Raw genomic sequence first — 144,179 nt, 5'->3', positions numbered from 1 at the left:
CCTGTTATAAAGATGTTATAGGAAATGTGTGCAACTGTGCAGGATAGTACCACTGGTACCCCTCCAGGTGTGACCTCACTCACATCTGCCATTATTATAAACTTACAATCCTTCAGTCACAGGTGCACAGATGCTGAGACATCAGCAGTACAACTTCAGGCCAGCTGTGCCTAACCTTGCACCCTGCTTTCTCATACAAAGAGGCACTAGCATTAAGATTATTAGTATTTTAGGAATTTGGGCTGGAAATAAAGAGCTAGTGAAATGACTAAATCTATACTTCAACAAGGATTATTATTATTAGACTCAAAAGTATGGTATGAAACAAAATGTGTAATAAGATACAGCCTGGGGTTAGGCACATTTAGAACCATAACAACCAGCACGCTTGGTTAAGAGGTTCTGTACCGACATATGATGCATGCAGGTGTGTTGGGAAATTATGTAGAACTTTATCTTTATTTAGATATTTGAAGTGCTAGAATTCATAGTGGTACAACAGTATGATCATCTCATAGTTAATTATTTTCCCATGACAAGCACAGCTCACAGTATTTTATTGCTTTTAAACCACAGTGATCTGCCAACAGGTAATTGTTTATGCACTAAATAGAGACAAATTATAAATGATCTTAACACCAGATAGCACAAAGCAGGTATGGCTATTTGAGAGTTCACACAAATTCCTTCTGCAGTAAATTTGCACCAGGAGAGTGACGGAGTGTTATGTTGGTATTTGTACATATTTTACAATTATGATGGTATACTCCATTTTGATTGTGTGTGGGAGGACGGTGTGGTGACCTTCCATGGCCTACGCCGGCCTCACCCCGGGCTCATTTTGGCCCAGTGCTGGCTCTCTGATTTAGGGCAAACAAAGCACTCCTCACTGCCATGCATGGGTGATGGATGGCAGTGAGGTGAGGGGAGAAAGGACAAGAGAGACAGAAAGAGAGAGAAAGCGAGAGAGGGAGGAACGAGGGTCTCCCTGACCACCCAGGCATGTCTTTACGAGCTCTAGAGGGAGTAGGCCTCAGGCCTCCGTCGCTCTCAGATTCCGCTGGGAGATTCACGACCGGTCCGATGAGGAATGCGGCACGAGGCCTTGTGCCTGGCCACACTGTCAGGTAGGGATAATGGACTTGTTTGATGGATGTGGGTGAATATATCTGTGTGTGCGTGTGTGTGTATATATATATATATATATATATATATATATATATATATATACACATATATATATATATGTATATGCATATGTGGAGTTAAGCTTATGAGTGTCAAATAATCTAAATATGAATGAGTTTATGTACTATAGGGAGATAAGTCTGATATAATATGTACACATTTATACACAGTTTATCAATGTTTTTGATCAATTATGTACAGTATAGCACAACGTCTGTGCTTTAAAACAAAAATCAAGGGGTGTTCAAGTCGATCTGGGACTTTGAGACTTTAGATGTGCAGAATAACAAAACACATTTGTATAAGTAAAAACTCCTTTTATTACTCTATATAATCCGCGGCTACACTAAGGCCTTGTTCACACGGGCGTTAAGTTTTTGAATAAACGAACTTGCTCTAAAAGTCCTAGACATTTATGTTGCGTTTTGTAGTGGCGCTTGATTGACTTCTACACCGGCATTTGTTTGTCTCTGTCTAACGTCAGCCTGCAGCCCAAACTGTAGTTTGCGTGTTAACCTGTGGGGGCAGTGTGTCGGGAACTGGATATGAAAGCCCGCCGCTACCGGGTTCACTCTCTGACTGCACAACGTCGGAAGTAAAGGAAGTTTTTTTGTGGTTTCTGAAGAAATGCAATTAATAATTTTTTTTTGGCCTGCCTTTTCCGCATTTCCCTATGTATAGCATGTAGGATCATGGGATATATCCTGTCCTCCAATGCGTAAAATAAACGCGAAAAAATCGAACTAGAAGCGGTTTCCTTGCGTTCGTTGGGTTTTGAACGCCAAGAAAAAGCTGCATGCAACTTTTTTTTAATGCCGTATAAACGCACAGCCGGACAAACACACGACACCAAAGCCCATGTGAACACTCTCTAGTTGACTCCTATGTGTAGAAAACACTCACTGCTTGATCCGCGCTCACCGGACGCTACGAACGCAAGAAAAACGCTTGATTTTTAACGTGTGAACAAGGCCTAATGCACTTATCCCAGCGTTTCACTAGTGTTTGGATACCATCAAGGTAGAACATTTTCTCAGTACACCTGAGCCATGAGCAGACTGCCTGCTTCACGTCTTAAATGCTGGCATCCCTGGAACTCAACATTTGAAAGTTGCTTGGAGTGAGGTCATGACTGAAAGGGGGGAGCGGCAATAACTCGAAGCCAAATTCCTGTAATGTGCAAGTGGTGCTGCTGAATGATTGTGTGTACAGTACCCACAGACAGATGCAACTCTGCTGCAAGTTGGCAACAAGGTATTCATTGTTTTCATGGATATGGCGTTCCACTCATGTAATCTTCAACGGAGCGACCACAGTGTGTTCCGGTCAACCTTGGCGGGGATCATCATTTACAGACTTCTTTGAAAAGTTTGCACCGTGGTCTGGAAATGTTTTACCGTGGCTAAGAGTCTGATCACCATACTGTGCTTGACTCAGATTTTTGACACCTTCATTCATGAGCGATTTCATTACAAGTCCTGGTTTGACTAACGGCAATCATATTTGTGCAGTATCTGAGGAATAAAATATGACAAAGCATGCCTCAATTGAGAAAAAAAAATCATGACAGGATGGTATGAAGGAGCCTGAGTTACTGATCATCCCAATGTAACTAATTCTCAATTTAATAAATCAATTTCGAATAATTATTCAAGCTTTTTAATCTGATTATACTGCAGGCATGTGTCAACATTTATTTATTTATTTATTTAACAACGGTTCATTAAGTTTATTCATTGACATTTATTAACAGTTACATGTGATAATTTGGAGCATCTCTGAAACACATAATTCCTGTTATTGCTTGTTATAACAGCTGCTAAAGACAGTAGTTCCGTAGCTAGGCACTTTTTCCCTTTCACAGCTTGATATGTTAATCGAGAAGATATGGTATTCTGCCAGGTCTTCTTTCCTGAAGACTGTTACGACACACAAATACTGGAAACTCATTCCAAAAACATTTCCTCATGACAAATATCATATAAGTGTTGATATGCAATGGAGTATCCCCTATATACACCCTTGTGTTGATGAACAGTACAGTATATTTGCTTTGCAACTTTTTCTATTCCAACCAAAAATGAGGATTCACCAGCGCTGAAGATATTAAACAATAATGTGAAAATGTTTTATAATGTGTATAAGTACATTGAATAGCAGTGTGAAAATTTATGTGTGTATATACAGACAAGAACTAGAGCTGCTTACCTGAACCTCCCTTTTTAGGTTTAAAAGGAAAAAGAATATCTGATATACACTCAGACAAACACGCATCTGTGGTGGAAAGAACGGTCTCCCCCGAGCCCACCTGAGAGAGGGATATAAACTAGTGATGGGGAAAGAAAACAAGCAAAGAGGATAGAAATTAAATTCTAGCGCTTTATTACTGCGGGGGATTTACGACAGCTCGCTTTTAAGTCTTCATGTCCAAGCTGTAAAACTCTGAGCTTTTTATGGCAGGGAGGAGATCTAGGTAATACACTAGAGGGGTTGAAGACGAGTATCAAACCAAAACAGGAAAAGATGTCGGAGTGTCTTAAACCAGGGAGTTCGAGGATGTGGGTCAAGGGAGGGTAAAAGTCTCTCTCGCTCTCTCTCTCTCTCTCTCTCTCTCGCTCTCTCTGTCATTTACCCCTCATTATCTGGAAACAAATTACCTAAACAACATATGAAGTGGATGTTGCATAAAAATATTTCAAAAAAAGGTTTTTGTGTCACAATCTGACACCTCCAACTATCATGATGCAGAACGCATGACCGTCGAAAATCGATGGACAACTTATCACCAACTTGAGGAATAAACTCATCTGTCTGTGGGACTGCTCAGAAACCTTTCTACTTTTATGATATTCAAGCCCTAGTGCATTAGTGTAGCAGTGGATTGTATATTGAAATAATAAATAAATAAATAAATAAATAAATAAATAAACAATTCAGTTTAAAATAGTTTTTAAAAATGGATTGTCATTTAACATTATCATTCTTATTCTTAACACACACACACACACACACACACACCACCTTCGCCATCCCACACTTTGAGTGTTAAACAAATCTGACAAACTGCCATAATACCTTGAACTTTTGCTGTTTTTTTTTGCTGAGGTCAGTAAAAGCGTGTTATCACCAACATTGCGACACAGAGGAAGCCACCATCACTTTACTATACTTGTACACCCACACACACCTACACCCCCGACACACACTCTCACACGTACATAATCAGCTTAGCCACACTGTCATTTTACCAAGAAACAAAAAAGGCTTACATCCTGACAACGTTTCAGTCAGCTTTATGCTTGACTCTTACAAAGGGTCAACAATTGAAACTCCAAATGTTATACATATTACATACTAAAAGAAAGCTTAACCATATCAAGAATTCCAAGTCCCGTTAATGTAACCAGTAATTCATTTATTTCGCTTCAATTCAACAGCCAACATGGGTTTGGTATGAGTATTTTTACAAGAATTGTGTATATACATTATTATCATAGGCTGTTTCATTAAAATGTATTTTTCCCACAATCACACGCAAAGCTTTCTTTCTTTTCACTGAAATTTCCTTATTAAAGCAATTTTCAGCAAAGAAAAGTTACAAAGAACTTTTTTATGTTTTATTATAGTTTTACCTCATTTTTACAAAAATTACACTAATCACAATTTCTCACAAAAGAAAGAAACATACCTTTCTTTATTCTACAGTCTAACTATTTAATAATGAGATTAACTAAAGTTAAATTTGATTTTGAAATAGTAATTAATAAGTTAGAAAGAAGTAAGTGACTGGTGTTTAACAGGGCTATTGTGGATTTGTGGTATACGCTTTATTGAATGTTCTGTTGAGAATGTAGGCTAGCAAAAACATGTGGATAAGAATTTTGTAATCTGTTATTTATATATTCCACATCAAAATAAATGTAATTATTTTTAATTAATTATTCTCATTGGTATATTGAATAAATTAATTTTAAAAAATCATTAATTAATGAAAGTTTACATAATACAAACTACTAAATTATTGGTAATTAGGTAATTATACCTAATAATAGGAATTTGTATTTGAGGGTCTATTTTTAAATCACTGTTTAATCATTATATAATATCATTTTTATACATATTTTATGTAAATAAGTTTAAAGGTGAAGTATTTTGGATAGCTATGGAAATTCAAAGCTGTAAGAGTGGTCAAATTGATATTAATAGTGATAATAATAATAATAATAATAATAATATAATGATGATAAAAACTATGTCCTTCTCATGTAGCATTTTAAATGATGTTAAAGTTCCTAGCTTGGTCAGGTTGGGACCTTAACCTAATGCTAGTCAAATGTTTTAGTAAAAACATAAAAAAAAAGATGCACTTACTGTACCTCATTATGTTTCATATCTATTTTGCCACTGCAATCGTGCTTCACGTTGTGATTACTTTGATTACTCTAAAAGTATCTCGGATACTTCACCTTTGCAATAAATTATTTTAAAAAAATTAAAACTAGATATACTTACAAGTAACTCCTTTGCAATACAGTAGAAACGCTTGTGACAATTAAAAAATACTTTAGTCTTTTTTATCTTTATGGTACTGAATACTTCTACTATTATGTTTTGCTAAGCAGTTAATAGGTGTAGTCTTACTATTAGTTTTGCCAAGTTATTATGTAGTTAAATAGGTAAAGTTTGGAAAATACTGTACTTAACGAATACATATAAGTTAATAACCACATACTAACCAATTCTACAATAAATATTTAACATATACGTACTTACCTATTAATTAATTACTAGTTACATATTTTGAAACAAAGCATAGGCGAACTTTTAAACAGACTTTAGAAATTAAATACAATTAACAAAACCCACTATCCATGAAAATATTTAAAAATATATTTAATCTACATATTTAAACTAAAAAGAAAAAAAAAACTCTAATTTCTGTCCAACTTTCAAAGCATCTCTTAGTCAATGAGTCACTTTTTCCACTTCAAACAATCATAAATGCTATTTTGGAATGTTTCCATTTGCGTTTTTGTTTTATGCAAATTAGCAATTTGCTTAGAAGCGGCTGCATGTAAGTCTCCCCTCTTATTAGGGTGTGGTGTTTGAAGACCTTCCACAGGAAATGCTTGAATTTCCAGGTAACAAAACCATGGCAAAAATTTTCGAAAAACAGAACCTTGGCCATTCTGGCTCATCTGATACGACTCATCTACATCCTCACGGTGTGAAAAAACCATATAAGGAACTGCGGTAGTGGTGCTATCTTTTTCTATCTATAAAAATTTATGAACTCGCACTGACTTTGTGAGGCATCTGCGCAATCAAAGTTCCTCTGTTAACCCAGATAAATTAAGGTCGGAGATGTACATCAGTAAAAGCTGAGTTGAGACACAGAGCTACGTTTCCTGATTGACAAACACTGATAAAGGGAGAGATGTGATGGGCTGTGTACACATAAAGTCAAAGCTGTGACACTATTTTTACAAGTTCTCTAATGCTATGAGTAGTAGCATGCTCGTGGGACTACAGAAATACCCAGTGGAGAGATTTCTCTCTGTGAGTTGATCTTGGTATAACAGTCACTGTACCCTGATGTTACTTAAAAATTAATTCATATTAAGATAGCTGGATTTCATAAGAATCCTATTCTAAGGAAAAATACAACTGGCTATTCCTGGGTATAAATTATGTATGTTGAACAAGCAAAACCTTTAGCCATATCGACCTGAGGACAATGATTTTTTTTAACTCAATTTTCTTCCAATTTAGTGGTTGCCAAATCCTATTCCATTATCTAGATCCCAGCATTTCACAACAGAATAGGAAACAGATCCCCCCCATTCAAACATTAATACAATGTCATAGGGGAGCTGAACATGCTCAGAGTAGAGCACTAATCACACTCTTCTGTATAATTAAGCTAACAAACGCCTATGATTGGCTAGAGTTCTATAATGTCTGGGAACTTTTGTTGTAGATATGATTGAGAATTTTACCCTCATTCTATCTTAATGACTTTTACCACATTGTACTGTCGATCCTAATTAGTCAAATGATTAGGTATTACTTAATTTTCTATAAGAGCAGCCTCTATGAAAGTCTGGCTATAAAGATGATGTTAATTTTTTGTTATATGATTATTAAAACATACTCCGTATTATACAACACTTTTGATGGAAGGAGTCTCTGGTGTCAGAGTTTGCACCATCACCAAGAACTCACCGACTGTACTATTTGAGTTTTGATCAGAAGATGTTTGGTCAGGTTCAGACGCCAGCTATTTGTCGTGCAAAGGACAGAAGAAATTTGTTCAAGAATTTGTATATACATCACTAAAGCAGTTGGTGATTCATGTTTGGATTAAAATCACAGATTTTAGATTTACATCGGGGGGACATAATGTTTTTAGATCTGATTGAGCAAGCAAAGGAGGGGGGTGGCAATCTATGTCTCTAAAAGTACGTTGAACAGTTCTCTCATTAAATCAATTAGCAAAACCTAAATCCCTCGAATTAGTAGCTATTAAATTAAATCTTCCCAGCGGTGCTGACTTGGTAATAGTAGGCTGCTATCGCCCACAATCAGCTTTACCCGAGGCCACTACTTCTCTCGGACCTGTTACAAAACTTATTCGACAAAGAGTTTATTCTTATTTTTTAAATGTAGTTTTGAGAAATCATTCTCTTTTTTTTTTATCTCTAATTCATTTTTATCAGTATTTGGCTCTCGTTTTAAATCCAATCTTTGACAAGTTTTCAGATTACTTAAAATCAGATTAAGTTTTTTTTTTTCGTTTTATGATTTAATAGTGATGCTAAATGCTGAGTGGTTGGAATAAACGAGAGTGGAAATGAGGTTGCTGCTGAGGTTGTTACATAAACAACTAATTTTGCAGTAAAACTTTTGTTCCTGTTTCTTTAATTGAATCTACATAATTTCATTTTATTTTATTTAATATGAATAAATAAAGGGTGGCTTAAGACTTTTGCATGGCACTATAGGTTTTTAGAAAGCAGAGTTCCCTTGAAATCCCAAAGCTGGTGTGACAGTTTAAAAATTATTTGTCAGACCACTATCTCTTTCTTCATTAGTTAAACTGCTACCTGTTTACCTCTTTATCTTGTTTTTTTTTAGCTATGGGAAATCCCAACATACATCTATGATCATGCCCTCATTGTGAATCATGATGAATCAATTTTATGCTCTGTTTGGTAGCCATAAATAAAAAATGTAAATAATGCCTGTGTGGTATGAGGTCAACTGATGTAAACTGATATTGACATTTGTCAGTGCCTTTCTGATGCAAGAGACCTTTTATAATGGCAATTTTTTGCTTTCATCTTTTGCTTTTTACTCATTTAATGATACTTGCATTCCCATTAGCTGATAGATACCTAAAATCCAAATTGCAAATGCATAATCAGAGACTGTAAATGTTTTTTTGGTCATTTCTCAAATTAATGGCACATCTGTGTGGGTCTCTCCCTCTCTCTTTTATACACATTTAGGATATCATTAAGAGCTTCAGATCCTACTTAGAAATGCACAAAGTCTGCCTTCAGTACAGTAGTTACACACCTTATACTTTAATGTTAATGTACCATTTATAATATAACCAAACTAATAAAAAAAATAATAAGAGGATCAAACCATATACTGTACATTGGGGGAAATTATTTTCAGAAACAATTAGCAGTAAGAATTACATAATTCTACATAAGTAAAAAAAAATAATAATAATTTAGCCACATCGGATCATCATTGGATCCTCAGGATCTGGCACACATTTTACGGCGGATCTTCTTCCTGTTGCAACTCTCCCTTTGCTTAACTGTGATTTGGACCTGCACTAAACACAGTGCGAGGTGGCGGGGCTCGAGCCGCTGATCCTCCAATCAGCACCTGAGAGCCTCAACCAGCTGAGCCACAACTACCCATAAAATGGGCTATAATGTATATTACTAAATATTGTGATTTTAGTTAAGCAACAAAAGTTGAATAAATTATGTAATGCTAAGTTAAGTATTCCTACTTATTATACTGTATTATACTATATTAGTATTATCTATATTTATTTATTTATTTATTTATTTTGAGTCCAATCAGTTTAGTGAGCATTAATTGTTTTGTAAAGAACTGGAAAAATACTTGCCAGTTTAATCCAGTATACTGAGGTTTAGCCACATATTAATATGATTTGAATGTTTTTTTATGAGTATTTCTAATAATTAACTTTATTCCAAAAAATATTTAGACAGAACTATTTTGCTGAAGACAAAGCCATTCACTGCCAAGACAAATCGCACTTCTGTAAGCTCATGTATGCGGAAGAGGGTGGATAGCGCAGGCCTGTGATACACATATCCACCTTCTCAGTCTAGCTGTTTTTGGCTGCCATCCAATTCAGATTATTTTTGTATCTTAAAGCGATTATCAGTCAATCCTGCTGCCCTGTGCAACGCTGCCTGCATGTCTGGGAGATCATTTTGAGCGGGATTGCCAAAGTATGTCAAAAAAATTTAGGACAGTAAAATACTTAGTGTAAGTCTGAGGGGTAACACAAACACATACACGCACACACACACACACACACACACACACACACACACACACACAGCAGTGTTGGACAGTATTTTCAAATCATAGTGATCACAGTGAACAGGCATGACTGAGCATTGAGTCTTATTCTCACCATGCTCATAGGCTTATGGATTGTGTGTGCATGTGTGTGTTTGTATAAAGAGAGAGAGAGAGAGAGAGAGAGAGGTCCTCAACTACACCATGTTAAGATTCTGAAGTGTACGAGAATGGTAATATCTCCTCCATGTGCCGATCAGCATGGATTTAGAGTTGGCTTTTGGCAGGAAGGACTGCAGCAAAGACGCGCTCCTGACAGAATAATCACCCTGAGGCTTAACAGACACACACACACTCACATACACACACTTGCAGAAGAACAATACACACAGTTCCTCCCATCTCATAAGTGATGAGAAATGATCACTGAGATTAAATTCAAGAAAAGTCAGGATACTTCAAGGTGGACGACAAACAAAGTGGATACTTACTTGTGTGTGTGTGTGTGTGTGTGTGTGTGTGTGTGTGTGTCTCGAGCACTTGTGGAGATAATCTAAGGGAGGTTAACGTGAGATCTTTAATTTTTCGAATTTAAAAATGATCTTTAGTTTAATACATAGTGTAGCGAAAAAGAAGATTCAAAGGGTCAGTGCTAATCTCGTCCAGGTTTTCCTACATTGCCTATCCTCTCTCTTTTCTTTTCTGCCATCCTCGCTCTCCCGCAACAGATTACCGAGGCGCACTGCATCTGTCATATGCTAATGAAGAGTACACATTCGCATGCAAGATGAAAAGATGGAGATATTTATAAACCAGAGAGCTTGAAAAAGAAAAAAAAGAGTTTAATGTAAGGGGATTCGATTCCACACTGGATGTTTATTGCACATTAGATGAATGCAAAAACTTTTTTTGTCTCTACCCCGCTGGTTTACTTCGCAAGTGTGCATTCTTGTTTGTATTTGTTGACTTGTTGAGTTTGTCTGTTTATGCACACTAGTGGTTCATTGTCTAGTTTTGTCGACTGTAGTTTTGCACTGAGTGTTCATGCATTTGTAGTTATATTTGCCTTATAATATTTTCATTTTATATCAAAAGCATTTAGTAACAATTACAATGAGCACTTTAATATAAATCTCTAACTCGCCTCAGAAAAAGAACACAAAAAATTTGATCAACCAGATTTGGGAATTCAATATGGCTGTGCTATAATGCTTTACAATCAAGATCCGCTCCATTGTCTTTCATAGACGCTCACGCAAAGTCAGCGGCCATCCCGGTTCTGAACTTTGCCTTTCACACCCCTTTAATGACTATTCCACATTCTCACTTAATGATATCCAGCTCCATAACTCCGCCTTATCACGGAGCCTGATCTCTGGAGCGGTGTGAGAGGGGACTCATTTTTGTTAGACAGCTAACTTGTAACCAGAGACACTCTCGCGCTCTCTCTCTCTGTCTGTCTCGCAGTCTATCTGGGTGGCGTTACAGGCTTTTACAGGTGCCCTGATTTGATTTCCTGGGCTATTTGAATGTGCTGAGTGCAGTCGGCCTCCTCCTCCTGTTCATGTGCGATAAGGGCCGGAGGTTAGCATTACCCCTCGTTGCACGCTCGTCCCGTCGCGCTAATGGTTTCCCTCAACGAGACGACAGGTGTGTGCTCATACGTGGCCATCGCTCTGAGACGAGTTGAATAAATTGACCCTGATGAATACTATAACTGTATTTTTCACGTTATGGCTAAGATTAGTCTTTATAACTATGATATGATTTTTACTTGTAGTCATGATTTACTTTGTAATAAAATTCTTATTTTTAATTTAAACATATTTTGTTTTTTTTGCCTTTACCTGAACTTCCATTTAGTTTAGTGAGTTCCATTCACGTAACCCAAAAAACACAGTAGCAAAAGCGAAAACACTATGACATTAACTTGAAATGGAAAGGGTATGACCTTATTGAACAAATTTGTTAGATCATTGTTTAAGGATCTCCCCCTTTAATGTCGTGTTTTTGCATACACCGTCATGTTTTTTTTTTTTTTTTCAATTTGGTGAAGTGTTTTGCGCCATAATTTTTACTACATTGCCCATAATCTTCAGTTGTTTAGTGATAGTGTTCCTAATTTCTTGGTTGGTGTTGTTTGTTATTTCTGTCAGAAGTTAGTGTTCAATTTTATAAAAAGAGACACAATGACATTGATGGCGGTGTAGACATGAAATTTTATTTCTCCAATCAGGAAGTCAAAACAGGATTATGTGGTAACGTCGGAAATTTAACCAATATGAAAAATTATAGTGGCCTTAAAGTGTAAAACACTTTACCAAAACAAAAAACATGACGGCAAATGCGAAAACACAATGACATTAAAAAGGAAAGGTGCTTGAAAACTGTAGGAACATCAGATGTTTGTTTCTGATTGAACGCGGAGCCCTGGAGCCAATCAGAAACAGGTAAATAATGTTTAATAGCTTAAAATTGCTAATTTCTTGGTTGGGTTTGTGCTTGTTTGCTATTTTTGTGAGAAGTTTTTACAAAAGAGACAAAATGGCATCAACGGCAATGTTGAAATGAAATTCAATTTCTCCATTTAGGAAGTCAAGCAAGATTATTAGTAATGTAGGAAACGTAATCAATGTAAAAATTATGGTGATTAGTTATGTTAACTTCCTGATACCTGTTCGCGTAACCCAAAATACAAACGTAAAAGTAAAAACGTAATGACGTTAACTTAAAACGGAATAGTAGGGCCTTATTGATCATCACATGCTCGGTTATGATTGGATCCAGTGCTCTGTGTCAGGTTCCTACTGTACATCTTTCGACGACCTTCCTTTTTAATGCCATTGCCGTTTTCGCATTTGCGTCGCCTATTTTTGATTTGGTAAATTGATTTACACTTTAGGGCCACCATAATTGTTTGTGTTGGTTAAGTTTCCTACATTAGCCATAATCGTGCTAGATTTCCAGTTCTGAGAAATAAAACATTATGTTAACACCACCATCGATGATATTTGGTCTCTTTTGTAAAAACATCTCATAGAAACAAAGAACAAGCCCTACACCAACCAACGAATTAGCATCAAAATCACTAAACAAAAGTATTTTAACCTGGAAACCTTTAACATATTTTATGGCAGGCTTTCCTCTTCACGGAGCCTGGCTAACAAACCCCCCCGCACGACAACACTGTGGCCTTTGCCTTTTAGCGGAGCTGCTAATACGCCTAAATTACTGTCAAACAACTTGGAAGCATCAAGTGCTTAAATGCTCAGCAATAATGACATCTGCTTCAGACAATTCAATTAGCGCCACAAACACCAGCAAGAGGTCCTCTGAGTGTGTGTGTGCGTGTTTGTGTGTGTGTGTGCGCGATGTGTGTGGGCGCATCTGTGTATTTGTGTGTGTGTGTATGAGAGGGAAAGGACATAGAATGAGAGACAGAGAATGAGGTTGCCTCTGGGGCTTGTCAGTGAATACACTTGTGTGTGTGTGTGTGTGTGTGTGGGTGTGTGTGATACCTGCTGCTTTGGCTGGAAACTGTCACTGTCTGTGGCTAATCGGATTTGGAAAGCACCAATGGCTAATGCAGGCTGTTGCCATCAAGTCCCCCATTTAAAGCACAAATGATCCGATTGCTGGAGTTTATTAGAAAATGGAGAAGCTCATGGTGTAGCCCCCAGCTCTCTCTCTCTCTCTCTCTCTCTCTCTTACTATATCAGTCTCCATCTCTTCCCCTCTCTCTTTCTCTTTCTCTCTCATATTGTTTTTCTCTCTCTCTTGTATTGAGTGGAGATGGAAGTTGTTATCAGTGCAGGTACTTTACCATAGACTTGTTTTAAATGATTTAATGACGTAATGCAATTTCAGTAAAACAGGAAGCACTCTGCCATCAATGAACACTTTGGTTAAAGGGCAGGTACTGCCACTAGCATCTCCAACGCTTTGCAACATTTAGAAAGCAGGTTTGCAGCTTTCTTTCTTTCTTTCTTTCTTTTTTTTTCAAGATTAAATTTTTTGCTTGGATAAAAATACATTCAACTATCATTGTCCTTTATACTATAGGTGTATCATATATTCTATAATTCTTTCAGATTTTCGGAAGTCTCAATCCTTTGTATTGTGACATTAAAAGTGTCGCAGGAAGTAGTGCAGACCTTAAAAGGTTCCGTATTTTACTATTTTATTAAAAAGGTTACCCAGGTGTATGTTTGTTAATGCTCCAGCTGAAATAACCCTTAGATAATGTGTTTTTTTCCATATCCCTTATGAAGAACAGCAGGATTGAGCAATAAGATGTGCTGGAGAAGAAGCTCTTCTTATATGAGGTCACAATAGGGGGAAATAATCCAACTGTTTTGTTTAAGGCCCAGCCAATAATAAAGGTTTTTTTATTTTGCATATTTATGGAATCGAGATATATTTAGAGAAGATTTCATAATCAATGTGTTTTTATATTAATGATAAGGAAATTGTAAGAGAGACGCTAGCAGTAACTTGAAGAGGGTTGCAGGACGACCTGAAAGCAGCACCTCAGATTAATCAAAATTATTCTGGTAATCAGACAGTGGTCTAATAAAACAAAACTAGAACTATTTTCTTTATTATTTTTTTTTACATATATAATTAGCGCATCATGTTGAATGCACTATATGATCACTGAAATGCCACATTTACAGTAATGTGCAGACATGAGAGCATCCAAACAGCCTCTTTGTAAATAATACTGAGGGTTTTAACATTTACTTGAAGAGAAAATGAATGCAAAGGTGTACCAGGACATACAGTTTTAAAGATGAATTTACTGTCATCAACCAAGAAACCAGATGGTAAAGATTTTATAATAGTTATGTGGTGAAACTTTAAAATTTGAAATTTACCAAATTGCTTACTCTTCAACAGACAAACAAACATTTTCAAAGGTTTAGTGGGCAGTATAAAAAGCAACTTGTCTGTATTTGTGTGATTTAAACAATGCATGTATTAGGTACGTCACAGGCGTGTAAATAGAGAAAGTGCATATTTTTAAATGAATTCATATACGCATATACAGGCAGTGGCAATGTCACCATTGTGTGTGACATGAAAAATAGAACTCATCTGTCTTCTGCAGGAAATGTGCTCCAGCTCACTCTCTCTATTTAGATCGGCGTGTGTATTTTTACCTCACCATGTTGAGCGGTTTACTGTGCACCGGGGTCGCTTTTGTATCCAAAGTGTACTAGTGTGTCATTAAGTGCCAGTATGTTGGAGGTCTGTTTGTGTTTTTTTCTATAACTGTGTGCACACATTTGTGTGTGTGTGTGTGTGTGTGTGTGTGTGTGTGTGTGTGTGTGTCTTTGCCACATCTCGCCTCTCTCCCTGATGCGTCCTGATCCTTATCGCCGCTCTGATTTTATTTGGCAGTCTCGGCTAATCAGAGGCTAACATCTGGCCAGTAACCATGGCAACAGCCTGACCAGATGAAGTCAGGGTAGGAGAGATCGACAAGCATCTCCCCTGAGAGAGAGAGGAAGGGAGAAATCTGACAAAGGTGGCCTGAATGAAAGAGAGCGAGTGAGTGTGAGTGTGTGTACCAAAAAAAAAAGCCCACAAATACTCACACACATTTTAAAGTATAAACATTTTCAGGGCTCTACAGGCCGTTCCACAGCCAGCCAAGCCAACCTGTATTCTCATATCCCCTGAGTCCAGGTTCCCACACACACACCTATGCATGCAAGAATGGATGGATGGACGGTATAGGCTGGTTAGAGCATTTTGTGTGCGTCTGTGTGCGTGTGTAGTGATAATCCTGTATAATTGCTTTTTAACCCATTGCTGTTTAATTCTCCAGATCTTACCAAACTTTAAAATAGGTGAATACAGATATCACGCATACATTTATTCCTTCTTACAGTAATCAGTTCATATATTTATCAAACTCTTTTTCCCTCAGTCAGGCTTTCAGTGGATGTAGAGCCGGTCCTAGGAACACTCTGTGGAATTACCCTCTGGATGGAACATCAGTCCATAACACAGTCATTTACACCTACAAGCCATTTTAAGTAGCCAGTCCACCTACCTGCAGTCTTTTGGAAAGGAAACCAGAGAACTGAGAGCCAACCCACACAGACACAGGGACAGCATCGGAAACTCTAAACACACTGCAATCCCAGCTCAGGCCCAAACCAGGAATATTGTCATTGTTTTATATATGAAATAGATAGATAGATAGAGATAGATAGATAGATAGATAGATAGATAGATAGATAGATAGATAGATAGATAGATAGATAGATAGATAGATAGATAGATATGTTAATTAATGTGTCTTGATAAAATATAAGTAAAGGAATGTATCACTATATTTACTATATTAATATATAAAAATGAGTTTTGTTTTACATTTTATGCTGAATTATTGCCATTTTTCAAAAAACAAAGATTTTAATATAGTTTCGAAGGGGATCCCCCTCTCTTCACATGCAAGTGTGATTTGACTTATTGGACTTATTGAAATCCTATATATATATTTTTTTTGTATTTTAAATTCTGTAATGTAGTAAGAAAGAGGGAACCCTCAGCCTCATTTTGACACCAGGATTTTATTGCTACTGCAAAAAATAACTAGTGTGTTTTTCTATCACAACTTGCATAAGCAACTAAAATAGTGTTCAACAAAGTACTCTAAAACAATCTTTAGGATTAAAACATTGTCATTTTGTGTTTATCAAAGGATTGTTGCCAAAAATTTTACATTGCCAAAATGTAAAACTAACCTAGTTTAATGCCTGACTATACAAGACGGGACACATATATGGTCCTAAAGATACTGTATATAAAAACACAGTTGTTAATTTTTTTTAAGCAAATCAAGTTTTAAAAGTATTTTCAAATCACCTTAATGTTCATTAAGAACAAACAAAAGGTCTGTTGCTAGCAATCAACTAGCAATACTAATGTCCTTGACCCTTAGTTTTGATTCTAAGTGCCATTGCTACTGTACTATTTTATACAGATTATAACAGAAAGCCTAGTCTATATAAATAAATTCATTATATATCACCTCTAGAGTATAGTGTGAGTATAGTATATTACATATGTTATAGTATACTATTAGATATATACATAAAAGTACATGCACTTTAATACACTCACAAATGTACACACACACACACACGAACACACACTCAGTTAACAAGGTCCATTACACTTTGCTCCCCGAGGCAAGCAAAAACCTCATTTAGGCAGGTCTGTTGAGCCAAGACAGGAAGCTCCCCCCCCCCCCCGTAACTGGATTAAAGCAGGCTAGCGGATGAGCCCTAGGACAGGACACAGGGGTCCCAGCACTCTAGACCCAACCGCTCCGGTCCAGAACACAGAGACACAGGGATCAGAGACAGATATATAGAGAGAGACTGAAAGAATTAAAGAGGGATTGGGCATACAGGGGGAGGTCCAACTGTAAAATCAAAATGCTTTTCAAAGCTGTGGCCATGAGCCAATTTCTGTGATTTCCCCTTGTGCCATGTGTATGTGTGTGGATGGGTGAAGAGGACTAAGTACAGGCAGGTAGTGTATAAATGATGTTCCAGAGCTGTAGAGTTCAAGCTATCAGAGCTTCATCTCTCTCTTGGAGCCACCGAGTCTGATTTGCGCTCTTATTTATACCAATAAGCACATAAAGCTGGAGGCCTCGCTTTCTGAAGCCTGCTATCAATCATACAACAAGCTCTGTCCTGACAGTACAGTACACCACACACACACACACACACACACACACACACACACAGTGAATAAACTGAGGCTAAATCATAGCATCCGCTTGGACATTATCACACACACACAAAAGGCAGACATTACAGTATTATAGAATAACACACACACAAGTCAGCTGCTTTCAGCCACATGGTACAACCATGCATAAAATCACTGTGACAAAAACTTTAATTAAAAAAATGTAAGTTATAAAATAAAGATTTTTTACCTCTTTAGTTAAAAGTTTTTCTACTTGAGTTTTTAGAAATCTTAAGTACAGTAATGTATATGTGAGTCATACTGTATACAGTTCATATGATCACCTGAATCATGTGTAAATAAATTCAATTAAAAATAGCTATGTATAAAAAAAAATAATAATAATGTGTAAGAGATGACATGTGGAATCATGTCTACAAAAAAGTGTAAAACAATTAAGTGCATATTGAAGATTAATGCTGTGGAAATGTAGTCACATTTTAACAAAAAAATGTGCATAAAGAATGTAAAATATAATAATAATAATAATAATAATAATAATAATAATAGTAATAATAATAATAATAATAAATGTAGACTTAAAATTTATCATAAGGAAAAAAGGTGGGGGGGTGGAATGAATTATGTGTAAAATGAATAAAATCATGTAAAAAAGAAATTAATCTGCTTAAAAAAATAATGGATAGTGCAAACAATGCATAATATGTAAAAATGCATAATATGTAAAAATGGGAAAATTTTGTCGTACAAAAAATGTATTATGTGTAAATAAAATTGTATGTAAACAATGAATAATGTAAAAATTGATTGTGAATACATATCATATGTTGAAATCCACAATATGTAAAAATAAATGAATCATGTCCAAAATAAAAAAAAAATATCTGTGTAAAAAATTATCAGGTATAAATAAAATTAAATGCGAAAAGTTAATCGTGAATAAAATAAATCCTGTTAAAAATCTTGTAAGAACAACCGAATTTTATAAAAAAATGAATCATATGTTAGAGAATATTCATGGAGATATGTTAAAATCCATCTAGGAACATTTAAAAGATAGATTAAAAGAATCCTCTGAGAAAAAAGTTACATAAAAATGAGTGACTTGTGTGGGGAAAAGCAAGAATCATGTAAGGAACAAAAATCTTACATGATTCTTGTGGAACAATCATTTAAAGTGTCATGAAACCGCATGTGCTTTATTACTTAACGTGTCTGTCATGTGATCATTCACGTGATGTTCTAAGATTATTGGCTCTGGAGTTAATAAAGGCTCAATTTGGGTTTTTTAACTGACTAGTGTTTAGTCTCATATTTCCAAGCAACTAGCTAACCAATTAGCTCAAAAGCTTTAAAGCTTCTAGCAATAATCTGTCCCAGATCACCAAATGTGTATGTTGCGATACTCAGAATAGAGTTTCACATATAGGTTCATCTTTTGAGGGTGGTCATGGAATTACATCACTACGAATTAAAAGAAAAACCTTGTGCATGCACGCACACTCATACTCACACACACCTTGTTAATCTGTGTCCCAGGCACACGGTCCTGATCACAGGAGCCTTTAATAGCATGATTGCTCGAACAGCGCAGAGGCTAAATTGTGCCGCATTGAAGGCTTTCACGGTTGAACGAGTTTATCACTATACGCAGCGATAAGGAGCCTGAGAGACAGAGGACGCGGCGGGACACAGCAAAGCTCACGACTGTCGACAGACGGAAATACAGAGAGGAGTGAGGGGAATAAAAGATGAGCGTATGAAACGGATTAAAGGCCGGAGAACCCAGTCATGACTCAGAGAGAGAGAGGGAAGGGAAACCGATCAGCGCTAACTATATCTGTGTTTGATATTTGCAAGAGCAGCGGGTTGTGACGATAAAATGAAACGGTTCCATCTTCTCTTTTCGCTGTATCTTTAAATTCATCTTTCCATCCTTCATGAGGCAGAATGCACAGATCTCCTTCCTCTATTTCTTGCTCAGCTTCTTCTTTTCTCACACACCACTTCCCAGCGTAATATTCATAAGAAATCCAGTGGAGATGTCAATGTGATACGAACGTTGGACTGGAAGAACCAGAATGCAATGCAGCTCTACGGAGTACTCCATCTCCGAGTTATGGTGAAGACTCGGCCTAGTTGGTAACCTACGTGTGGTGGTGGTGGAGATAGTTGATCTGTTGAGGAGAAGAGGGCTTGACCACCTAATGGACAACGCGCCTATGCATCACTTTCTTTAGGTAAAGACAAGCGAGAGATAAATCTCACACCGCGTACCTCAGAAGTGAGAGGTCGGAAATCTGAATTACATTCACGTCATTACATTGACGCTTCTTTTATCGACAATCTTGCCAAGTTCACTCTAACGAGTTTAACAAGCTAATACCTCTGCATGTTCATGGTTGCGGGAAGCCTAGAGCCTATTCCAGGGGATTTCGGACACGAGGCAGGGACACCACGGACATGACTATCACAGGACATACATGCAAACACATACACAATCAGTCACATGGGAATGCCAGTTAGTCAACACTGAATGTCTTGGTCTGTGGGAGGAAACTTGAGTACCCAGAGTAAACCCACAGGGAAAACATGCAAACTCCAAACACACAGTGTTTGTTAATTGAGCCAAAGCTAATCCTTTTAAAAAATAAAGAAGAGCTGATTTGTTTGTTTGGTGCTGTGAGCCAACACTTTGATTTGAGGTCATTGACTGGACTCGAGAGTTGTGAAGAATTCTTCTGAATAGGTCTCGAGAGGGCATTTGCTTTGGTTTTATTCTAGTGAAGCACTAGCCCCTGGAGCAAAATGAGGACAAAAAAGAACAAGGTGGCTCACTTGACATGGCTTGAACTAGGCACATGTTAGGCTTATGCCTTCTGGCCTGGTGGCTGTCATGAGAGGAAAAAACATTAACCAGACAAAGTGAAAATAAATGGAGGTAGTAAATCAGCTCAGCTGGATATGAAGACTATGCGCTCAGAAATGGAAAGTTTGAATTCAGTTCCTTATGTAAAATAGACATCTCTATAATAAATCATAGCACCCTGAAAGAGATATAAGGCCTGAGCTGAACCCAAAATATAACAAGTATGTGGTGTAGGAGTGTGTTTCCTGCTTAAGGTGCAAAAACATTCTCTTTTTACATTACAGAATGTATATTCAGCCTCCGAAATGTTACAGTTACAGTATAGTTTTGTTCCTTCAGTATTACTACTTCACTATTTTGCATGTACTGTAGAATATTCTTGTACTCTATGAAACTGATGATTTATCGATAACTGGTTACTAAATAAATAAGGTTTAAAAAAGAATGTTTTTAGAAGTTAATATGATTTTTTTGAAGAGAGGTAGAAAAAAAAATCTATATAAATAAGAGAAAGGTTTTGTCTGTCCATGGGTCAGAACTCGCTCTTTACATTTCACACATTGGAAAACCCGGAACGAGCCTCAGGAATGTCTGTCTGTCTGTATGTCTGTCCAGCCAGATTTTGTCACAGCATCACGCAAAACTGTTTGGACAAAATTTAATGAAACTTTTTCAGTCAGTACTCAGGTATTTGCTATAAATAAAATCAAAATGTTAAGTAGAAAGGACGCTATGAGAAGTTTCATCTCAGATAATAAATTGCAGGTTTTAACACTGCACATGCAACAAACAGTGGGCACGTCCTAACTAAACCACTGAACAGAATTATTGAAACTTTTGCAGTACTTAGATATCTGCCTGAGGTTTAACCTTCACCAAATCAAATTGGTGAGTTAAAGTGATGGTATAAACAGTTATGTGCCAGATTTAATAATCTACCTTAAAATAAGCTACTTGCTCAATGTAAACAACACACCTGCACCACCTGTACGTGGGCTTCAACCTGAAATAATATTATCAAAGATTACATTAGAGCAGATCAGAATATTTTTTAGCTTTAACTTTTTAAATATTTCTACAAACACTCTTCCCCTCACTAAAGAGTACTTATGTCAGTCAATAATACACTCATCTGTAGCTCTCTCTCTCTCTCTCTCTCTATATATATATATATATATATATACACATACACATACAGACTTTTTCTAATAATAGGTAATAGGTACTGAACAATATTTTACAAGTATATAAAGGATTAATGCATCCAAACATTAAAGGTTATATATTATGTATACAGTTTAAAAAAAGGAAATATGTTATTTTAAAGGTCCAATATTTTATTGTTTGCTAGCAGAGGTCTCAGCACTCCTCCAAAGTGTGTCTGTTAATACTCCAGCACAAATATCTCTTAAATAATGTTTTTTTAAATATATTTCAAGATTTCTTTATTTCACTCCTCCTCCAAATATACTTTTTCCCTGTTTATGTGAATGATCCACTGCTGAGCCACACCCTTTACAGAGAACAGCAGAGCTGAGCAACAACTTTTCATATGAGGTCACTATAGTGAGAGAAACTTTTTTTTTATTATTTGGCTTGTTTTTGACCTGAAAAATGACATGGAACAGTGACTGTTTTTCCCCTTACATTTCTATGTAGATGCATTCTGGAGACACGGGTAAAACACTGTCAAACACTGACTAAAAAGTAAATTTTGTATGATAGACCTCTATTAAGGGGATTAAAAGGTTTTTTTCCATTAGACAAACAAGGCAATTTCACACAGACACAGGAGTCAGAAATCAAACTGACAACCCTGGAGGTGCGAGTTTACAGTGCTAATTACTACGCCACCGTACTGCCTCATCATTAATTAATTGTTAATTGAGCTAACGCAAATCTTTGCAAAAACAAAGAAGTGCTGACTTGCTTGTTTCGTGTGGTGAGCTATCATTTCTATTTAATGTCCCTGGCTGAACTCAAGGGTTGAGGTGAATTCCTTTAAACAGGATTCGAGAGGGCATTTGCTTTGGTTTTCTTTTCCAATGAAGCACTAGCCCCTGGAGCAACATGACGACAAAAAAAGAGAGAGAGGTGGCTCATTTGACATGCCATTTCATTGTCTATGAAAATTACAGACTCCAATATGTTGGTAGATGCACTCTGGAGTCCCGTGTGAATGTTTAAAAATGACTAAAAAGTTAATTTTATATAATAGATCTACTATGGATAGTAGAATAACTATGGAATAACCAATAAAGGCTGAGATTTAGCTGCATGCTAAATATACAGCTGTGTATGTTAAAAAAATCTTTAATAGTAAAAAAATATATTTATATTTCTGTAGGTGCAAAAAAAAGTACGAGAATTCTGCATCTCACACTTGAAAACACATATCTGCTGCAATGAGCCACAGGTATGAAAGTCTTTTAGTGTTAAAAACCCCTTCCTGATTTCTTATTTTTTTGCATGTTTGTCACACAAAATGTTTCTGATCATCAAACACATTTAACTATTAGTCAAAGATAACACAAGTAAACACAAAATGCAGTTTTTAAATGATGGTTTTTATTATTTAGGGAGAAAAAAATCCAAACCTACATGGCCTTGTGTGAAAAAGCAATTGCCCCCTGAACCTAATAACTGGTTGGGCCACCCTTAGCAGCAATACTGTAACTGCAATCAAGCGTTTGCGATAACTTGCAACGAGTCTTTTACAGCGCTCTGGAGGAATTTTGACCCACTCATCTTTGCAGAATTGTTGTAATTCAGCTTTATTTGAGGGTTTTCTAGCATGAACCGCCTTTTTAAGGTCATGCCACAACATCTCAATAGGATTCAGGTCAGGACTTTGACTAGGCCACTCCAAAGTCTTCATTTTGTTTTTCTTCAGCCATTCACTCATGTAATGGGACACGCACCTTCCAAAAAGTTCAATTTTTGTCTCGTCGGTCCACAAGGTATTTTCCCAAAAGTCTTGGCAATCATTGAGATGTTTTTTTAGCAAAATTGAGACGAGCCTTAATGTTCTTTTTGCTTAAAAGTGGTTTGCGCCTTGGAAATCTGCCATGCAGGCCGTTTTTGCCCAGTCTCTTTCTCATGGTGGAGTCGTGAACACTGACCTTAATCTTGGGGTAATTTTGGTCGGCCGCCCCCTCCTGGGAAGGTTCACCACTGTTCCATGTTGTTGCCATTTGTGGATAATGGCTCTCACTGTGGTTCGCTGGAGTCCCAAAGCTTTAGAAATGGCTTTATAACCTTTACCAGACTGATAGATCTCAATTACTTTTGTTCTCATTTGTTCCTGAATTTCTTTGGATCTTGGCATGATGTCTAGCTTTTGAGGTGCTTTTGGTCTACTTCTCTGTGTCAGGTAGCTCCTATTTAAGTGATTTCTTGATTGAAACAGGTGTGGCAGTAATCAGGCCTGGGGGTGACTACAGAAATTGAACTCAGGTGTCATAAACCACAGTTAAGTTATTTTTTAACAAGGGGGGCAATCACTTTTTCACACAGGGCCATGTAGATTTGGAGTTTTTTTTCTCCCTTAATAACGTAAACCTTCATTTAAAAACTGCATTTTGTGTTCAGTTATGTTATCTTTGACTAATAGTTAACGGTTTTTGATAAGCAGAAACATTTAAGTGTGACAAACATGCAAAGAATAAGAAATCAGGAAGGGGGCAAATAGTTTTTCACACCACTGTATGTCATTATATACAGTTGGGGTTCAACAATCTGAGGCTACACTGAAAGTGTTGAAATTGTGAAGAAAATTAAACTCTTACTTAAAGCAATTATTAGCTCATTATTTTGCAAACAATAAATTATTTATTCACAATAAAATTGTGAAAAAAGGGAGCCTCTGTTTCACTCTTCTGCGCCTGATAAAGACATCACTGATCAACAGGTCGGCCTACGGCATAAACCCTGCGCTCTTCATTTTTAAACAAGCTGTTTTTCTGCCATCTATACAGACTTTTGTTCTTTTTTTGCTGAGGTGCCATCTTTCCATGCATGCACACACTACACTGTCGCCTTTCTCCCTCGCGTCCAGATCTCAGTCTGGTGCCTGAAGGTGCGGCCGTCCTATTTGAGTCCTTTAAGATCACACACAGCCACAAGACTTCACTCTATTACAGTTGAGAATTTCTAGTAAATATTTTCGCGATAAACATACGTGACACGTGTATATCATCACGTGACGAGTTCATCTCGTGACGAAAGTATAACAGAAAACTGTTATGTAGATAATTACTGTAGAGCTGGAGAATTCTTATTTGTTATCAATCACCTGTTGAATTTAGGTTCGAAAGACAGATCATGTTGTTGACACGGGTGTGCCACCATTGGTGCGTTTAAACGAGTTTTAAATGTACACACAGACCCGCATAGAGCTTGGCAACAGACTGAGAAGAAATGGCGCAGAGGGACTTTTTACCGTTACTGCAATTCCCTAAAGAGAGACAAAGAGCAAAGGGAGGGGCGACGGTGATACAGAGGCCAAAAGGTCAAGAGAGAAAGGGGGAGATGAAGAGATTGTAGGATCGAGAGAAAAGAAGGCAAGCGGTAGAAAGAATGGCGAGGTGGGTGAGTGTGTGTTTGTGTGGCAGTCACGCCGTCCCCTCAGGCTTTGTGTTGATGAAGATGGACGCACAGCAGGAATGAGTTGAGCTGAAGGTAATTGTGTTAGTATTTCAAGCTCGGCCAATAAGCATCAATAGATCAATCTCAATTGCTACCTGTTTAGACTGAAGCTAACAGGCGGAGCTGATCTGAGCTAAAACAGTGTGTGTATGTGTGTGTATGTGTGTGTGTGTATGTATGCAAGTACATGTCCTTTCTTCCTTGCACATGCATTTCCACCCAAAGACAAACTCGATAGAGATGCAAGACGAAGGGATAAAGGATTAAGATGGAAATAAAGACGGACAGGGGCAGAAATAGAGACGAAGCGAACGAGAATCAGACAGGTGGATGGATGAAAAGAGCAAGATAGACAGATAGAAAAGAAAAAAACCTAAACAGTAGCAGTAAATGACAGACAGGGCAGGGACTTTGATAACCTTGCCGACTAAAAGCTTCCTCTTTCTCCTCTGGCGCTTAATCAAACCCCCCCACCCCCCAATTACATTGACAAGGCTTTCTCCTGTCCCAGCATCTGATGTCCCCTCGATAAACGCAATTATTAATTAACCGGCACAATTAAATCTGTCTGTGACGGACAGGACGTGGGGCGATTGGAACCGAAATACCTGACTAATTCAATCTGTTACAGTGATTCAGCATACACACTCTCTCTCTCTCTCTCTCTCTCTCTCTCTCTCTCTCACACACACACACCGGTCTTTCTCTGTCTTTTTCGTCTCTTGCCTACATGGACCACAACAGTAGACACGTCTCACCCACCTCTAGTGTTAAATTCTCAGTTCTGATTGGTAAGAAAGTGTTGATTAAGTTTCGGCCTCAGTGTTTATATTAACGCCCTCTTACTGATATGTTACTGTTGCTATGGCAACATGCATGCGTATATGTAAAAATATAATCAAATTTAACATGCTGTTATGTGAAGATAATCAAGTCTAAAATAGTAACCGTAACCTCTAATGTTTGGTTGTTTTCCCCCATTTTCTTGATTATTTTGCAATAGTAGCCGGAACCCGCATCTGCCTCAGCAACCAAACAGATGTTTTTATTTTATTTTATACCGCTTTTTGTGTTAAAAAATGCATATTTTTTGTTGATTCTTATACAAACACGAAATCAAGTGGGGAAATGCAAATGACCACATGTTGATTATGCAAATTGGGAACGCCCCTAAACCGCCCAAACATCCCTTCCCCAAACAGTAGACAAGAAATATGTTGTATGACCAGTCGTTACATATATTATATCAAATCACACGATACCACTTGCCCGTCACATTATTAAAACAGACTTTTTAGTTTTTTACTTTGTTTTTTGAAAATTTACCTGCAGGGACACTAAGAAATGTCTGTATAAGTTTTTGCTCACAACCCCACCAGACACACATACACACCTCTCACTTACTCAAATGTAGTGATACAAGAGAGTTAAACAGTTTCTTGGTGCATGTGTGTGTTATTTGGGGAATGTTCTTGATGGGAATATGTATTGGCTTGGCTTGGCTGGAGGGTGGTCTTGGGGGATTTCTTCTCTGTCTCGTACGTGTTTGTCCGTTATAATAGGTGGAGGTTTCTGAGGAATCAGATAGGGCCTTGTCCCATATCCGAGCTGTATTCACATGTTTTTGTGCTCCCATAAGAGTAATGAGCTTGGAGGACATTGAGGGTCAAGGGTGTGTGAACACAGCGATGAGGATGCTCTCAAATCAGAATCACGGCTCGGCGGTTCAATAGAAATCACCTTTGCATGACAAGAGGACTCTTGGGAATCATTTCATCAGCGCGATTCTATACACGCAGACTTACAACCAGTTGCTTTAGGAACGATTTGGGATGTGAAGGATCTCTTGGGTATTTGAAGGTGATGGCTATCAGGTTGGGAGCGAACATTAGGAACGGGACACATCAGATCGGTTCATTCCCACACTAACGAGTCAATGAGCTATCGGGGTCAATGAGCACTGTGGGGACTCGGATCGGAGTGTAAATTAAACAAGTCATTATCACAACACCGTGCTTGGCTTTGTAAAAGGATGTTAATAGCAATCTGGCTATGTTTACGGTCTAACTAAAGGTCACATGACAGCTTTGCAAATTGTTGGGCTGGGAAAAATGTAACCCACAGCATAATATGGAGTTGTGCTGGGTTTTCTTTTGTTAAATATAAATAAATAAATGCTGTTCATTTCAATTGTTGGTTAAAAGTTGTGCTAATTAACAGACTTTGCATACACACTCTGAAGCACTGGTATATATTTTGCACATTTAATACTCAAATTCATTTCCAAAGCAGATTATATAAAATGACAATAACCTTGCTAAAGCCTACCTTACAATCTCAGAGCAAATCCAAGACTTCCAAAAAGAACCAAAGGCACGTGAAATAGTAAACTGATTGCAAATTTGCTTTATGTCAGTCTAGACCCTGTCCACAGTTCACTTGCTTCATTAACACACCTGAGACAAATAAAGAGCAATCAGCCAAAAGACACAATAAGAGAATGTTAAAATAAAATCAGCAAAGCAAGACGGATAGCACGGAACAGGGAAATCCAAGATCCAAATCCCAAATCTTACAAAAAAAATAGAATAGATTTTATTTTTTTTAAGAAAGAAAGAAAGAAATCATTGATACAGTGAAGATTACCATAAGGAGATGTTTTATTAACATGTTTGAAAGGAGTCTCCAGTGTCAGTGTTTTGTATTGGTCAAAGATAACACAGCAGGATTTTTTGTTGTTGTTGTTGTTCAAAACGCTGCAGCAAAGTTAATATGGCAACTTTACTGACATATAACTAAACAGAAATGATTTTCACTTTTAAACGTTAGTATTACTTTGATTAAATGACATTGGAATAAGGTTGAACAATTGACTCTAAAACAGTCTTGTTAAACAGTAACAGTGTGTTAAAAACTTTCCTTTTTATCTTTTAACCAAAATACAGATGTGAAATGTTCGTGCTGCTGATCTTAAGGTTGTTAAGCAACTAAACCAAACAAGCCAAGCAGGACTTGGGGAAAGTACTACATTCTAGCCACTGGTCCACCAGGGAGCTGCTTCCTCAGACTAAAAAATGCACATTTATTGCTTTGTCAAATAATGAGAACCATTGGTCCATTGTTGTGTTTTCGGTGGATGATGATGGTGCAACTTGATTACAATTATATGACAATGTCATCTACCATTAGGGTTTCATGACATGACAAACAAAAAGATGCTGGTTAGGGTTTATTGCATGACAATGAATGTAACAGCGAGGGATGTTCAAGTCAAACCAGGACTTTTTATTGTGCAGAATTAGAAAATGGTAAAAAACTCTTTTATTTAAACCTTTTATGTCTTTATATAATCCCCTGCTACACTTTCACTAGTGTTTGGATACCATCAAGGTTTTCTTAGTATGCCGACGCCATCATTAAACTGCCTGCTTCAAGTCTGAAATGTTGGTCTCCCATAAACTCCTTTAATGGCTCAAACATGTGGAAATGGCTTGGTCGAGCAAGGTCGGGAGCGTAAAGGGGATGTGGCAGTAACTCCCAGCCAAGTTGCTGTAAAGTGCAAGTGGTCTTGGTGAACGATTGTGTGTACAGTTCCCACAGACTTTGTTTCGGCAATTCACAACCTCATATTGTCCACCGCACCATTTCCACAATACGTGACTTCAGCAAGGAGTTATTGCCACATCCCCCCTACAGTCCTGACCTCGCTCCAAGCCATTTCCACATGTTCGAAATTTAAGGAGTTCCTGGGAGGCCAGCGTTTTAAAAGTAAAGTAGGTATTCCGAGCAAAGAGCATAGTCACAGGATTACTTTTTTAGTTTTGCTCTTTTTATACGAGGAATAAATTTTCCGAGATGTTTTCATTTACAGCTGAAAAAAAAGTGTTTGTCCTATTGACCCAAGACTTTTAGTCTTTTAGGCATTTTATTGTCACACATTAACTGTCAGTGATTTAATGAAGTGTTTAATATCTTACGAAGCTCTAGAGATGACTATAGGACATCTGTAGATAGATATCATTATCCCATGATATTATGATAAATAAGAACAATAAAGTGTGTGTGTGTGTGTGTGTGTGTGTGTGTGTGTGTGTGTGTGTGTGTGTGTGTGTGTGAATACAATGTTTTCAGTATAGCTGTGACCGACAGACAACCCTTCAAATATATGAGTGTTTCTTTATCCAGCTATAGTCTCCTCTAAGGCATAATGTTAACATAGGGCTTTTGTCATACACACACACACACACACACACACTCACCCACATGCAGAATCTGAGACTTGCCTGCTCCTCTTACCATCCTCTGACCTATTAACCCAATATACACAAACATACACACTGGAACACACGTTTGTTCACACACAATTACGAGGGCTGAGCCCTCCGATCACTATCCACACACACACGTGCTAACTCGTGCACGCACACACACACACACACACACACACACACATTGGGAGTGTTGGACAGACAGACTGCCTGGCTCTCAGGCTAATTGAGTTGGGTGTGTGGCCCAAGTAGCCGCGGCGTGACCTCGCTGTAGCCAGGGACGCCGCTGAGCTCCGGCTTTGATACATTTGATACGGTTTAAGTGTGGAATGAAGACCTAAGCCTGTTTACATTTGAACTGGATTAGCATAGGGGTTGAGGGTGAGAGAGAAGAGGGGCAAGGTGAGAGAGAATGAGCGCTGGAGCTCGAGGGAGGTGAGTAAGCAGGTTGAGCCGAACTGTTTGTTTGTTGATGTATGTAATTGAATTGGTGGACCGGGTGCATATGGGTTCCGTGTGCTGTAATTTCGAGCATGCTTCGGTTAGACCACGGGTCAGGATTTTTAGCAGAGTATCAAAAGACATAGACACAAGGTTATGACCCAGAGTATAAACTTTTTAAACTATGAAATTCTGCCTTCCAGGTGAAAAATATTTTGTAGTGTCACTGTACATTCTAGTGCGTTTCTGTGTTTTTCAGTCAAAAACAGGCCTAAACAGAAATCAGCAGAACTCGGGTTTTTAGTTAATTTACCAATACATTTATATGATGTTGGCACACAACAAATCCATTGTTAAATTCGATATGGAAGAAGTGCTTGGATAAACACTGATACTTGGTTATGGATATTTGGCCTGGGCATTTAATAGAAAGGCTTGGTGATGACAAGATTTACATTTTTTGGGCAAAATAAACAAGGATTTAACATGATTTATAAAAGCTGGGACTGTAGCTGCACAGTGTGGTGTGGTTTTCCCACCTCAGAGCTCCTGAGCTTAAGTTACTCTCTGTGTGGAACTTCCAATGTTTTCTCTTTGGCACTGTGGATTTCCACAGGGTTCTCCAGTTTCCTCCCACTGCACAAAAGCATGCAGGTAAGTAGACTGGTTATATTTAATTGCCCCAGGGTGTGTTCATACTGTAGTGCCCTGTGGTGGCTCATAATGAATAAATAAATTAATTAACACTCATTCACTCATTCATTTATTCCCTATGAGAAATTTGCAATATATGTGAAAAATCTGCCACGACATATTAAGTCAGGTATTACGTGGCAGTGATTACTTTTGTTCTCTGGCCAATATCATGCAGTAGGGGAAATTGATAAAAAAAAAAAATAAGTTTCAGCATAAATCAGTTTATAAATATATTATCTTAGTAGATAGTAAATATACTATCCTGATCCATTAACAGAATTGAGAAAGTTTTAAATCCTAATCATTGTTTTAAAGCCCTTTAATGCACAATATCCAAGCTGGTTGCTGAAAAAACAAATGCTTTTTAATTTAATTTTTTTTTGCATTCAAAGTTTTTATTCTTTGCCTAAAAATATTCCAAAATAGCATTTTGGTGAATTTTAATTTGTTTTAATTTGTTTAAGGTAAACAAATTTGCACTGACCATATCTCAGAGTTTGGGCATGACACTGTAATAAATTTGATATTAAAATGAACCTTATTGAACCAAAAATCTAGCTCAAATCACCCAAAATGTGGCATAATACCTAATTTGATGTGATGAGCCACAAATTACAAAGCAACATCATTAGGGCCTTGCTCAGGGGCCCAACAGTGACAGCTTGTTGGTGTCTAAACCTGTAACCTTTGGAACAGAGGTTCACTCTTAGTGCAGTGATTAAGAGGGGGGGGGTGATTAAGGGGGGGGGGGGGGGGCATAAAAGAAACATTTGCAGATTATAGTAAATAAATAAATAAATTCTAGATTTCCCCCAAAGGAAATATTTTGTATTTAATATATACTGTGTGTATATACTGTTTATATATATATATATATATATATATATATATATATATATATATATATATATAAACAGTATACATTATATATATATATATATATATATATATATATATATATATATAATTTAGAAATAAAATATATTTACTTAGGCAAAAATCTAGATACATAGAGCAAAACTATCTATAAAACTGTAGTTTATTTAAAACTAATGAATTATTTAAAAATTATGTTATTTTTGTCTCTTTATGTTTGTGTTAGTCTTTAAGTTTTATATATTTATACAATATTTATACAATATATATATGGTGTGTGTGTGTGTGTGTGTGTGTGTCACAGAGAGAGAAAGAGAGTGAGTACATTTCTATTTGTGCCATCCCAGGCTCTAATTCACTGTGTAATGCTGTTTATTGTGGGTATCGATGTGCTTTTCTGCATTAGTTAAATGGGCCCCAGCACATTACTGTAATGGAGTGGCCGCATGAAAACACTGAGAAACCCGATCTTCCTGTCCCTCTCTCTCTCTCTTCCCCTCTCTCTCTCTCTCTCGCTCTCCCTCTCCTTGCCTAATTCCCTCTCTCCCCCTCTGTCCTAAAGTAATGATTTGATGTTGCTAATGGCTTCCTAAATTTTCTAGGAAGGGCAGAACCAGTATCGTCTTTGGTTACACTGGCTGGCAGACATCCAGTAAAGGGACAGGGAAGGGGAGGGGGGATGTCTGAGAGAGAGAGGGAAAGAGGGACAGGAAACGAAAACGAGAACGAGAACGAGTGAAAGCACAATCCATGGCCTTATTCGCTTTTCTTGGTCTAGTTTTGATAAATGCCACGAAGAAACAAGATTTTACCTAACTATAAACCTTTTTTAAAAAAAAAAAAAAAAACAATCAGTCTTTTGTTTAAGACAGCTGTTGTGAATTTAATTAACTAAACAGCATGAGAGTGAGCGAGCAAGAGGGAGATATTGGTAGGTGAGATGCAGTAAGAAAGAGAAAAATAGGGACAAAGAGAGAATAGATCTTTACATTTACATTTACATTTAGGCATTTAGCAGACGCTCTTATTCAAGTCAAACCAGTACTTTTGATTGTACAAAATAACAGACTGCAGTTATGAGAGTTAAAACTCCCTGTATTTCTCTCTATAATCCCTTGCTACACTAATGCACTTATCCCAGTGTTTCACTAGTGCTTGGATACCATCAAGTTCACACAGACAGATGCGTCTCTTCTGCAAGCTGGCGACAAGGTATCTGTGGATTTTCTAGGATCAAGTGTTAAAATTGCTGAATGTTCACAGGAACGACTGAGCCACCTTGGCCGGGATCATTTCACGGACGTTAGACGTTCTTTAAAACATTTGCACCCTTCAAATGATTTGCTGCGACAAGGAGTCTCATCACCATACTGTGCTTGAAAACTTCTGTAAATGTCAACTGGTTATATGCCTTCTTTGGACTTGTGTGATGCCTGTTGTAAAAAATTTTATCCAAACTCAAATTTTGGAAAATTTATAATTTGCAGAAGAAAACCCTGCTTTCCTGTAGCACCAAGGTTGCTTGATTTTCTCTAGGTTTTTAAGGTGTTCATAAGTTAAAACCTTCTAAAGGTCCTAGTGGCATTGTGTGTCAGAGAGAGAGAGAGAGAGAGAGAGAGATCCCAAAAGGCAGCTAGTGGTGAGGTTTGACAGGTCAACACACACACATGCATGCACACACACTCACACACACACGTGCAGTAGAAAACATATGCATTTTCACATATGCACACATACACAAACACCAACACACACGCGCACACACACACACACACATGCATACACATACACATGCACACAGTAGAACCTGTGATATGAAGCGCATAATGCCTTGTATTGTTGCGATTAGCACCAGCTCTCTGATTTAACCTCGATGAAAGAGACACGGCCACATGCCAGTTAATATGTACATAAAACGAGGGAGAGATTGATCCGCCTTTATGTATGTGTGTGTGTGTGTGTGTGTGTGTGTGTGTGTGTGTGTGTGTGTGTGTGTGTGTGTGTTTTGAGACTTTGGCAACTGGTGTCCAGCTCACATGATGGCCTATGGCAACCCCTAACAAACCGTGTAGGCGCCAGCAGGAGGAGGGGGGCACCGACAACAGCGGGGCCAGGCGGCTCGGGGTGCTGACTGGAGTCACATGACAAGGAAAGTTTCCAGCCAAACTCCCTCCCTTTACACAATGGAGTATTAATGCTGATGACACATGACCTGAGCTGAGGCAGTGTGTGTACCCGTGTGTGTCCGTGTGCACAATTCTGTATGTGTGTGTATGTGTGTGTGTGTGTGTGTGGTTGAGAGAGAGACACCTCAATGTTGAGAAATGGATCTGCGGACTGGATCAACGCTGCTGTTTACATCCCTGTTTTTCTCTCATGCATACACACTCATGTTTACAATATACACACACACGAGTTTCGTTTATCAAAAGTTTTATATATATATAAACTTATAACTTATAACATAATAACACCAAATAACACCAAAAAGGCAAAATTATGTATTTACAGGTGGAAGGGCACCTTGGAGTTCCAAGCTGAATCATCTAGTAATGCAAATCAGCTACCTTAGACCCACCCCAAAGAATTACTTTTATGAGGATGCCTCTCCCTGTGACTATACATCATGATATGCAGTATAGAGGATGGATGGATGGATGGATGGATGGATGGATGGATGTTAAAATGATTTTGCTGAATTAAGAACTCAATTTAAACAAGTTATTTGCAAGTTACTTGTAAAAAAAAGTGAAAAAAAATCTCACATTGTGTTAAGTTACTGCAGCATCATGGGTATTGAGCAAGATACAGTGACTAGGAATATTACAGATTTCAACAACTTGGGCTGAAATTGAGCACTGTTGTAGAGGTTGTAGTAGAAAAGATAAAAAGCATGTCATGTGCTGTAATTAACTATATATAAATAACTATAAAGCCTAGCAACTAATGAAATAAAGTCAGTATTTGGTGTGACACACTTTAGGGACCCTTTAGTCTCAGTTTTATAAAGAAATAATGAAGTTTTGTTCAACATCCTGCAGAACCTCCTAAAGTTCTTCTGGAGACTATGCCTATCTGCTTCTTTTGGCAAAACCCACCATTTTTTGTTTTTGTCCAAAACGTGGTCACTTATATAATATGCTAATATTTTATTTCTGACATGTAATTTTTAATTTTATAGGGGATTACTGGTTTAAAAATCACACATGTTTTTGTGTTGACGTAGTTCGTGAACATCAAAAAAGATGCACCTGGCTGTGGATTTTCACTAGCTAGCTGGTTAGTTAGATTTACACATGCACACAGCAGAAAGCTAATGAGAGTTTCAGTCACTGCATTGGAAGAGGATTTGAGAGAATATACAAGATTCTTGGAATTAGACATTTATTGAACAGTCTACTAAAACAAAACCTCTTTCTTTCTTTCTTCTTGTAGAATTTCAATAAGTGTCCAAGATACTAATGCAATGTTCTCCAGCTGAGATCTACTGTTATATAACAGTATAGGTGGGATAAGTGAAAGAGTACAATGAATGTGATATTCTCATGGTTTTGGAATGACATTTGTTAAAATAAAACGATTGAAGTCAACTTAAAACTTTTGTTTATTTAGTAATTTTAAATTTCTTCCATGTACAACTAAAAACACCTACCATAGATGTTCATTTTAGTAGGGGTGGTAATAATAGTAGTATTAGTATTTGTAAAATACTAGGAAGCTTAAATGAAATCCTTAATTTACTGGCAGAACATACACTTTAAAAAGATAAAAATAAAATGAGTTAAACCAAGATCTTTTGTTAATGTCTTCACTTTTTTTTTACAGTGTACCATGTTCCGCTGTTACTGCTACACATTGACAAGTAATATAGAGGGGCCTAGGGACATCCAAACATAAAAGCACAAGCATTACAGAAATAAACTACAAATACAAAACTATATAAAACGCTGCAAATCTAAAGACTTGCAGGGGGCCCGGAGACTTAGGGCACTTCACACTGGATGGGGTGCCAATAAATTGCAGGAGACACACAGATGCGCTCATTCACACACTATGGGCAATTTGGGCCCAATCTGCATGTCTTAGGACTGTGGAAGGAAACTAGAGTACCCAGAGTAAACCAAGCACGGGGAAAACATGCGAACCTATCCATGCAGACCTGAAGTAGGACTCAAACCCGAGAACCTGGAGGTGTAAGGCAAACGTGCTAACCACTAAGCCACTGCGCCGGCAAAATGTGGTGAAGTTTAAAATGAAATATAATTTCTTCAAAACAGTTAAACAGACTATTTGCAGCAACTAATGATGGTTTAAACTGCTAATTCAGTTGCTACTAGCTTAGTCGCTTAGTGGTTTAAACTTCTAAGCCAGTCACTAAGTCTTTAAATCAGATGCTATGGCCCTAATAACCAGTATGCTAATCAGCATCATACCTCTGCTAAGTGTCGGTGATATCACGTAATAATATTGTTGATTTTTCTATGACTAATGTGTATTATTCTTTATATAACACATGGCTATTTGTTGACAATGCCAAAGTTCTACTACAAGAAAGTATTATGATTTAAATTACGTTGAACTGGCGGCCCCAGTACTTACAAAGAATATTACTCAAAAACAGTATGGCACTGTTGCAACACATCTTTAGACAAAAAGAGGATGTGCAAATGAAAAAAGAGCGCTGAGAGAGACAGAGCGAAACCTTTTAATGTCACTTGTTTAGAGTGATCGATGGAGAATCTGAAGGAAGACAGAGTGAGAGAACAGAGTGGCCTTTCTCAGCACATGGCTCTGTTGCTCACAATCCGATCTGGCCTGTCATGTCCAATGCCCTCGCTTCATTAATCAGCACATGGGTGCGAGCTCGTGTCTTAATGTTTATCCAGTGCCACACTGATCCCTACCCGCCGGCCACACACATAGAAGGTTGACGGCGTGCTGTGAAATGGGCCTGACATTGTGTGGTGTATGTGTGTGTGTGGGTGTGTGTGTGTGTGTGTGTGTGTGTGTGTGTGTGTAAGTAAGTGAGTGTAAGAGGGATATTATAATGATGTGGTTGTGTATGAATAAGAGACAGCTAGAGATAGAGGAAGATGACTCAAACAAGCTTTCACAGGTCACTTTTTGTTTTTTTTCACACGCTTCGTTTATCTGGCATTTGAACCATGATCACATCATCTAAGCCGAGCCCATGCATTACACTTGAATCTAGCTGTAAACGCACCATTAGGCTTCCAAGGGTCTTGCAGTCAAAACAGGGTAACATTTCTGAGCACCTCATTCTACGTTTTCACCCAAACCTGCCACGTGTCACTGAAACCCCGGAAAGACATAACAGGAAACCGTGCAGGCTAAAGAAAATGCTAGTCTCAGTACTGGGCTCCTCGTGTTCTAGAGGGATGTCTGGTTAGTGGAATATAGGACTTTGAAATATAGTGAAATCTGTGAAAGCAAAAATAGCGAAAGTTGCGGTACTTTTAAATGTTTGGCTAAGCACAGTCTGTGACTCCCAAGATGTATCCACTGTAACCACATCAGGAATTTTTGGTTGTCGAAACTTTCTCTTGATGTTAATCTGGAAACCTTAAGGACGTTAGGACAATGCTTGGGTTCAGTTGTTTTTGAAAGTTAGAATGACGTTGACATCAGAACAATGCTGATTATGTGATGAAGGATAAGGTTTAATGTTAAATAAGTGCCCCAACATGATGTTACAAAAACAATTTAAAAATATTATAAATATCAAACTAATGACATGAGCAGGACTCTCTGAACTCTGGCTGATGGTGCAAGAGCACCCTGTGTTTACCACTGCACAACTAGGGACATGCTGTTGATGCTAGTAAATACGAGTGTATAACAACGAGTGCCCCAGAAAAATACCGGGTAACAGCAACATACCAAAATATTACACTGGAAAGCAGCCGCAAGGATTTACAAACAGAGATCTGTTCTGTGTTAAAACAGAATGAACAGGAAAGTGGTTGGATATTGTGAGAATGGAGGGTTGTTGGCATAAATGCTATTGATTGGGGAAAAAATTATATTAGTACTGTATTGTCTTTTATTTATTTATAAAATTAGTTTTTAATTCATGTATTATATGGATTTGAGGTGGCAAAATGTTGCCATTCCTCTATAATCCTGTAGGGGGTGTGCTCTTAGCTATCAAAAATTGGCAGGTAGTACAGGATCCTGTGTTAGGAGAAAATTATTTGCAAACCTTGTTTAGAATTGTAACAAAACCTATAATAATAATAATAATAATAATGATTTGGGATATTTATAAAAATGATGATACTAAAAGATTTACAATACAAATCAAATCTTCACCTAGGTATCGTGATAATATCGTATCAGCCGGTCCCTTGTTATTCCCTTCCCTAGTGTTTGCAGGTTGTGTTTTGGTCATTCATTTATTGTTATCTCGACATCATTTTATCGAAGTCATTTTCAACAACTTTTAACAAAAATATTGTTATGTTGTCATTACAGTACAACGTTGTTGTAACTATATTACAATATATTACTCATAAAGCTCAGTTTCATTTTTAACGGCTTTGTCTGATGTCCCTCAATAACCCGGTTTTATGAGAGCTATAACGGCTTTATTCCTATTATTATAATAATACTCGGCGAGAATCACCAGGCGTATAGGAATGGAATGAGTTTAAGAATTAGGGGAAATGGAACAAGCTTTACAGTCTTACTCAGCAAGTCCGTCACTCTTCCTCTTCTTTCCCTCTCTCACCCCTTTTTTTGTATCCCTTGATCACTCCTTTTTCCCTTCATGCCTGCATTCCTTACAGTTTTGTTCTCCTGCCAAGGAAACAAATCAAAAGCCCTCTACTTCTTTCTCTCTCTCTTTCACATTCTCTCTCTCTGCTTCTTCCTGACAGTGCAGTCCAGTGTGGACCCTCTGGTGTGTGCGCACACTCCTCCGTGACCTGAGCGACAGATGATGTCATTGCCAGTTGACCCCAAGGCGAGTGTACTCGTGGCTGCCCTCGCGCATGCTTTGGGTGGGAGCGGGCCAGTAAGACGAGCTCGCTTTCTTTTGTTTGTCGAGCTGTTCTCCCACCCTGGCTGTGTAAAAGATTTTTTTTCTCCTGTTTCATGGCAAATTAAAGTTTGATCTGTTGGCGCTGCCCTCCTGACTTGCCTTCACAATTGACGTCAAGTAAATCAGTGGTCTTGATTACCACTCCAATTAGAATTTTTATTTTATTTTTTATTTTTTTGCTTTGACTTTACTGTGACATCTCAAGTGGATGATTACAATGACTGTGCAAGGGTGGTCCAACAGAAAAAAACATAACATTCTCAATGTGTGTGTGTTTTGTGCATGTGTGGTTCCTGTAGTTCTTCAAAATGACAATGACTTTTCTTCTAAGTAGTCCAACGGTGCCAGATTAGGCAATCGCTGTTAAAAAATGTCATGTGCAAACTTTAAATTTCGGTGTTATACAATTTTAACCAGTGTTCTGTTCTGTATGGAGGTTTCTTATGCTCTCCCATTGTCCATGTGGGATTTTTCAGGATTTCCCAACCTTGGATAAACATGCCGGTAGGGCTGGAGAATTAGCCACTCCACACTGCCTGTAAGTGTGAATGAGTTTGCTAATTATCGCATACATGTGTGTACATGCCCTGTGATGAACTAACCACCTCATTTCCGGTGTGATCCTGGCCAGCAGTAATATGACCTTTGCAACTGTTTTAGGTAGAAGCCCCATTCCTAGTAATTACTACTTACTTATACTTATTGTTATTTATGATACTCCATTATTAATAAAAATTATTAATCCTAATAGATTGCATTATTCATTAATCACTATCTGATTAACAGTGACTAGGCAGCAATGATTCTAATGAATGAGTTGTTTGCTATCTCATAGTTCACATTTTTGAGCCAGTTCTTGTCAATAAAACCATAAGCTATGTCTTTGACATTGTTCTATTTGTAATTTTTGAATAATGTTGGTCCACCATGCTGCTTTTCATGATGATGAATATACTGTATGTGTTGAATTAGTGGGGTAAATGACTATCAGGAGATAGTTAGGCACAAACAACAAAAAACAAATTAATGCAGGAATGCAGGAATAATTACTATATTTGTGTATTACAATAAGTAGCATGGTGGTCTAGTGGTTAGCGATATTGCCTTAGACCTCCAGGGTCAGGGTTTGATTTCCGCCTTGGGGTCTTTGTGCATGTTCTCACCGTGCTTGGTGTGTTCTCTCCTGGTACTCCAGTTTCCTCCCACAATCAAAAGAGATGCAGATTGGGCTAACTGTTTTTTCCAAATCGCCCTTAATGTGTGTATGTCCAGCGATGGATTGGCACCCCAATCGCCTTGTGATCAAAGACTCCTGGGATAGTTTTCGGGCCCGATACAAGATAAGTAGTGTAGAATATGAATGAATGAATAAATATTTTGTGTCTTTGCTGATTTTATTTTGCATCTATTGATCTTGGTTAATCACTTCAGCCTGGTTAAGTGACTCAAATTTGAACAAAAATAATACACAATTAATAAATAAAATTTAATATCATACATTTTCTTATTACTTATTTTTCTGCCATTTACATTTCTTTATTTTCCTGTTATCTGTCATTTATTTATTTATTTACTGTGTATATTTATTTATTTACTTCTATGGTAATTTACTAAGTTTCACAAAGTGTCGGAAAGAGGTCATCTTGTCATCTTAGTAATCACAGATCACTTAAACAAACCATTAGAAGTTTACAGATTCTCTTACTCACATTGCATCATGGGTAGGTTATCATACCAAATATCTTTACTGAGAAAATCTGCACAAAACATGAGTGAATGATAACAAACTGCGATTTAGTTTTCAAATCTACACGAAACATTAAAGACTCAAATAAAATTCTTATCACCGTCTTACCGTCTTCAGTTAGTGGTCGCTTCTACATACATTTAACTGCCAACCAAAACGACTGGTGCCATCTCTTTCCCTCTCACTCCCCCATAGTCTTCTATCATATGAGATTTTCCACTGATACAGTCCTAAACACACACCATAGGGCTCTTGATAAGGCCCTTCTCCAAGTCTGTGCTCAGCCAGCGTGTCATGCTGACGAGGACAAGCCTTTATCGGTGGCGATGTTCATGCTGGAAACGGAGATCACATCTTATTGATGCCAATCCTGCGCTGCTCCAGTACCATCACACACACTGGTTCTTATACCTGAACACATCTACGCATGGTTAAATCAAGTGCAACCACATCCGTTTGTTTACTTTCTGCACTCAAGTAAATGTATGCACACAGACATGCATTTAGTATATTTCATATATCACCTTGGATTGGCAGATTAAAAGTTAAAAGAGATCTGTGTATGACAAGTGAAAAGAGTGAGAGAGAGAGAGAGAGAGAGAGAGAGCGAAAGCGAACAAGTGAGGAGTGATGTTGAGACACATCGTTCAGCTCACATATTTTTTTGGAGATTGTCATTTCCGACCATTTTGCAGATGCATATCAAATTCTGCAATCTGCCTCAGGGAGATAAGGCCCATGAGATGCTGGAGTTGCAACATCCCACAGAGCGAGCAAGACAGCGCAGAGAGGTTCTCATAGCGATCTTGGAAGAGATACTGCTCTTCCAGCACCCTCAGCATCACTGATTACCATGCTAATCTTACAGAGACTGGCGTCTGCCAGGCTTCAGCTCAAACAGACATAGGAACATGGCCCTATCATGTGCAGGAAGCATAACTGTGCTACTAGCTTAGGAAAAGAGGGGCTCACGATGGAAGTATCCAATTTGAAAGATGGCATTCTTAAAGCTTAATGCTTGAACTAGTGCTTGAATTTGGTGTCTGCCAGTGTTAGGCTTAAACTGACCTAGGCACATGGCTCTGTTACATGCAAGAACATTTCTAAGATCGGAGGCAAATCTATGACCTCAAGGCTTCCATTTAATCTCAGTCCAGTTACCTTCCTTGAATATGATGTCTACCAGACTGGGGGATAAACAAGGACGTACTGCATGCTGGAACCATAACTGTAACTCTAAAGAATGAGAGGTTATGATGCAAGTATCTGAGTAGCAGTATGTCAATAACATCATAAATCTCAGGGACTCATGGAGCTCCCTATGTTCTCTGATCAGTCTAGACCAGTGGTTTTCAACCCTGGTCCTGGACTTACCGTTGCCCTGCACTTTAGTATTTTCTCGGCTCCCGGCACACCTTATTTTACCAATTATCTAATTAACAGCCATTTCTTTTAATTTAGGTACAGGACCAGGGTGTATACCAACAACAGGTCTATACCAAGAACCTGCTAGACATAAACAGACCTAGGAACATGGTCACATTGCATGCACAAACAATGAATGTGCTATTGTCCCATGAGAGAAGATGCTTGTGATGCTAAAAGATGGTGGCACAGTCTCAAATCCCATGACCTTGTAGGACCATCATAGGCTTTCAGTGTGGTCAAAATCTAAGTTGGTTTGAATTCAAAGCCACAGGTCTAAAAACAAACAAACTGATAAACCAGTGACTTCTAAATCCATCATTCTTGCTGCTCCAGTGACCTGGCAGGAAAGGAATTATTCAAACTGTTTTCACCAGTCCAAAAAAAACGGGTGTTTGTCTTGAATCTTCAGGCACTGCCAGCTCTTATAGAAGAAAGGCATTGCATGGTTTATGTTTTCATGACAATGCAAAGAACTGACTCAAGACCTGGATGTTTAGATTCATAGAACCAAAATGGTGGGAGACAAGACACAACAAAAAGCAGAGGCGTGTGTAAATAAGGCCGATGTTGCCCTAAACTAAGCCAACACTCGCTCTACATGAATAAGACAGTAAAGTGTTATCAAATGACGCCTAGCAATCTTGGTATGCCAGGCTTTCTGATCAAACCCAAAGCTTGACTTCTTATCCATGGGGGCTAGGGGGCAAACAGAGAAACTGCTTACATCTGCCCTGAAATAAGACTTCACTTGTGCCTGGGGCATTATTGTTCAGAGCAGCGTCTTTCTTTTTCTTTCTTGCATCACTGAATAAGTGAAACATTGAGTCCTAGATTCTCTTCAGTTATCCAAAGTCCCAGAGGAGTCCCTGCTGCCCTCTGTCTGTTCAAATCCAGGCTACCACTAAGGCCTCACGGGGAAGATCTAGCAACAGACACCAGGTCCTCTCCATCTCTCTCTCTATACCTCCACCACCCACATTCGGCTGTGGGCCAGTTTGGCCTGGCTTCACCCTCTCTGGTTACCTGCCTGTGAAAGCGAATGGGGTGCGGATGGGGATAGCCTGTCCAGACTGTGGCTCCCCTGAGCCCGCTCTGGCATTAGCACTTGCCCCTTCGCTCTGTCAATGGGAAGCTGGATGAATGCAACTGTTTGTGCACAGACAGCAGGGATGAATTTGTCTGCCTTAGAGAAGAACAGGAAGGGCTGAATACATTACCTCCTGGGAGGATGCCATGAATGGTGAGACCATCTCAGGTGGTATGGATTAATGGTGTAGGAGTTGCTGAATGTTAATTCCCACAGGTGCGAGTGCTCTCAGTCGTAGTCTCATCCTCACTGATATTGGACCTCTCATCTGAATAGTGCCCCAACACTAACTGTTCTTCAGTTGTTGATGTTCAAATAAAGCACACATTAGCACAGGATTATATGTAAGGGATAGCCATCAAAAGCTATTAAAAGATCGCCATAACTTGATTACTTTAAGTGCTCGCTCAAGTTTAGCATTGAAAAATTGTAATGCTAGTTCTCTTGAATTTTTACATTCACACAAATAAGAGATTAGCCTCGCACAACTGTTTCATTTGTGCAAGCATTAACGTAAAGATTCAAGAAAACTAGCTTTACAAGTTTGCAAACAGCTAGGTCTACAACCCCATAACTCCATGGTAGCGCTCTAAACCATGATTAATGGTAATAATTTTAATTCTTAATTAATAGGATTAATGTTAAATAATTAGCTAACCATAATTAAGAATCAAATGGTACTGATTTGTGCATAGTTTTAAAGCTAGTTTTACCTTGTATCAGATGATTAGCTAGCACTAACTACAGTATGCCCTGCTATGAAGCATTCTCCAATGCAAAATTAGTAGAAATGTAAAGATTAGATAAATTTAGTTAAATAAATACTAAATACTACAGACTAAAATAATGTCCTTGTACTTGTTCAGTCTCAAACAGAATTTTTCAGTATGATCTAGATCCTTTTAAGCTGTTTTTATATTTTAAATTAAAAGAATAGTATTTATTTTACTGTACTTATTTTTGCTAGTTGTCGCTCTCAAAAAAAATGGGGTAGGTTGAACAGTAGGTTTTTTTGTAGTACCCACCTTTTATAAGAATGTCATGCAATAATACCATTTGGTTAGGATTATGTCAGTATGTTTAAAGGTTGTTCAGATCTAACATTTAAAACATGAAAGATGGGTTAATGCTACCCATTCCATGTGGGGAAAATGGTCTATTTTTATCTGAAATGCCCTCTTAATTTATCTAAACTACCTTCAACAAATATAATGCTAATGTACAGTCTGATAAGTAAGTATTTGGACAATTTCTGGAATTTTAAATGGAAAACTTTCCTTTATTGGTGTTTTTTTTTTTTTTTTTAGTTTTATTAAAAAAATATTGAATTTTTCTGCCATTGTTTATATACTCTCTCCATTTTCACAGACAAAAAAAATAAATGTACACTGGACTTATAAACAGTTTCCTGGCCAGATATGGCCTTGTTATTCCTCATTTTGTCGTAAGACATTACAGAGATTAAAAAGTCTGGAGTTGATCAGAAGTGTGAAATTTGCATTTGATAGCTATCCATGGGAACTCTCAATATGTGGATTAGAGTGTATCTCCACTACACTCCATCTTGCCCTCACACACTTGGACAAGAAGGACACATACGTTCGAATGCTGTACATGTGGAGATCGTCGAAAACACCAAATTCCTGGGTGTCCACCTGGAGAAGGACCTCAGCTGGTCCCTCAACACCAGCTCCCTGCACAAGAAAGCCCAACAGCGTCTCCCCTTTCTGAGAAAACTGAGGAAGGCCCAGCTTCCACCACCGATCCTGATGTTTCTCCACTACCTCAACACCATATTTTATGTTCTGTTATGTTGCGGTTGTCGCACTGTCACTTTGTTGTTGCTCGTTTGCACATTTGCACGTGCACTTTATATTCTCTATAAAACCTGTAGATAGTCTTCCTTAGTTAGTTAGTTTTTGTTAATTTATGTTGTAATTTATGTTAGGACTATCTGTCTTGTCTCTGCTAGCCAGCTAACTAGGCCACTTAGTTAGCTGGTTTAGTTTCTCTGTTAATTTATGTTGTAAATTTATGTTGCATGTAGCACCTTGGTCCTGGAGGAACGTTGTCTCGTTTCAGTGTATACTAACAGTATATGGTTGAAGTAACAATAAGGCCTACTAGAACTTGAACTTGAGAGAGGTGTCAATACACGGAAATGAGGCTAAGCTAAGCTAAACTGTCAGAGAGATAGCAGCACATTTAGGGGTGGCCAAATCAACAATGTAAAAAAAAAAAAAAACTAAATGCATTACATATCTAGAAGGGCATCAAAGACAAATGAAGTAGGATGTGGGGTATTATCAAATAGGTCAAATAAATATCAGTATTGCACAGTATTGCACCTATTGCACATCTCAATATTGCACATACATTTATTGCATAGTGAGGAGAAAATTGAACTGTTTCTACAGTAGATCGCCTGGTGGCGAAAAAAAATCATCTTCTGCCTGACTGTCCTGACGAATAAAAAAAATATTTTAAAAAACTGCCCAGTTCTGGAACAATATTCTTTGGACAGATGAAATTAAGCTTATATCCAAAAATAAGGAAATAAAAGAATGTGTAGAAGGAAAGGAAGGGCTGATGATCCAAAGCCTACTACATCATCTGTCAAACATAGTGGAAAGAGTGTTACAACAGGGGCATGTGTATGGCAAGTGAGAAACCTACCACTGAGCCAGCAATGCCCTGCTAGATGATTGGTGTTTATTGGTAAAGTAACTGCTAATAGAAGTAGCAGGATGAATTCTAGAGCATATAGAGACTTCCCACCTGTGTTCCTGGATACTGGAGAACTTTAACTGCTGTACCAAGCCCACAAAATCAGTACTAAACGCTGATCATGAAATTTTAACAAATACATTACTGCACTGTCACTTTCAGTTTATATTGCGCTGCTTCATCCATCATGCATCTTTGCACCATCCATAATTTATGTTAATTATTGCACTACTTTATATTCTGTATATACTGTGTCATAAAGACATTCATAAATATACATATTTATATCATGTTAAGCATGTCATCTTCTTGATGTTACATCTCTTTATCACCTACGGCACCTTCTTTACATACAGTAAGACACACTTACTCATGTACATATGGAACCACACCCTTTTGGTATTTATTGTACTGTAAATAGGCCACTTCTGAACAGGTACTTCTAGTTGGATGTTAACTGCATTGCATTGGATTTGTACATGTACTTTGCACAATGACAATGAAGTTGAATCTAATCTAATCTAATCTAATCTATTATAGAGCTCTACTTTCTGCTCAGATACAGTTAAGTGCTGCAAAACTGATAAGGCGGCACTTCACAATACAAATGGATGATGACCTGAAACATTCCACAAAAGCAACCCAAAAACTAAGGCAAAGACAAGGATTGATCTATGTTGTACATACAGTAGCATTTAATTTTAAGAAAGTTCAGAGCTATTGTCAATTAGCAATAGTTTAAATGCAATTTTGATACACACCAAATTTAAATTCTCCAAAGTGCAGTTACTTTCACAACACTGTAGGTCTTGCATCAATATGAAAAACCACAAGAAGCAATAAAAGTGGCTCATAACCACCAGCATTCATGTGAAACTGTCTCTTACTATTCCTTTTCTCTTTTTCACTTCTCTGATGCCATGCACCGAGTCAGGGTACAGTCTAAAAACGACAGTCTGGAGAAACAGACGCAGCTGTATGACCTAACATGTCTGTCCTACCAAGCATGACAATTAACTGCAAGTTTCAAGGTAGTGTTCCTTCACCAACACACAACATGCTTGTAGTCTTGTGACATGTTGGAAATAATAATAATGCAGTGGAAGTGTTTCCTTCTTGTCATTTTCACTTCCTGTTTTCTGTATGCGTGGGGGGGGGCATGTATTTTATAGGCCTTTGGACTAGTTGTATATAGACTCATATATTTTATTGGCCTCTGGACTAGTTGTGCTGGTGGCATGGGTACACTAGATGGTAGAGCGTATCAAGGGGTCAGACAAGCAGACTGATCCGTACACACAACATTTATACTTTTATTTAGACATTTATACTTTATCCTGCTTTATAACACTTAAATGTTTAAATGCAAAGTTAAGTGCATTTATATTAACTATGATTATTGATAGTGTGATGAATAATCAAGCAGGTCTGTTAGATTTTTTTTATTTTATTTTGTTTCCTTTCAGCAAGTCAACTGACAATTGGCCTTGTGATGCAGCGTAATTAGCATGACTCCACGGAAACATTCATTTTCGGCAGAAGACCTTGAGTAACAACCCAAGACAGTTCAAATTCATTGTTTTGAAATAGGATATAAACATAACCACACACACACACACACACACACACACACACACACACACACACACACACACACACACACACACACACAGACACACTCACACACGCACACACAAAAGATTTGAATATAACATTACAAAATATAGCTCATTATTGCAGAATGCATTGTAGATATACTGACACATGGGTTAAGGCTATACGTCTTTTCTCTTTGAAGCTGATGTATTTCAAATTTGAGGTTACAAAGTAGTCACATGTCACAGTTACCACACGTAAGCAACAACCCTGTCTAGACGTTACAGGAAAATAATCAGCGATGGAGCTGTAGCGATAGATTGCTTAATTCCTCCTATATAGTACAATAGCAATTTACTCAAAAACATGATTTTCATTATTTAAAAAAGAAAGAATTGTCTGTGGTTCCGCATTGTATCATTTACAGATATTTTTAATGTTACGGGATGTCTGTGAAACAAGTTAGTTCCTCTTATCACTGACTTTAAGCTTAACTAGTCTGTCTTTTGTTTTCTTTTTACCTCTGATTTACAGTGTTCATAGTAAAGTCTCTTGAAACATTTAATTAAATACAATCATCTTCTTATAAAAAAATGTTATGTAATAAACAATAAGACGCATTTTCAAACCTGCTTATGTGGAGCAAGCAGGAAATACTGTTAATTTAGGATATAAGTCTTTATGTTTAAAATGTCTAATTATAACATTACAGCCATAGGCGCATTGGTGGTAGGTTTCTTGCCTGCCATGTGGAAGGCCTGGGTTTAATTCCCAGCCAGTGGATTTAGTGCCAGATAAAATGGTAGGGTTGAATCAGGAGGGGCGTCTGGCATAAAAACCTGTGCTAAGTTGTGCGTACGGATCAGTCTGCTTGTCTGACCCCTTGATGGAAGCAGACTAATGTACATAAACAACTATAGAACTAGGGCTTTTCAAATCCTGTGTTCAAGCAGGAAAGTCCAAGAGAGTTTAATTTTATAACTCAAACACAGCTGTTTCAACTAATCTGTTAACAGGTAGTTAATAGCAAGGTTTAGCGGATTAGTTTAACTCTTGAGCCCTTTTATAGAAAGTATACCAATATAACTAGTGCTTTATATATATATATATATATATATATATAAAATTAAAGCACTGGTTCTATTGTTATAATTTCCATATATAAACCTGTGATTCGTCTTGCAAATCTACTGTTATAGAAGCACGACCAACACCTTCTGACCAAACCGTTTCACAAATTCAACAGTTCTGTTGTGGCCTGATATGTTTTCCCTACGCGGCATAACACTCTCAACCCTGGTCAATTGAAGGTCATTTCAAGCTTGCTTAAATGAATCACCCGGGAAAGAACAATATCCCGGTGTATTTCCAGCGCCTCCTGAGCTCACGCAACTCACACTAGTCTCCATCTAGGCTTTACATTGGCTGCGATTGACTTCTCTGGCTTTTAAAACAATAGCGTTAAAGAAGGTCAGGAAGCTGGAAGGAATAACAGCGAGGAGGGAAGTTTGGAGAAGTGGTGCTGGGTTTTCTCATGGTTCTACCACAGTCACTCAGACAGGGCAAGAAAAGTTCAAGATGGAATAATTGGTTTCCTTTTCTACTTTAGAGAAGCACTTAGGAAAAGAATTGTGTGTTGCAGATGCAGCTGGGATTGTAAGTGTGTGTGTGTGTGTGTGTGTGTGTGTGTGTGTTTGTGTGTGTGTGTGTGTGTGTGTGTGTGTGTTTGCAGGCAGAAAGAGAGAGAGAGCGAAAGAGAAAGAGGGGGGGGAGGCATTCTGTACCTGTAGAATGTGTGACCTCCTACACAGTGTTCTCGAGCTATTGAGCAGTGTCGCTCTTACTCCTCCCCTTGGCTGGCAGTTCACTACCAAGGGACTGTGCTTCTATGAATTTCGGTGGCCCCTGAAAAGAGGAAGTTCAGCTAATAATACCCAGTTAATTCTGCACAGCGGTGTGTGTGTGTGTGTGTGTGTGTGTTTTTGTGTGTGCATGTGTATCCGTCTGTCTCATCTGAGCCAAGCTGCTAAGCCTCTCAAAGAGCCGAAAAAGAGCCAAGTGATGTCTATAATAGGTCCAGCATTTATTGTCTCCCTCTGATTTTTTTTCTCTACTTGAAATCTTTCTCCTTTGACTCAATGCTGTTTCAAAATGAGCATTTCGTTAAACTTTGTCTTTTGTCTAACACAATAAACGAACATTCGTCAACACAAGCAAAGAACATATTTACTAAGTCTTTTTTTTAAGCACCATGTTTCTTTCCAGACGATCTCGAAATGTGTGTGAGGTGTTGACATAAAAGCTGACGCGTTTGCACTTTGAGAAACCCAGGAGAGGAAGTGACATAGACCATGCTGGAGTAAGGATATGCCTCCTTATTTTCCTCTGTGGGGGAGATGGAACGAGTAAAGGAGAGACAGAGGGAAGAGATAGAGAAAAAAAAAAAAGGGAGGGCATGTTCCGTTAAAGCAGTCCTCCAAGGTCAGGCGTGTGACCCCGGGCGTTGGGAGAGACCTGCGGCTGAACCGCACTCTCCGTGGCTTTTATCTTTCATCTCGAACTCCATAACTTGGCTCTGTGTGGGGACGGCCGGCGTACCTTTTGATTCTGTTAATTCAATTTAATAGATAAACAAATAGATGGGACCGAGGAGGGAGACTGAACGCAGGGAAGATGAAGGGACATGCAGGAAAAGGGAGAGGATGAAAAGAAGAGAGGTACAGGCACGGGGGGTAAGGGACAAGAAGATGAAGATGAAGAAGAGGAGGAAGCTTGTCTCAATAATGGCTCTCATAAAGCTCTCACTGGGAAGAAGACAAGAGGCCACCATGCTGCTCTTAAAAACAGTGATCATAAGTTTTCCCTGTCGTTAAAAGAGCAGTGCTACATCTTATTAGTCATGATTTAGCCTCATCATTAGGGAGGTAACGTATTGTTACGGGTCAGGAATGCAACTTTGTTTGCTGCTTTGTTTTGTTTTTTTTTTCTTTTCCGCTTCTTCACAAGATCAGGATAATTAAAGGAATCCAGAAAGCTCATAAGGACATAGACAAATACACAAACATGCATCGAGGGCACCACACGAGAGCGTCACGGTGGCTCGTCTTCAGCGACGAATAAAGAAGCTCTTTCTCCCTCTGCCGTCTTTCTGACGCGGAGAAGATCATTTTATTATTTTGGGGAAGACAGCTCTTTCCCTTCGGAGGGGCCTCACTTGAGTCCGGTGGACATTTCATGCTCCGGGAGCCAGGCCAAATGGAACCACACATACACACACACATACACACACGCACACAGAAAAACTCTAACAAGCAAACATTAAGCAGGGAAATAGAGGCTGTTACAGTAATGAAAGATTTTCATCCAAGCTCACCACCAGGATTTCAGATTTTCATCCAGTTCAGTGATATTCTATGAGATGCGGGTGTGGACGAAAGAGCTTGTAATCTGTCGGTTGGATTCTTTTGCGTGTAGGCATATGACATTTAGGTTTTTAGTGTCGTCAAGCTCCACTGAAGCAATGCATTGTTTCCTGAAGCTGTCACAGATGTTATTAATAATCTCGATCTTTAAACATGGCTGTCAAATGATGTATTTGTTTTTTTCTGACAAAGGCAGCAGGTGCTGGAAAATATAACAGAAGATGAGCTTAAATGATTTTAGGTGGCTAATAAACAGTCCTAATGAGGTCATAGGGACTGTCTGTAAGATACGTGCAGATGGTTCTCCATCAAAGATCAATTTCTTTACATTTTTCTTTTTAGAAAAGCAGTAAAATATAGTAGAATAATTTCATTTGCAAAGTTTCAGATATCACAGTGTCATGATTAATATTTAATCTCAACTGAAATGTTCTACTTAGTTCAGTATTAATAAATAAATGGCTGTACTGTATGTGCTATATTATTATTCTATTCTTTCATTTATATTATGAAACAAAAGACAAATCAATAATTTTAGATAGCATTTAATAATCCTCACAGTCCTAGGTCATAATGTAACCTGAACAATATCGTCACACACACTAAACATGTCATGGCTGATCAACTGGTGCACATATATTATTAAACGTTCATGTTTTTGAGTTGATTAGGGAGATTTTTGTTTGTTTGTTTTAACAAAGACAAGGAAATAATCAATAAACAGGTGGTATGATGTCTCCTCATATAAAGCCAGTTACAGTTACTTATTGGAAGTTGATTGTTTTCCAATAACGGCACACCCCGAGGTTCCTCTTTCATTACAACTTATTAAATTAACATCATAGTCTGTTATCTGTTTGCATTTGAACTGAAGTTGTTGATCATCTGCAAAATGGGTTTCTGTTATAAAATGCCCCTATTGTAACAGCTACAAATAGTCATTCCCTCATCTCATATTAAAATTAATAAGACAAAACAACCCAATTGTTCCTCAATTCCTCAATTGTTAATGAGGAACTCCAGTTCTGGATACTCTCATATGGCAGAAAATATAAAATTACAGCTGTATGATTTGACTGTACATAAATCAGAGGTACAAAAATCAGAACATCCACTATATAAGCCTAAATAAGTCACTTTGCAAGTTGTTACTATGGAAACAAGAGTCTACATTATTAAGGCAAGAGCATTAATAGACACTTGTGCACTACTGTCAGAGCTAGTTTTACAGAAAATTAATGAGTAGTTTCTGAGTGAGAATGAAGGTACTAAAGCGAATTTGAATACAAAGGGCCTTACTTGTGGTGTGTGTATGTGTGTGCATATGTGTGAATGAGAGAGATGGCAGAACTGGCCTGGCCTCCCTTCTCTCCTCTTGGCCTCTCTGATTAGTCGCTGGCCAGGGCAGTGGTTTGCTTGGTCCTCTGGGTTAAATGCTGTCCAAATGAGAGCCAGTTAAGGGCTGTTTCCTGCAGCCTCAGCTGCGAGCACATCTGGGAGAGAGAAGAGCGCCAGCCTAAACTGCCCCCCACGTGTTTGCTCATGGCTGGCCTGATTGCCTTTCCTTCCTCTGTCTCACTCTTTCCCGGCTTCTCTCTCTCTCTCTCTCTCTCCAGACTTGTCCTTCCTCTCACTCCTCTCAGTGGTTCCAGAGGAATATGCAAGAGAAAAAAATGCCTGGACAACTGAGAAGGAGGATGCATCATTAGGTATTTATTTCTCAGTATGTATTTATAGTAGTTTGTGTACTCTATGTTGGCCAGTGTGTGTGTGTGTGTGTGTGTGTGTGTGCACGTAAAACATCTTAGCCTCCACTATGTTTAGTACATTGGTCTGAGTCAGACCGAAAAACCCCAAAGCTGAATTAACTTCCCAAAGACCCAAGAAGGTATGGTACACACTCCCACACCAACTAAGGTGGAATCCCCTTGTTGAGTGGGGTGTGCATGTGTGGGGGCGGGGGGACGGGGGACGGGGGGTTGTGTCAGAGGGTGTGTTCACATTTCTGCGATTAAGCTCTTCATTTGCATGAACGCTTGAATGCTTGAGTGAAAAGGAGTGCCATGAGTAATGATGGTCTGAAATAGGCAAATTGGTAATGATTTAAAACATTCAACTCATACTAAGTTTTTTTTATAAGATCTAAAGTTTACCAATCCATTGACTCAAGTTTACAAATTCGCAGGGCTCAATTAATGTGACAAACTACCAAACTAAAGGTTGGGGTTAAGCCGAGAGTTATAACTTTTTTTAAACTATGTTCAAAAGAAAATAATTAAAAGCCCTTTTGTTTAAATAAATTTGCATAAATATTTCATTTGATATAAATAATTATTAAAGTCAGGATCAGAAATGGATTTAGCACTGGAAATGACTACTGAGCCAAACCAAACCACTCATTTATTATTATTCACTAATTTATGTCAAATTTGTTTACATTTTTTTTCATTAAATTTAAAGATTTCATCTCAAATTGTTGCACGTTTATAAATTTGTAATGGTAAGATTAGGGGTGGAGTTTTATATTTGTATGAAAATACAATCATCTGTATGGACTCTAAAACTAATTAAATATATGACCAAAGTTTAATTTTAAATTTGTAACAATTTACACTAAAAAACTTTTAAAATAATGTTAGGGGTGAAGTTGCCTTTGTACCCTTTTATATGCTCAGATTATAACTTGTTTGTAATTTGTTTGATATTTAATCAAAGATATAATCAAAACATGTCAGGTTTAAAAACTCTTAACAATTAATCCAACTCAATTTATATGAATAGTTGTTATGGATAATGATAGGGATGGAGTTAACAGAATTATGGCTTTATTTGGATGATGATGTTTCTAGTCCCGATCGTACTGAGTTAATTTAAGTTTAAATACATTTGAAAATTGATGTGATCCAAAAGGTTTTAATTTCACACAGTTGTAAAAGAAAAAAATAATTTGCTTAATTTGCAAAAAGAGTTACAAAGGTTAACGTTAGGTTTAGGTTAAAAATTTTACGCCTTGAATGAGTTTATGTAAACACTACACAGATTTATTTTTAATTGTACACATTGTGATCAGATTTAAGGGTTTTATTTAAAATTTGTCTGAATTACAAATGATAAGGTTAGCTTTAGGGGCAAAGTTAGGATTTACACCCTTCCTTACTACGTAATGTATATAAAATTAACCCACATTAAATTTTTTATGTGAGATCTGTGTGAGTTATATTGCACATAATTTGGCAGAAAATTTTCACAGAAAAGAGAAATTTAATGGATGATAAGTATTAAAACTTTATTTCTTTATTTGTGTAATGGAAAATGATAGAAACGTACAGTTCAGCAATATCACCTTGGCTAAGATAAGTCAGTGTTCCTTTTTTTGTTCCTTTTTTTCCTTTATTTTGATAATAACAATCAAATAATATTTATAACAATAAACATATGGTTTTGAGGAGAGCCAAAAAAAGAAATAAAGTGTGAAAATAAATTATCATAATAACAATCATAACAATAACGATAATAACAATCAAGCTTTATAAACATCTGTTTGCTTGCTAGTCATGTCCATAGAGTGTGTTCAGAGGCAGGCGTGTCCGTGGAGTGTGTGTATCCCAGCATGTTAGGCATTTAATAAGGGAATCTTTCTTTTCTTGTATTTTTCTCTCATTCAGAGTCCAAAAACCACACACATACACATAAGACCAGTGCACGCACATAGTGACTCTCCTCTAACACACATCCTGTCTTTCCAGGCAGTACCAAAGTGACTCAGTACAAAATAAAGGAGTGCTAGAAGCGACAATTGTCCTCGCTCCTTTCACGCCGTGTCCATGATTCGGGGGAAGGGAAGGAATTATAAACAAGAAAAGTGTCCTCTTTCCATTTCTGTTTGTTCGTGTACAAAAAAACCCCTCACCATTAACGATAGAATAGGAAGGTTTGTTGATTCCTGGGATCCTCAGTGAGGCTCAGCCCAGACAGGTGAGCGCCCCGAGTGGTGTGGGTGGCTAAAGGTTGGGTGGATGGGAGTCGGTGTGGGCAGCATGTGGCCCGAGTGGCTGAAGGGAGGCAGGTGACCCATGTGGGGCATGTGGGCAGCCATGGCACCAGCAGCACTGGCGAAGGGCAACGTTTTGTCGTGCATGCACTTTGAGAGCTCGTCAAAGCCGTCAGATGCCCGCTTGTTTCGCTTGGACTTGCTGGACATCTTGCGGTTGCGTGTCTGGATGCCTTCTTTCTTCATCGTCAGTGGTCTGTTTACCTACAGAGGAAAAAAACAGACGGAGATAGATTTTAGATTGGTGAAGGTATCCGTTTCAATCTGTGCCTGCGGGGACATTCAGCTCATTTTTTAGCTCTAAAAATAACTAACAAGGTATGAGTTTTATTAACGTGCAAAAAAAGAGAGCCCTTGTTTGAAAAATAAGATGCATTTAATGCAAGGTTCCTGAACAAGGGAGTTTGTTTAGCACTTCTACTGAACCGATGGATTTCTCAATTATAAAATGAAAAAAAGATAAAAATAATAATGCCTCTGAGGCCAGTGCTGTTCTTAATTATAACAATAACCACTGCTGGGTTGTGTGTCATGATTTTGTTTCTTCGACCTGAATGTCAAGAGCAATTATAAATACAGTCAGCAAGACGGCCATCCCGAAAGAGGCCCAGCAGTTTTGTTGCGCTAGTCTGATTAGGCTAAAAATTATTTATTCATCGGATTAAAGCACCTAATAGAAGCCAAGCTTAACATAAAAAAGGGGGCGAACTTTCAGACGGCACTGAATTAGTTTAACAGACGCCGTGTGTGTGAGTGAATAGTTGTCCCATGCTCTGCTCCCTCCTGGGAATAACGCCTCCCATTGAAACAAAGTGGGATTAATCAAAAGCAAGAAACGGTTAGCGGCTTCTGCCTGACAGGAAAAAGCCGTCTTTGCGTCCCCATAGTCTCCTTCCCGTCTCCTAAATCGATAGAAACTGTCCGCCCCTCTGACCGCATCAGCTTGGCCTTTCCAGGGCCATGTTTTAGACATGGAGGCTCATGAACCGTGCTTGTTACTTATTCAACTTTATGATGAGGTGGCTTGTTATAGTCTCGGTAACTGGAAATCTTTTTATTTTGGAAGACTTTTTTTAATTAACTTTTGGGTTTTGGACAGGAAATGTTTTCTATTCACTTGACATGTCTGGCATAACCTTTGGGGTCGTAGTTGATGATAAAATGTATCTACCACAATATCAAGTGGAAATCCATTACCGAATACGGTATCACATTTAAAAGTGCCAGAGGAAAAATATGGCTCTAGGTCCTTTTTTTAACAAGTATGCCTATATTATTGTGCAGTGGAGTTTTAACTAGCTAACTTTATGTCAACTGGTCCTTCTCTTTGCTTTCCTGTTTATCGATGGCAAGAAGGGGCAAAACATAAGGTTTTACTTTCAGGACCAGGGGAAAGCAAGTAATGAAATGCACGAAATAGCCAGCAACCACTTCCATTACAATACTCCTGTTAAAACCAGAACAACTTCCACATGTCATGAAAAAATAAAACAAAAACAGACTTGAATTAACTCTCTTAGAAAGGTTCGCTCTACCTACTCCTCGCTTTAAATATTAAACCAAAATATATAGCCTTGAGTTGGTTGTAGACCTAAATATAATTTGGAAGAGTGGTGATTTGCATCTGCTGCGCATTTTGAATAAAGAGTATGTCAAAATAATGACGACTAGAGTCTGAGGGGATTCTGTTTTGACATATTTAATTATGTGGTTTAAAATACAGGACCTATAAAATATTGTTTTGTGTGGTAGTGTTGTGTTTGTTGACATTGTGTCGACTACTTACGTTGTGGAGTTTGTAGTAGAGGCCGCAGGCGTTGCACACCGGGTCACCGTTGCCGTTGCGTCGCCACAGCGTGGTCGTAGTGGTCTGGCAGTTTGCGCAGCAGGTTCCAGCTCGTCGTGCTGCTGACTGTGAGAACCACAGCAATGATAAAAGGGTTAGAGCTGTGTAATATATCAGTTCTTAATTAGTATGCTGATATTTGCTTGTGTAGTAATGCTATTGCAAAAACAACAATGCACACATGAGCCCTTTTATCTGTTTTATCTTATGACATGATGCTTTTTCAAAAAAAAAAAAAAAAAAAAAGAAAAAGATTAATGCACCCCAATCTTTTTCAGTAAATTATTATACTGTGAGGCATATCATAATTACAACATGCAGTAGCCTAATTAATATACTTACAATATAATGTTTTGTTTTAACAACATGTGGTTGTGGTTGTTACAATGTGGTTGTAAAAGATATTTTAGGTTTTTTATTACTTCATAGTCATGTTCCTTTCAGTGAAGGCAGATATATGAAATATACACTATCTTTCTGAAATAAATATTACTAGGCCATGCTCTGGTGGAAACCCTGACACGTGATAAAGATCTTTCTTTAAAAAAAAGCAAAGAAAAGTTGGGGTGAGGAATATTATGTCTAGTTCAGAGCAAGCAGAATTTCAAAAACAGCATCAAAGCTATACATAGGCTATGAAAATGGTTTAGAAGAGAGTCAGGTTAATTAAATATAGGTTATTGTGTGCTGCATTTATATCAGCTTAACTAACTCCAATTTTGCAATTTGCACCACATTCACGTCCATTTTATAAAATGTCGCATTTCGGTACATTTAAGCTACCAGATCCGTCATTAGTTTATCCCATTTCGACGCATTACTTCTCTTGATGCTGAGTGTAGCGCTGTGGGAGTGTCGCGTCTCTGTTCGCATTGTGTCCATTACAGATCAATTCTTCACACATAATAAGAAACATTTATAGGCGCACAATACAATCCCCTCCAGCCGGGTCCACGCTGGCTGCGCACTTTCTCCTCCATTTCCACTGTTCCGGTTAACCCGATGCGCAAATTTGACTCTTGTAAATACCGTTGTATTCGTTTACGTTTATGTATAAAAATGTATAGACAACAACATAAATACGACTCTTAGTGCCAACCGTTCAGGACCAACAAGAACGCGCAATTGAACGCTTGAATCCGGGGATTTTCCGCTCGCCGAGACGCACCGCGCGCGTTCTCGCGCTTCTCTGCTTAATCGCTTTCCAGCGCCGAGCCTGGCGGGTCCATACACAAAAAATTCACTGGGGCTGATGGAAGACGGAAACACCCGGGAGCCGTGGTTTCCTTATCGGACCTGGCCACATATCCGGATAGGAAACAACTGGACGGCCTTTGAACGGGGAAGGGCTCCGAAAAACACCGCGGCCCAAAAAATGCAGAGCGCGTACTGCTGTGTGTGTGTCTGTGTATACCCTGACTCCATGAAAAAAAAAAAAGCTCATGGGCTTTTCATCTTTTATTTGGAGAGCACAGGACAAACTAAAAAGTCCTAGGACAAAATGTCTGCCGCTGCCTACAATAATAATAATAATAATAATAATAATAATGAACTCTCATTTTAGGAAAGCATTTTGTTTTGTTTTTAAGCGTTTTTTGTAAAAGGTATTTAAAGCCTACATATGTAACTTAAGCGTTTTTAAAGTGTTGCACTATTGATGACAATAATAATAATTATAATAATTATAATAATTATAATAAAATGTATTATACTGTAAACAATTATATCATTCCCTCCCATTACAAATCTTGCCTAATACACTTTGCATTCCTTGATATTACAGAAAGTCAGAGAAAATTCCCTCAGAGACGTGCATCTTCGGTTCTGACGCTCACTCGGGCAAGTGCAAATTCAATTATAACACCCGCCTAATGGAATAAGACTGTCCCACTCAATTAACATGGCGTGCAGGGTCGCCTGAGTAGGGAATGCGAGCAAAAGAGTGAAGAAGGGGTCATGAATGGATTTTTAAATACTTCTCTTTTTCTCTCGCACTCTCTCTCTCTCTCTCTCTCTTTGGTGGGGAGGGGTATGTAAACAGTTTAAGCAACTCCAAATGTCGCAAACATGTTAAATCCGCTCTGTGAATCGCTTTAAAACTCTAAATCCTTTCCCTTGGGTCACTCTTACATTTAATTTTATCTCTCTTTCTTTTTTTATTTTATTTTGTGAAGATGATGGATACAACTGATATAAAAGCTTGTTGTTTTTTCCTCTGCTTTTTTTATTCCTAATCACAAAATCACAAACTATGAATGTTTTTCCTACCTAATACCTTTCAAATGTACATAAAACTTAGATTTATCATTATTTCAAAATGCAAAAAACTAGCTAAATAAAAAAAAAACATTCATAATAAGAGCTAGAAAAAGGGGGGGAATTATGGATTGATGACTAAATGTGTGACATTTAAAAATCCTATTTTAACAAAAATGTATTTTACGTTTCAGCAGCTATAAAGTATCAAATTGTAATCTAATATATATGTATTTGAATATATATTAGAATTTCTACAAATTCAAATTCCCAGATTGTGTAATCTAACATAAATTTATCCTATAAGAACAATATATTCGAAGAACATAGTGTTATTAGCAGTCAGAAGAACCACAGATCTGGAGAAGATCAGTCAGATTTCAAAAGCATGGAAAGGTCAGTAGACGCAGTCTTCCTGTTCCTGTGATGCGGTGTTAATTAAGCTGGGTTAGGCATCGTGGGCATTGGTATCAGTAACAGTATCAGAACTAGCAGCAATAATGATAGCAGCAACAATGGCAATAGTAGCAGTATTGTAACAGGCAGTGTAGGGGATCACCGGGGGGTGAGGGAGACCAACAATTGCAGGAAGATCATAGGGAAAATATAACTTTCCTGGAATTGTGTGTATTCTCTCTGCTTCAGGCTTCTATTTAACCCTCATGTGTAACTGTGTTTGTGTGAGACTATGTTGAAAATGTACTACTCACCAGTCTGCGTTTGGGCTTGATCAGGGGCCGGTTCTGACCGTTCATCTTGTGGTAGAGGCCGCAGGCATTGCAGAGGTAGTGGCCTGTTCCATCTCTCCTCCAGAGAGGGGTGGAGGTCGCGCCGCAGTTCACACACTCACGGCCCTCTGTGCAGAATTCAGATGGAGGGAAACCAAAGGGAATTTTATATAATTAAGAAGTTCACGTCACATCCAACATCTATGCTAATCAACGAACATGATCCGAGGATGAAAAAAAACGTGTAAGGGGTCCAAATGAAAACACACAGAAGTTTACGGCTCATAGAGGAGCAATCTGGTCAGGTGCGCTGTCCAAGTTAATTAGCCGATATGTAATCTGACCGTTCCCATCGATAGCGTATTAAGCTGTTCCTCATGATATAAAATCTCTTTCAAAGAATGACGAGAACAATACACATCCGTGCTTGGCTGACCCCAGGTCTGTCGCTCAGCCCTGGTGAATCAGGAAGAATCAGAATGGACATAGACACCTACATGTAAAATAATACACTAAAGCATGGCAGAGAAGCAGCGAGTGTCGAAAACCCAAGGAGCCCATTGAGAAACAGTATTACATAATTTATTGCAGAACATCTCTGTGTCTCTCAGTTCGCCATATACTTAACATTAGCATGTATGTGCAAGGCCATGGCTTGACTCAAATCTTAACCCTTGACATAACTCCTTAATTATACACGTCCAACAATTTGGGAGTTCCCATGCCCTAATTTGGCTTTGTCAGCTTTACTGTAAAGAACCAGTATCATGTATATTTACATGCAAATAAAAAAATAAATAACCTGTCGACTACGACTTGGTGCTGTAATTTGTTCCACCTCACATCCCATGGCTGTCTCTCCCAGGAATCATGCCTCTATTATTCTCTTTCTAATGTGAGGGACAAACCTGTCCCACCCAGACCGGAGAAAGGAGTCCGCCCCGGAGAATAGTGACGTTCCTTTTGAAGTGTATGTTTAGTAATTCGGTCATGTTCCTACATTTCTCTGTGTCACCATTCCTGTTGAGCAGATGAAGTGGTATCAGTGTGTTTGAGTTAACCTATGGTAATGGCATTGTTAAAACAAAATGGCCACAGGGATAGTAGCGGGTTGGGCCCTATGCTGCAGGCCATCTCAGAATAGAGGTCGTTCAAAGATGACTGAACACAGGGATTCTTTATACTTACCCCTGAGATGACTTATATTTTACAATGGTTTTGTTTTATAAAGGCGTAGGACTGAACTCAGATTTTACATGCATGAATGCAAATCTTACTGTCATAACGAAGATATGTAAATGCCAGATTTGTTTAATGAATATTTTTTGGTTGCTGCTTCGTTCTTTTTATAGCTAATATTGCATCAACATGCTTTAAGATAAAATTGCCAGGAGGGAATAATTTCAAAGGATGGTCCATGTTTAATGGAAATTACATATGCAACTTGGTAATGACAACAGGCTTTAGTCCAACTCGCATTGTTCAGATCACCTTACGAGCATGTTGTGCCAGAACACATGTCTTAGCTTTTACTACAGGACGTAAGCAGAGAAGAGAAACGGTATTGGATCTTTACAAACTGTGCCATATCTACTGCATGTATAAAATCACACTATACTATGTTTAAGCATTAAATCCTGTATGCTGTTATTTGTTTCTCTCTCTCTCTCTCTCTCTCTATATATATATATATATATATATATATATATATATATATATATATATATATAATATATTGCATATTGCAATAATTACAATAATAATATATAACCTAATAATAATAATTAACCTAATTACTCATTATTTACATTTTAATATATTTGCTTTTCGCCTACTTGCTAGCCCTGCCATATAACAGTATAACATAATATAAACCTTTTGGTAGTAAATATAACGGTTTTTTTCTGCACTAGACGCGGGACTCGTGAGCTTCGTCCCGGGTTGTTGGCTTTGGGGTCGCGAGGGAGGGGAGCAGGTCGTGATTTGTTCAGTCAAAGGTACACAGGATGTGGCAGGAGCCAGCGCGTCGTGACTCCTGCATGTTTTAAAAACGCAATGGAGCCCGGTGAAGCAAAAACAAAACGACAGCCTGAAAGTCGGGGGGAAGGCGCGCGCTTGTGCTTCGATTGATCTAGGACTTTATTCGATTATATAAAAATAAAAGAATTTCATGTTCAGTTTATTTTATAAAGAACATTTATAAAAAATAAAAAACAGTAATGCATTAACACTAATCCAATTAGAGTAATGCTTCAGCTAATATTATTATAATAATATTTATTTTTACTGTAATATTATTATTGTTGTTTTTGATGTTTTGTTTTTGTTATTATTATTATTGTTATTGTTTTTGATTGTTTTTATTTCATCTTGTCTTGTGCGTTTTTCCTAGCAGTTTGCACTCCAAATAATTTATATTTTTTCTCTTTCCCATCTCTGTTAAATTACTCATTAAGTGTCCCTTTAACTCAATGAGTTTTTTACGCCTCTTTTAGCAATGACTCATCTGAATGGGACCCATCACTGTCAACGAGTAAGGGTTTTCTTTATTTTTTTTTTTAAGAAAGGCCTTGGGGGGAAGCTAACCATGTCTCCCGATATTATCTAAACCTGTCAAATATTAAACATACATAAACCCAAATCAGAAAAACACGTGTCAAGTGCGTCCTAAAGTTCGGGCAATAAATATACACGTTTGTCGGCGTTATTTAGACTTTGCTATAGATTACGAGATTAAAACTGGCAGCATGTTTAAAGAAACAAACTCATAAGCAAAAAACGAATTTCACAATTCCATCTCGAGTACAAAATTACTCATAGGTAATTTTTCTTATAATAAAAGACTACTAACAACAACGACAAAAAGTTTTTTTTCTTTTATTATACGGCTATAATATAAAGAATTTATTTGCAGTTACGTTTTGGTTAAAAGTCGATGCAACTCACCCGAGCTGGAGCGTGCCTTGCTCTTGCATTTGGGCGCGAAGCTGGAGGGCGAACCGCTGAGCAGGTTTGGGTGGAAGAGTCCGGCTCCGTAGTCGTGCGCCGCGGGGAGCGAGTAGGCAGGGTACGTGGGTATCGGGTGGTGCGTGGACGGCGTTTGCGGCCCGCTCATGGCCAGGCCTCCTCTGAGTGGACTGCATCCCTCCATCTTCATCCCGTCACCAACTTGGTACTTGATCGAATCCTTTTCGTCCATCCGCGTGACCGAGGTGGAGGATGGAGACGACGGTCCTGGGTCTGGTGACACGTCTTTCGGAGGCGTGGGAGGAAAGTTGTAGAGCGGGTGTGGGCTCGCGTGGCTTGCCGGCGCTAAAGAGGCGGAAGCCGGCGCCGTGGCCGAGCCACCGCTACAAGCGTAACTGGCACTCGTGGCGTGAAGCCCAGCTTTGCTGAACGGACTGACCGCCCAGGCGTTGTGGTGCGCCGCTGAGAGAGCCGCCTTGCTCCCGTCCAGCCACGAGAGGCCGGGACTGTGCAGGAGATGCGGCCGGCAAACCTGACTCCCAGTCAATCGAGCTGTAAACACAATTGATTCCATACACATTAATTCATAATCATCACACTCAGTTCGTTGATTAGGAACAATAGCTATCGCTTTTTTATGTTTGTTAGATTTGTACTGTATTCATGTCCCGTCTTCTACCAGTTGATTCTGTTTCCGAATAATACAAACTCGACATTTTCTTTTAACTAATAGGTATAAAACTATTCAAATGTGTAAGATGAAGAGTTTGAGCTTACAGTCCAGAAAGAAAGCCAACGCCTTGAAGTTTTCCTCTTGGAAATTATTACACATCCGGATAATAAACAACAAAAAAAAATACCTTTTTTTTTTATAAATGCGCAGATGAGCCGACTTCTGCTCCTCACACAAGTTACAGTAGTAACAAAAGACTGTTATCAGTGATTTTTTTTCTTTCGTTTTTTATTTTGTATCCGGGAAATGCCTCTCTCTCTCTCTCTCTCTCTCTCTCTTTGGCCCCACAGCCAAGAGAAGAAGTGACACGAACTTCCCTTTCCTCCCTGTGTCATTTTCTAAAACTTTTTTCCTTTCTGTGTTAATCTTCAGGCCACGTTCCATCAGAATGGTACTTCAGCATCATCGTTTGTAATATTGACCAGTGACCTACCACCAGTTCTAGTTCAATACAAAGTTAGCAGCATAAAAACAAATCGTCTTAAGACATCTTTGCTTTTTTTATTGCAACTGAGAAGCAGCATGCAGACAAGCTGTCACCATGGTAAGTTTGTTTACACATACCCTCTAGTCCTGTCGTTGTTGAATAGTTGATGAAAAACAAAGATTAGGTCACTATATTCTCATGCAAATATTTATACTGAAAAACTCTAATACACTGATATTACTATATAATACATTTATTTGAAGAGAGATATCAATTATTTAAATACATATTATTTATGTATCAGCCATGCAACCATCCAGGCCCACAGATGAAGACCTTACACGATAATTATTTCTTAAATCAGCTGTGAGACAACTTACCATGCGCTTGACTGTAGGACACTCTTGCCCTTGAGTTAGGGTAGTACGGATTGCCTTGCGAATCCAAGTGATTTAGAAACACGTCCACTTCGTCCGGGGGCAAAAGTGGCGCCATAGGCTCCATGTAGTTGTGTGTGAGGCCGTGATGATGGGAATCCGGGTGCTGGCCGTTGAGCACAGCGTGATGATGCGCCATCCACCGAGACTGATCTGCTGCCACTTCCATACCTGAAGCCTCCGTGTAGACTTGACAAGAAATAAAAATCTAATTTTCCTGATTTTATTATATGCAAATATTTTTATCTGCAGTGTTGGGCAGCTTTCTAAGAGCCGAGTTCATCGAAAGTTCCCCAAATGCAAAGTATATGTGGTTAGGCTACTGCAAAACAAAAACAAAAAAAGCCCGAATAGTGGTTGAAAAGCGTCCTTTTCAGTTTGTTCACAGTGGTTGTCTTTGGAATGATGAGTTAATGCTTAGAGTCCTCAGATACTTAGATACACCTGCAAAAAAACATAAAGGTAGGTCATGAGTGCATATTCATGGAGCTAATTTTACAATTCATTAAGAAAAAAAAGCAACCAAGCTTTTATTTATTTATTCATTCAAGATGTCAAAATAAATCGCCCAAATCATATTCCAATTTACACACTTTTCAGTCGATCGCAGTAATTTTAAAAAATGCCCAAAGAAGTACTTACTGCACACTGCATTGCACTCCTCCTTTTTCCACTGTTCCCCCCTTTATCTCGTGTTAGTCCGTTCGTAAATAAAGTTCGTCCCCGAGCTGCATCTTGACATTTGTTTACGCGGGCAAGTGTTGGTGTGTTAGTGGGTGGTGAAACGCGCTCTGTGCTCTCGGTGTTGTGTCTCCGTCCTGCGCACTGCTTGTGTTTCTTTTAATGACTCGCGCTCGCGCTCTGTCGGACCTGGCGCCAGTAAATTCCATATCACGCGAGTGTGGGCGGAGTCATGGGCTGGTAGCGACCTTCCGCCAGCCAATGGCAGGGCGAGAAGGATTTGATAGGCTCAATGTGGCCTATGGTGCGCTGAGAGGAGCATCAATCACCGGCGCGATTTATTCAGATCTACCTTTCCGTATGGCTTTAAGGGTCGTATTTATAATGCTTTTTTTTACACAACAGCTAAAACGAAATGCTCTTTTCTATGTGAAATGCTGCTTTTTTCTCATTAGTTTATTTTGCATTGGTCTTTTATTATTTTTATTAAGTAGAATAATTTGTCACCAAATGTGTGATAATACCCCATATGTATGATAAAATTATCATAAGTTACTTATGAACCAGCTATCCAGCACCAAGTAAACATCAAACCCAACACAGTCTATGGTGCAATTCTAAAGAGCCTAAATAGTACAGATTAGGCTAGATATTAGGCCCATTAATAAAAATAATATATTAAAAGCAAGAGACATAGATGCAATGACGTACTTAAACTGCCAATGTTGATTTTCACGCAGAGCTGTAACGCAAACAAACAGCAGTCCTAACACCCCGGGCATTAATTTGGGGAGGAGCGCTTTATGGCCTCTAAAGTGGGCGCCATTGTTTCGGAGGTCTAATTGTTTTTAATTAGTAGTCGCTGCATTCCTCTTGTGCAAACATTGTTTTTTTCGCAGGCGATCTCGAGCGATCAAACGTCGTTTTGCATCTTAATAGCCGACCCCCTTTTCCCCTCTGCCAGCCTGGTGCCGACAGGTCGCATGGGCTTGTCCGAAACAAGAGCCAATTGGTGGCCATTAGCGAGGATTCGTTAATTCGCGCAGGCCGGACCACCACAGGCATTAAGACACAGCGTCGCCAATTAGCTTGATAAGACCTTAGATAAACTGTGGAGCCTATGCCAGGTCATATAAGAAGTTATTAAACGGCGTTTACTGTGAAATATTACGTGGATTAGTTTGGTATCGCGCAAACATTGCAGTCTTAACAAGGTGTAATAAGCCGAGTGTATGTTTTTAATTTGTATTGACTGTATGTGTTTGACACAGTTGCATACAAGAATCACTGCAATTATTATTGGTACGACTACTACTACTACTACTACTACTACTACTAATAATAATAATACTAATAATAACACTTGTTATTATTATTATTATTATTATTATTATTATTATTATTGTTATTATTACTATTATTACTATTATTATTACAACCACGAACTAGAGCTTGCCTGCTGGTACAATTTCTTTTTGTTTTCTTTTACAAGTCGCTCTTGATCTTTAGTTTCGCATCTTTAGTAGCTCTGCGGTCTCTGACATCTTGTACTAACACTTTGCATTTATTAATTATTCATTTAAGTTATCTGGATCAAAGAGAGAGCACTGTAAACGCTTTCTAAACCCTGCGTTCTGGCTGGTCAGCTTCTTTTGTACAGTTTCTAGCTTTCTCTCTCTCTTCCTCTCTCTCTCTTTTGGGCATGTAATTAGGATGTAAATAGTGTCAGGTGAATAAAGCTAATATAGTTCTGGTTTTAAAAAGGATGAAAAGCTACAGGTCTGTAACCTTGATTAACCTAAGTGTCATGCTTTATTAAATCAGAGAGAGGCATTTCTCGTGAATTCCTGATGTACTTTCATTTTCCCCCCTTTACAAATGGTGGCATTTACACTGCCTCGAAAGTGTAAAAGATCACAGGTTGTGAACAAAAAAATAATGATTGACAGATAATAACTGGAACTGACCAGTCGCCACCCTGTGTGACGTCACTAAAGAAAAGAAATCTTTGCGCGCGAGGAACTTTTAGGACTTTATAACGATATGACTATATGACTTTATTCACAATTCATTTATTGCAGCTATACTGTATATTGTGCTTTTCGACTAGTGATTCCATGACGCTTTTAGATAGCCTTAAGTACTCTCCAATCCACATTCAAATTGCATGCTGTATTGCTTATATATCTACATCTATGTTGATTAGCTTTTTTTAAACATTCGTGCGTGTGTAGATGTGTTTAATAGTTTGTACGTGCTTTAATATCTAGCTCCAACAGATTTTAATAATCCACTTTTTATTGATGCGTACATGACTATGTTTTTACAGTGCCTGGCCAGATGTGCAAGTTCTCAGTGCCTAAAACTAGTGTGTTGCTTAACAATGTGCATGGGATCACTTTGCTGTAATACAGATCTTACATGGTATTAGGAGAATATATGGGGAGTTATGTGCATTATGCATAAAAAGCATATATTATGGTAACATTAAATCTAAGGCACTCCAGTATATACATTTTTAATTTTAGGATATTTTCAGGCTCTTATTGTGTCCCATATGGTTTGTTTTCTTCAAAAAGTTTATCAATAATGGTGACTTTTGTTAGGGTTATTAATGATTTATTATGGCTTAATATATGCTTAATAAAATGTACACAACTCTAATGATGCACTAACTGCTGTCTTCAGCAAGACAGATGCTAATGACCCTCCTGAGTGACCCTGATTCAGGTCGTCTTCACAGCAGGCCCCTTTGAAGCAGACTTGTGCTAAATGCTTGCTAGTAATCCACAAGGTATCACCAGTGTTTAAACACAGATGAAGCAGTATCCCTAAAGAAAAACTCTCAGCATCTACATGGAGAAGGGGGAGGAGGGATAAGGTGATCTCAAGGGCACTGTTCCACAACTGGAGGCTCTAATGTGCACCATAAGCTCTGGCAACACACATGCTATAAAACTCAGACGTGTAATGATGTCATCAAGTTCCAATTTTACCTTGAAACCTGTGTTCACCTGGGTTTAATGCGTAATTGGGGAAAGTCAGTCCCTTTAATTAACAGGTGCCACAAAATGGGGTGCGTCCCCACCATGGCGCGTTTATCATTCTCCTTGGGGTTAAAGAAAAAGGGAGGGGTGGGGGAGAGGGAGGGTGAGGGGTACAGGAGGGTCTGTGAAGATAAGCAGACGCACTGAGATGGGGCAATGACTCAGAGCAGCTGAACCAGCATTGTCCTTTACACACGGGTAATTAGATTGGGAGAGGGCATCAGCGGTCAGCACAGCGAAGTCAGGTTTTTCCTTATATATACTAAATCTCCTTCCATTTCATAAACAATCTTTAAAGTTGTTCCCATTTTAGGCGTGTGTGTGAGTGTGTGCGCTCTCAGCGAGTAATCCAAAAGTTGCCAAAACAGTGCGACTTTGATCAGCGACGGGGTTGTAAATCTCCGTCGTGATGACAGCTCGCCTTTCTGTCTGAATGCCTTTACTCCTAATGTCTAAACGGGCTCAGTCATAATACTGTAGAGCTTCACGCGCATGAAGGCAAATCATCTGCTTACACGCGTTATTGCATTACATTACAATCATGCAAGCTGTTTTTTCCCCGCAATAAGCATGACACTGGCACTTATGAAACACATCTGCAATCTTTATCACAGAAGTATAGGCTAATATACTGAAGAAGGAGATACCTTGTTTCTTTTTCAACACCATAATAATAATAATAATAATAATAATAATAATAGTATACTGTATATCCCAGACACAGATTAATAGTATAATAAGCAACGGACTTATAATTTAGTCTATAAAACAGGATATATATTTAAAAAAAAATATTGCCCATCAGTTTTTTATTATTTTTTAATTTTTGGAGTGGATACATATTTTAAAATTAAATCATGTAATAATCATATAATAATTACGCAGTGGAAATTTAAATTGCTTTGTTGTTACAATGCCTTATAATTTAAGGAAGAAAATGTGAGTAAGAAATTATAGAGCAATAATTATTATTATTATTATTATTATTATTATTATTATTATTATTATTATTAACGCGCCATTTAACATTACATCAACATTCACGGTGCGTTTAGAGCGCCGCATAAATGGGAAAAAAAATCCATCTTATAATCCCAAGTGGCCACCGCTGCCAAATATCTTATAAATTGGTTTGCTCCCGTTGCGTGTGTGTGTGTGTGTGTTTAAGCTCCTCGTCTATAACACGCTTTAAAAGGAAAAAACGCATGCAGTCTATTCATTCTTACCCGCTTTTACTCCCGCGTCTTGTGTCTTCCCGTCTTGAAGGCAAAGTCCACGGCGTGTGGACGCGTAATAGACAGACTGCAGAGATTTGGGTCCGGCTGGCAGGGACAGAACAGACCGCCGCCGCAGAGAAATTAATAAAGCAAACTGACGATCCCTCTCCAGCGGCGCGTAGTTGTGTTTAGGCTGCTTGTCTTGTGTTTGCTCTCTCTCTCTCTCTCTCTCTCTCTCTCTCTATCTATCTATCTTTGTGTGTGCATGTGTGTGCAAACTTGAGGAATAAAGTAGAGTTGCAGACACGTAGCCGTGCGCGTCAGCCAATCTCAGGCTTCGTCCAAAAGAGCATGAAAAATAGCACGCCACCTATGGTTAATTCAGTGGAATGTTATTAGGATTTTTTTTTTTTTTTTTTACATTAGATTCAATACGCACTAATATGGATGTCCAGTCCTGGCTCGAGCTTTCAGTACCTGAGAATCTGGACTCTAAACCTCTGGCATGTTTTCCAATCAAACCTGTGCTTGCGCATTGCTATGCATGTAGTGACCATCTTGCGGATAAATCCGCAAGTTTTTGCGAAAAGAATTGACACATTCAGGCCTGTTTGGAATGCATGATCATGTCGCCTATAGACCTGTTCGGAATAAAATGGCGATAGAGGGCTATAGTATAGTGGAGCATTGTGTGAGACTTGGGCATCAACTTGCCCCCCAGTTAGTCCCATGCTCTGCAGATGCTTTCTGAAGTGGTTTGAATATGTATATCTTTTGCTTGCATTAGAAGGCGACCCTGGTTTAATGAATTCAATCCCTCTGCTTGATCGTGTCGATAAACTGAGAGGCTGGAAGTAAAATAAATAAAGCGACTTCGCAAATGACCTTACCTCCTCCTCCTCATCCTCCTCCCGTTTTTCATTATTAAGAAGAGAGAAAAAGAAACAGACACACACACGCGTGCACGCATGACACCAAGTTTTAAAAAATGCAAAGCCGCTGCAGCAAAGCCAAATCTCCGGCACGAGACCGTCCGGGGCTCGGCAAGTGTGTGGCTGCGCGAGGCAGGTGCAGGGCCGCGAGCCGCTGTTGCCTCATCGCGTCCCCACGGAGAACCCAGAAGCAGAGAGGAGGAAAGTGAACTCTGACTGCATTCATTCAATTGTAACAAACGCACTAAACCTCTAATGCCAGTGTTTAACCATGCCTGTTGTGTTTGGAGCTCACGAGCTGGTTGAGAATGCCAAATCGGTTGTCAACACCACAAAACCATCCGTCATACCCAGACCTGGGGGATTATGATCAAAATCAAGATCCCTCCCCAAAAAATCCTTGCTTCTCCTTTCTTCTTCCCCTTCAATGAGGCTAAAATGAAAGATAAGAGGCCAAAGACAATTATTTGGCCACTCGATCATAGAGTTTCTGCCAAGTGCTTAAAACTTTTACCTTCTGCACAAGAATAATGAGGCCTTTAGAGGTGTAACGCACAGTTTGTCCATCAGTTATCTAGGCGATCTTTCCAGTGTGGGGACAATAGTATTTACACTATAGAGGCAAATTATAGAAAATACATATTTTTTAACTTAACGTGCATAAAATCAGATTTATTCCCTACACAAAAAAATATATATATATTTAGGTCACTAATCCATGCAAATTTGCAGTTGTTGTAATTTTGTATTTGTGGAGCATAAAATTAAATATTTTGTGCTTTTGCGTCGTGTCCACTAATCGACTGTATCATCAAATACCCCATACAGGGATCAATAAATGTGCAAATTGTGTACCTTTATTTTTGCTAAATGTAAGCATTTAAAAAGCACTTTATTTTAAAGGTAAAAACGCTGAAATTAAAAAACGTTTTTGTATACATACATACATACATATATGTGCACTCTTAGTGCCTTTTCGTCTGTTCCCTGATGTGTGTATGTATGTATGTATGTATGTATGTACTTTTGCACAAGCTTTTGCAGCAGTATGAAAAAATGAATTATAAATAATAAATAAATTAATAAATTAATTATTATTATTATTATTATTATTATTATTATTATTATTAATAATAATAATAATAATAATAATAATAATATAATTCTCTATTTGGAAACATGACTACTACTTGAAATGAATAAAGGACTATTACGTTATTATTACTAATATTATTATTATTATTATTATTATTATTATTATTAATAATAATAATAATAATAATAATAATAATAATAGTAGTAGTAGTAGTAGTAGTTCTACCATCTAACATTTATACATAAGGGCATTTTTGCCCTTCTCCATCTTCTTCTTCTCCTTTTTCTTCTTCTGTTATTATTATTAATGCAGTCTTTTGTCATGCTAACTTGTCCTCGGCTCAGGTCGCCGCCGTGGCCTAAAGAAGCTCCGTCACGATGCGCGCGCGATAAGCGCTTATCAGCCGCAGCTCCAGCAGCACATAAAACCGGAGAGAGGCGCAGACACTTTAGACTAATAAAGGCGCCTGTGCTGAGCTCGCCTGCTCTGCCTGCTCTTTTCCTCATGTCCCACACACAGTGACATTTCCATCTTACCGTGTCCATCAAAAGCAGGGCCTGTGTCTCGTAAGAAGAAGATGATGAAGGACAAGAAGAAGAGCCAAGAGGGGAAAAAATCTAATCCATATCTTTATAGTTCTTAAGGCGTAAAGGTAAAATAAAAGTTTGCAAGGAAAAAATAAAAATGCATATTTACGCTCTATACGAGTAAAGGCTGTTGCAAAAAAAGTTCTGATTAGTTTTAGTTGGTGACAAAACATATTATTATTATTATTATTATTATTATTATTGCATTCATTTCATTTCCATGCGCATTAAAGGCTTCCACCGTTATTATTTATATATGCATGCATCAGATGCCGGGGCCCTTCTTCTTTTCATTATTAACCGGTGGTAATATTTCATCGGTGCGAGGCCATCTTTGTTCACCGCGCCGATAATAAATGGCCTAATCGTTATCGGCTCGGCGCTGGAGGTGTCGGAGCGCACAGAGCTGCATGCGCGGCTCCGCAGAGGCGCTGGATAAATTGGTGTTTCTTATCTCACCCGCGCAGATTATCGGTGCCTTTTGAAACCCGGCACAACAAATACATTCAGCGCATCTAATGCATCATTCGAAAAAAAAAAAAAGAAGGGAGGGGGGTGTTGGTGGAGGGGGGTATAGATCGCGCAGGTTGATAGAGACACATGGGCAGAAATATTTACACATTTAAACGGGCCAATATGAGCTTGTTTTCGAGCGGCTTTATTGGCCATTGCGCGCACACGCACACACGTCGCTTACCATATGAATGCGCCCCACCATCGTTCATATCGCAGAGATGATAACTATCTGTGAGCTGATTCCCGCCTCTCATTAGATTTTGTAGCGTGTTGTATTAGGGCTGAAATTAGCCCGTTTGGTCCGAGTGCTTGTTTTCCCTCGTTTATCCGCTCCATCCGTATCAGCCAAATCATCGCCACGTTTGCTGTTTTGTTCCTTTTGTGTCTCTTCTTGTTCCTTGCACAGCTTCTTGTGACTGCTTTATTGCGCACCATGTTTTATTAGACGGCTCGAAAATGAAAAGGAGGAAAATCTGAATAGTTATTATGAATTGGGCGAAAAAAATATCACATTTAAGTCTCATTTGACAACCATGAAGAAAGCACATTATTAGCTTCCCGTGAAAAGTTTTCTCATGCGCACAAGGATTAATCAGCGTGTTTGGAAAAGGTCTTTGCTCTGACATTTTATGTCCAGAATTACTGACGTAAGTATTACAAAATCAAAATAACGAGCATCACAATTTAATAGGCATGCAGTGGGTTGAAATGTAATGAGATTTACTTTCCCAAAGTTAAATCATTTTTAGAAGTATTATGTGCACATGAAACCAGTAATGTATACTATACAGTATGCGTGCCACAAAGATGTGCACTTTAGATTTGAGTCTACAGTCTAAAGCAGCAGTAGCAGTTTGTCGTATAAAGCTCTGGGTTGTTTGAGTTTGGGCACGGGTAAGCACAAAGTGGGCCAAAGGCATTTAGACGTTCAACCTTCACTGCTCATTAGTCACACAGGCCGGAGTAAATTCCTCTACTTTACAGAGCAGGTAAATTGTGGAGGAACATTACACGATATATCCCAGTGTAGTGGTATCTTATAATGAGGACTTTATTTCTTTAGTTATTTTTAAGAAATTTAGAATTTTCTATATAATTTCTGTCACTGCCAACGACAAACAAATGATACCCTCTAATCCATCTGACCCCTTTAGGTGGTTAATAATGGCTAAACGATTCTGTTTTTAGGAACCCATACAGTAGGAAAGCACTCTAGGACTAGTTAATTAACAAAAACATTCTCATCAAAGACCAATATATAATTATTTAATTGTTACTTATATAAAATATATTTATATTATTTAGTCAATAATAATAATACGAGGAAGAAGAAGAAGAATATTGTTGAAGTCTCTTTATCAATTTTCCGCACAAAGTAGCTAACATTTCTGAATCCTGGTTTTGGCAGGTTTGCTAAATCCTATTTGCTGGATCTAATTAAATTCTACCGAGTTAATTGGTGTCTTAAATAATTAGCTTTTTCATGCTCAGGATGTTAGTAGCCTATTTGTGTCAACAGATCTCTGACTGTTCATTTAGTTGAGACACTTTCTTTTATATATATATATATATATATATATATATATATATATATATAAAAAAGACTCCTTCGCCTAACTGCTCTTCAACCTTTTTTTCATGCTGGAAAGAAAACAGGTTCCCATTCATAATGGAGCAGGTACCAGAGCGCAGCAATGAGTGACACTTATGACAAAAAAAAAACAAAAACGCCCGGTCCAATATACACAAACTCCCCTGTTTAATAACGCGCCATCTTCCCGGCGTGCGAGCTCCGATCGTCTCCATGGCAACCGCGATAACGGCGCCGCACTTTTCCATATCGGCGCCCGAGTCCATTATACAGGGGGATTAGCTCGTTTTTTTCCCCCGAAAAGGTCAACCACAAAGTCATGAAGCGCGCTGTTTTCACCCTTCCGCGCGCGTTCTCGAGCGCCAGTGCGCGCCGACTGCGTCTCTGCACCGTTTAATTTCAGCTGATTTCATCAGAATAATTGCTTTCAGTGCTGTGAGTTTCGGGCCCGAGTTACGAAGCCTGTGTGTGATCAGAGGAGTTGACAAAAAAAAACATGAGTAATGATGTTAAAGAGCCAAGTAATTGATGCAACCTCTCGTGCTTTGTAATGTAGCGACCTCTAGTGGACAAGAAGAAATGGCTCTATCGACCCATAAACCCAAACAACACTTGGAGATACGAGTGCATGTTCATTGCGTGTGCGCGTGCGTGTGTGTGTGTGTGTGTGAGTGACACACTGAGAGAGATTTGATGGAATGTCCCAGCTGGGAATCCCAATGACTGCAAAGGAAGTGTGTGAAGTTCTGGCAGGAAGTTAATGCTGGGTGGGGGAGAGAGAGAGAGAGAGAGAGAGACAGAAAGTGGATCATTTCCTGCTGCCTGCTGGCATTCCTCTAAACCAGCTTCAGCTCTGTGGTCAGTTCTGTTTTCCAAAAAGGTTCTTCTGATTAGGCAGGTGACATCTCTCTCTCTCTCTCTCTCTCTCTCTCTCTCTCTCTCTCTCTAATCCCAACTTTATTATCAACCTCTCAAAACACAATCCCCTTGCCACAAAGCTCTGCCATAATCATCTGTACAGTTGGTGCACTGCAAAATACTAGGTTAACCAAAATAATTTTCCAAAGACTCCATCTCAATCACTTCCATACTTGAACTGGTTGCATCACGTTGTGTACAAAGCCAAATGTTCAAACAGGTTTTCAGTTCATTACCTCTTAAAGATGTGAAAATAGTTCACAACTTTTTGAGCTACCACTATTTACTTTTACAAGTATAAAAAAGTTTTGGCAATACTTAAATAACCCGCACATCTGGTAAAACTTCACCATATTGTGAACAGTTGTGGTTGATGTGTATGTATCCCTGTGTATATAAATTAATATTTTAAATCCAATTCAATATGAGAATGTTTAATGACAGAACATTTCTGGAAATGTGATATAAGGAACTTGACTAGCCTTAATGCTAATTCACATTTATCACCCTTAAAAACATCATAGACAAGTCTCAATTTTTTTTTTAATCATACACCACCAGATTCCCTTGTACTGGTGCAAATGGGTGTTACAGTTGGCCCAGGCATTTGGCTGGCTGCACTCAGGTCAGATATTAAAGGATCAGGTCAGGTCAACCTACAGGCAGGTCAAAAAAGAGATAAACAAAAGAGGACATGAGACAGGAAGCAGCAATAACAGGAGGCTTCTTCCTATCCATTAGCCAAGTTCATGGGTCAACTCTGCCCTGGTCATTGGCGTCATCGCTTCTCTTGGCAGCACATGTGGCATCACCTCCAAATGTCTCTCGCACAGGTGTAGTCCAAATAGTTAATGGCTTGAGGAAGGATGGACAGCTGGAGCAAAAGGAAGAGAAAGCAGGAGTGAAAGTACATTTGAGTGATATGAGGTTGGTGAAATAGTGGAGGAAGAAGGAAGAATCTCGTTGCTTTAAGCTTTGCTGACTATCTGGGCTTCCTATCAGTTTTGAAGTGGGGGGAAATTGTCTGTTCTGGAAAGCAGAAGGTTAGATTTGCGGCCAATGGGAAGTGCCCTCGTTCCTCTAATCAGTACTAGGAAGTGTGTGTCTAAGTGTGTGTGTGTGTGTGAGAGAGAGAAAGAGAGATCACTCTGTCCTGGTGCAGTTGAACAGAAAGGCTGGAAGGGATGTGGGAACAGAATCGAAATTAAAAAGCATGCAAACCATGCAATCGCTTAAGGTCCCTAGTAATTGAAGTCTCTAGACAACAGACATTGGGAAGGCTTGCGGGAAACTTAAGCCTTGTTGACTTTTAGTACAGTCATACCGCAATGCACCTGTTTAATTAATAATAAGTGGAAATATCAAACATGTTGAAGCAGCATTAAGGAACAGGTCCCTCTTCACCAAGCAGTAGAGGTAAAAAAAAAAAAAAAAAAATTAGGGTAAGATTGCTGTAATATAATGTGTTATAAGCAGCATGGACACTTAGGAGTGGTCTAAGCAAGATAGCAATATCATTATAATGGAATAGTTCTCATATGTCTTGTGTCCTGAGATGGCTAAGTCACAGGATACTCTGACAGGAAGCTGGATATTTGAACTTGATTCCCGCTGAGGCAAAGAATAACTCACACACATTAAAAAACATTAGAGTGAGATCTGACACACACACTTTCAGTAGAGATGGACCAGCGGAGACAAGAGACTCCCTGTGGAGGCCCCAGTGCAGAAAACCTTTGAAGGGATGCCATGTGGTGGAAACCACAGGTTGTTAGCTGGAAATTTGGACTGTAGCATACAAACTTGCAAAAATGCATGTGCACACGAACACACAAACAAATACAAATGTACCAACATGAGGGCAGCTGGCTTAGTATTCTCAATCTTCAAAGTTTAAATGCACAACATCAGTTTAAAAGGATTTTAGGATGCATTCATTTGGTTACTATCATTCGCTAGTTTATCGATGTTGTTAAAAAGGAGCTCTGATTAACATTTGGTAGTGAACATAGTAGTAGCCCTGACCTTCTCCTTTATCACATTTCATATCTTGCAAATTATTACGAATAACATTTATATAGCTGGTAATTATGCCGTAACTAGTGATATAACCTTAGAGGCTAGCAATTTAGGTGCATTAGCCAGCTAAATAAGCTGTAAGATTGTGTTTTTTATTTTAACCAAAAAATATCACACCATTTAGTGGTCATTTGGTGTGTCCTTTTGAAATTCCATGTAGAAGCTGGGCATTAAAAGATTTCCATTTTAGAAAGCTGAAAGCTTCAAGCAGAAAACCTTTAAAAGGCTAAAACTGTTAGCCATCTAAAGAACTCTTCATGAACCCCTACTTCTTAAATGGAGATAATACTTTTTGGATTAAAAATGCTTGATGTTGCTTAGCACCCTTGAAGGATTCCCTTGTTTAACCATTAAAAGTACTGTGTAGAAATGTTACAAGAGGTTTGCCATTTCATGAGAATTTAAAGCCCCAGAAAACATAAACCAAAGAAGCCTTCCTCTGCTTGTACCTTTACAAATGATAACGAACAACATTCTACTGAATTTCCGAAAGAAAAAAAAAAGGAAATCCAATGTACCCTAGTTCATTCATTCCTTTCAGTCATCTTCTATACCACTTATCCTGCACAGGGTTGGGAGAGGTCATGGGCAGGAGACTTAGGGAACAAAATGGAAAGGACAGAACAGGGTGCCAATCCAGCAAACAGACTACTGGCAATTTGGGAATGCCAGTTAACCTAATCTGCATGTCTTTGGTCTATGAGACGAAACCCACCAAGCACAGAAGAATATGGACCTAAAGTGGGAATCAAACCCTGAAGGCACAAGGCCATAGCGCTATCTGCCATGCCACCATGTCGACTACAAACGCTATAGGAGCAAATTTCTTAACAGCGAATTTTACTGAAACTTTGCTGATGTCAAAAGAGCCCAAATTTTTGTTAAATAAAAACAAAAAACTTAAATAAAAAGACTTTTTAGATAACAAAAAGAAAATGTTTTTTGAGGTTTAGAAAATGCTTATTGAGATCATTGAGCGGGATTTGTTCCAAAGAAAACTGTTTATTGAACTACTTTCATAGAACCCAACAGGAATGTATATATATATATATATATTATTTATTTTTTTTCATTTCACAGAAACAGGTATGGAGGTATCGAATCCAGAAAATCCAAAAAAGTAGAATTATAAAAAATCTATTTGCAAATTATGGTGGAAAATAAGTATTTGGTCAATAAGAACATTTTATCTCGATACTTTGTTATATACCCTTTGTTGGCAATGACGGAGGTCAAACGTTTTCTGTAAGTCTTCACGAGGTTTTCACACACTGTTGCTGGTATTTTGGCCCATTCCTCCATGCAGATCTCCTCTAGAGCAGTGATGTTTTGGGGCTGTGGCTGGGCAACACAGATTTTCAACTCCCTCCAAAGATTTTCTATGGGGTTGAGATCTGGAGACTGGCTAGGCCACTCCAGGTCTTTTCTTCTTATGAACCCACTCCTTGCCCAGGCGGTGTGTTTGGGATCATTGTCATGCTGAATGACCCAGCCATGTTTCATCTTTAATGCCCTTGCTGATGGAAGAAGGTTTTCACTTAAAATCTCACGATACATAACCTCATTCATTCTTTTCCTTACACGGATCAGTCGTCCTGGTCCCTTTACAGAAAAACAGCCCCAAAGCATGATGTTTCCAACCCCATGTTTCAACTAGGTATGGTGTTTTTTTGGATGCAACTCAGCATTCTTTCTCCTCCAAACACGACAAGTTGAGTTTTTACCAAAAGTTCTATTTTGGTTTCATCTGACCATATGACATTCTCCCAAACCTCTTCTGGATCATCCAAATGCTCTCTAGCAAACTTCAGACGGGCCTGGACATACACTGGCTTAAGCAGGGGGACACGTCTGGCACTGCAGGATTTGAGTCCCTGGCGGCGCAGTGTGTTACTGATGGTAGCCTTTGTTACTTTGGTCCCAGCTCTCTGCAGGTCATTCACTAGGTCCCCTCATGTGGTTCTGGAATTTTGTGGTTCACAGTTTTTGTGATCATTTTGACCCCACGTGGTGGGATCTTGCGTGGAGCCTCAGATCGAGAAAGATTATCAGTGTCTTGTATGTCTTCCATTTTCTGATAATTGCTCCCAGAGTTAGTTTCTTCACACCAAACTGCTTACCTATTGCAGATTTAGTCTTCCCAGCCTGGTGCAGGTCTAAAATTCTGTTTCTGGTGTCCTTTGACAGCTCTTTGGTCTTGGCCGTAGTGGAGTTTGAGTGACTGTTTGAGGTTGTGGACAGGTGTCTTTTATACTGATAACGAGTTCAAACAGATGCCATTAATACAGGTAACGAGTGGAGGACAGAGGAGCCTCTTAAAGAAGAAGTTACAGGTCTGTGGGACCCAAATATTATGCTTGTAAGTAAAAATAATTATTTTACAAAGGAATTTACCTATTAATTTATTTAAAATCCTACAATGTGATTTTCTGGATTTTTTCCCCTTATTTTGTCTCTCATAGTTGAGGTTTACCTATGATGAAAATTACAGGCCTCTTTTATCTTTTTAAAGTGGGAGTCAAACTTTGGGGTCAGGTGTACTCGGAAAAGAATTCAGGGAAACTAACATGCTTACATACTTACATTTTAGTTTAGTCAGGAACACACAATTTCTTGGCCTAACCCGTAATGTTAAAGACATTTCCTCAAAAAAACCCTTTAGGAAGCTAGATCACTTTAAAAAACCCTCAAGAATCAAATTTTAAAAAGCACATAAAATTGTGCCTTGGTGAACCCCAGTGATGATTACACATGTAATGGAACCAAGCTCCTTCACATTTCACATCATTGGAACGCATAGACAGTGCAGCTAAACATCAGTGGACATGTGGACACACACACACACACACACACACACACACACACACACACACACACACACACACACACACACACACACACAAAATTTCATTGATGGTCCACCTCTCTCTCTATATCTCTCTGTCCCCTTTTGCTACCCTTCCCCCTCCAGCATCCTCTCTCGGAAAGAATGCATCTCTCGGCACCCAGGACCCAATCCTGCGTTTGAAGTCTCTCCACCGGAGTCTTCCTTGCATCTTTGTGCCTCCCTCCACCCTGTCGTCTGCAGCGTCTGTCTGTCTGTCAGCTGTGCTCATCTCCGCCCCCTGCAGCTGTGAGTGTGGAACAGACCATGCCTTTGTGTCCCTCGGACGCTGCCGTCCGCTTGTCACTTACCGCCCTGATCACACCTGCCCACCTGCACGACACACACCCACCTGACCTTTCATCCCTTTTTCTTTCTTTCTTGCTCTCACTCTGTCTCTCACTGGATGGATTGAGAGAGTGGCCAACTTTCATCTTTCTCTGTTTCTGTCTCTTACTTTTTCTGGCCTTCCCTCTTACAGGACTGAAAGTAACTACCTTTGGAGTGCCTGTCATTCCTGCTAGCCATTTCTTTTATGTTTCACCTGTTTCCATCTCTCTCTCTCTCTCTCCCTCTCTCTCTCTCCTGCACAATGGAGAGAGCAAGTGGTAAAATGTGTTTTTTTTTCTCTCCCTCTCTCCTTTCTCTCTCTATCTCTCTCTCTCTGTTGCTCCCTCGCTCATTCTCTGAGTGCTTGTCAGGGTGGAATGGCTGAGCCCGGTTTTGCTCACAGAGGCCATTGTCATGCCTTCGGTCTCCACTTCCAGACCATCGTACTCGCTTTTCATAAGCGCAAGGCCAAATTACACATTCTCGAAAAAAGTGCCAGAATGTACTAAAAGCTGTGCAGCTCTGTATATGCGTTTGTGTGTGTGGAGGAGGAAAGATGAGAGCAGAGGAGAAAAGAGAGGAAAGGAAGCCGGTATACAACAGACGAGGGCTTGGAGTGTGGACATTTAGGGGTCATACAGTATGTCCACCTGCACACAGATGAGTGATGCGTGTAGGATTGTACCTGCTTGATCCAGGTGGAGGTCTGGATTCTCAGCTCAAAAGAAATTTTACAGATGCCCTCAGGACAGATTTATTTAATGAATTTTAGCCACATCCACTTATTCAAATAATAATCTTTTTATTATTCTAAATTGTATAATCCTATTCTGGCTATTTATTAGAGCCTTCTGTTTTTGAACTTCCACCCCACAGAGCACATCAAGTCCAAGTCGAGGCCACTTGGCTTGACGTTTGGTTTAGATTTAGATTAGAACCATTTTATTCACAGGCCTTTCTTAGTCCTGGACCCCACTATGAGAACCACTTGTTTATTGTAAATGACCCTGTAAGTGAATATTTCTGCCCAAATAGCCTATAGTTAAATAACCTAAACAACAAGGCTTTTCAAAGCAGAAGGTAGCTGCAGTAGTGCCAGTGGTTATGTTCTGACAAACTTTCACTGAAACAGCTTTCACTTACTACCAAACTACCTACAAATCATACCTGTCCCATAATGTTAGTTTAATATGTCTTGTTACCTAGGGTTATTACCTATTACCTAGGGTCCTAATCCTGCAAAGCAAGTTTGCTAGCTTTTCGTTTTGCTAAAAACACTATTGTACTATTGTCTGGGTATAGTGGAGAACACAAAGAAGTTGTTCGAGTCCAGACTGCCGCGATATGGTAACATTGTGCAGAGCGATGTGGACCTGGTGGCTAGGATACAGGGACAGACATAGAAGCGGTGCCTGGAACAGCTAGAAGGAAGAAAAGAAGCTTGGACAAATGGAAAAGGCTTTGTAAACTTTGGATGAAGGAGACTTATCTTTTCAGATATTGGTCTTAATAATAAAAATGATATTTGATATCTCTTAAATAAGGGTGGGCTCCCTGTTGAGTCTGGTTCCTCTTAAGGTTTCTTCCTATTGCCATCTCAGGGAGTTTTTCCTTGCCACCGTCGCCCTGGGCTCGCTCAGCAGAGACAATCAGATCATTTTGATTCATACAAACTTCCATAATTTTTTTTTATTCTGTAAAGCTGCTTTGGGACAGTGACTATTGTGAAAAAAATACTCAGGGGTCTGCCTTTTTTCCCCCTCCTGACTGACTTGTCACAATTCTGACTTCAATCTTAAAGGTCTGACTTTTTTTCTTAGTATTGTAATTTTACTCTAAAATTCTGACTTTGATCTTAAAATTCTAACTCTTCTTCCTCAAAATTCTGACTTTTTTCTTAGAATTGTGCTTTCTGTCTCAGAAATATGAAAACTTTTCCTCAAATTCTGACTTTATTTCTGAGGATTCTGACCTTAATCTTACAATTCTCACTTTTTTCTTATAATTCTGAGATTATAAGGAAAATTCTAAGAAAAAAGTCAAAATACTTCACATACAAAAATAATATATAGTTTTCTTTTTTAACAGAACATAGGCCTAGTTTTAATTATGCAATAACTTTAGACTTAGGCCTTACAAAATTCTTACCAATTTTTTTTTATTGCAATTGACTGAATAAATGAAACTTTATTTCAGTATTGTTCACTGCCCTGTGGTAGCTGACTTTCACTAACTTTTCTACACAACCTGTTCCTTGTCCATCCCTCAGTTTTCTCCTGACCTGCTGTTGTGCCAGTGCTGACGCACAGAATTATGGCATACTTTGAAATCTGACCAGCTGGAAGCATCTGAGCAGGCAGGATTAAATTAGACATTCAAGTTGGACGTTACTGGATGCATTCCTGACACACTGTCCGTCTGTTTAGCATGATTGTATGAAAATAATCCAGCAATGGATATAGTTATATGAAAATAGTCTAAGGTAAGAAGCTGAAGATATTGTTAAAGACGTTTCCTTCTTCTATCATTGGGGTTTGAGGTCCTTTCAACAGCCTGCACATGGGTACACATTCATCTGTGTGTGTGTGTACGTGTATGTGTATGTGTGTGTGTCTATGTGTGTGTGAGATGGAGTGTGGACAGTAAGGGCGGTGGCTCTGTCACCGTGGTGATTTATGAGCGCGCTCAGTTGCGAGGTGCACAGTGCAGGATATTGTTCCCTGACACCGACTGTTCTCTGCAGGCTGTCAGGGAGCGTGCCCATGTGTGCGTGTGGTGTGTGTGTATGTGTGTGTATAAAAACCCTGCAGGTGAGCCTCAGCCAGGCCAATCAATCAGCAGCATATTCAATCCAGCCCTACTCGGTGCTTTCTGCTATTGTAACTTCTCTATCACTAATTAACACCAGCCAGCCCAAACCTCTGCTTTGTATTTTAGTTGTCTTTTACCCTGCTTGAGCTCTGAGCTCACGTCATTCAAGTTCATGCACATGAAAACGTGCATGTGTGTGTGTGTGTGTGTGTATATGTGTGTGTGTGTGTGTGTGTGTGTGTGTGTGTGTGTGTGTGTGTGTGAGCATGACCACATGGTTTCATCTAACCTGTAACCCCCCCACCTCCTCTTGCATCTCTTCTCACATACACACACACCTCTGTGTGTGCATGGCAGCTTTCAGAGTACACCACGTCAGGATACAGTGCTGCTTGTGGATTCCGGTTTAAACAGAATTTCAGCTCCGGTTTGGTCAACAGCTCAACCGCAACTCTGGCACAACAAGGCATGTAGAACTTAGCGGGGGAGATAGATAAAGAGAAAACAGAGAGAAAGAAAAACACAGAGAGCAAAAGGAGAAATTCAGTGGTAAGGTAGAGAGAGAGAAACATCCACACTAACGAATTTCAGGCTCTTTTTATCTAATCTACTAATCAGCACACATATGAGTAAATAGAGAACACTCTGAAATAGAGGCAGTAAGCTTTGGGGGTACCATCGAATACCTTTAGTGTGTATCCTGGGTAGGTGAAAGTATTTAACTTTAATTACCTTTTTTTATGATACATCAATTATCTATCTATCTATCTATCTATCTATCTATCTATCTATCTATCTATCTATCTATCTATCTATCTATCTATCTATCTATCTATCTATCTATCTATCTATCTTAAATAACCTCTCATTGGTTCTCCTATGGTTCTTTTTCTATTGTTTTTCGAACAACACTTTCTGGTGCCTTCATTTTAAAAACATTCCCAATTCATAAAGTTCCCTTTAGTGAACCAAAACCATTTTTTAAGATTCTACTGTATGTGTCTACTTATGTCAATTCACTACATTATCATAATATACCTACAGTATTTAACTAAAGTGCGTTCACACTAGGGATCAGTACACTTGACACCAAGTCCAGTATGCTTGAGTAATGTTAACACTCCATACTGTGCTCAGACATGGAGCATTGTAGAGTGCTCGAGCACAGTATGGTGCTCTTGGGTATGGTCCGAATCAGATATAAAAGCCCAATAAAAGTACATTAACATGGGGGTCAGCAACTATTGACACAAAGGGGGGTGCTCTTAACATTTTCCCCTACACTGGCTGGCCAAAAAAAGGTTGCCAAAGGACTTGGGTGGCTCGGAGGTAGCTTTCTTGCCTGCCATGCAGAAGACCTGGGTTTGATTCCCAGCCAATGGATGCAGTGCTGGTCCCAAGCCCAGACTAAATAGAAGGCTTGCGTCAGGAAGGGCATCTTAAGGGGAGTTGAGGATCGGATGGTCCGATGTGGCGCCTCTTTGAAAGGAGCAGCTAAAGGAATAACAACAGAACCAATAGAAACATAACAGGTTGTAGATGTTATTTTTACAAATAGTCAGTAGACACAGGGTAATGTAAGAACTGACCAAAAGTGACTAGTGCAATGCTAAGACAATAAAGCTACAACATATAAAGAGAATACAAATAATAATACGAATACAAAGAATACAATAATAAAAATAGGTAAATGAATAATACTAATAAGTGGAATAAACTGAAATGCAGTGCAATCTTGATGTGTAATTGTTTTTGTGACAAAGTGACGAAAATGCAAATAGTAGTAATTGTGCAAAGAATAGCATAAATTATCAATTTGCTGTTAATTTTGATAATTTGATAATTTTGCATCAAACAAAGAAAACAACGAGAGATCTTTGATATTCTTGGAATTGGCTGAATAACCATTTGACACATAATTAAAACCTGGAAGTATAGTGCTAAACCGTCAGCTTTGTGGAAGAAAGGTGGTCGGAAAAAAATCATGAATGGCGATCAATTAAATACAATTAAAGTTGCATTGTAAAAAAAAAAAAAGGTAAAATCAAGAGCTATGTTTAATACTGAAAATAAGAGCCTTTCCATACACACACAATGTGATGAGAACTCACAGGATTGGGACTAAACAGCTGTGGGGCCATAAGAAACCACTTGCTAGTGAGACTAATCAGAAAAAAGCTTCAGTTTGATAGGGAGCATAAAGACTGGACTGCAATGGAAAAGGGTCATGTGGTCTGATGAGTCCAAATTGTCCCTATTCAAGGGTCAGCGATGAGTGATGGCTGCGTCAGGGTATGAACGGAAGCACATGAAGCAATACACACATCATTCATAGTGGCCACTTTACAAGTCTCAGGGGGCAGTTATTATCTGGAGTTGCTTCAGTTGCTCAGGTCTAGACTCGTTATGTCCCAATAAAATTAAGTCACCTGACAACCTGAATGTACTAAATGACCAGGAGCTTTTTTTACTTGATGGCACAGGCATATTCCAGGGCCCGTACGTATTTACAAAGATCCTTAAGCCTACAAGTTGCTCCTAGTGAAAAAATTCTAAGAAAATTCTTCGAATTATGACATTTTCTTAGACTTTCCCCATTAAATTTAGGACTAAATTTTAGTAAAGACAAACATGATTTACAAAACATCTTAGACGTAAAAACAGCTCCTAAGGAAAAATTGTTAAGAGTAGAGAGGAGGATTTTAAGAGGCTTAGGAGTTTCTATAGCAGAGGACAAAATGGTGGAAAATAGGAATATTCTCCAAACACTGAACATAAAGCTAAAAGTAAACACCGGATCTTCTGTCTAATCTGATTAACAGACTGTCCTGCAATCATGTAAATTTGTAAAAGCTAAGCCATTTTGCTCCCATCAATCCAAAATGGATTACAAGTAATAAAATCAGTTTGGTAAATAAATGTAGGAACTTTATTATAGTAACTACTGTGTGGAAATTGGTTGCTTTAAAAGTAAACAAATTTTCAACATTTGGCTGTTTTAATTAGCTTTAAGATATTTAGCCTATAACGGAAACTTTGCATGAAGTCATGATTATACAATTTCATTCTATACAAACATTATAGGAAGGAATACTTTTCACACATAAACTGGTCAGCGTATTGTGTTCTGTAATCAAAGCTAAAGGTGACTGAATGAATTCTTAGTATTTTTATATGAGGTTTTTATTAAAAACTATTTGGGCCAGTCAGAGTAATTGTTAATAATATAAGGCATAAGATGAATGTTTACTTCTTTGTACTCTTCTTTTTCTTCTTTGTAATTAGTAGCAGCTTGCAAACCGATTAGGTGCATACTGTCTTCTGTATCAGGAAGTGTAAATACGCAAGTGTACCTTTATATTGAGCAACACTGTCAGCTGGCCAATAGTTATAGTACCAGTAATGGGCCAAAAGGTATAGTACCCGAGCACAGTACGAACCAAACGTGCCTTGTGGAAAAGCACAGTAAAAGGTTGAAATATTTTGTTAACTTTTTTAGGCTTTTTTTTTTTTTTTAAGGGAGTATACGGGACCCTGATTCAAACTAGGATTAAACCAGAATCCATTTAAAAAGCTCAAATCCTTAGTTATCTTTGTAGAATCCCTTTCTTCAGTGAGTTTAAACCGCAAATCCAGGTGAACCTCAAAGCCGAGGACCTTAACTCTCTCAGCTCACTCAGCTATTCAGTATAATTAGGCTTGTATAATTATCTCACATGGAAGCTGCTTTGGATTAATATCTGCTCTATTTGGAAAAAATAAAAATAAAAAATTGTCCACAGCAAACGGTTCCTGAGAACTGCGCGTGGTTTTAAGGATTTGAATACATGTGGCACTTCAAACTCGGCATCTGTGCCGAACCTTCGCTCAAGTTTCCACTGTTTGTACATTTCAAGAGTCCTGAAACACTTACACATGCACTTTAACAACAAGCAGTTCTGACATAATCATAACATGTCTACTGATGTGTGAAAAGGAAGGTTTTAGACAGTTTCCCACCCTTTGGGGTAAAAGAAAGAAAGAAAAAATAACACATTCCTCACTATTGTGTGCTTTCACCATCCCAAGACATCAGTGCTCGGTTTCCCTCCAGTGTGTGTTTTACAGAATGATTATTGTACGGCACGTATACAATACGTTCGTGTTAATAACAGAGCCCGAGAGGGGATCTTGTTATTTCGGCCCAGGAAATGACTTCAGCGTGACCTCTTGTGGGAAGCGATGACCTCAGATTGGCCCCTGCCTTCATTAGACCTGCTTTTTTGTACTGTGTAACTGTAGACAGGGAGACAAACACAGCAAGGAATTATCATCACACATTCACGTGGAAGACGAAGTGGCAGAAATCAGGAAAATCAGGCTCTTTATTACCTAAAGGTGAATTGGCTGCACTGGGATTAAACACAGCTCTGGAGTAAATCACAGCGCCGATGGTTATCACTCCAACACAAATATGAGGGATCGTTTCCAGACAGAACTCTAGATTTCTTTTCTCACATGAATTATGTGAACAGTTAATATATATATATATATATATATATATATATATATATATATATATATATATATATATATATATTTTTTTTTTTTTTTTTGTTTAAACAATGTCTTACTACCACATGAAAGTATATACAGGAGAAATTATTTAAGCAGAGTAGGATAAAGTTGCAGCAACTTTTTCTATACTTTTATGAGACATGCCTGTCAGTGTGATAGCCATTTGTTTTAGGGATATTTATGTGGCTCATTGGCGCCCCCCTGTGGACGTAATCTACAACTTCAAAGGAATAATTCCAAGCCCAGTTTTTTTTTCCTGTGTGTGTGTGCAAATCCTACTCTAAATGTATTGTTTTTGTTTTTGACTCCATTTGCAATATCGGTATTATTTATGATACTGATATCATGAAAACCCCTGAGTATAAACGCACATCTGCTACTTTGATCAAAAAGTGTGAGGAATGAAAGAACATGGATGCCTCCAAAATGCCAAATACAACTTTTACACATATTAACACAAAACCGATTATAAAAAAAGTCTAAATTCATAAAAAGTAAGAAATAAAACATACTGAAATTAATATAAATTAATAATATTATGTGAAAATTATCCTTTATGCTCCCAGTGACACTATCTGAGTCTTGGAATAAACCCATGCCATCAGGAAATGAAATCTCCATAGATGTGATAACTTGGTCATTCAGTACAATCAGGTCATCAGCTGACTTCATTTTATTGCCACATAAGGATGCTGAGCCTAGACCTGACCGACTGAAGCAAACCCAGATCATAACACTAACTCCAGATACTTGTCCTTTGGCCAACATGCATGACTTTATATATAGGACTAGTCTGGACTTATCAGACCACATGACCTTTTTCCATTGCTCTACAATCCAATCTTTATGCGCCCTAGAAAACTGAAGCTTGTTTTTCTGATTAGTGTCCCTAACAAGTGGTTTTCTTATGTCCAAACAGCTGTTTAATCCCTTGAGCCCCCATCACACTGTGCTACTGCTCTTACTATCAGTATTGAACACTGTAATGATTTCTAGTGCCCAAGCGTTGACACCATCTTTCCAGGTTTTAATAATGCATTGAAGAGTTATTCACCTTAATTCATTCAGTTCATTATTCTCTTTGTGTTTTTTGCCTCACGCAGGCCAAAAAACATTACCCTTCTACAACTCAAATTTTTTTGGGCCAGTAGGGTAAATTGCACATGTTTTTAATTCCATTCCCCAACCAAGAATTAGCTCCCAACATATTTCGGTAACCATAACGTTCGTATCTGCTTCAGTGATGGTCACCTCATCTAGGTTTTTTTTTTTTTTTTTACATAACAGCGCACAACCCAAATATTTTACTTTCTTAATCTTCCAGAAACATTATGACTTTTGATTACAAAGACCAAGTGTGCATAAACAGTAAAAACAAAAAGAAACCAGACTAATTTATAACAATGTGTTTATTTTCACTTTTCAAATTTTGACACTTAAGGAATTTAACATTCGGCATTTCCTTCATCCCCCCCAAACACACATCTCTTGTGTTTGCCAACTAAATTCATGGTATGAAAGCACATCATTTACAAAAATGAAAAATTAAACAAACAGAAAAAATGCCAACAAAATAAAGGGGGAGAAATTTTCAATAACATGCCATCCATCGTGTTCAGAGCTTGGACATTTTTGCATTTGTTTCAGGGCAGAGCAAAAAAACATAGCAAAGTAGAATTTAAGTGTCAAGAACGCAGAAGGAAAAAAAAGTTTCAGCAGGTGGTGAGGTAGCTGAAACGGTTCATTCTGCCCTTGCTTAAAATGATCCAATCAGATGGGGAAAAAAAAAAAAAAAAAAAAGGACATGAAATTGACAAAACTGCATATAAAACCCACGACCCATGTTGAGGCATTTCCCTGGTGATCAGAAACAAACAAAGGAAATCTTGAGGGATGAGTAAATCTGTGTACGTACACTCCCATCGCACATAGCCCACAGGATGAAAAAGGCACAACACACACTTTAAGGTGGTGGATAGTGCTCACGTCGATAAACGTGACAAAAAGTGTGTGGATGAGAGGGGTTGGGGTGTATTTCAGCTCTTAACGGCACTGGTGTGTGTTGGGTGCTTTAGAGTGCGTCGAGGAGGCCGTCGATGCGTGAGATCAGCTCCTGTCTCTTGCTGGTAAGAGATTTCTCTGAAGCAATATACGCCTCCTTCTTCACCTTCCCGGTTACGAGACGCTCAGACTCCTGACAGGCCTGCATTACCAAGTCTTTCACTTGGCCGTCCAGCTTCTGGATCTCCGAAACCTGAGGAACATTAAGAAAGTTACTTGAGTAAAAAAATAAACAAATAAATAAAAATCCCTGAATCACCGGAAAAACTAGTATATTAATCCTTTTAATCTGGTTATCTTGCGATACAGCCAATAGTTGATGGTCCTTCTAAGCTGATTATTCAATTTAAACTTGGTATTATTAAATGTATACCTTATCAGCAAGGTCAGATCCTTCAGCTTTAAGGCGAGCCTGCAGGCCTGTGACGTCGTTAGTGAGGCCACGATGCTCAGCCTCCAAGTTCTTACGCCCCGCGTTAAGGGCGCCGGTGTCACGTGACTGCTTGTAGCGGTTCACCACGTCGTCCATGTGTCTGTACAGCCCGAGCCTCTTATTGACCAGAGTCAGGACCTGCTCTGTGATGGAGGCCACCTTCATTCGCACCTCTGCTGCAGGGTCCTAAAGGAAAGAAGAAAGGCATAGTGAGTATGTTTAGGAAAATACTCATCAAGTAACATCGTATGACACATTTTTATTAACGTGATACCCGGATAAGGATTTTTTATTTTTTTTTTGTCACAAGAGAGGCAATCAGGCATTGTGTTAAACAGTAAGCATTGTTTTTTATCTGGAAATAGCTACTACGCTTAAAGGGATGAATTTTGTTCTCTGGAATAGACAAATAGTCATAGATAATGTGACAAGATCGACATGAGATTGCCACTAGAAACTTTTGAGAACTAACCTTAGTGATGGAGAAATCCAGACGAACATAAACGATGACCGTGAAGAATAAGATGTAGAATGCACCGACCACCAGTAACGGCTCCTGCAGCATCAGGATCTTATTGAAGTTGTAGTGAACCTGGAACGACAAAGCACAAACACATGAACATAAACTACAAATAATCACAGAGATTATATTACTGTCATGCACTGTGAGGCAAACTACCAAGCCATACTAAATTGAGTGATATACATAGATAATGTTTAAAAAAAAAAAAAAAAAAAAAAAAAAATATATATATATATATATATATATATATATATATATATATATATATATATATATATTCATTTATTAATAAAGTATTATGTGTGGCGATTCACATACCACCACACTGACTCTAAAAATAATTTTTGTTTAAAATTGATTTTGCATTTAAAATTTGGGATGAACCGATCGATCGGACCCTGGCCAAAACTGGCTGGTTTTCACTTTGATTGTCCATGATCGTCCGATCAGCCTCAGATATAAACGATTCTGTAACGAGCGCACAAGCTTCTGAGTGGCGCAACAAAAAATGCATTTTTATGGTGGTATGTTATCAAAAACAAAATTTTTTTAATCATGTGCTTTAAAAGCCACCGATCGACCTTTTTCTTCAAACTCTGCGCAACTTAGTTTCTAAACCACCCATTACACACACTCTCAGAAGTCTTAAAACAGCAAGCTTAGTTGTGAGACTTTGGAGGCATCAAGGTGGTAAAAAGTAATTCTTTCTTTGTAAATGTTAAACTCTTGTATTTTTAGTTAGTTTGTATAGTTTAAATTCTGCGCTTGGTTTTTAAGTGAGAAAACTAATGTTAAAAGAAATGGACTACATTTATTCAATCATTAAACTTTTTTAAAAGGTTTAAAATTGTAACAAAAATCGAGGAAAAATGTAACATTGAATCTGGATATTTATACAATTGCGACACTTATAGAATAACAATTTTAATCTAATCGGCACCTAGGTATCATTATCTTATATCGGGAGGTGACTGGTGATTGCTTCATATACACTGTAGCTGTACACTGTTTTTTTTTTTTTTTTAATTAAAAACAATCGTTTAGTGAAAAATAATTAATGCTACGACATGGCCTAATTAAAGCAGAGCTACAGCTAACATGCTGAAGTTTATAATTCTAAAGCAGAATGTTTGTGTTTTATTCTTTGAAAACCCTTAGTGGATTTGCCAATTACTGGAATTGTTTATCCATTCCTACTTGCATCTAATGCCTTAAGGTGTCTAAAAGCTAAGTCATTCCTTTTATCAGTCTTTCTTTGTCACTCTACAAACTTTTGATGCTGCAGACTTTAACATACGTGCTTGGGGGAGAAGTTTTGTGAATTTTAAATATATTGAGTCTTACCACCATGTCCTGAATGTGCTGCTCCACCAGATTCTCCTTAGTTGCCACCAGAACAGGCCTGCCAAAAGTGTCCAGGTAGGTGTAGTGAAGCTGATCAGGGCTTCGTTTGATGGAGTACGGAGTCTCCAAATTTATGTTCCTGATGAAAGTAGCAGAATACTTTCTTAATTTTCTAATCAACAGGATTACTTTTATTATATAAAAGTTTCCCTGTCTGATTAGTTTCTTTATGACTTCAAAACACTTTAAAATCCTGATTTAAAGTCACACTCAAACACACACACACACACACGTCATACCTTGCCCCCTCGGGGAGAATCAGTTTGACAGTAAGTTGGTCAATAACCTGATCATCATACACGTGATCAACTAGCCGCATTTTCAAAGCATACTGATCACCTGAAATCAGAAAGGAAAAGGGGGGAAAAACATCCTTTAAATATTTTGAGTTCTCAATTATTAAAAGTACAACTAACAATTATTACAAGGAATAACTATTAATGCTAAAAGTAATTATTAGTATAATTATTTGCACTATTTTCTAAACATAACGTGATGCAATGTCAGTGATATAAAGCTTTCAAAGGAAAAGAATGAAAAAGAAAAAAATGAGACCCAGTACGCACCCAGTGTGTAGAGATACTCGTAGCTGGGCAGATTGTATCCGATGATGTAGTGTGTCTTCCACCCGCCGAACAGGGGAAAGCGGGGGCGGACTTCGACTTCAACGGAATCTTCCAGGACCTGCAAGTGAGATGTGGAGATGTTCCCGATCTCGTCACGGTAGTAGACATCTTGAGCAGAAGCAGGGAGGATTGTCTAAATAAAGTTAAAAAAAAAGGGAAATAATTGAACAGAAAAAAAAAATAAAAATAATGAATCCAGACCTCACTAAGAACACGATATAATGGGATGTATTGTATTAAGGATTGCAAAAAGCCATTGTTTAGGTGGCAGCATCTCACACCTTGAAGGATCTGATGGAAGAGATGCCACTGTCAGACTGCCTCTGATAGTCGTAGCGAGAGAACGGCCCCTTAAGGTAAGCCCCCGTGTGTCTAAGGTCGATGGTTTCCTCCACAGCAATGTTGCCCCAGTGGGAAACCTCGATGGTGCGTGTGATGCTGCTGATGGTCAGGAACGGTGAGTTATTCTCATAGTGAATCTTCATGGTGTCCTACAGGGGGAAAGTACACAATTATGTACAACAGTCTACACCTTATCTACTAGATAGCATTTTCAGACAGGGGACTGCTTGATTAATGCAATTTCTGATAACTGTATTGTGTCTATCGATTAAATTTTTTTTTAAAAGAAGCAAGAATGAAAACAAGGCGCAGATAAAGAAACAAAAAGGTCTAAGTATTCATCACATCCTGTTTACCTGACTGAAAGGAGGGACATCCTTGAAAGGGCCGTACTCAATCACCTCTTCGTTCTTGCTCGGGTTGCCCAGCTTGGTGTAGCTCTCAACAGTTTTGGAGGCAAGGCGCACGCGAGTGGTCTGGCTACGGGTGGGGTAGGGCGAGAACAGGTAGTGATTGCCCTGGAACACCACCAGCTGCCGTTCAGCTTGAGTGATGCGAGTGGGAAAAGGCGTAAGGACATGGCTAAACACGGTCTCAACCTTCACACGCAGCTTTGCACCAGCTCCCAGGGCTGAGGGAAGGTGTGCCTGGAAGAACGTCCCACTGCAAGAGGATAAGAGACAACGAGCTCAGTTATGCATAGCGCTTGACTCAGAACCATAACCAAACAAATGTGGCTCACTACAACTGCTTCCTATTGCAATATTTTACAGTCTGCAGGTCCTCATTTGCTTTTATATTAAAATATTCCTTATTAATGACTTTGCAGATCTGTTCATGGCCTCATTTGGTCACTTTTGTAAAATTATCGAGCATGCATTTGCTCATTCTCCCTAAAACGACATCACTCACCTCTGTCCTTTGATGGATGTCTCCTTTAATTCTAAAGCTTCATCGTCCTCCTCTTCACCTTTTACCTGATTAAGATATGAGACCAGAATGTAAAAAGTAGTGTACTTTATAGTGCACTGAGACAGAAAGTAATTTGTGATTCAGCTCAGTTGAACAAGACGGAAACAAAAGGCGTGCAGCACGTTAGATTAGATTACATTCAACCTTACTGTTAATATGCAAATACCTGTACAGAGCCAATGAAATACACTTAGCACCTAAGCAGAAGTGTATAAGTGGCCTATTTACAAAAAGAATTGTGGTAGATGAGGGCTTGGGTTCATATTAAGTACAGAAGGTGCTGTATCTATATTGTAATATACACTAAAAAGCCATAACATTATGACCAACTACCTAATGTTGAGTAGGTCTTTCCTTATCGCCACCATAACTGTGATGCACTGTGTTGACACCTTTCTATTACAACCAGCATTAACCTTACATCAATTTGACCTACACTAGCTCTTCTACTGGACCAGCCGTCATTCCCCCTGTGCAACAGTGTGCCTTGGCCACCCATGACCATGTTGACAGTGTACTGGTTTTTCTTCCTTGAATTACTCTTGGTTGGTCCTGACCACTGCAGACCAGGAAAAGGCCACAAGAGCCTCAGTTTTGGAGTTGCTCCGATCCGACCCAGTCCTCTAGCCATCACAATCTGTCCCTTGTCGAAGTCACTTAAATCCTTATGCTTGTCCAATTTTTTCTGCTTCCAACACTTCCTGCTTCCTGTCACTCTTGTTCTGAGATACTGAAAATATAGTTACTGTAAGAAGATTCCAATTCTAAGGGCTAGGCAGCTGGGACAGATCAACTTTAAACCTGCAGCTCTTGTGGGATAGTCCAGGCTACAGACATCAGGACATAGCAAAATAATCCAAGAAAGGAAAACCGGTGAACTGGAGACTTACTTATGCGCAAAGGATGACCTGTGTAGGCCAGGGGTAGCTCAGTGAACTACGGTTCGGAAGATCCCAGGTTCAAACCCCACAACCACCAAGTTGCCACTGTTGGGTCCTTGAGCAAGGTCCTTAACCCTCAACTGCTCAGATGTGTAATGAGATAAAAATGTAAGTCGCTCTGGATAAGAGCGTCTGCCAAATGCCTAAATGTAAATGTAAATGTGTAGTCTGATCAAGCAGATGAAAGAGCTAGTGTTAATGAAAAAGAAAAATGTGATTGCTGGTTCCAATAAAAAGGTGTCAGAACACACAACGCATCTCTGTTTTGGTGGCAAAAGGGGAACTACTCAATATTAGGTGGGAAAGTCATTACTTTATGGCTGATCAGTGTACAGTATACCCGCACACATTATGCAGTGAAAAAGACGTCAAAAAAGATAAACATTATACGTATATGAATAAATGTACGAATATTGCAATGTATGCAGACTAATGCATTGCTGTGTGCAGCACATGCATTCAAGAAAAGATGGAAAAGCAGCAGTTTGAGTTTACTCTGAATTGCACTAGTACATAAAAGCACACCGCGCGAGCGCGGAACAACCCGGAAGTGCCTGCTTCACACAGCGCTTACGTGTCACGCGCACAGTGGCGCTCTGCAAACGCACGCGCAAATGCTAACGTTACCTAAAATGAATTAAACAACGTTTAAGTTACATAAGACATATAATTAAGTGCTTTTATTCTTACACAACATGCTTTGCATTTTCCGCCTAGTCATGCTGATTTATTTAAGCTCTGGAAAGGGTCTAATTGATAGGCTAGCTTTGCTAAAGTTGCTAGCGCTAACAAATAGTCCAAGAAAAAAAAAAGTCAAGTTAGCGTTAATAGCTAATTCAGAGCTGTTTTATTAATATTTACTATGTTAATGATTTTATTATTTTAAGACTTTGATATTTATTAAACAATAAATTGTCGAGTTGAACTGTCGGTGGTGGCTAGCAAATTAGCAACCGAAATGACCGGCTGTGTTCCAAATAGAGCCATATTCCCCTACGTAGGTAAGGTATGTTGTAACAGCGTCTAAAGCGCACGTAGTGCACTTTGTGTCTAATGAGGAGAGATTTAGGAGACAGCCGCGGTTTAGACTGCTTATCCGCGAGATATTATTTCTCCACTTACAGACGCGCCGATGTAGGCAAGGTGTGCGGCGAGCTCAGGCTCCAGGGCGAGAGTGAAGCTCTGCACTGCAGAGCCTCCGTGGTTGGCCAGCAGGATTTCGGCGGATATTTTTGCCAGGTGTGTGCTGAGATCCAGCGTCCGCTTCACCTCCTCGTTAACCAAACCGTCACCCCGAACTCCACTCGATAGCAAAAACAACCCACAGAAACACACAAACCAGCGGCACGAACGCAGCGCCATCTCGTTTAGATACTTAGTTACCTAATTTATTACGGAAAAATAAAAAACTTTGGATGAATGTGAGACGGCGCAGTGCAGAAAGGCCCCTCGTCTGTCCTCCGCTCCTGCAGCCTGTTGTTGTTTTCCTACCCGTACTCTGACAAACCATGCCAGGATTGGCTAGTACTGAGCGCCCACATGCACGCCTCTGATTGGACAACTCTGCTAAAATTGCGGGAAGAAACCAATTCTGACAGAGGAGGCGGGACGTATCGGAATACGGGTAGGACTGCTGGAAGGATGACGCTTCATTCATTGCTACGGACAGTGACGTAACGTCGAGAGATAAAGTAAATAAATAAAATAATAAACCAAAGGTAAGAATTAATTAATTGATTTGAGGTAATTTATTCGACGCTTGTATTTCTCATGGGATTAATAATTTTCTAATTTTGATTAGTACAATTATAATCATCTCTATCTCTAACTGAAAAAATATTTTTATATACTGCATATATATATAATATTTTTTTAAACTAAATAAATGATGGTGACCTAATGGCAAACATTAATTTTTATAAAAAAAAAAAAAAAAAAAAATATATATATATATATATATATATGTATGTGTATATATATATATGTATGTGTATATATATATATATATGTGTATATATATATATATATATATATATATATATATATATGTATATATATATGTGTATATATATATATATATATACATACATTTTTTAATCCAAATCCTTGGGGTCTAACACCAAAAAGTAAGGAAGCATTGCTTATGACCCATTTGATTTGATTTTTAAGTAGAACAATTTATTTTTCAAATATTAGCTGAAAAAAAGGCAAAAACTCTGTGAATGGCAGTTTTATTGAAGCACTGGCTCAGCAGCAAATGATACTCGCTCTATGAAATTCTTTAAAGTTCATCTAAATGAAAAGTATAAGAAGGCCAAACCTTCTTGTGAAATAAAAAAACAAACACACACACACCTACTTCTGGTAGGGAACCACTTCACTGAACTAAATCTTCATTTGAAATGCTCACAGGCAAAATTAAGACTATTTTACTTCAATAACAAACGACATAAAGTCTTAAAACAAATATAGTCCATGACAACTGTTTCACAATACTGTATGAAAGTCTCTATCGTATAAATGGCGCGTGTGGAAAATGAAGGCATCGACAATCGTAGAAGATTGAATGAAAATCTCTATCTTAGAGCTAGAGTTAATAACAAACTAAAACACTAATTCTTTCAAAGTGCTAGGAGTCAAATTACACACACACTTACGAACACATAGGAGCTACTTTGGACATTTCTTCTTCTTCTTTTTTTTTTTTTTTTTTTTTACAAAACAACACATTCAAACTCTAAAGGTGACTCTTGCGTTAGCGAATGAACCGGGATGGTTTTAATTCATCGTGTCAGGTCCTAGAGTGTCAGGATTTAGTGTTTTCTTCATGTCAGGCCCTGTGACTGAACTTGTCCAGGTTGATGATGATATATCTGAGTCCAATCAGACCAGACATATTAGGAGACTGATACACGGAATGCCTCTGTGGGACTCCGGTACTTGTTTAGATGTTTTGGATGTTGTATGTTTGCCTGATGTTTAGTGTGTCCCTTAACATCAGGTCTCTGAGGCGCCACAGGGCGTCGGCCATGGTGGTGTGTGCCCCTTTGCTCTTCAGCCAGTGAGATGGAAGTCTGCTCTCCTGTTCTTTCGTGAGGCGGACGTCTTTCCTTCGAGCTGAGGTAACACACAAACACAAAAAATATGTTTTGATTAACTGGGTGTATAATGTTTGTGATTTACAATAAGTGACTAATGTAGAAATAAAATATGCAGAAAAACCTATATTGAAGATTTTCTGGTTAATTTAGCTTCACTGCTGTAAATTTGGTATTCTTTTAACACACTTTAACACACTTTCCACACCTGTATTTTGCACTGAGTGCAGGGAGTGTTTTCTCACTGATGTCTTATTTAACCCCCTAATTGGGCATCTAAATTTACATTTAGGATAAAAAAACAAAACATACATAGATATCCCTGGAGCAATATGCCTGAAAATATTATACGCCCTCACCTGACAATGTCTGGTCCCATTTGCTGACTGTAGTCGACTCTGCGTTGAGCCCTTCTATATACCTCAGGTAGGCCTCAGAATGGAGGAGCCGTTGCGGTTTTGGTGGAGGAGCCACGAATATTGGAGTGGATGGTTGTTGAAGAGAGGGCTGGCCCACCTGGCCTTGTCCTGGGTAAGGGGGCGGGGCCTGTTGGCTGCCACCAATCATGCCTGACTATAGAGACACACACAGGCTCTGAAATGTGTACTGGACAAATGTGCATTAGAAAAATGTAATCAATTTTGAGATCCCTTAAAAAACTCTCTGCATCCAATTTTTTTAACCTTGTCATCAAGTCACAAATATTACTAGTACATAGCAGCACTGGTATATTTATCTTTATGTACTGCTCCACATCACAGGTGTTATAATCAGAGATTATGATTGTATTAGTTTAACTAATACAGATTTAGGGCCAAAGCTCCCTTTCTAGAAGTTTAGATTCTCATTTGACGGTTGAATGGTGCACACACGGACAGACACTCTCTGTTAAGGGCATTTGGGGTTTGTGTTGTTTTGTATCATCAGCTTGTAGACAGCTCATAAATGTGGCTGTGCTAACCACATCGTAAAGTATGCGTAAGCAATCTCGGCTCAGGGTATAGTAACAGTTTGACTTTAATACTTATACCACTTTATATTTTACCTGGGCTCCATATGGGTTTCCTGCAGATCCAGTGCCCATTCCATTCATACCTAGAAAAGCAGTCACAGCAAACACACAAATTCAATACAAGCACTGAGTCAGTGTATATTTGGGATTATTTTAACCTACAAAAAGTGATTATGATCAGTGCAGAAAATTAGTTTTTTGGTTTAAATCTGGCAGCAGTCGCAGCAAACATTTTTACAGTGTGTAACTATAAAATATATAACCATCACAATACATTTGCCACATAGTATATTGCTGCTAGTATCTCTTTTACAGCACTGCTCTTAACAGAAGCTATTTCTCATGGCCAGCTCAGGCTATATAGTTTAAGCCCCTGAGCCTATGGTGCAGGTAGCCCCTCCAGTTTAAGTTCGAAAGGCAGACAGGAAGCAACTGCACAGGTGGACTGGGCATGTGGCTGTCCTTACCCACGTACGGCATGCCAGGGAAGCCATACATGCCCGGCGGGAGATGATGGTGTAAGAAAGGCAGGAAATGCTGGGGTATGCCAGCCATGCTAGCAATGCCATCAACCGGACCTGGTAGCGACAGCATGGGTGGGCGAAGAAAGCAACCCATCATGCCTTTGGGGAGTGGAAACAAGAAAGATGGCAACACCAGAAAAAAATCCATGCATCAGTAAAACATGCAGCTAACTATGGAGAAGGAATTCATGCGCTGTTTCTAACAAAAGAAAGCAAATGATCTTAAGAATGTTAAAACAAATAAGGGTTATGGTCTTTTTATACAGCTCATGCACATGCAACAGATTAACTCAAAGATTTGGACATTTTTTAATAGAGTGGACATTTATGTGACATACAATATTATACTATGTTATTGAAGATGAATTAAAGGAAATGAGGACTGGCAGTTAGGCTTCTCATTGCGGCTCTGTGTGGCACCAGTGTCGTGTTTCCACCAGCACAGCTAAGAGGGGTTACCTGCCATAGGCGACATGCTGTGGTTAAGCATCCCCATAGGGCCCGGAGGGGGCACCACCCCCATGAGCGCCCCTACTGGGGTACCTGCTCTCGGGGAGTTCTGCTGCTGAGCCGCTCTCTCACGCTCCTGCTGCTCCGCCACTTTGGCCGCCCTCTCTGGAATACACACACATACAGTTCATCCTGAATCTTTAATCCTTTTAAGTCTCTCTCACCTAAAGTTGGATTTAAAATTGTAGTACATCATATAGTTAATTCAAACACAACATACATATAAACCATGTTTTGGCAGAAAAAAAAAATATTTAAGTTGGTTAAAAACTTGTTTAAATGTTTATGATCCCTGACTTAAGGTGTGTATGAAAATAAGAGAGAAACAAAATTAAATATTAAATAAAAAATATTTAAAATAAAATGAAAAAGAACAAAAAAAGTTGGATAAAATAAACCGCTTCACATTCATTTGAACTTGAATTTAACATTGTTTTACAAAAAACTCTCATAATAAACTATTTTCATGTAAATTGCATTTGTAATAGAAAAAACTTAAGTAAATATATTTAAAATGCATATTTTTTTAAATGCTAATTTCTGCAAATAAGATTTTAGTACAGTAAAAGATCTGTATGAAAACCTGAAACATCATCTAATTAATTATTATACAATTACACAACCTATTTAGTATAATATTTGGACAGCCACAGCGCTAGAGATTCATATTATCCCTTTGGCCACACGCACTGCCTTTCCAATTCTGTCTCACCTTCATACTCGGCTTTCTTGGCCGATTCCAGATTTCTCCATTCGGTGCCCACCAGACGGCTAAGCTCACCGAAAGAAAAGTCTGGGTGCTGCGCTTTAATAACGGCCCGCATCTCGCTGCTGAACAGGATGTAGCCGCTCATGTTGATCTTCCTCTTCGCGCCCTCCTTCTTCGATAGGCCCTTAAAGGATTTTGGTGTGGACTGTTGGACAAACACATTGCGCATCCTTATATAATTCATGTACACTGTCCAACCAAAAGGGTTACCACCTGGATTTAAATAACAAAATAGTTAATAGCCTTTTACTGTATAATCACTGCAATGATTAATATGTTTCAGCTGGCAGTGAGTAGCTTTTCATTAAAAAAAAAAAAGTATTTCTTAACCAAGACATATCCTGAGGTCATGGCAAAGATGCTCCTCTGTTTCAGAAAGATTAAAAAATTGGCCTGCATCAAGAAAAAACTGAACTGAAGACATAACTGAAACTACAAAAATGTTGGTTAAGCATTGGAATTAGGGATAAACAGCTATGTAGCCTATGTAACCACTTACTAATCTGAAAAAGGCTTCAATTTGCTAGGGAGTATAAAGAACCGCGTGTGTAGCATTGGAAAACATTGGGAGCATTATGGTCTGGGATTGCTTTGGTCAGGTCTTGGTTCAGCAACGTTATGTGCTCAAAAAAATGAGGTCAGCTGACAACCTGAATTTACTGAATGACCAGGTTTTTCCATAAATGGATTTCTTTTTTCCCTGATGGCACAGCCTATTCCAAGATGACGAAGCCTGAATTCACAAGACTCAAATTATAAAGGAGTAGTTCAGGGAGCATAAGACATAATTTTCACACATAGACCTCATTAAGAACCTTTCGGGTGTGCTGGAGAAGATTGTCCCATCATCAGTACAAGATCTTTTGAAAGAGATTATTACAATCCTGGATGGGAATACTTTTTTCATAAGCTTATCAAAATGATGCCATGGCTATAATCAAAGCAATAGGTGGTCTAATGAAATATCAAAACCTTTTGTCTTGGGCAAGAGTGTATTTATTCCCTCATTGTATTCTGTGTATTTTTTCATGATTTGGTTAGAACATGTGTGAGTGACCTGTATTGGTGTGTATGACATCATGTCCAGATCGCTGTGTAGTGGCGTTTGGAGCTGCGACATTCCCTGGCCGTCCAACCCATCCCCGTCGTCATCACCCAGGTCCTCCAGTTCTTCATCTGTCATGTCGGCAAACTTGGCCTCCAGCTCTTCGATCTTCTTGTCCAAAAGTGGGGATGGTTCCTTTTGAGGCACAATAAGCTTCCTGTTGCATAAACAGATATGAAGTGACTAATTTTTTAGTTCCAGAATCAGTTACCCCAATAAGAATAGAGTTCAAGTGATGATCAAGTAATAATTCCATCTTTGAGAGTATGTTGCTCGTAAATAATTACAAATTGCAGTTACTGGAAAATAAATCACCTTTGGGGAACCTTTGACATAACAATGGCATCTCACAACATTTTTATATTCCTTACATAATAAAGGAAACTCACCTAAAATAATAGATTTCATCCTCTACTACTTTGGCGGAGAGCGAGAATCGTTTCAGGCCTTTAAACTTCTTCATCTGCTTTTCGCTCTCAATGTAACGACTCTCACACAGCAACACATCATCTTCAGGCACTTCAGTCGGACGGCATGACAGGTAGTCTTTAAATGAGGACACCGTGCACTTTCCTGAGGAACACGCATGCCGGGAATGAAACAAAATATTTTACAGAGCTCTAAAATTTTATAGTGAAATAATCTTTTCGATATAGATAGTGCAGCAGAGGATACCAGTAATGCAGGTCATGGGGCAGGACTCCTCCAGATTGCTTAGAAACACCTCTTTCTTATAAAACATCTTAGTGGGCTCGTGTTCAGTCTCCTCAGGATAGATAAAGATCGGCCCGAAAAAATAGGCGGCCCCGTCACGCACCCACATTTTCTCAATCCTGTTGCAATACACACAAGGGATTCAAAATGCAAATGCCACAAAGAAAGGAATCCAGCAAGTCTATCTATTTATCTATTTAATATGTACCTGCCCACACGGTGGCGCACTAGGCCGTGAGAGCGGATGTAGACGCAATCTCCCACTTTGAGCCACATGTCATTGTAGCAAAGCTGATCATAATATTGACAGCCCGGCTCACCATTGCTCATCTCCACAGGAACATCCTCTCTTTCCTGCAAACAAATCGATATTTTGTAATAACTACTTATAGGCCTAGATTAAGAAGAGCAAGTAAAATTCTAGTACTGTTTTTATATTGTTAATTTGTTTACAATTTGTGGTGGCCTCTAGATATTGATTTAGATTTGCCTAATTTAGAGATCACAGTAACAAGAAAAATTATCTTGAGATTACAGATCTTGTTCTAATCATGGAACAAGCACAGACGTCAGTTCTGTTGGATCTCTTTTCTGATTCTCACCTTATCAATAATCGAGGCAACAATTTTGTTGTCCTCTGTCGGCTCTGCAGTTTTCTCACTTTCCGGTTTCGGAGCAAACATAGAGGCCACCCGGACCACTGGCAACGGGACGTCACGAGGGACAAACTTGACCGAGCTCAGAGGCATGGTCCACATCTTGATTTTTTTAAACGACTTGGATTTGGCTGAGTAACGGGACTCGCAGACAAACACGTCCTCGGGTCGAAAGCCCTCTGGGCTGAGCTTGAAGTATTCCTGAATAATAAAAATAATAATAAATAAAACAGCAGAGAAAATATATAGATAAAGTTAATGTTCAAAATCACTTTATTCAGTAAGTTACATCAACAGGTAAAAGAACCTACCTTAACAAACATGACGACACATTTGCCCAGAATTTTGTTAACAGGAACTTTGTTGTAGTAGTCGCTTTTAAAGACTTCCTTCTCCAGAAATTTGCGTGTGGCGAGATGGAAAGTCTCATTAGGTCTGTAAAACCAGCAACCATAAAGCCATTTCTCTCCTAAGGAAAAAAATAAGGTTTGGTAAAGAGATCTTACTTCAAACGAATTTCACATTAAGTGTATAGAATCTAGGCTTTAATCTACTGTACATCAGCCTGCTCATAGTATTTCACACCCTGCCCTACTGTTTTCTTAAAATAATCCATCCACATCCTGTAAGTGTAGTACCTGTGTCGTCCTGCCAGAGGCGCTCTATGCAAACGATGTGAGGCTGGAGGTTTGCCTCAGCAGGCTCCACATAGACATATTCCCCTACATGATACATTCTGTCACGAAAACTGCAGTCTTGGCTGTAGGTGCGCTGGAGGCCTCCTTGCCAAGTCCCTGCAGATGTTTCCTCATTTTTCTCTGCTTCTGGTGTGGGAAATAAAAAAATAAAATAAAATTATTATACGGAATTGTTCACTGCAATTTTCATGCAATCAAGTCAATGTAGACTATGCAACCTTAGAAAAGCGATAGGGATCAATTGCTATAAAGCCAACAAGAAAGTTGTGGATACTATTTAAAACATTCTGTCAAACCTTTTTTTTCCTCCTCTCTTTTTAGTTTGTCTTCCTCAAATTCTTTGGGCAGCTTCTCTTTCTTTTCCTTCTCCACATCACTGTGCAGGTGTTTGGAAGTGTAGCTGAGTGCCGGGCTGAGCAGGATCTCTCCGTTCTTACACAGTTCATCTCTGATCCGAATGAAGAAGTGCTGCAACTCCACTGCATCCTCGAAGATCTCAGAGTCCGTCCTGTGACACATTCCAATTCTTTATCAGCACTCCGAAATAAACTTAAGTAAAGGTAAATTAAAAGCTTTAGTGTTCATGGGGGCTTACCTATGCATTCTCCTTGCCTTCTCTAGCAATTCAAACATATGGTCCTGGAAGACGTCTAACCTTTTGTAACGTCCTTTTTCCAAATTAGCACGTATGATCTCAAAGTTCAGCCGAGGCCTGTCAGGATTAGCTGGGTCCTCAGCTGTGACCTCGGCCAGCGAGTCACTATAGCAACGACCTTCGTCATCCTGGTGGCCCAGAACTGAAACAAAGAGGCTGCGAATCAGGTCCTGGATAAGACGAGGTACATCTGGAACATTGAAGTCGTCGCCTCCTTCCAAGTCTCTCCTGGTCTCCAGGAGGACCTTGTGAAGCACAAGGGCATCTTTGTAGATGAGTGACTCTGGCTCGTTATAGGTACATGCGTTGTTAAACATTAGCACAAAGTCCTCCACTAGAGCATCCACGTCCTGGTACTTATTAGCCAGCATGTGGCTTTTAATCCTCTCCATGTCTATGGGTCTCTTGATGGCCAGGTAGTAGTCTGGCAGTTCAGCTCGGGATGGCAGGCGCAGAAAGATGGTGCTGAGGCGACGACCTCTCTTATCTGTGTAGTTCTTTACTGCCTCATAGAGCTCGTTCAGCTTCTGCTGAAGTGGTGTCAGGTATTTGGATTTTTTGGGGGAGATCCCACTCTTTCCTGGAATTACATGGAATGGTTTTAAAGCTTTACTCTTATGGCTTTTATTTCGTTTTAAAACGAGATGCTATAATCTCATTTGCATATCATGTAAAAGTAACATACTTATTTTGAGTTTTGGTGAGATGATGTCATCGTCTTCTGGTGCAGGCCCAAGTTCTCGCTTTTTCTCCCGCATAATCTTTTCCAGAGTGTTAGCATCATTATACACCTACAGATAAGCCAGCATGTGAGATTCACACAAAATATTAATGACAGTGCATTAATATTAAACAATCTTTTTTAATTTGCTTACATTTTTTTAAATTAGTAACCAAACCATTTCAGTACTAAACTACATACACAGATTAAGGCCAGACACTACTCTACTACACTTTATAGCCCACCTGTGAGCCCTCTTCGTTGTAGTGCCTTGCATTACGAAACATCAGCTTCATGTCCTCCACCATGGCGTCCTCGTTGGTGTATCTGTCCGCTCGGATGTTGTGGTCTATAGTGCGCAGGTCCATGGGCTCAAGTATGATCTTATAGTAGTCTGGATAGTCTTTCTTGGAAGGCTTAACCATGAATAAGTCACAGAGTCGACGACCAGTACCCAGCTCTCGAGCCTCAGTCACAGCCTGGTACAGAGACCTCAAACGGTTCTTCTTGGTGTTCTTTTTATAACTTTACATCATTTAATGTAGAGCAAAACAAAACAACAACATTTAAATAGTTTGGACTGCATTATGAGAATGCAATGTTTAACCAGATTGATAAAGGCACAAGGCTTTATTGAGATTTACTGATATTGTGAGTGAATATACCTCTTGCGTTTGGTGGTGCTGCCATCTGACAGAGTGGAGGAGAGCATACTGTCTCCATCCTCATCTTCTCTCCTTCCTAGCTCTTTCCTTTTTAGCTAAAGACACACAGTCATCTATTTAAATTTACAGTCATTTGATTTTCATTTTAAAAAGTCAGTTTGCTCTTCTATTGTTGAAGATTGGAGTTCTGTCTTTTTTCTTAGAATTCTAACCTTAAACTCAGAATTTTTACTTTAATCTCAGAATTCTGACATTAAAGAATTCTCACTTTTTTCTCAGAATTCTGATTTAATGTCAGAATTTATATTTTTCTTCTCTGAAATCTAATTTTAAACTGATTTTTTTAAAATTGTGACCTTAAACTCAAAATTACTTTTTTTTCTCAGAATCCTAAACTTAATCTTAGAATTCTGACTTTAAATCTCAGAAATCCTAATTTTTGTTTCTTAGAATTCTGACTATTTTTTCTCAGAATCCTAACCTTAATCTCAAAATCCTGGTTTTAAACTAAGAATTCTGACTTTTCTCCCATAAATCTGACTTGAATTTGGAAAAAATGTCAAAATTATGAGAAAAAAAATGAATTTTGAGTTTAAGGTTTAAAATTTTAATCCCTTCTGAGATTAATGTGCAAATTCAAAGAACAAAAAGTAAAAATCCTGAGGAAAAAAAAAAATCAGAATTCTGAGATTAAAGCCAGAACTCAAATACCTTTTGTATAGTGGCCCTCATCCTCTTCTATATCAATCAGCTAAGACTGATGACAAAGGTTACACCCAAAGGAAAAGGAAAGAAATTTGGGAGAGAACCTGTAGAATGTGTTGTAGTTTCAGAGCCCGCTTGTAGATGTGGGAGGTGGAGACGTTGTAGCGCTTTGCATTTTCAAACATCATACTCAGATCAGTGTCCATCTGATCCACATTTTCGTATTCATTGTTCTTCATCTTGTCACTGAAAAGAGATAAAACAGCTGTAGTGCCAATGTATAAATTAACTAATGGTCAGCAAGAATAAAAAAAAACCTGATAAAATCTAATTGAATTCAACTGAAAAAGCTCTGAGTGTTTTCTAAACAAAAGCAAAATCTTTCAAACTATCATGAAAGTGAAAGTCAATCCAAGGAGGCACCAGAGGCACCATGTCTTTTTCTTCTCTCTTAGGTTATCCTGCATGGATGGACAGCCTCAAGATTTACTGTGCCGATTGCTGTGGGCGATACCACAGAGACACCCTAAAGCAGGATCTTCAATTCCAATCCTGGAGGGCCAGTGTCCGACACAGTTTGGTGACTCCTCTGCTCAAACACAGCTTATTCAACTAATCTGTTAATCACTATATTCAGCAAGTGTGTTTAGGTGTTGTTGAATTACAAACTATGCTAGACACTGGCCCTCCAGGAGTGGAGTTGAAGATCCCTGCACAAAAGGTTGTTGAGGATGCGCTCTCGCGTTCAACAGTTTATGCTCGTCTTATTGATTACTCAGGAAATTATTTGGATAATAGAAATATAAAATTAGAAATTCTAATGAAATTAAAAAGAACACTAATGCTTACAGAAAATGCTTCCATACTGGGCACAATTTGACTTCATACAACTGATAAGAGGTGATAAATAATGCATAATTGCACTATCCAGCATCTCGCACCTGAGCAAAGGTTCCTCTCATGATTTTGTCCTTTTGTCATTTTAGGGAGTATTTCTCTGTTTTGCTCATCTCGACCTATCCAGTTTTTTAAATATTTTCTAGACATAAGGGACTTAAGGATTAGCTTAAGCAGTCGGAGATGTACTCAGCAAAATAATACCAACGTTTATCAACTGATATCCAACATGTAACAAGACTGACTCAACCCTGAGCACTAAACAAATGGAGATGTGCCCTTAAATAGACCAAGGCACATGTGGAGACAGTTGCTTCTTATTAAAATTATGCCCTCTGGCTTCTTCTGGTGGCACCAGCTGGTCTTGCAATGTTTTTTGGTTGCTCTCTACCTTTTTCTAGTGACAAGAAAAGCATTATTATAAACAACCTACTTGTATGCATGATAATACATTCCTGTAAAACAGATCTCATCTCATCGTCTATACCGGCAGGGGGCCTGGAGCCTATCCCAGGAGATTTGGGGCATAAGGCAGGGTACACCCTGAACGGGGTGTCAATCCATCACAGAGCACACACAACACACACACAATTAATTTTAAAAAACGGTAATTAGCCTAACCTACATAGTCTTTGGACTGTGGGAGGAAACCGGGTTACCCGGAGGAAACCCACCAAGCATGGGAAGAACATGCACACTCCATGCACACAGAGACGGGAATCAAACCTGGCCGGAAATCGAAACTGGGCCCCTTGAGATGCAAGGCGACAATGCTAACCACTAAACCGCTGTGACGTCGTGTGTAACAGATATCAAATATAATTATATGATAAACATGATACAAAAAATTCGACAGTGTAGTTATGATTGCTATTTTACGTTTTCCATAAAACTGATAGTCTGCATTTTTAGCCCCACCATACCGAATCTGCTGGAGGGAGATGGGCTGGTTAATCTGCTGGAAGTAGTCTGGGTAGTCCTTCCTGGAGGGCAGTTGAAGAAAAGGCTCAGCTATGAGCTGCCCTTGACTGTTCCTGCCACCTCGTATAGCTTCGTACATCTGGAAGATGGGATTTGACATGTCCATGTTGGAGTGGATGCTTTTAGCCTCTGATTCTCCTTCGTCATAATGCACAGATCCTGAAATAACAGAAATACAGGCAGTTTATTTATCGCATACAGTGTACACGTATTGTGAGCTCTACAGTATAGGAATGAATAATACATTAAAAGAATGTACTAAATAGTTAATTTTGGCCACACTTCATAGTTTCTCTCTGATGAATTTGTGTTGATTATAAAGCCTAATGATGTCTTGGTCTACTGGTAGTCACAGGTCTTTAAACTTCATATTAAGAGTTACAAATGCCACACTTTCAATAAACTCTTACTTCTGAGTTAACTATTAAGGCAATAATGCACATCTGGCCATTAAAACAGCTAGGCAGCCAATTGTGCAGTTACCCATGTTGAGGTCAAAGTAATTAAAGGAGTTATGACACTTAAAACATATTTGGTTTCCAATTTTCTTTCCAGTCTTTTATTTTCTGTATAGTGTGGCCAATATGTAAATTTTTAAATGTGAAAAAATCATTTACAAACTGTAAAAAGCACAAAGTCCTATGTGGGAAGTATGAAAAATTCTAATTAATTATTTTTAGACTATTTTTAGACCAATTCAAAGTCTTCTCTTGTAACTCTAACCCAATATACCAGTACAAATAGCCAGTAATCAGGAGAAAGGCACCTGTGAGGATGCCGTCTTCATCGCTCTCTGAGCCATACTGTAAAGCCATAGTAATTGAAGAGAGTCTGTCTCCATGCACAGATTTTCTGTTCCTAATTAGGCAAAAACAAAACAAACCAAAACATAACAAAACACCATATAAAAATTTAAGTCAATCTCTGTCTTTTTTATTATTTTTTTTTTTAATCCTTTATTTTACCAGGAATGTCCCAATGAGATACATTATCTCTTTCTCCAGGGAGTCCTGTCTGCCTCTTGTTTACATGTTTTACGGACTAACCTGATACGGATGCTGCTTTTTAAAGGCTCCATGTGCTCGATCTCCATCTTCCTCTGGGAAAAGATCTTCTTGATCGTGTTCGCATCCTGTACGTTAATCATGACAGATTATTCTACTACACCCTAGGAACAATTTAATAACCAAAATATCTGATTCTTTGTCATACATTATACCACAGACTTTTTGACTAAAGTGTTATAACAGAAATAATGCTATTGTTTTTATAGTAACACCTGATGCACAGGGTCCTGTATGGCACACAGTCACAACCCAAGCCTAATAATTGAGTAAAATTTAGAATAAATAATCTTTAATGTGAGTTTTCTGTAAGCTAGCATTTATTTAACAATGAAGGAAGGAGTCTTTAGTGCCTGTGCTTTGTCATTCTTTTAATTAATACAAAACTATAGCTGTTAAAATATGGATTGCAGTGCTGTGGTGTAAGCACAACAAAATACCAGGGAAGAAAAAACGTCCCATTATAAGAAAATAATGCATCCTGTTTCTTATAAAGCATATCAGGGTGGTGTTTTATTTCTTGATTTTATTATACTTAGATATAATACATTACCTTGAACACCTGTGAACCAGGCTCATTGTATGTTTTGGCATTTTTTACCAGCAGGTCGATGTCTTTGGACATATGATTCACACTTTTGTAGTAGCCAATCTAAAAGAGAAACACATCTCATTTCGGCGGAAATTAAACGTTTCTTTTACACATTTAACGTGAACTAGAGATACCTGTATTCTTTGTGCAATGGCTTTGAGATCGATGGGCTCTTTAATAATAGCGTAATAGTCTGGATATTGCTGCAAATCAAACAGTAAATCATAAAGTGTAATTATATGATATTATTGTACTGTATATTACAGTATAAAATATTATCATGTTATTTTATGTTCCCACTAGTTTCGAAGGAAGTCTCTGGAACAGTTCGCTGACAAGTCGTCCGTGTTCGCTGTGTCTCAACACCGAGTCTAGTAGCTGTTCCAAAACTTCCTTAAGACTGGCTGTAGCCTAAGAAAGCACCGGACACAACTCGTTACTCAAGATCACGCAACTCTGCTTTAGTCCTATAATCTCAAACGCAATTTAAAAATATTCTCAGTTCAATCTGACCTCATCTTCCACAGCGCATCCTGGAGTTTCTCGGGCATCGTCACCATCATCATCATCTTCATCATAGTCTCCTCGCTGCACAAACTCATTCTTGGTGCGAATGTAAAGATCCCATAACTTACACGCAGCTCTGTACTCTGGAGTGTCGGGCTGGACAGAAGCGAGAGATTTTGGATTTATTTATTTATTTGTTTTTTTGTTTGTACTGTATTTACATTACAAAAATCTCCAACTTCTCCATTTATGGAATTTGTACTTGGTCAGGGCTCCTTTAAAATTTATTACTGCATTAGTGTGGCATAGCATTCTGAGGCGTTATTGAAGACCTGGTTGCTTTGATAGCAGCCTTCAGCTTGTCTCTATTGTTGGACTGGGTTACTCTCATCTTCCTCTTGACAATACCCAATGTTTTCTTAGGTGAGTTGGCTGTCCAATCAAGCACAGTATTATCATGATCAGCAAACCAGTTAGTGGAAGTTTTGGCACAATGGGTGATGTCCTGTATATGATATTTATAGGATAGCTAGTTATGTACTCTGGGTATGCTTACCCATACTGTTCTGTTTGTGTATATACAAATTATAAAGTTTATATGAAGTTTAAGTAATGACTATTTATTATTCAGTAATGATGGCTTACTTTGTAGTAGGTTTTAGTGTTGTTAAAGAGGAGCTGGAAATCAAGTGTGAGCTGCTCCACGTCGTCATACTCCTCCATTTTTAGCTTCTGCTGGATCTTCATCATGTCCATAGGCTGCGACACCACATCATAATAATCAGGCTGGTTCCTTTGGGAAAAATTGTAAAGGATTATTGTTCAGTATAGCAAAACATGTCCTGAGGCTATGCTATCACTTTATGTGTGATACAGTATAACGTTTCAGCTCAGTCAAAATGACTTGATATAAAATTTTAAATGACATCCTAATGCAAAACTTAAACTGTGACATATACTGTATGAACCCATGTTGTTTACTGTGTATGTCTTACCTTCTCTTTGGTGCTCTGATAAAGAGTTCGCACAGCATCCTACCCTGATCATCTTTATAGTCTCTGATGGTGTTGTAAAGTTCATGACACACTGCGATCTGAGAGGTCAAAGACAAACAGCCCTTATAAGACAACCAAATATGTCAGAACAGAACTAGTTTAGGACACACATAAGGAAAAAGCTAGGTTCTCTAAGGTTCTAATCTAAGTTAGAACCTGTTGTACTCTTCTATGCAGTTTTGTAATCAGGTGTAATATTTTACACCACAGCTCTGTTAAATTATAATTCTGATTGGTTGGAAAGTATTGCTTAAATTTCTATTGCAGCAGGCATCGGTTTATATAAAAGCACAGAATCTGTTTTATTATTAGGATGAGTCCCCGGTGTCAGCGCTTTGTGCCAATATGATTTCTGCATGTCTTATAACATTTACATTTAGGCATTTGGAAGATGCTCTTATCCAGAGCGACTTACATTTTTATCTCATTACACATCTGAGCAGTTGAGTGTTAAGGGCCTTGCTCAAGGGCCCAACAGTGGAAACTTGGTGGTTGTGGGATTTGAACCTGGGATCTTCCGAACCGTAGTCCAATGTGATAATAGGAAATAACACGTATGCATACCCCGATCAGTTATAACATTATGACCCGCCTAATAATGATTAGGTCCCCACTCATAACCATAACAGAGTGACGCGCTATGGGTTTAGACACCTTTATATTATAATCAGCAATAACCTTTTGACCAATCTGAGCTACAGTAGCTCTTATATGGGATCAGACTACACAGGCCAATGTTCCCTCCCCATGTGCGTCACTGAGCCTTGGTTCCCCATGACCTTCTCTGCTTCACTTATTTTCCTTCCTTGCAGCACTTTAGATAGGTCCTGACCACTGCAGACTAGGAACATTACATAAGAGCTGCAGTTTTGATTCGCTCTAAGCCAGTAGTCTAGACATCACAAATGCTGCTTGTCAAAGTGACTCATCCTTACGCTTGCCCAATTTTTCTGCTTCCAACACATCAACTTCAGGGAGAAAAGTTCACTTGCTGCTTAATACCCACTTTTAGGTGCCAAATTGTTATGTCTAGATGGCAACTACAACAGTATAGGTCTTATCTGATGTTCCTGGGCTGCAGTGGCCAGGAACTACTAAAATTTTTCCAAAAAAGGAAAACCTGTGAACTGGCAACAGGGTCATGTACATTCAAGGCTCTTTGATGCACATGGGAAGCCAACGCTGGCCCATGAAGTCCAATTCAACAGGGGAAAAGGTTAATGCTGGTGTAAAAGGACGTCAGAAGACACAGTGCATCACTGTTTTGATGGCAAAACGAGAACCTACTCAAAATTAGAACAGTTGGTTGCTGTGGCTGATCAGTATAAAGCAAAACTTGCTATCATTTTCTATTTCACCAGAACTGCTCACAGGATCAACGGTAGGAATGTTTGCCGTTCTTCTCCTCTTGCGGCTGGATGAGGCGGTTGGCGCCGACTGGCTGTCTTCAAAGTCTCCACCGCTCACGCTACTGGATGGAGAGGTGGCCCTCCTCCGCTTTGAGCCCATGGTGAAGTTGAAGGTTCCTAAATGAAAAAAAAAAAATAAATAAAACTACTTTCAAGCACTTGCTAATAATTAACTTTTTTCTAAAAATATAATTCTGCTTATCGTGGTGTGGCAACAGGCGGGAAATGTTCTCCTAGAGGTTGGGGGTGGGGATGGGGAGGGGGGGGTCTCCATATGTTCTCAAGTCAGCTGTGAGATACAATACCACCAGCATGATGCCAATGATGCCTCTCAGGGGGATATCCGTGTACAGTTGCTTTATTATTTAATAATTATTACATACATGCAGTCTATCTATAATCTGATCCAGATGTAGTAGAACTCTTGATGCTTACATTGATCCTGGTGTGTCTGTAACAGGCTTTATGAATAAAATGAATGGAAATATTACACTGTGTTTAAGGTTATGTCTTTAACTTGTTTTTATTCTGCGTTGATTTTATTGGAGATGCATGCCAGGACGGCTCACGTGCAAGAATGCATGCATGCATGCATGCATGCATACACGCACATTTACTTTACAAAGACAAATGCATGCACGGAAAATCTTTATAAACCTCTGAGTAACTGCGGATGATTTTGCAGAGAGCTGATCTAACTCGTGTCGAGTGTGGTGACGATGTGTTTGGGTGACAGCTCCGCATCGGCGTCGCTACAGGACTACATACACACAAACACAAAGGCAGCGCATCCAAAAAAAAAAACCCAGCGCACTAACGTGCTACAAAGCACCGCGCCGCTTTAAACCTTGTTTCTTACACGCACACTATCAAGTACGCGAGTGTGCATCCTCAGACGCAGCCCGAGCTAGCAGCTTAGCCGAGGATTCTTCTTCACCAGCGCTTTTCTCTCCAACACCGGGGATGCTAACTCACCCTCAGTGGCCTGGGGGAAAACAAACCCAACCCTCTACGCGCTAAACGAGCCTTACCTGTAGTTTATTATCAGCCTTCCTGCGAATGTGAGCAAAACATTCGCAAAATCCTGATTGATTTATTATTACGGGGGAAAATTAACCATTTGGAGTGCGTTATTTTTTCGCACCCGTATACAGAAAGGTCCCGCCTCCTGCGAGGGGATTGGCTAAAGCATGTCAGACTGACAACTCGGCTCGCCATGCGATTGGGTGGTTATAAAGTCTTTCACCGTTTAGACCATAGCAACCGTAACAATGGTTGTAAAGTGACCCTATTTCTGATTATTTTTTATATATACAAAATATATATACCACATACATATCAAGTTTTATATAAATATATAACATAATGTAATATACATTTCACATGAGATTTTGCTGCATAGCTCATACACTCTTGCACCCGGTATACATTTAGATCTCATCAAGCTGAACAACTATGCATGTCATAGGCTCTACTCAACAGGAAGTCAGTTATTTTGGGTTGTTTGCGAAACACAAGCGGCTAAATGACATCATATTGATGACATCCTACAGGTCTTAAATTGCTCAACAAGCCGACAGGTTGTGGGTAGCACTTGGCAGTGATGGCAATAATCATTGTTGCACTGCAATAATTATTTATATTAATTATTATTATTATTAGTAGTAGTAGTATTCATTGTGAAGAAGAGAAAGATGTTGATCACCAAGACAATGATGATTCAAAATTAAAATTTAATTTACAAATACTATGACATTCGCTCCATAACAGCAAACAGAAAGAAATTATACATAACATACATAAATTATAAAACACTTAGAAATCAGACAATGTTAAAAATCTTTAAAAATTTAAACAAATATGTAAAGAAATATTGTTCAATTTGTTTAAAAAAAAAGAATAAAAACTTAAGCTTTTAAAATCTACAAACAAATAATAGTTTTAATAATTTAATTTTATTAAATATTAAGCCAGAGACCTTATGAATTGTAAGATAATATAATGTTAACTGCTGCTTCGTAGACCAATCCTGGTCCTGATAGAGGCGGGGTTCGGCGCAAAACAGGTGCAAAAAACACATGCTTAGGGCGAGAGCGAGCACAGGCGGAACCGGAACCAGATAGCAAAAAAAAAAAAAAAAAGCCAAATTCGTGCACGAGGAGAATCCGCGTGCGAGGTCTGCGCGTGGCAACGACAACCATGAAGCGACCAAGTAAGTGGGTTTATAAATTATACATATATATATAATTGTTTAATTATAAAACGTAATGACAGCGGGGGTAAATAATGAATTGTATTTGTTTAATTTATTTACATTGTGAACGGTTGTATATTTAATAGATTTTGGCAATGAGTTTGAGACTGAGTGATCCAGTATAAGCTAACTATGCTAACAAGCTAATCATGAAGTAACCAAAGTTATTTAACATTTTGTCTTTTTTTAGAGTTAAAAAAGGCGAGTAAGCGCATGAGCTGCGCCAAACGTTTTAAAATCCAGAAAAAGGTAAGACCTTTGCATATATAACGTGGGCATTGAAATAGTTTCACTGATAATTAGTTCCTATTAATTTACTGTTTTAGCTGGTTTTGCCTTGTCATGCCGCAAAAGCAGTCTTTTCCCTACCTAAATGTACTACTTGGGGGTTTATTAGGGGTTTATTAGAGTATAAAATCCCCTTTTTTTTTTCTCCCCTCTCCTTCAGTCAGGACTATGCATTTGAGTTCAGTTTTGACATTTTGATTTTTCCTCCCTCCTTCGCTTATTCTAGGTTCGCGAACATCACAGAAAACTTAGGAAAGAAGCCAAGAAAAGCGGAATCAGCCGAAAAATCAAGAAGGACATTGGCGTCCCTAACAGCGCACCGTTTAAGGAGGAAGTCCTCAGAGAAGCAGAGCAGAGAAAGCAAGAGGTAGTCCTGAATAAGATGTCAGATTGTTTTTGCCTTGTGTGTCTTCATATTTCCCCAACCAATCCACCTGTTTCTCTGCACGGTGCAGCTCGAAGAGCTTAAAGAAAAGAACAGATTAGCGAAGCAGAAGGAGCGAGCCAAGAGAAAGAAGGGCAAAGAAGAAAGCAATGAGGACATTCAAGCAAAGAAAAGGAAAAAGAAAGTGAAAAAGGTGATTTTGCGATTATTGTATGTAAAAAATTACAGAAAGGCAAAGTCCTTATTATACTATATGCAACACGTTGCCTTGCTCGTTAGTCACTTTTGTTGCTTTTCCAGGAGGAGAAAGTAAAAGCACAGAGGACCGCTAGGGCAGCTGTCGCAAAAGAGAAAAGTGCAAAGAAGTTCCGATGCAGCGAACTGAATAAGGTGAAAATCACTCTGATCTTTCAGAAGCCGTTATAACTGTGTTATTATTATTATTATTATTAATAATAATAATATGTAGTAGACGAATTATATTTCAGGATGATACTAGGTGTGCTGTTTGTACTCATTTTGTCATGTCCGCCTCAGGTTATTGAAGCCTCTGATGTGATATTGGAGGTTTTGGATGCCAGGGACCCAATCGGTTGCCGCTGTCCTCAGTTGGAGGAAGCAGTTTTAAAGCATGAGGAAAAGAAACGGCTCCTGTTTATCCTGAACAAGATTGGTATGTGACCTGTACACTGTTGTGTTTTCTGCGGAAGAGCACTCATTTAAAAACTGAGCCGTTTTTCTTTCCGTCACTAGATCTTGTGCCCAAAGACTATTTGGAGAAGTGGGTCCAATATCTTCAGACACAGTGTCCTACCTTTGTCTTCAAATCATCTCTCCATCTCCAGGACAAGACAGTGGTACGGACAAACCAGCAACTCTTGGCCTTTTTTATCATTATTATTTTAAATGAAGACTTTAATATAATTTATTTTCTGGATGTTTCTAGCTTGAAAAGAAGCAGAGAGCAGCCAACGGTACCGTTGATCACAGTAGAGCAGGAAAGTCGTTCGGCTGTGATTGCCTCCTGCAAATACTCGATCTCTTGGCTGACAAGCAGGGCAGTGAGACAATGCTGAAAGTTGGTGTCGTTGGTAAGACGTAAATTTAACACTGCAAACTTCACATTAGAAGTCTTGATACATAAAGTGATGTGTAAAGGTTACATATGCTCACCAAATACTCCAGTAGGTACGTCTTGCTAGCACTGAGCTGGATCCCATTTTGCCTTTAGAACAAGGTGCTGGGAACATTCCTTATAGTTTTTTATATTCCCATGATAGCATCATTTAAAGCATGTGAAATAGCATGTTCCATTGGTAAGGGGCCCAAAATGTGCCAATAAAATGTCACCCACACCACTACACCATAACCAGAAGAAACTATTGCTACAAGGCAGAATGGAGCCATGCTTTCATGTTGCCAAATTCTGACCCAATCATCTAAATGTAGCAGCAGTAATCAATTCAAGACTACTCAGCCCAGGTAACGTGAAATCCTGACGTGAATCCACACCAAATGTGCCTTCTTCGGCTGTATTGAATCTGCTTCAAGGTTGACGTATGTTTAAAGAAGCTCTTCGGCTTACCTCGGTTGTAACAATGTTATGTTAATAACTGTTGCTTTTATATCAGCTTAAACCAGTATGGCCATCTCCTCTGACCTCTGGCATCCACAAAACATTTTCACCCAGAGAACTGTTGCTATTTTCACACCATTCTCTGTAAACCCTAGAGATGGTTGTGCATGAAAATCCCAGATCAACAGTTTCAGAGATACCCAGACCAGCAACATCAACCATGCCATGTTCAAAGTCACTTAAATCACATTTGTTCCCCATTCTGATGCTGTGTTTGAGATTCAGCGGATTTTTAGGAATACATTCATTTGCTGCCCTGTAATTGGCAGATTAGATATTCGCATTAACGAGCAGTTGAACAGGTGTACCTAATAAAGTGGCTACTGAGTGTATAAAGCCTAAATAGTCTAATTTTGATTTTAGGTTTCCCTAATGTTGGAAAGAGCAGCATCATAAACACTTTAAAAGGCGTCAGAGCGTGTAATGCTGGAATACAAAGAGGCCTGACCAAGTAAGTTTATATTTATGGTCCCTTCAAAGGTTTCCAGTTCAGTGTGGGACATTAAACTTGGAGATAATAACCTAACCAATTAAGGCATTATTCCTAGAAATTCTAATATGCGATTCACAGAGGTGGACTTCTAGCTTCTAGTAGCTGTTTAGAGTCTGTGCCTGGACTGGGAACCTTTGCTATACATTTTTATATACTGTAGGAATTTTATGAAGTATAATGATGAATTGTATTGATCTGACCACAACCGTGAAGTCTGAATTCAATCCAACACTGAGCTTCAAAATGTTGTTTTTGTTTTTTAATGAACTCATAAAGAAGTTCTTTGATTAAGCATGTATTATTGTTATTATCCAGATGTATGCAGGAAGTGCATATCTCTAAAAAAGTGAAGATGATCGACAGCCCAGCCATAGTGGCAGATCCATTGAACTCGGCTGAGAACCTGGCTCTCAGGAGTCTACAGGTGGATGAGAAAGAGGAGAATCCTCTAGAAGCTGTCAATGCTGTGTTGAAACAGTGCAACCCACAGCATGTGAGTAGAATTGAAAGAGTGATGTCTGTCAATCTGTGGACATGCACTGATCAGCTATCTCTTACTGATATTGAGTAGGTCTCCCATTTGCTCCCAAAACTGATGCAGTTCTGACACCTTACTATTACCCCTTTTCCACTGCTCTGGTTCCCGTGCCAGTTCCCAATTTTGAAACCAACGAAACAAAAGCGCTTTTAGCAATTTGGGCATCCGCTGAGATTCAGCATAAATTGGAAAGTGCTTTAAGAAAAAAATAAAAGGTGTATGAAGAAATAAGAGAAGAACTAATAGTTGCAGGCTTCACACGAACAATCGACCAAATAGTGAATAAGCTAAAAAAAAAAACTGAAGAAAGACTTTCAGCGATTATAACACGTCAAATAAGCTGCCTTTGATTAATGAAATACATTTTCATACTAGTTTGGAGAATGACCGGTAAACTGACTTCTTTTCTGTTTAGTGGGCGTGGCCTGTGACGTATTATCATGCAGCTTTCGCTGAGCTCCTGTCTAGTGTAAATGCAGGCCGGTTCTCGGTGGTTCGGCACCTGGCACCAGTGTAGTGGAAATGAGGTATATGGGATCTAGGACTAACCTTTTTATCATATTGCGGTTCATCAGTGAGCCTTGGCCACCCGTGACCCTTCACCGGATTTCCTTCCTTTTGTTAGAGGTCCTGACCACTGCAGACCAGGAACATCCCACACGAGCTGCAGACTTGAGGTTGCTCTGACCCATCTAGTCATCACAGTTTGGTCCTTGTCACAGTAGCTACAGTAATAATATCTCGTTACAATGGCGCCTGGATGTGGGTGTGATATTAGTAATGAAACATTTTGTTAAAAGCAGAAAATATTTAATATCATAAAGATTTGGGTGGCTTTGACAACGACCAAATTCTGATGGCTAGACGACTGGATCAGGAAAACTCCACAACTGCAGCTCTTGTGAGATGTTTCCAGTCCGCAGTGGTCAAAACCTACCAAAAGTAGTCCAGAGAAAGAACATGGTGAACCAATGACCGAGTCATTGATGCACGTGGGGAGCAAAGGCTGGACATTCTGATTTAATAGAAGAGCTACTGTAGCTCAGATTGCTAAAAAGGTTAATAATGGTTCCCATGGAAAAGTGTCAGAACAGTGCATTGTTGTTTCGGAGGCAAAAGCGGAGACCTACTCGTTATTTGTGATCGGGATCAGTGTATATGCTCCTTCAGATTAGATTAAAATTTATTGACTCATGTACAGAGCCAATGAAGTGCATAAGTGGCCTATTTACAATAAATTTTTTGGTTATGACACTGGAACTAATTTAAATAGATTTCAGTGATATCACTGCTTCTTGGTTAATCACATCTAAGTGTATTGTTTCATCTTTAGATCATGTTACAGTACAACGTCCCAGACTACAGAAACTCCTTGGAGTTTTTAACACTCTTTGCCAAAAGGCGTGGCTTGCTACAGAAAGGTGGTCTGCCCAACATGGAGCAGGCTGCAACTGTGTTTCTCGACGAATGGACCGGGTGAGGGTTTTTTTTTTTGTTAACTGATGTGGTCTAAGCAATATATTTAACTTGTTTCCTTGTTGTATGTAAATGCATTATATAATTATACTGATAATTGCCTGATTTTGAAATTGTTTGTATCTGCCAGAGCTAAATTAAGCTTCTGTAGCAAAGTACCAGAGAGAGAAGGACTCACATCACACCTCACTGAAGCCATGGTAGCAGAAATGCAGACAGCTGTGGACCTGGACAAATTGAGAACGGGCAACGAGCAGGTTATTAAAAGTGAGTTTAATCTTCAGTTTTCTTTTTGTCTTTTTAGTTTTGTGCACATTAACATACGATTGTGTTTAATTTAGAAAGATTACTGCTTCATGACAATTTGTCAAATCTGCTTGTTGTAGATTTTAACTCAGTTTTTTCACTCAGGGATGCGAAATCCAAGACTGTCCAGCACTATTGTGTATAACTCGAAAGGCCTGACTGCTGGGATCCTGAATGTCAGTGAAATCCCTGAAGAAAATCATGTACAAGAGGAGAAAGATGAGGAGGAGGAGGAGAAAGATGATGAGGAGGATGATGATGATGATGATGATGATGAAGAGGAGGAGGAGGAAGATGAAGACATCTTTGAGAAAACTGAAGAAATGGAGGACATTCAGGAGGTACTTGGGCAGATTTCAAAACATTATATTCTGTCGGATTCTTCACACTATTTTTTTTTTTTTCTTTCTACCAGAAATCAAACAATTATTTCAATGTAAATGGCTTTAAGGTAGCATTATAACAAATAAACCCCAGGTTTTTACACTTCCTATTGATTACGTTGTGTTTAGTGATGGAAATCACTGAGACCAGCCGATACGATATCAGGCATTAAGATTTTACATTTCCTGATTCAAAATGTATTTTTTAGATTTCGTTACAATTGTAAACGAACTAAGTGAATAATTCACACCTACTACAAAGGATGCTGTGCTGCCTGCCAATGTGTGAATAGTTTAGAACACATCTGCAGGATTATAAAGGAATAGCAACACATTACCATCTTAAATTAAAAATAATAAAAAAAAAAAAATGAATTTCGGAGTCAGTAAAATTGCAATACATGACTCAATCGATTTTTACCCATTCACTTTCCAGTGTCTTAAATTTGTTTCTGTGGATTAAAAAAAAACACTTGATGTTTAACAGTATGATTAAAATGTTAACATTATAAGGGCATAAAAATTTTTAAAAGAAAAAAAGGCCAGATATACAGTGTAGTTTAATCAAACCACTAATGAACAATTAGTGGTTTGGCAATCACAATCTTAATTAATAATAATTTTAGCATATGGATAAACACTATAAACTGCCTGACTGCAACTTGATTGTCCATAAATTCATTATTAATCTTAGAACATGTTTAGGTGCAAGTGATGAGTAATGATGAGTACATGGTGTCATATGTAATACTTGATGACTTTTTAATCCAACTCTGAACTCATCAACATTACTGTTTTCTATATTACTGGCTAAATTCATTTGCAGAACTTACAAAATACAACCTGTCTTATTTATGGATTCTTCTTCTGCCTTGTCCTTTTCACGCATGAAACGCATCATAGATCAAAACCCCTGACTTAAAGAAGACCCAAACTCAGACAACAGGTAAGTAGTAAAAGGTTTTTATCTTCCTCAATCCCCTGAAATTCCAACACTGCTTATAAGGGCTTAAATTCTGCATTTGGTAAAAACTTTGATATTTTATTACCTGACACAGCTATATTTCCCTTTTTGTCACTTGTAGGTAAAGGAAAGAAAGGAAAAAAACAACCTGCTTTTGTCAGCATTGACCTGCTGTCTGTGCAGAAGCATGATGACGCCTATGATTTCAGCACTGACTTTGTATAAGATGTCACATCGACAAAGAACATTTCACCTGGACAAGTCGGCCAGTGTGGCGATTATATCTGTGCAAAATTAATAACCCACTGACTGAAATATCTGGATGAAAATGCATTTTTCTGTCTTTCTGACAGAATCAGTTGTATATACGTGATGGATAATTAAACAAACTTTTAATTTTCTGTATTTGAAGTGATGGCTGACTTTTTATTTTAAGGGACCAGAAATTTCAGTTTAAGCTAAGGTGATTATCATACATGCTTAAGAGCTGTACTGAAATTAATGCAAAAGTCTGCACAGTTTTTTTTAGTACAGTACTTGTAACAACTTGTTACTTTAAAATGTGTGCAACAGTTCTGATTTGTCAAGATGGTTTTGGGTGTTGATTTTTGAAAACACAAAATTTTACTGTCTAATATTGTCTCAAGCATCTACAGTATACTTCTTTCAGTTTTTAAAGTACATTTACAGTATTTAACAGACTACTTGGTCCAGAGCGACTTTCATATGTGCTTTGAAGTTTCCATCAATAAATATTTCCTTACACTGGCTTACTAGGTTAGGACCATGAGTCAAACATTGTTTGGAAGGATTTTTTTTTTTTTTTGGAGAGTTGAACCAAATACCTAAGTAACAGGTTTTTAGACATCGTTTAAAGATGGGCATTCAGTTGTACCAACATCTGGAGAAAGTTTATTCCTCCACGTACTGTTGGGGGCCAGAACAAAAACAGTCTAAATGCAGGTCTTCCTCAATTCCTGAGGGAATTGGTGTTCCAGTGGAGCAATTCCGGAAGATGGGAGGAAACATGGTCAGTGTGTAAAGTACTAAAAACTACTAAAGTGTGTTATGTGCATTTAAATGTCCTCTCTCACAGTGACAACTTTTATTCCCCATGCAACAATCCAGTCCAGTATGAGGTATTTTTTAGTGTCAATTTTATATTTGAAAATTTACATAAACAGTTAACTTGTGAATAGGCACTGAATTCTATACTTTTACTCTGACATTTAATTAGTCAACAAAAGATTAAAACCACAGTTCTACAGCGTTCACAAATCTATCAAATTAAAGTTACATGAATAGAATAATAATTCATGATTGTTGTAGCTATTCAGAAGAGCAGGTTTTAATTTGACAAACATCCTTGTCCAGAACATGGGTGCTTTAAAGTTTCCATTAATTAATTCAAAGAACTTTATTAATCCCAGAGGGAAATTGCTTAAATATACAGTATATCCTTATACTGGTTTACTAGGTTACTAACTAGAAGGACCATCCTTTTTTTTGTTTAGTTATTTCTTTCGAAAGCTAACATAAATACCTATGAGATTTATTTAGACATCATTTAAAGATTCGCAGTGACTCGCTTGTATCATCTAGAGCAGGGGTCTCCAAATCCAGTCCTGGAGGGCCAGTGTCCAACACAGTTTGGTGATTCTTCTCAAACACACTGATTTAACTAATCTGTTAATCACTAGGTTCAGCGGGTGTGTTTAGGTGTTGGTGAATTACAAACTGTGCTGGTCACTGGCCCTCCAGGACTGAATTTGGAGAGCCCTGATCTAAAACCAATTTATTTATTTAAAAAAAACAACAGTTAATGTTGTAGAATGTAAATGAGTTCCACTTCTTTCTTCTGATGTTAAAAAAAAATACAGTTTGTTATTGAGTAACCATATTAGGGGAAATTCTGTCCTAAACACTCTTTTTAGCACTGCTCGACTGGTCCTACCATCTCTGAGATCGAGGAAGACCTGCATCTGAACTGTTTTCTTCCTTAAGTGTCAGAGGAAGAAACCTCAATGACATGCTGTTATTGTGAAATCGTCTGATCATTTTCTAAAAAACTAATTTCTTGTCATGTCACTAATATAGTTAACCCTTTTAAGACGATGTTAACTGAGTGAGGATTTCTGAAAAACAAAATACAAAGGGTTAAATGATAACCACACAACAGGTTAAGAATTTTACTTCACTTTATTCAATATAGTAATATAGTAAATATAGAATTATTGGATTTTCTTTGTACAAATTTGTTGGCACATGCTTCCAAACAAGTAACATTAAAGCTGAAATGGACATGACTCTAGACAAAAGAAATGAAATGTGCTCAGGATCCTTGTGAAAAAAGAAAAAATGAAAAAAGAAGAAAAGAAACATGTTTTAAAATAATACTTGTGGAAATTAAAATTAAGTGGTTCTCTTTAATACATGGGTGAAAAAAAGGTATTTAGTGTCAGTGGACTACCAAACCTGTTTGCCCAACACAAAGGAGTAAAAAGAAAGTAACCTGGAAAAATGCTGGACCTTTCGAATGTAGGCAGTAAGAACTGAGGTAGCATTTTAGTGATTCTGTCTTAAGCATGATGTTAATTATGACAAGCTTGGACCTGGTGTTGGTGGAGTGTAATGTTTAAACATATACCGTTTACATTTGTTCTGAGACGGCATCATCAATGTCGCCGTCTCGATGGCCGTTTTCATACTTAATTAGCACAGGTATTAAATGTTAAGTCACCTTAAATGTCCCTGAAAATTCAAACAGGAGAAATTAAATACACAGTCCGATTTTTTTGTTTTAAATTTCCATTTATACATTGTTACTTTAATACCTAATTTTTAGTGTTAACTAGTTTTCAAGTCAAACTGGCAAGTCCGTTGCTTCACCTATACAGTGCATGCTGCCAATGGAAAGAAGTTTATACCCCCTTTGAGTCAGGAAACTATAAAAAAAAAAAAAAAAAAGATACAGAATTTCAGGCAAAATTGATGTAACTGGAAAAGCAGCGACGGGTAGTCGTAACATCGTTTCCGTGTAATTTAGGAGCTGTAGCATTGCGAAATGGTGTTCAGGACACCAAGTTCTAGAGAACCCAAATATTTGTGCAAAATGTTAGGATAATTCAGCTTCAAGTCTTTATTTGTCTCCAGAGTGTCTTCTGATTGGATGGAATTTACCGGTCGGATCTGGAATGTACCACTTGTCCCAAACATCGGGGTACGACGAGACTCTGCCCCACGGCTTATAATGTCCGTTCCAGTGGAGGAGTTTCGCTGCACTGATGAACTGTGGGGAGTAGCGATTTCCAGCTCCGGTGGCCCCTAAAACCATCACATCACAGTCAGTTATAAAAAAATAAAAGGATCTACCGACAATGTATTGCACTGTATTACTACCACTGGGTAATGGAATAAGGAAGAAAAAACATGTACAGTAGGTGGTGTGCTGTTACAGGAAATATAATCATCGATGGAGTAAACGAATCAATATCTGATGAGAATCGCATAGCACAATGTTAAGTACATCGATCAGGAAAGACTCAAGCGTGAAAGAATCAGTTTGAGGTGCGTGAGTTTCAGCTGTTCGAGATGAAACGCTTACCAAGATGTCGGACATGCCACATGGGCTCGATGCTGGAGTGGCGCTTGTAGAACACAATGAGTAGTGGGGGTGTAGTGAAGCTGTCTGCCAGCATGTTGCTGTAAAACCCATCCCTAATGAAGTAAAAGGAAATGATAATTATGCAAAATAAATAAATGCAGAAAATTAGCAAATTGTATACTAAAAGCAAGTAAAAAAAGCAAAAGATTTATTATATTTTTAATCTGTGGTGTATTAAGCATGCCAAGCTTATAATTAGAGCTGTGAATCACAGGTAGTCTGTGAATTCAATTAGGTTTCTGGGTGTTGCGATTTGCGATTCGATAGCTTAATGTGTGTTGACTAATTTATTTCATGAAGCTATTTTTTTTATTATACAAAACTACTAAATGTGTCTAATATGGATTAAAATGCTGTGTTGATTTTTTTTAAACGTTATCTCATGCAAAGAGAATTTACTGCTGCACTACATTACAGTCCAGTAGGTGGCAGCAACCGCACCGAACGACCATAAACTTTAAAGAAGAATGTGATGTGGTACTCTTGCAAACCAGGGAAGATGGAAGCGGTTTGGGTTTTCTATAAAGACTTTTTTCTTTTAGGAATTTTATGCCGACAGGCTTGCATAAAGTAAACAAACATGTGTACATCACGGTGCAGCGTTAAAAGATACATTATTCAGTGGGGGGTAATTGCGGACCTGGATGAACAACTTCTGCTTGAAACTTTCCACTATTTTAAGTGCCTTCTGACTTCACTGCCCCTATTGTTTACCTGCATATTGCATCTTACAGGCACCCTCGCGTTAACTTGGGGACATGTCGAAACTACCGACAACCACAGGATACATGACGCAGCCATTATGTGTGCGCCTACACATAGTTTAAAGCAAGTATACTTCTGTCCTTGAGAGACACTCACTTCACGTTGCGCTCCATCCATATTTCGAGCTGCTGGGTGATGTTTTGGTGTTTCCATTCAGTTAAGTTGGCCACAATGACTCCAGGATTGAAAGAGCATGTGTTTGCTCGCATTCCCAGCTTCCTCACTGCTTCCTTTTTGAAGTCCAAAAAGCCAATGTAACTGTTCTGTTACAAAAACAAAAATAAGAATTCAAATTTAAGAGTTTTAATCTTAAGAGCTGTTACACTCGGAAGAACCCTGAGCTGTAACTGTTCAGATGGATAAATCCGAATGCAAGTAAAAGCAACCTTTGTGTTGCGGTTTTTTTTTGTTTTTTTTTGGAGGGGTTGTATCAAAGACATTTAGCAAACCAAGCAAATCTTCTGATTGGATGGAATTTACCAGTTGGATCTGGAATGTACCACTTGTCCCAAACATTGGAGTACGACAAGACACTGCCCCATGGCTTATAATGTTCGCTGCTATTTATTTACTTACACAAGATGACTGCTCCCGTTTAAACCTTAACTCAATCAATGATGATGTAATGTACCAACAACACTTGCTACTATTTTCGAAATTCCATTACCTGATGAGTTTTCACACACACACACACACACACACACACCACATCTATTGTCTATTGTCTACCAATTCCTGCTACACTACCAAAAAATGCTATAGGGGTAAATGTGCAGGGGTATAATAATATGTGGAGGATATTTTTATTAGAGACGTTGCAGAATATCCGCAACAAAAATTAAAAAAACTATTTGAACGAACCATTACAAAAGCTTGTCCGTCTGCACATGCACATAACCGCTAAGTAGCAAACAACGACATTAGCATTGATTGACAGAACAGAGCGAAAGAAAGTAAATCATGCTTTCCAGGAAGTAATAATATCTTGGACATACTGTGGGTGAACACATGAGCTACGTTTACACACAATTCTCCAATCCGTATAGAAATTCAGGCTTAACTGTTTACACGGACAAGGATCTGGTAAGGTGTGTTCACAGGCTTAAAAAATGTAAATAAAATATGTATATTTTTATAAATTTGCTTTAATCTATATATAATCTACAGCAAATATAACAGAAGAAGCAGCAGCAGACTTTCCCTCAGACTTTCCATCCGTCCCAACATCTGCATTATGATCAGGAATAGAAGCAAAAATTCAAGTTCAAAAGGAAACTGTTCAAGTCACCTAATGTTACCTCCATGTGGAGCAAACATGCAGAGAAAGAAGCATGTCAGAAGAAACAAGCAGCTCAAGGATTTACGTGGATATTATTATTTATTGATTGGATTATTAAAAGTTAATACCACCCTCTACTTCCGATTGGTCGGGATCGGGTCATACTGGTCCGACTGAGGGATTTATTTATTCCAATTGGGCAGTTAATTGACCATTAGTGTGGCATATTGGTGTCCATATAAATGCACCGATAGATAAGTCATATTTGTTGATGTCACAATAACATCAGTATTATTTTTTATTACCTTAACTTAAGTTTTTTTTTGTTTTGTTTTTTTGCTTCGTCAATTAGTTTTTCCTGTAACCTAAACAAACACTCACTTGCCGGTTCCCGAGCTCATAAGTATTATGATTCGCCCACCCATATCAGTTTACATAAGAATTTCATGCAGTTTCATGTTTACTTATTTATTCATTTATTTGGATGATAATCCGTCTGATATTCACCTGGCTTCCTGCTCCTCTGATGATGCCTTTAGAAGTAGCCGAGTCGCAATCTTCTGAAAAAGCTGCAGCATGGCCAGGCTTCAGACTCATCTCAAAAAGTTCCTGGATATCTCCTGTCATCAAAAAAACAAACAAACAAACAAACAAAAAAAGTACATTTCACCACTTTTGTTCCCTAGTGATAAGATGTTGAACAAATGAACGTATAGCGTACCTTGAACGATAATATCATCATCCAGGTAAATGGCTTTCTCTGTGTCAGGTAAGAAGTTTGGCATGTAGAACCTGGCGAAAGTGAGCTGTGGGGTAAAAAAAATAATAATAATTTTAAGATAGAATTTTCACGACTTCTATAAAAAGCCTTGAAATGTTACGAGAGCTTACCGGTTTTTCCGAATCTGCTTTTTGTGGATTGGACGAAACCTTTCCCTCCAGGATTTTCGGCTCAAACGTGATGATTTTGTGCTTGATGTTTGTTCCGCTCAACCAAGCCCTGACACGAGACGACAGCGCATCAGACACATGCTCACGCCTAGAACATGATTATTAAAAACTTTTGCTCACCGGAGATGTTCCACAGACTCGTTGAGTGTCACGATGCTAAAGACCACGTTGGCTTTGCTGTTTCGGTTGATGCTGTTCATGGCGGCGACAGCGGCGCCGAGTCTCTCCTCGGCAGCTGTGATCACCACGGGGATCTCCTCCCCGGTCCGGGCTTTACGCTCCGCGAAAAATCCGTTTTCGAACGGCAGGATCGCGCCCGGAGCTGCATCTAACAGAGGAAAAACAGGTTAACACAGCACAGAACTGCACGGTGAGGAAAAGCAGTGCGTTCAAACTCAACGAGACAAGTGTTAAGGGTTTAGTACCTGAACCGTCTTGCTTTAGGAAGTCACTGAGATTCAGCAGGTTTCGGTGAATGATAATTAAAAAGGCGATCGAGAGCAGGACAAGAATCACCACGTTCACTGAGACGAAACAAAAAGACACAAACATCATTCTTGACTTTATATTTAGTTACTTTTCACAAGTTCGGTTTCAGGTCCTCGTATAAAACATATAAATATATATACAGTATATACAAGTTTTAAATCATTGTATTGTCCATACTGATCCTATTGTTTCGTAGTTAAAAAAATTGGATGTGCAGCAGTTGTTGTGATTGGTAAAAATAAATTAGCTGAAAACATCATACAAAAAAAGACATTTGAAATGTGTGAAAAACCTTTAAAAATTGCTTTGGCTAGACTAAATTGACTGTAGGATTAATTAATAATAATAATAATAATCTTATTCCTACAATGTTAGATTTTCATTGACTAAAACTAGACTAAAATACTTCAGCGTTACTCTGACAAAAACTAGACACAATTTTCACACTTTCAGTCAACTAAAATTTGGTCAAACAAAAATAGGATAAGATTGACTAAATATGATAAAAGTTAACAGGGACATTTATTAAAGTTTTAGGGACTGAAAATTGAAAATAGCTGACAAAATTAACACTAGTTCTATGGGCGTTTTTCGAAACGAGTCACATCATTCGACTCGGCTCACCATTAGAGTCGACTCATTTATATTTTAACTTTAAAAACAAGAACAACACTGATGCAGGGCGGTGGAGCCGATTTTGACTTTCCAGCACGTTAAATCAGGAAGAAATAAAGAAACAGAGTTTACTGTATAAACATGAAGGACACTGGGCTTGTTGTTTACCTCTCCGGAGTGTCATGCTGCTTTATGAATCTGGACACTGCAGAACATCTACAGCTGAGAGAACAAAACGAACAACAATCAGAGCAATGACAGCTGCACGAAATCAGCCGCACGAGGACAGTGATATGAGCGAGAGTGCACAGAAAAGCAACGGTGCAATACACCGAGTTATTATTCATACATGCATGGGCTCTTATCTGCACACTTTTAGACCTTTCATTTATTCTGCATTCGGTTATTTGAGCCACATGCATTCGATTGTATGCTCGTTTAAGCGCGTGCACAGCTGCAAAACGCACCCTTACAGAAACCAATAGTTTCAAACATCAATAAACAAACATGCAAGCATGGAGAAATACTACGCGTACAATAAGCACTGTTCACTACCTGTGTTCGAGCTTCTTTTGGGGGTTTCACCCAAAATGCCAACTCAACATCGGTAAATCTGAGCCGATGCGCTAGCGACGCTTTTCTTCTGGAAAACAGGCAGACGACTTCTGCAGATCGTTACATCATCCCGTGACACGCGAGCAGTATGGATTCAAACAACTTCCTTACCATCTGTATGATCTACAAATCCTCACACGTTCGCTAATTCCGGTGAGGCGTCCATCTTACTGCCAGTGTAAATTTTTTTTTTTTTTTTTTTTACTTTTAAAAACAAAAAATACTCTATCACAGATAGCACGGATGTAAAATTAATTAAAGAGATATCTACATCGCAAATAATTTTTTTTTAAATGTCAAAAATATGTAAAGGTCGTTTATGTGTTCTTTAGCACAGTAATGCACAAATGTAACGCAGTTTGAGCCCGCTTCAACGCAAGGACTAGGGGTCTTCTTAAATCTACGTATATTTTTGGAACCGGAAATACTGCCATCGCAGTTCGATCCGTTTATTAGGAACTGCTTCTGTATTTTATTATTTCAAAATGTTTTCCATGTTTAATTCCATTCCAACTCATATGGTAAGTATTGCTATGTTTATAAAACATATATGTTACCAAGCTCGTTTATCATGCCTCATCGTGTCATTTTTATTTAGCAGCCGTTAGCCAGCAACCAACCGTTTGTGGACAGACGCAACATTTACTGTACATTTCTAATCCTGTATCATTATTATTACACAGTAATAGCGATTATTAACTGAAAAGTCGTATTATCAAACATTTATTTCTTCAAATATTAGTGTCGCAAGCATCAGTTACAAAAATATGTGTTGCCAAATATTAACGTTTAAATCAGGAGACTGCTGGGTAATCATTTTTTTTATATTACTTTAATTAAAATAATAAATATCACAATGCAATTTTTAGTTATGCTGATGTTCTTACTAATAAAAGAAAAACACGAAACCATTGCAATCTCCTGCTTAATGTTTTTTTGGCAACACAATACTTATTTTAAATAAATGTTGCCAAATATTTATTTTTAAAGCAAGAGACTGCACGGGAATTCACGTTTTTAATATTTAAACAAGAAATATCACAATTCATTTTAGTCAGTGATTCTAATATTCTTACACAAAAAAATAATTGGGAAAAGTTTGTTGGGGACCTTTCGAAAAAAATATATAAACGTACATATTTATTTTGTAAAATCAGGCAAGTGGGCGGAGCTTAAAGCCCTATTCAACGTTGCTAAATTACAGATAATAATAAAAACATTACAGTTGAATGGGGAGAAAACATTAAAATACCTTTTTTTCTTTTGTTTTTATTTTTATAACTATTATTTAGGAACAATTATTTTATGAAAAGTTATGCAAAAAAATGTTCTCACTTTAATCTTGTTAATCTTTGTTTTGCTTGTTTAGGACTATAAAGGTCAGAAACTTGCAGAGCAGATTTTCCAAGGGGTCATCCTGGTTTCAGCTGTAAGTCGAATTCACACTATGGCTCTTTTTTAATCTAGTTTATTATATATAGTATATAAAGGACTTATGTGTCTCAGCATCAGTCTGTCTCTCACATGCTTTTGTCGGCTTCCAGATCATTGGATTCATCTACGGTTTCATTATCGAGCAATTTGGATGGACTGTTTACATCATGTTAGCCGGATTCGCCGTCTCCTGTTTGGTAAGTGGCTTTATTTACAGTATAATTGTTTCAACTAGTATAGTGAGTAGATTATAACACAGCAATACAGCGATCAGCCGTAACATTAACATTGATTTATTAGTTACATACCAGTAAACTGGTGAAAGGATCATGAACTATCCATGTCTGGTCCATTCCAACAAGAAATGTAAACAGAAATTGCTAAAAAAAAAAAAAAAAAAATTAAGGCTGGCTTTGACAGAAAGGTATCAGAACACTCCAGGCCTAGTGCCTACGGGGCTTAGCAGAAAAAGAGTTCACATTTGTTAACCCGGCCACCAAATTCCTCAATCCAGTCTCAATCTGATTGAGCATCAATGGATGCTACAGACAAACAAATTTGATCCATGGAGGGCCCACCTCAACCCACGAGTGGTCTGAACTGTTTTTGGTGGCACAAGTAGAACCTACACAATACCGTCTTAATGTTATGTCTGATCGGTGTATATTGTGGCTTAGGGATGCTTTGATGTACAAATGTTTGCATAACTTTTGGACAAAAAAAATGAGAAAAGAGGTTCAAGTGAACAACTTTATATAATTCATTTTTTTAAAAAATGAGTGATGCAGACTTTTGACTGTCATGATGGGTGTTGTATGTTTAAGAGCACTCGTTCGCAAATCAGTTGTTATCAGTATATATTTTCATGAAGACAATTTTATTTAAAAAAAACATTAAAGATGGTCACTTTTAGTTTGTGTAATTTTTTGTTGTTCTTGTTCTCTTACACACATGCACATTACTTCTTGTGTGGTGTGTTGCAGCTCACTCTACCTCCATGGCCCATGTACAGACGAAACCCTCTCACATGGCAGCCCACCGTGCCCGAGACACCCGAGACACGTGAAAAGCCCCAAGAGAACTTAAAGAAGAAAAAACACAAGTAGAAGCACCCTCTACTGTTTCGGCTGTGACGCGGCTTTAACGACTCACTTGTTTTGTTTCCAAGAAAAAAATTCACATGTGCTTAATAAAGCGGATAATTTGTATCATGCTGAAACAAGTGTTTATTAAAATCAGTAGAGAATAGAAAACCTTTTCAAATTTTCATGTTAAAATAAAGAATATACAGAACATTTAACTTTTCACTTTTAATATAGAACAATATAAAACAAAACAGAACATACGAGTGCTTTGAATCAGAAACCATAAGAAAATGTCACTTCAGTATATGAACACAATGTCCTCAAGCTATTTTAATTGCCACACCATAACGCCGTAGGTTTTGCACTTATCTTCACTGATCTGCCGCTGTAGCAAAACCTGAAAGAAGAGAAATTACAATCATTTTAACCCTGGATTTAAGCCAGAATGGAAATTTTACATATACAACATGTCAGGATAAGTTTGTTACATCAAGCATCATTAAATTTAACTGTGAACAAAACACAACTACACAATGAATAACAGGAGCCACAGTTCAATTCAATTAAATTTTATTTGTATAGCGCTTTTAGCAATTTTCATTGCCGCAAAGCAGCTTTACACAGTCAAAAGAATTATTTAAGTTTGTATGAAATGTGAATTTGTATGAATCAAAATGGTCAGTTTGTCCCTGGTGAGCAAGCCGAGGGCGACAGTGGCAAGGAAAAACTCCCTGAGATGATAATAGAAAGAAACCTTGAGAGGAACCAGACTCAACAGGGAACCCATCCTCATTTGGGTAAAACAGAAAGCAGTAAATGATCTGCATTTATACAGTGTGTAGGGTGGGAGGCAGTTCGCCTATAATAGCTGATGTTAATTGATGTTAATATGTAGTCCAGGTAGTTATTGAAGACCCAGGTAGACTTGTAAGAAGTTCCAGTCATGAACTATCGAGCTGTCAAGTCCCCAGAGAAACAGTTGCCAACACCAGTCAAGGCCAGAACCATTTTCTAGGTAGAGAGAATCATTCCCAGACACCAGACGCATCCCAGAGAGACACACGGGGCATCCATGTGACGAGATCTTCAGCCAGAAGCGGGGCACCAGGATGGGTCAGACAGGTCCGGAGGGCAGAGGGAGTCTGGATCACTGGCAGCTCAGGAACGACATGTGTAGCTCGACAGAGAGAGAGAGAAAGAGTGAAAGGGGGGGACAGGAGGAGAGAGGAAAAAGAAAGAGGGGGGGAAAGAGAAGAAGAGGAGTAACTATGACAGCATAACTAAAAGGGAGAGCCAGAAGGAAACACAAACATGAGGGCTTCCTGACATGTAAAGCAAACAATCACCTCACCGTCAGCAAACCTGAGTGATCAATGAGAGTGAGGAAGACAGCATCCAAACATACCAGTTCACCATAATACTCTACGTCCATGAGTCCCCCAGATCTGCTCCTTTACCTATGGCAAATCTATTTATAAAAATGCTTGGCTAAATAAATAGGTTTTTAGCCTGGACTTAAACACTGAGACTGTGTCTGAGTCCCGAACACTATTTGGAAGACTATTCCATAACTTTGGGGCTTTGTAAGAAAAAGCTCTGCCCCCAGCTGTATTTTTCATAATACGCGGTACTGACAAGCAGCCTGCATCCTTTGATCGAAGTAGGCGTGGCGGATCGTAAGACACTAGCAGTTCGCTTAGGTACTGCGGCGCGAGACCATTTAATGCTTTATATGTCAAGAGTAGTATTTTAAAATCAATGCGAAATTTCACAGGGAGCCAATGGAGTGAAGATAAGATAGGGGTGATGTGCTCATATCTTCTGGTTCTGGTGAGGACTCTCGCTGCTGCATTCTGGACTAGCTGAAGCTTATTTATGCATCTAGCTGAACAACCAGACAGTAAGGCATTACAATAGTCCAACCTAGAGGTGATAAAAGCATGAACTAGTTTTTCTGCGTCGTTTAGCGACAATAAATTTCTTATTCTGGCAATATTTCTGAGGTGAAAGAATGCTATCCTGGTAATATTATCTACATGTGCTTCAAATGAAAGGCTGGAATCAATAATCACACCAAGGTCTTTCACTGTTGCATTTGATGGAACAGAAAGGCCATCTAAAGTTACGGTGTGATCTAAAATTTTACTCCTAGCTGTATGCGGTCCTATGACTAGAACTTCTGTCTTATCCGGATTCAGCAGAAGGAAGTTAATTAGCATCCAATTTCTTATGTCCTGCACACATTGCTCAATTTTAGTAAGCTGTTTTTTCTCATCAGGTTTTGCTGAGACATATAACTGTGTATCGTCAGCATAACAATGAAAACTAATACCATGCTTACGGATTATGTTGCCCAGAGGAAGCATGTAAAGGGAAAAAAGCAGTGGACCTAAAACTGAACCCTGCGGAACGCCAAACTCCACTAGAGAACATGCAGAATAATCACCATTTAAGTCTACATACTGATAACGATGGGTCAGATAGGATCTGAGCCAGGAGAGGGCTGTACCCTTAATTCCCACTACATTTTCTAATCTGTGAAGAAGAATAGCGTGATCAACAGTGTCAAAAGCTGCACTGAGGTCAAGTAGTACAAGCATAGTTACACAACCCTGATCAGAGGCCAATAGAATGTCATTTACTACTTTAACGAGCGCTGTCTCTGTACTGTGATGAGGCCTAAATCCTGACTGATACAGTTCATGTATGCCATTTCTATGTATATATGAGCATAGCTGCTCCGCTACTATCTTTTCCAGAATCTTAGAGATAAAGAGGAGGTTTGATATTGGTCTGTAACTGGACAGCTGACAGGGGTCGAGGTCAGGTTTCTTAATTATTGGTTTGATAACTGCTAATTTAAAAGATTTCGGAACATATCCAATGCTGAGTGAAGAATTAATTAATCTCAACAGGGGTTCTATTATTGCTGGTACTATCTGTTTAAGAAAATGTGTCGGTACAGGATCTAATATACAGGTTGATGAATTTGAAGAAGAGATGAGTGAAATTAGTTCATTCTCTTCAAGGGGAGTAAAGTATTCTAGGTTCTGATCTGACATGGCTAGATTAACATCTGCATCAATTACATTGTTCGGTTTCAAAACCTCAATTTTATGCCTAATATTTACAATTTTATTATTAAAAAAGTTCATGAAGTCCTCACTATTGCATAATGTTGTTGTGGAGATTTCTGGAGTGGTCTTATTTCTGGTTAATTTGGCTACAGCATTAAATAAGAATCTAGGATTATTTTTGTTATTTTCTGTAAGAGTGGAGAGATATGTTAATCTAGCTACACTAAGAGCTTTTCTATAGTTCAGGATGCTCTCCTTCCATGCTATTTGAAATACTAGTAATTTAGTTTGACGTCATTTACGTTCTAATTTCCGAGCGGTCTGTTTTAAAGTGCACGTGTGATCGTTATACCAGGGAGCAAGTTTCTTATCTCTAATAATTTTTCTTTTGACTGGAGCTACATTATCTAAGGTATAGCGAAATGTCGACTCTAAATATTCAGTCGCCTGATCGAGTTCTGTGGGGTCAGACGGTGATCTAATCGAAGTTGGGAACTCTGGGAGATTACTGATAAAACTCTGTTTGGTAGTTGATGTAAATGTACGTTTCATACTGTAGCGCGGCGCTGTGTGTACATTATTATTGTGACACACTTGAATTGAGACAAGAGTGATCTGAGATAACTTCAGATAGTGGTATTGTGAATAAATTTCTTATACTTAATCCAAATAATATTATTAAATCTAAAGTGTGACCTGCTTTATGAGTGGGTCCTACTACACACTGATTTACTCCTATCGAGTCCAGTATAGACATAAATGCAGTTCTCAGAGGGTCTTCTGGGTTTTCAAAATGAATATTAAAATCTCCAGCAATTAACACTTTGTCTACAGAAACGACTAGATTTGAAAGGAAATCTGGAAATTCACTAAGAAATTCCGAGTACGGCCCTGAATTCCGAGTACGGCCTTACAGTTCCAGGTAGAAGGATATGGACCTTTTGTTGTGGAACTTGTATCATTCCGCTGATATGTGAAATTAGTTCTAATTTAGAGAATTTGCATCAGTGACTAACGCAAGTCCTTGTGCTGGTTTCTCCATGTTTTTTTTTTAAACTTGGTTCTATCAGGTGTGTGTATGTGTGTGGTTTAAGTCCTATGTTTCACCTAATCTGTATCTCAAACGTCAGGTGACACAAGAACCCTATCAGGTTTATGCTAGACTTTCTTAACTCACAAATTAAATGAACACAGAGAACACAAGTCTTTTAGAACATAAGTCTGTCTAAATCAGGTGAGGTCAAGTCAACTCAAGTTGTCAAGTAGGCTTTTTATTGTCATTCCAACCATATACAGTTCAGTACACGGTGAAATGAAACAACGTTCCCCCAGGACCAAGGTGCTACATACATGCAACAACATAAATTAACAACACAACTCGGAATCAGCTAACTAACTAAGAGACCTAATTGGCTGCCAAGCTCAGATATGACAGCGGTGCCTGTACATTACAGTAGGTCTTACATCCATCCATCTAGGAACCTCTGTAGTTCAACTAGGGACTGTGGAGACCATTGGTGACGATTGTATTTATTCAAATTGTACAGGGAAAACATATAGTTTTGCTCACAGACCCCAAGGCAGGAATCAAACCCAGACCCTGGATGTGCCAGTTAACAGTGCTAATTCTAAACAAATTATTTGTTTTTATTTCCAAACTCAGGATCCTCAAACTGAATCAGAAAATCACCCTTGATTTTAAGCCTTTTTTGAAGAATTCCTTTTAAGTGTTTAACCGAAGTGAGATTTCCCAAAATAGCCACCCTCCTAATATTGTCCGACACAACACGGTGCTGCACATTCTGTAAAACAAAATTTCCAGCTAGACAATAATGCAAAACCAAATGATTTGTTCCACAACCCAAAAATATTCGTATAAAAGTAATACAAAATTTTAAGTCAAAATAAAAAAATTTACCTGCACTTTACCTTTAAAAAGAATAGTGGCTGAAGTAAGACAAGAGAGGTTAGAAGGAGGAGGGGGCTACTGTGTAGGAGGACACATACATACACACACACACTAATGGAATCATGGCTCTCTGACAGAAAGTCTCTGTTGGCAAACTTCTTTAACAAGGAATAACACTTCCTTTTGCCTCCTTTTTAGGACATTGCATTGTTGTAAACAGGTTCATCTCCCGTACTGGTACAGCCTTTTTAACCTTTTTTCTTCACAGTGGCTATTGTTGCAGTACACTTATTAAAAAAACAGAAACTATACTTGGACACAAAATAATTAAAAAAAATGCTTTATGTGCACACACTCACAAACACAATGTTATAGTCTTAAAAACACACACAGACCAAGTTACTTGCAATTCAAGGTTCCACTGTACAGTTGTGGCCAAAAGTTTTGAGAATGACACAAATATTAGTTTGCTGCTAAACTGCTTTTAGATCTTTGTTTCAGTTGTTTACATTTAGGCATTTGGCAGACGCTCTTATCCAGAGCGACTTACATTTTTATCTTATTACACATCTGAGCAGTTGAGGGTTAAGGGCCGCTTAAGGGCCCAACAGTGGCAACTTGGTGGTTGTGGGGTTTGAACCTGGGATCTTCCGAACTGTAGGCCAATGCCTTAACCACTGAGCTACCCCTGACCCCCCTGTTTCTGTGATGTACTGGAATATAATTAAAAGCACTTCATACGTTTCAAAGGCTTTTATTGACAATTACATGATATTTATGCAAAGAGTCAGTATTTGCAGTGTTGGCCCTTCTTTTTCAGGACCTCTGCAATTCGACTGGGCTCTCAATCAACTTCTGGGCCAAATCCTGACTGATAGCAACCCATTCTTTCATAATCACTTTTTGGAGTTTTTCAGAATTAGTGGGTTTTTGTTTGTCCACCCGCCTCTTGAGGATTGACCACAAGTTCTCAATGGGATTAAGATCTGGGGAGTTTCCAGGCCATGGACCCAAAATTTTAACGTTTTGGTCCCCGAGCCACTTAGTTACTGTATCACTTTTGCCTTATGGCACGGTGCTCCATCGTGCTGGAAAATGCATTGTTCTTCACCAAACTGTTGTTGGATTGTTGGAAGAAGTTGCTGTTGGAGAGTGTTTTGGTACCATTCTTTATTCATAGATGTGCTTTTGGGCAAAATTGTGAGTGAGCCCACTCCCTGAGAAGCAACCCCACACATGAATGGTCTCAGGATGCTTTACTGTTGGCATGAGACAGGACTGATGGTAGCGCTCACCTTTTCTTCTCCGGACAAGCCTTTTTTCAGATGCCCCAAACAATCGGAAAGAGGCTTCATCGGAGAATATGACTTTGCCCCAGTCCTCAGCAGTCCATTCACCATATTCTTGATTATCCTATAAATTGGACCCCCCCCCCCCCCCCCCCAAAAAAAAAATAAAAACCTCTTCCCAGTTGTGTTGGACTAATGGCACTTAGTTATTAACCTAGTTAACCCAGTGTAAGTATGTATTCAATGATGTAAACATTAAAGCACTTTTTGTAGGGCGCTTTGGATAAGAGCGTCTGCCAAATGCCTAAATGTAAATGTAAATTGTTGATTTAGGTGCAATCTTAGTAGCCACAATATCCTTGCCTGTGAAGCCATTTTTATGCAACGTAATGATGGCTGCACGCGTTTCTTTGCAGGTCACCATGGTTAACAATGAAAGAACAATGATTTCAAGCATCACCCTCCTTTTAACATGTCAAATCTGCCATTCTAACCCAATCAGCCTGACCAGTGATCTCCAGCCTTGTGCTCGTCAACATTCTCACCTAAGTTCTCACCTAACAAGACGATTACTGAAATGATCTCAGCAGGTCCTTTAATGACAGCAATGAAATGCAGTGGAAAGGTTTTTTGGGATTAAGTTAATTTTCATGGCAAAGAAGGACTATGCAATTCATTTGATCACTCTTTATAACATTCTGGAGTATATGCAAATTGCTATTATAAAAACTTAAGCAGCAACTTTTCCAATTTCCAATATTTATGTAATTCTCAAAACTTTTGGCCACGACTGTATATGACAAAGCTTGTAAAATGTATAACACGTATAAAATTGAACAACATGTAAAATGATTTAAGGGGGGTAGTTCCAAAGCTGAAAACTTTGCTACGCCTTGCTAAGTCAAGCATTCCATATCTCTTTGACCTTCTAATGCAGAAGAAACAATTTTTTTTACATGAACAATAGCTGTGTATACTGACTTGCTTAAAAGTTCCAAAAATACTACAAGCCTTGTAATATAATGCACACATACTGTAAAATTTACTACTTTTGAGATGTTAGGGTCTTTTCTAATCTTTGAAGTTACATATATGGCTCATATTAAAAGGAGACTGGTAATTTAATTAAAACACCTGCTTTGGCTTCTGAATTAGAAGTCATACAGGTTTAAAATGCAATCTTTTTCGGAACCCTTCATTTAACCTGTGACATACTTTGCCGCGTACAAAATTCAAATCAGAATACGATGACCCACTTATGTACACTGTTAAAAACAATTAATGGAGAAGCAATCTTTTTAGCACAATCACATTCCTTCCCTGAACTGTATACAATGTGTAAGGATGAGGATCATTAAGGTCATCTGGCTCAAGTAATTCAATTGAATTCAAGCCCGGTACCCAAGCCCGGATCCAATGGGAGGGTTGCGTCAGGAAGGGCATTAGGTTCATTAACAATATTTTAATTTCTGTTTTGAAAGTGCTTAAAACAGTGACAAATGTAAGTTGCCACCTCGGGAGTTCCAAAATATATAAAACTTTGCATAGTGCTTGGTTTTTTCACCACCACTGTAAGGATTAACCCTTAGAGGGCGCCAAAGCGCCCAAAGACTCTTTTTTTTTTTTTATATTCTTGTGTTGTAGTTTTTGATTGGAAACTTCAAGTCCCAGTCTGCACCTCGGTCCTCCTGAACCGAGGAGATTCATTAGTGGGATCATTATAAATACCCTGTTTTAGTTAAGTTTAGGTTGTCTAGCATTTGTTATGGTAATAGTAGTTGTTGTATTTAAAGTTAAGTCATCAGTTTGTGCCCAAGTGTTTTGTTTTGGTTTTTTATAGTTCTCATTAAAAAGTACCTAAAACTGTCACTTTGCCTCTGCATTTATGCCACGCCGATACAGAAACGTGACAACCACCTTGTTTTCTCCTATTAAAGCAATATGTTTGTGTCGCCTGTTCTCACGGACTTCCTCCCACATTTTCATGTGTTGGTAGGACTTTTGTATGAAATGTTGCAATGTCATTTAGCAAGGAGAAAAATGATGCATTTGACGCTACAAATTCAGTTGTCTGCCAACACAAGATTAAGTACTGTATATGTATATTACGCATAACACCAAAAATGGTGCTTCTTGTTTGAGAAGTGTAGAAAATCTATTGTACTGCCCTTGCATTTTTCTTTAGTTGCCAATGCATTTCCTGATGTCAATGCCAATTTTTTCCCAAAACTTTCTTCAGAGAGCAACAAGATTTTCTTTGGAAGAGGATTCACAGTCATTGACTGCAATTAGTTTCCCATTTATGGCATCAGGCACAAATCTTAATACAACTGCACATTGATTCTTAGTGGTCAAATCTTGTGTTGTATCCATTTGTACTGAATACATTCCAGCATCCTTAACTTCTTCATCAATCCTTTGTTGGATTAAGAGACTGATAACACTAATGACTTATTATAGGCTTCATAATCGCTCAGCAGCAGTATTAATTCTAAACAATTTCCATGATCTAAAGTCAAGTCTTGTAGGATATAAGCACTCTCGTGTTTATTATCACGATAACTAAGGTCACGCTTGATGATATTAATCACACGTTCCATGATCTGTCGCTTCTTCCTTACTTGAAGACTAGTATTAATTTAAAATGTGTTTTAAATTAAAACACTGTTACGACCGTCTAGGGGACTGTGTCGTAGCAAAAGGTGAGTAAAGGAGTCTCACTATCAGAGGGATTTGGTAAACGTATTTCTTTTTATTTCTAAGCAAAAAGGTAAGGGTTCCAACTTCAGAGGTTGACAAGGCCAAAATAATAAACAAAATGGTCTTTGCCCGAGATGAACTAAATTCCTAAAAATAAAATAAAATTCATAATCCTTCCTTAACTTCCTAACCAAAAAAACTGACTGCAAAATATATACAACAAAAGAAATGGCGTCAAACCTCCTACAACCCTTAATACGATGAAATGTGCTATTTACAATAATATTTACAAATGGCTAACCAATCCAAAACAAAATCCACACTCGTAGTCAAAACAGGCTTAGGTCATATTAACAACAGGACTAGACAGTTCTCTCTGGTAATATACTCAAATATACAAAGGTTGAATTGAAAAACAGGAACACAATACAAAGACGCACGCGGTGGCACAAAAGGCATCTGAAAGGAGTTTGGGGTGGTCCTTTTATTCTGGTTGGTTGATGAGATGAACCAATCGCCACGTCCGGTGAATTATCTGGAGGAACCCCCATCTGAAAAACAAACAAATACCCAGAAAGAACAGCAGAGGGCAGGATCACGCAAACTCATAACACCCCCACCCATAAAATAAAACATAGTATGTTTTAAATACTAATTAACACGGGATAGAGACTCAGCAATCACATTGTCTTTACCCTTTTTATGACAAATGTTCAAATTGTAACCTTGACAAATTAACAACCAGCGCATGAGACGATGGTTGGCATTGGACATGCGTTGGAGAAATATTAATGGGTTATGGTCCGTGTAAACATTGGAACAGTGGAACCAATGTACACTTCAAAGTGTTGCAAAGCAAAAATTAATGCAAGGGTTTCCTTTTCGATGGTACTATAGCTTAACTGATGTTTCAGGAACTTTTTTGAAAAAAAACTGATGGGATGATTTAAACCATCATTCCCGACCTGTAATAGTACAGCGCCAGCACCACTACCACTAGCATCAACTTCCAACAAAAACGGCTTTTCAAAATCAGGGGCAACAAGCACAAGGTTTGTACACAGCAACAATTTTAGAGCATTAAAAGCAGCTTCACATTCAGCCGACCTTTTAAATAAAATTTCTTTTCGGAGCAGTCCTGTTAGAGGACCCGCGACTACAGAGAAATTCCTACAGAAACAGCGATAATACCCAATCATTCCAAGAAATCGACGCAGCTCCCTTTTGTTCTGAGGAACTGGAAAATGAAGGATTGCATCAACTTTCGAATTTAAAGGACGAACTTTACCACTTCCGACCTCTTTCCCCAAATATGTGACAGTAGCACATCCAAATTCACACTTAGCCAAGTTCAGAGTAAGGTTAGCAGCTTTAAGTTGCTCAAAGACTCCATGCAAGTTTTTAAGATGATCTTCCCATGTATTATCATAACACACAACATCGTCTAAGTAAGCCTCACAATTAGACATGTTGGACAACACGATAGACATAAGTCGCTGAAAAGTGGCACCTGAATTTCGAAGACCGAAAGGCATAACTCGATATTGTAGGAACACGTCAGGTGGGGCGAACGCAGAAATTTCAGATGCGCGCGCCGTAAGGGGCACCTGCCAATAATCTTTCAGCAAGTCGAGTTTTGTCACAAACTTTGCGTTCCCGACACGGTCAACACAATCTTCCATGGTTGGCATGGTAAAAGAATCAGCTTTTGTAACTGAATTTACCTTCCTGTAATCAGTACAAAATCGTGACGACCCGTCTGATTTGGGCACGATAAGACATGGAGAACACCAAGGACTAGAACTCGCGACAGCCAAATTATGTTCAAGTAAATACTGGGTTTCTTGTCTCATAAGTTCTCTTTTAACTGGATTTACCCGATAAGCATTTTGTTTAATAGGCGCATGTGAACTGACGTCAATGTCGTGCATTAACACTTGTGTCATTGAAGGAAAATCACTGAACAAGGTTTGATAACTCTGAATCAAGTTTCTAATATCAGCTTGGTTAGAAACTGATAGGTGAGATAACTTAGAAGAAAGGTTCAACAAGGTTTCTGAGTTAGACAAACGTGCAGTAGTGAATGTGGCACTATTCATCGTCAAACCATCCTTTTCTGGCAAGTATTCTGCAAGGGACACAACTGCTGCTGCAACGGTGACAACAGGACGCTCCATCACAGAATCGTGATGGGTCACATATGCTTTGAGCATGTTGACATGACAGACACGTGACTTCTTCCTACGCTCAGGGGTGGAAACAACATAATTAGTATCACTCAATTTTTCCCTAATTTCATATGGACCAGTGAATTTAGCTTTCATTACTGCACCAGGCACGGGTAGTAAGACTAAAACTTTCTCTCCGACACAAAGTGAACCTTGGACAGCTTTTTGATCATAACGAAATTTCATTTGGTCTTGTGCCGAGTCAAGCGATTGTTTTGCCAGTTTCCACATTTTGTGTAGCTTCTCGCGAAAAGAACTAACATATTTTGGGACGTCTTTCACGGGGGCTGGGTGAGTAGGGGACAAAATTTGCTCCTGCAAAATTTTCAAAAGGACTGCGCACCGTGTGTCCAAAGATCAGCTCTGACGGACTGAATCCGAGCGACGCTTGAGTGGTGGTTCGAATGGCAAACAACAGAAGGGGAATTTCCTCATCCCATTCCTTCGGTTGTTCAACGCAAAAAGTTCGGAGCATAGACTTAAGTGTTTTGTGGAACCGTTCGAGTGCACCTTGCGACTGAGGATGAAACGCAGTAGATACTTGGTGCTTAATATTTAACTTTTTTATGGCCTTAGCGAACACTTTAGACATGAAGTTGGTTCCTTGGTCCGACTGAATGCATTTAGGCACTCCAAAAGTCGTAAAAAAATTGA

At 38.5% G+C, this 144,179-nt stretch overlaps 6 protein-coding genes and 1 non-coding gene across 12 annotated transcripts; 3 read left to right on the top strand and 4 right to left on the bottom strand.

Annotated features, from left to right (window-relative positions):
• Positions 1-53,632: 53,632 nt before the first annotated feature.
• On the bottom strand, positions 53,633-69,014 carry gata2a (GATA binding protein 2a). Of its 4 annotated transcripts, none has more exons than XM_053483926.1 (6): positions 68,772-69,014; positions 63,761-64,261; positions 62,201-62,772; positions 59,236-59,394; positions 56,210-56,335; positions 53,633-54,627 (listed from the first exon to the last, which is right to left on the bottom strand). In XM_053483926.1, the coding sequence occupies exons 2-6, from the start codon at positions 63,984-63,986 to the stop codon at positions 54,325-54,327; spliced, it is 1,386 nt and encodes a 461-aa protein (XP_053339901.1). In that variant the 5' UTR covers positions 63,987-64,261; positions 68,772-69,014; the 3' UTR covers positions 53,633-54,324. The 4 variants fall into 4 exon arrangements, with proteins under 4 accessions (XP_053339901.1, XP_053339900.1, XP_053339902.1 ...); XM_053483925.1 differs by lacking the exon at positions 68,772-69,014 and adding an exon at positions 64,460-64,907; XM_053483927.1 differs by lacking the exon at positions 68,772-69,014 and adding an exon at positions 64,460-64,899 and having other exon boundaries at positions 59,236-59,381; positions 62,200-62,772.
• Positions 69,015-88,454: 19,440 nt separating this feature from the next.
• Positions 88,455-95,867, bottom strand: rpn1 (ribophorin I). Its single transcript, XM_053484546.1, has 10 exons — positions 95,488-95,867; positions 93,365-93,429; positions 92,809-93,115; positions 92,392-92,601; positions 92,051-92,243; positions 91,724-91,823; positions 91,425-91,563; positions 90,030-90,149; positions 89,498-89,743; positions 88,455-89,317 (listed from the first exon to the last, which is right to left on the bottom strand). The coding sequence occupies exons 1-10, from the start codon at positions 95,725-95,727 to the stop codon at positions 89,135-89,137; spliced, it is 1,803 nt and encodes a 600-aa protein (XP_053340521.1). The 5' UTR covers positions 95,728-95,867; the 3' UTR covers positions 88,455-89,134.
• Positions 95,868-96,518: 651 nt separating this feature from the next.
• Positions 96,519-113,843, bottom strand: pbrm1 (polybromo 1). 3 transcript variants are annotated; one of them, XM_053483755.1, is made up of 30 exons: positions 113,734-113,843; positions 112,665-112,819; positions 111,234-111,331; positions 110,884-111,031; positions 110,245-110,394; positions 110,032-110,142; positions 109,866-109,934; positions 109,693-109,791; positions 109,122-109,207; positions 108,842-108,933; positions 108,018-108,234; positions 106,302-106,443; positions 105,493-105,587; positions 105,073-105,352; positions 104,792-104,897; positions 104,047-104,686; positions 103,748-103,959; positions 103,392-103,577; positions 103,065-103,222; positions 102,700-102,954; positions 102,306-102,451; positions 102,059-102,216; positions 101,773-101,956; positions 101,336-101,540; positions 100,222-100,423; positions 99,459-99,614; positions 98,943-99,098; positions 98,509-98,558; positions 97,823-98,036; positions 96,519-97,482 (listed from the first exon to the last, which is right to left on the bottom strand). In XM_053483755.1, the coding sequence occupies exons 2-30, from the start codon at positions 112,800-112,802 to the stop codon at positions 97,310-97,312; spliced, it is 4,926 nt and encodes a 1,641-aa protein (XP_053339730.1). In that variant the 5' UTR covers positions 112,803-112,819; positions 113,734-113,843; the 3' UTR covers positions 96,519-97,309. The 3 variants fall into 3 exon arrangements, with proteins under 3 accessions (XP_053339730.1, XP_053339731.1, XP_053339732.1); XM_053483756.1 differs by lacking the exon at positions 113,734-113,843 and adding an exon at positions 113,360-113,424; XM_053483757.1 differs by lacking the exons at positions 98,943-99,098; positions 113,734-113,843 and having other exon boundaries at positions 99,543-99,614; positions 112,665-112,918.
• A 970-nt stretch (positions 113,844-114,813) lies between these two features.
• On the top strand, positions 114,814-121,830 carry gnl3 (guanine nucleotide binding protein-like 3 (nucleolar)). Its single transcript, XM_053483644.1, has 15 exons — positions 114,814-114,914; positions 115,147-115,205; positions 115,471-115,611; positions 115,700-115,822; positions 115,930-116,019; positions 116,167-116,302; positions 116,383-116,486; positions 116,576-116,720; positions 117,629-117,716; positions 118,074-118,251; positions 119,630-119,772; positions 119,903-120,039; positions 120,184-120,419; positions 121,365-121,407; positions 121,547-121,830. The coding sequence occupies exons 1-15, from the start codon at positions 114,902-114,904 to the stop codon at positions 121,648-121,650; spliced, it is 1,740 nt and encodes a 579-aa protein (XP_053339619.1). The 5' UTR covers positions 114,814-114,901; the 3' UTR covers positions 121,651-121,830.
• On the top strand, positions 117,923-118,003 carry LOC128511733 (small nucleolar RNA SNORD69). The gene has a single exon (XR_008356199.1). It is a non-coding gene; the product is annotated as a small nucleolar RNA SNORD69 (small nucleolar RNA).
• Positions 121,831-123,790: 1,960 nt separating the features above from the next.
• Positions 123,791-129,948, bottom strand: glt8d1 (glycosyltransferase 8 domain containing 1). Its single transcript, XM_053483669.1, has 10 exons — positions 129,744-129,948; positions 129,357-129,410; positions 128,510-128,608; positions 128,205-128,412; positions 128,025-128,133; positions 127,855-127,939; positions 127,641-127,753; positions 125,951-126,117; positions 125,030-125,142; positions 123,791-124,749 (listed from the first exon to the last, which is right to left on the bottom strand). Exons 2-10 carry the CDS (start codon positions 129,370-129,372, stop codon positions 124,565-124,567), a joined length of 1,095 nt encoding a protein of 364 aa, XP_053339644.1. The 5' UTR covers positions 129,373-129,410; positions 129,744-129,948; the 3' UTR covers positions 123,791-124,564.
• A 222-nt stretch (positions 129,949-130,170) lies between these two features.
• Positions 130,171-132,445, top strand: spcs1 (signal peptidase complex subunit 1). Its single transcript, XM_053484362.1, has 4 exons — positions 130,171-130,324; positions 131,173-131,232; positions 131,348-131,434; positions 132,221-132,445. The coding sequence occupies exons 1-4, from the start codon at positions 130,289-130,291 to the stop codon at positions 132,341-132,343; spliced, it is 306 nt and encodes a 101-aa protein (XP_053340337.1). The 5' UTR covers positions 130,171-130,288; the 3' UTR covers positions 132,344-132,445.
• Positions 132,446-144,179: the final 11,734 nt, after the last annotated feature.

This window comes from Clarias gariepinus, chromosome 23 (genome assembly GCF_024256425.1).
Source record: "Clarias gariepinus isolate MV-2021 ecotype Netherlands chromosome 23, CGAR_prim_01v2, whole genome shotgun sequence".
Taxonomy (NCBI): Eukaryota; Metazoa; Chordata; class Actinopteri; order Siluriformes; family Clariidae; genus Clarias; species Clarias gariepinus.
This window is presented reverse-complemented; position numbering and strand designations above follow the sequence as displayed.

What these genes read in the sequence shown, in the direction of transcription:
- glt8d1 (XM_053483669.1), bottom strand. An exon ending in AAGCAGATTCGGAAAAACCG is followed by an intron (nt 127,940 to 128,024) that starts GTAAGCTCTCGT and finishes TTTACCCCACAG; the next exon opens with CTCACTTTCGCCAGGTTCTA. An exon ending in TGATGATATTATCGTTCAAG is followed by an intron (nt 127,754 to 127,854) that starts GTACGCTATACG and finishes TTTTGATGACAG; the next exon opens with GAGATATCCAGGAACTTTTT.
- rpn1 (XM_053484546.1), bottom strand. Translation starts at nt 95,727, where the DNA reads ATGGCGCTGCGTTCGTGCCGCTGGTTTGTGTGTTTCTGTGGGTTGTTT. An exon ending in CGAGTATCTCTACACACTGG is followed by an intron (nt 91,824 to 92,050) that starts GTGCGTACTGGG and finishes TTCTGATTTCAG; the next exon opens with GTGATCAGTATGCTTTGAAA. An exon ending in GATCTGACCTTGCTGATAAG is followed by an intron (nt 89,318 to 89,497) that starts GTATACATTTAA and finishes AATGTTCCTCAG; the next exon opens with GTTTCGGAGATCCAGAAGCT.
- gnl3 (XM_053483644.1), top strand. An exon ending in GCTGAAAGTTGGTGTCGTTG is followed by an intron (nt 116,721 to 117,628) that starts GTAAGACGTAAA and finishes TTTTGATTTTAG; the next exon opens with GTTTCCCTAATGTTGGAAAG. An exon ending in TTTCTCGACGAATGGACCGG is followed by an intron (nt 119,773 to 119,902) that starts GTGAGGGTTTTT and finishes TGTATCTGCCAG; the next exon opens with AGCTAAATTAAGCTTCTGTA.
- spcs1 (XM_053484362.1), top strand. Translation starts at nt 130,289, where the DNA reads ATGTTTTCCATGTTTAATTCCATTCCAACTCATATG. An exon ending in GGGTCATCCTGGTTTCAGCT is followed by an intron (nt 131,233 to 131,347) that starts GTAAGTCGAATT and finishes GTCGGCTTCCAG; the next exon opens with ATCATTGGATTCATCTACGG. An exon ending in GATTCGCCGTCTCCTGTTTG is followed by an intron (nt 131,435 to 132,220) that starts GTAAGTGGCTTT and finishes GGTGTGTTGCAG; the next exon opens with CTCACTCTACCTCCATGGCC.
- gata2a (XM_053483926.1), bottom strand. Translation starts at nt 63,986, where the DNA reads ATGGAAGTGGCAGCAGATCAGTCTCGGTGGATGGCGCATCATCACGCT. An exon ending in GCAAGGCACGCTCCAGCTCG is followed by an intron (nt 59,395 to 62,200) that starts GGTGAGTTGCAT and finishes TTCCCTCCATCT; the next exon opens with GAATTCTGCACAGAGGGCCG. An exon ending in TCAAGCCCAAACGCAGACTG is followed by an intron (nt 56,336 to 59,235) that starts GTGAGTAGTACA and finishes TGGTTCTCACAG; the next exon opens with TCAGCAGCACGACGAGCTGG.
- pbrm1 (XM_053483755.1), bottom strand. Translation starts at nt 112,802, where the DNA reads ATGGGCTCAAAGCGGAGGAGGGCCACCTCTCCATCCAGTAGCGTGAGC. An exon ending in AACTACAACACATTCTACAG is followed by an intron (nt 105,588 to 106,301) that starts GTTCTCTCCCAA and finishes GTGTGTCTTTAG; the next exon opens with CTAAAAAGGAAAGAGCTAGG. An exon ending in AAGAGAGGAGGAAAAAAAAG is followed by an intron (nt 103,578 to 103,747) that starts GTTTGACAGAAT and finishes TTCCCACACCAG; the next exon opens with AAGCAGAGAAAAATGAGGAA.